Source organism: Rhinatrema bivittatum, chromosome 4, assembly GCF_901001135.1.
Source record: "Rhinatrema bivittatum chromosome 4, aRhiBiv1.1, whole genome shotgun sequence".
NCBI lineage: Eukaryota > Metazoa > Chordata > Amphibia > Gymnophiona > Rhinatrematidae > Rhinatrema > Rhinatrema bivittatum.
Genome location: NC_042618.1, coordinates 476,116,545 through 476,259,084, shown reverse-complemented (window position 1 = coordinate 476,259,084; position 142,540 = coordinate 476,116,545). Strand labels below are relative to the sequence as shown.

General features: G+C 47.2%; 3 protein-coding genes and 1 long non-coding RNA gene across 5 annotated transcripts; 2 read left to right on the top strand and 2 right to left on the bottom strand.

Annotated features, from left to right (window-relative positions):
- Positions 1-27,573: 27,573 nt before the first annotated feature.
- LOC115089223 lies at positions 27,574-33,051 on the bottom strand. Its single transcript, XR_003856031.1, has 4 exons — positions 32,462-33,051; positions 29,065-29,155; positions 28,888-28,923; positions 27,574-27,752 (listed from the first exon to the last, which is right to left on the bottom strand). It is a non-coding gene; the product is annotated as an uncharacterized LOC115089223 (long non-coding RNA).
- A 361-nt stretch (positions 33,052-33,412) lies between these two features.
- On the top strand, positions 33,413-73,305 carry CCND2 (cyclin D2). Its single transcript, XM_029597310.1, has 5 exons — positions 33,413-34,245; positions 35,094-35,309; positions 37,952-38,111; positions 49,906-50,054; positions 69,276-73,305. Exons 1-5 carry the CDS (start codon positions 33,922-33,924, stop codon positions 69,426-69,428), a joined length of 1,002 nt encoding a protein of 333 aa, XP_029453170.1. The 5' UTR covers positions 33,413-33,921; the 3' UTR covers positions 69,429-73,305.
- A 3,947-nt stretch (positions 73,306-77,252) lies between these two features.
- TIGAR (TP53 induced glycolysis regulatory phosphatase) lies at positions 77,253-100,669 on the top strand. 2 transcript variants are annotated; one of them, XR_003856030.1, is made up of 7 exons: positions 77,253-77,387; positions 90,329-90,366; positions 91,493-91,614; positions 98,836-98,913; positions 99,352-99,462; positions 99,923-100,395; positions 100,493-100,669. XR_003856030.1 is itself a non-coding variant. In XM_029597309.1 (6 exons), the coding sequence occupies exons 1-6, from the start codon at positions 77,356-77,358 to the stop codon at positions 100,343-100,345; spliced, it is 804 nt and encodes a 267-aa protein (XP_029453169.1). In that variant the 5' UTR covers positions 77,253-77,355; the 3' UTR covers positions 100,346-100,669. The 2 variants fall into 2 exon arrangements, 1 of the variants encoding a protein (XP_029453169.1); XM_029597309.1 differs by having other exon boundaries at positions 99,923-100,669.
- Positions 100,670-112,662: 11,993 nt separating this feature from the next.
- On the bottom strand, positions 112,663-129,775 carry FGF23 (fibroblast growth factor 23). Its single transcript, XM_029597540.1, has 4 exons — positions 129,643-129,775; positions 129,210-129,527; positions 119,193-119,296; positions 112,663-114,995 (listed from the first exon to the last, which is right to left on the bottom strand). The coding sequence occupies exons 1-4, from the start codon at positions 129,773-129,775 to the stop codon at positions 114,567-114,569; spliced, it is 984 nt and encodes a 327-aa protein (XP_029453400.1). The 3' UTR covers positions 112,663-114,566.
- Between the last annotated feature and the right edge of the window lie 12,765 nt (positions 129,776-142,540).

Sequence of the window (142,540 nt, the reverse complement as noted above, 5' to 3'; positions counted from 1 at the left end):
TTTATATCCACCTTTCAGGCACTTCAACGTGAATTACATTCAGGTACTGTAGGTAGTATCCTGTCCCCAGAAGACTTATAGTCTAAGTTATCCCTGTTATTAGAACCTACAAACCCCCTGTTGCAGTGTGGGGCTGTTTTTTGGAGAAGCCCAGCAGTGAGGGCACCTAGGATGGCATTATGTTTCGCTTCAGATCTAATGGAAATGTTGGTCTAGCTTCAATGTATCCACAATGATCCTTGCCTGTATTAGATTCCCACATCGTTGGCACCTGCTACCTACATTTAGGCACCCAACCCTCCTCCTGTATAGCTCTCTGTAACTCGGAGAGATGTACTTTAAGTTTTTGCAATAATATTCACATTAACACGCTAACATTAATGCTTGTAAATTAATGCACCAGAGCTAGTGGAATAGCTGGTCTTCCTCTGCTGGGTTTCTCTGAATTTCAGTGTGAAGGGCAGGACAACCGAGTGCACAGCTACACCGAACCAGGGCCAACACTTTTTGGCCTCAGTGCCTTGCATTGTCGTTGCCCACGGCCCAGCCTGCTTCTCATGCCATGCCTCGCTCTGTGGCTGTCGCCCGGCCTGCCTGGTTGCTCCCTTGGTTCCACTGAAGTGCCCCCCCCCCCCCCCGACCACCAAAACTGAAGAAGAGAAAAAAGCATCTCCTCCCCTGCCCCTCTCTGGAAGCCATGGGGTCTCACGGCCTCACTGTCCAGCCACCCTCTTGGTTCAATGCCCTGTGGTATTGTTGCCACTCTTTTTGTGGCATTGAAACTCAGTATTTTGGGATGATGTTCCCACTCTTCTTGCTGCCTCGCCCCTCACAGGGAGGGTAACTTTCAAACAACTTCACGCAGCCCCTTCTTCGGGCACCTATGGCTTCATGGAAGCCTACGGCAGTATTTTAGAACCTGCGGGTATGAAGTATGCGCAGTTTATAAAATATGGTATGTCTACCCCCAAACATATGCGCGTATGCTTGGTTACTCGCAAGTACCTGCGATGCTTTGAAAGTGCATATTTCAATGCATTGAAAGCATGTACTTTTCCCACCTATTTTAAAAACATGCATGAAACAAATTGCGACGTGCAGTAACCCTATTTACACATGCAAGTTGGTACAGGTTAAAACATCCACGCATAATTGTAATCAACAGTTTGCCTAAACATCTCCCAGTTCTTCTTCAGGTCATCAAGACCTTCCTAGTTCTTCATTCTGAGACCCCTTCCCCCAATTCACCCAGAGCTCCCACCCACCCAAGGGTAAACAATGAGTTTGATACCAACTGTGCAAGATAATTAGCGGGTGTAAAATGTATGCGTGCAGGTCTCTCATAAATCAGCATCATGCGCGCGCTTTTGGTTCCACCCCGAAATGCCCCAGACTGCCCCTTATTTTCACCCATACATGTGCGCACAAGACCGAAAATGCATGTACGTTTGATGGTATTAAAGTACCATGTATACGAGTACAAGTTACTTTAATGTAGCGGGACCCCCATTTGGCCGGTGTGCTGCATCCAGGGAGCTACAATGCCAGGGTCCATCCGACGGTCCTGTCCGTGCTAGATCGCCATTTCTTCCAAACCTCTGGTCTCAGATGCTGTGCAGGAGGTTCTCCAATCAGAGCCACGTAAGGGACCAGGGAAAATAAAAAAAAAAAAATAGAACTCATAAACACCCTCTCCACTCTCTTTCCCACTGTTCAATCCAAAAAAAAAAGCCAAACAAAATTTTACTTTAGTTTAAAAATCAATGTAAAAAAAAACCGCATGGTCTCCTTGTCCATCCTACTTCTCGGTGTTCTCTCCACTGCATCAGAATCCATGTCCAAATAATCTGTCCCCTTGAAGGGTAGGATAGTCCTGTCCTAGTTCCAGCATACAACATCTGGGAAAAGGAGACAAAACCCTTGTTCCAAAAATCTAGTCCTCAAAATCAATCAGATCCAGCAACTCCTACGGAAATGTCCAAAAGCCCTCTACTCTCTTTCACCCTAGCAGCTAGCTAAGAGCCAAGGCAAAAAGAACACTGAACCCAGCCCTTCCAGATACCGGGGGTTTCCCTTCTGTCAGGAACTGGTCAGAATCCAAAAATCCTAAAGTAGCAAAAATCTTCAAACTCCAAGAATGACTCCCTACGTCACGTCCACTGCAAAGCAGAGAAACCTCTCTCCTCCTGGTCGGTCCACCTGGGGCATAGAAAAGACCCAAATCTCATCCTCTGGGGGATTTTTATAGTCCCCAGCCACCACTCACAAAAAGTGGGACCAAAGCAATGGGAGGATTCCAAAAAATGAAAAAAGCCCTCCCACTGCCTATGCTAGAAAAATCTTGGTAACAGGCACAGCCGGGTCCCATCCATGCATGTAACTGCTTAGAAAATTTGCCCCTCAGTATCTTGGGGTGATGATGTCACTGCGCTTGCCGTCATGCCCCTCACTCTTCCCCTTGGCTGTTGATGTCACTGCGCTTGCCGTCATGCCCTCACTCTTCCCCTTGGGGTGTTGATGACACTGCGCTTGCCGTCATGCCCCTCACTCTTCCCCTTGGGCTGTTGATGTCACTGCGCTTGCCGTCATGCCCCTCACTCTTCCCCTTGGGCTGTTGATGGCACTGCGCTTGCCGTCATGCCCCTCACTCTTCCCCTTGGGGTGTTGATGTCACTGCGCTTGCCGTCATGCCCCTCACTCTTCCCCTTGGGCTGTTGATGGCACTGCGCTTGCCGTCATGCCCCTCACTCTTCCCCTTGGGCTGTTGATGGCACTGCGGTTGCTGTCATGCCCCTCACTCTTCCCCTTGGGCTGTTGATGTCACTGCGCTTGCCGTCATGCCCCTCACTCTTCCCCTTGGGCTGTTTGATGGCACTGCGCTTGCCGTCATGCCCCTCACTCTTCCCCTTGGGCTGTTGATGGCACTGCGGTTGCTGTCATGCCCCTCACTCTTCCCCTTGCACTGTTGATGTCACTGCGCTTGCCGTCATGCCCCTCACTCTTAAGGGAAAACATGATTGCCCCCTAAAGCAGGACTGGGTGGTCCGAAACACGATCGCTCGGGACTTTATTATGAGCTAAGTATTGCAACTTTGCTGATTTTCATGAAAGTTATGCTATAAGTGAATCTTCAATTATTTTTTAATTCCTGTGGCAATATGGACTGATTTTAGTGTATTCAAAAAAATCTAAAAAATAGTTAAAGATATAATACAATAAAGTAATGTGACCTTTCCATGGTGGGTCTGATTGATATACAGACTCGTTGCGTATTGGTCCTACAAAAAAATCTATTATAATATTGAATTGTGTGTATGCGGCGCAGTATAATCATACAAAGATTGACCAGGAAACCAGTTGTTTATATACTTTGCAGTTGCATTGAAAGCATCAAGGCTTATTGGTTAAGGATAGTAATCTCCATGCCTTCTGCTAAGGATAGTAACTGCCACACCAGCAAGTTACCCCCCTGCACACGTTTCTCATTTCCATCCTCTAGCCTTTAGGGATCCACAGTGTTTATCCAATGCCCCTTTGAATTCTTTTACTGTTTTTGTCATCACCATGTCCTCCAGAAGGGCATTCCAGGCATCCACCACCCTTTCCATGAAGAAATATTCCCCCCCGGATTTTTATTTCATGAGCCTTAGTTCTATTGTTTTCTTTCCAACAGAAAACGTTCAAAGTCCGTACATCATTAAAACCTTTCAGGTATCTTAAGGTCTGTATCAGGTGCTCATGCTACTGTTGGTGCTGGTTTGCCCCTCTCATGATGCCTTAGGGTGTTTCTTCCACTGTTGGTACTGTTTTAATTTAATTTACATACATAAATTTCACCTCCCATTGACAAATGCCCCTTCCAAAGTGGATAACAGTAAACATGTAACAATAAGAAAAATATAAAATAAACATATCAAATAATATAACAATCAATATATAAACAAATCTAAAAATAAATAGTCTCATCCAACCCAAATTCTCCCAACAGCAACCCCACCCAACAAAATATCGAAAATAAATTCATCAATTGCTAAAAAGCCAGGTTCTCAACTGGTGATGAAAGAGCAGATAACTGGGAGCTCTCCTCAATACATCCGGTACCAGGTTCTAAAATGCAGGGGCTGTTGCAGTTCTGGCCGTGGGCCCTTACCTCCAGGCTCCTGGACCTGCTCCCGCTTCCAGAGGCCTGGTTTGCGGCCTGTTTGGCGGCGTGCCCGCTGGGGCTGCGCCGCTGCGAGCTCTCCCATGGATGCCCGGCTCCTAGGCACGCGCGCCACTTGGGCGCTTTTCTAGGCCGTTTCCTGCCAGTGGTGACTCCGCCCAACTCCTGACGTCAGACGCTGCGGCCTTGATAAGCCGGCCGCGGCCATCCAGTCTTGGCCTTGCAACGGGTTAGCCTCCCGGTTTCCTGTTGTGCTGTGTCCCAGAGTGACTCGCTTTGCTTCGTCGCTCCGTTCCTGCTACACTACCTGCCTGGTTCCTGCCTGCCTGCTACAGTACCTGCTACGGTTCCTGCCTGGTTCCAGTATCTGAGTCTTGCTACAGTTCCTGCCTGGTTCCAGTACCCGAGTCTTGCTACAGTTCCTGCCTGGTTCCAGTATCTGAGTCTTGCTACAGTTCCTGCCTGGTTCCAGTACCCGAGTCTTGCTACAGTTCCTGCCTGGTTCCAGTATCTGAGTCTTGCTACAGTTCCTGCCTGGTTCCAGTACCCGAGTCTTGCTACAGTTCCTGCCTGGTTCCAGTACCCGAGTCTTGCTACAGTTCCTGCCTGGTTCCAGTACCCGAGTCTTGCTACAGTTTTCTGCCTGGTTCCAGTATCTGAGTCTTGCTACAGTTTCTGCCTGGTTCCAGTACCCGAGTCTTGCTACAGTTCCTGCCTGGTTCCAGTACCCGAGTCTTGCTACAGTTTCTGCCTGGTTCCAGTACCCGAGTCTTGCTACAGTTCCTGCCTGGTTCCAGTACCCGAGTCTTGCTACAGTTCCTGCCTGGTTCCAGTATCTGAGTCTTGCTACAGTTCCTGCCTGGTTCCAGTACCCGAGTCTTGCTACAGTTTCTGCCTGGTTCCAGTATCTGAGTCTTGCTACAGTTTCTGCCTGGTTCCAGTACCCGAGTCTTGCTACAGTTCCTGCCTGGTTCCAGTACCCGAGTCTTGCTACAGTTTCTGCCTGGTTCCAGTATCTGAGTCTTGCTACAGTTCCTGCCTGGTTCCAGTACCCGAGTCTTGCTACAGTTCCTGCCTGGTTCCAGTATCTGAGTCTTGCTACAGTTTCTGCCTGGTTCCAGTACCCGAGTCTTGCTACAGTTCCTGCCTGGTTCCAGTACCCGAGTCTTGCTACAGTTTCCTGCCTGGTTCCAGTACCCGAGTCTTGCTACAGTTTCTGCCTGGTTCCAGTACCCCGAGTCTTGCTACAGTTCCTGCCTGGTTCCAGTACCCGAGTCTTGCTACAGTTCCTGCCTGGTTCCAGTATCTGAGTCTTGCTACAGTTTTCTGCCTGGTTCCAGTACCCGAGTCTTGCTACAGTTCCTGCCTGGTTCCAGTACCCGAGTCTTGCTACAGTTCCTGCCTGGTTCCAGTATCTGAGTCTTGCTACAGTTTCTGCCTGGTTCCAGTATCTGAGTCTTGCTACAGTTTCTGCCTGGTTCCAGTACCCGAGTCTTGCTACAGTTCCTGCCTGGTTCCAGTATCTGAGTCTTGCTACAGTTTCTGCCTGGTTCCAGTACCCGAGTCTTGCTACAGTTTCTGCCTGGTTCCAGTACCCGAGTCTTGCTACAGTTCCTGCCTGGTTCCAGTATCTGAGTCTTGCTACAGTTCCTGCCTGGTTCCAGTACCCGAGTCTTGCTACAGTTTCTGCCTGGTTCCAGTATCTGAGTCTTGCTACAGTTTCCTGCCTGGTTCCAGTACCCGAGTCTTGCTACAGTTCCTGCCTGGTTCCAGTACCCGAGTCTTGCTACAGTTTCTGCCTGGTTCCAGTATCTGAGTCTTGCTACAGTTCCTGCCTGGTTCCAGTAACCCGAGTCTTGCTACAGTTCCTGCCTGGTTCCAGTACCCGAGTCTTGCTACAGTTTCTGCCTGGTTCCAGTACCCGAGTCTTGCTACAGTTCCTGCCTGGTTCCAGTACCCGAGTCTTGCTACAGTTCCTGCCTGGTTCCAGTATCTGAGTCTTGCTACAGTTCCTGCCTGGTTCCAGTATCTGAGTCTTGCTACAGTTCCTGCCTGGTTCCAGTACCCGAGTCTTGCTACAGTTCCTGCCTGGTTCCAGTACCCGAGTCTTGCTACAGTTTCTGCCTGGTTCCAGTATCTGAGTCTTGCTACAGTTTCTGCCTGGTTCCAGTACCCGAGTCTTGCTACAGTTCCTGCCTGGTTCCAGTACCCGAGTCTTGCTACAGTTTCTGCCTGGTTCCAGTACCCGAGTCTTGCTACAGTTCCTGCCTGGTTCCAGTATCTGAGTCTTGCTACAGTTTCTGCCTGGTTCCAGTATCTGAGTCTTGCTACAGTTTCTGCCTGGTTCCAGTACCCGAGTCTTGCTACAGTTCCTGCCTGGTTCCAGTATCTGAGTCTTGCTACAGTTCCTGCCTGGTTCCAGTATCTGAGTCTTGCTACAGTTTCTGCCTGGTTCCAGTATCTGAGTCTTGCTACAGTTTCTGCCTGGTTCCAGTATCTGAGTCTTGCTACAGTTTCTGCCTGGTTCCAGTACCCGAGTCTTGCTACAGTTCCTGCCTGGTTCCAGTATCTGAGTCTTGCTACAGTTCCTGCCTGGTTCCAGTATCTGAGTCTTGCTACAGTTTCTGCCTGGTTCCAGTACCCGAGTCTTGCTACAGTTCCTGCCTGGTTCCAGTACCCGAGTCTTGCTACAGTTCCTGCCTGGTTCCAGTACCCGAGTCTTGCTACAGTTTCTGCCTGGTTCCAGTACCCGAGTCTTGCTACAGTTCCTGCCTGGTTCCAGTACCCGAGTCTTGCTACAGTTCCTGCCTGGTTCCAGTACCCGAGTCTTGCTACAGTTCCTGCCTGGTTCCAGTACCCGAGTCTTGCTACAGTTTCTGCCTGGTTCCAGTACCCGAGTCTTGCTACAGTTTCTGCCTGGTTCCAGTATCTGAGTCTTGCTACAGTTTCTGCCTGGTTCCAGTATCTGAGTCTTGCTACAGTTTCTGCCTGGTTCCAGTACCCGAGTCTTGCTACAGTTTCTGCCTGGTTCCAGTACCCGAGTCTTGCTACAGTTCCTGCCTGGTTCCAGTACCCGAGTCTTGCTACAGTTCCTGCCTGGTTCCAGTATCTGAGTCTTGCTACAGTTTCTGCCTGGTTCCAGTACCCGAGCCCAGTTACAGTATCACTACTGTCCTAGTCTGGTTCCAGTTACCTGTCCTGATCCACAACCTGCCTAAGTCCCAGCGACTGGGCCCCTACGGGCTCCTCCCGGGGGGGGGGGGGGGCCTTTGGCTTCCAAGGGTGAAGCCACCTAAGTCCCAGCGACTGGGCTCCTCCCGGGGGAGCACCAGCTTCCAGGGTGAAGAGCATCTACATCCTGCCTGAACATCTGCCTCCCGGCCTGCGATGTACCAGAGACATTGACCACCTTTCCCAGTCTCCAGCAGGGCGGCCCAAGGGTCCACTAAACAGAGACTCCCATAACAGAGGCCATCCCTGAAAATGTATGTGACCTAGTCCAAGCCTTTGAAATTAATTTAACCAAAGACATTTTGAATCTGAGTTCTTGGTTTGAATGTAATACCCTAACTGCCCTCTGATGCTGAATCTTCTGCTCTAGATACATTGGCCCAGTACCTGCCAAAATATGATAGGTCAAACATATACAGGAGAAAGTAAGGCGCTGTAAGGCAATTTTCGCCCAGCATTTACAACCCATAATAATCCTCGCGGTTGCATTCTGACAAAATTGTAACTTGTCCAGCAAATGTTATGGGAAGCTTAAATAGAGTGAATTCAATTGCAATAATATAAAGGCTGGAACCACTGTTTTCAGATCTTGTGGAGGCAAAAAAAAAAAGGATATTAGCTGATTCATAAATCATAAACTCAAACCAGCCTTCTTAGAAACCATTAAAATCTGTGGCTCAGTAATATCCCTATAATTTTAACCTCAGTAAATAATTACAGAACTCCCCAATCAAATTTTAATGAACTGATTTTCAAAAGGGGCTGAATTCACCCAAAGAAGTTCAGTGTTTTCCTCATTTAATTTAAAAAAACTAGAGTGCTAATGAGGTGCACTCTAGGTTTTTTTTTGTTTTTTTTTTTATTAAATATAGGTAAACAGTAAACAGTATGGGAGACAATGTTGACTCCTGCAGAGTATCTGACCAAAAAGGCCATGTGGCAGATGTACCTGATGAAAACTATAATTTTAAAAGGCCTAAGCGCAGCGAAAAAATTGTGAAATTGACATCATTAAAGAATTTTAGTCCTTATAAGTGATGAAAAGGAGTTGATTTGTCCAATGCAGCTAGCAGAGACTGCAGCGTAAAAATCAACTCCTCTTGTTAGACTTCTCATCTTTAATGATGTTCAGTTTTACAATGGACACCTCTGAATGTGTCTGTAACACCACCCCGAATCCAAGTGCCCCCTTACAATGGTCCATATATTGTCAGGCTGAGCTTTATAAAGAGTCTCTCTCTCTCTCTCCCTCCCTCCTCCTTTTGAGGAGCTGTAGCAAAGTGATGTGCATCAGTGCTGCCGCCACCTCTGGAATGCCCCATGCCCTTTTCTGGACGCGCATTAATGAACGTGCATGCATCCTTCCTGGCTATTTAAAAGTCACGTAGCGCCCGCGCAGTCCACTTACACGCATATTGGGCCAAGGCTTTTAAAATCCCTCTCTGCTTGCTCTATTTTTGTTAGATGCTGGTGTTCCCCAAGGTTTCTCTCTCTCTCATCACCATTATACAACGTCTATATGGCCTCATTGTGTAAGGTGCTGGCTAATGTAGAAGCAGGATACCGCTTGTAGCGGACAATATTCAGTTTTTTATTCCAGTTCCTCATTCTTCTACCTTTCAGGATGCCTTTTCTAAAGTCACTTGCTGTCTCACTCTGGTGAAGTCTTGGCTCTCCTTTAATAAACTCCCTTTGAAAGTTGCTAAGTCTGAAATGTTAATTTTAGACCATTTTTGCAGTGTAGGGATGCCTTCTTCTCTCTGCTCTGAGAATACCCAGGTGACTACCTCCGATGAGGTGTGAAATGTACCTGGGTTATTCTAGACTGAAACCATACTTGCCCCCTGACGGCTTTGGATCAGCGTTATGTGCTTTGCTACTTTCTTTTGTTGATTACTGTATCTGTTAAGGATCTACAGACCTCCACGTGCTCTTGGAAAGATCTTTTAGATTGTCCCCACCCCCATTAGGGTCACACGTTCGACTAGGACACGAGAGAGCGCCTTCTCTATCGAAGGCCCCACTTTGTGGACCTCACTTCCCATCCTTCAAAAAACAGCTAAAATCATTCTTTTATGCTCAAACTTTTGAATTAGTAAGAAGAGGATTAAGTGGACAGTGCAAACTACCTCTTTATTGGCTTGATTTATATGGCTTCAGCTTTTTCCATTCTTCCATGTTGGCCCTAACAATCCCAGCTGCTAGGCAGCCTCTCTGCCAGCAGGGGGCCCTCAATGGACGGCACTTGGCTCTGCTCTAGCCTCCATCTTGAAGGCTGCATAATGCAGCAATGTCAGCCCTACAAAACCTTCCCTCATTCACAGCTCCCTTGCCCCTTGCTGTGGTTAGCCCTGCGCTTTATTCTCACCTTGCTTTGTTCTTGTTCTCCATATGGCCTGCCAAAGGCTTTCTTGTTTTGTGTTGTCTAGCATGTTTGTTTGTTTCCCCTTGTTTGCTATATGGCCTCCCAGTGGCCCTCCTGTCTGTTCCTGCCTGGCCTCCCAGTGACCCTCGCCTGTTTTCTGTCCATGTTTGTCTGAGCCCCGCTGGTCCTGCATTCTCTTCTGCTTTGCCTTGTCCCTGACCTGGCCTCGGTGTCTTACTTGCCCTTGCACCCTGTTCCAGATTAGCCTTGCCTTGCTGCTTTGTTCCAATGCCTGTCTCCTTGTCCGCCATGTTTCTTGCCTGGCTCCACCCCTCCCTCCTCGGCTGACACAGTTCCTGCTTACCCTGCATTTCCTTGCCCTCAGATTGACTTCTTGCTCCTGACCCAGCCTGACCTTAGATGTTGCCTCTGCTTGAACTCTGCCAGCCCTGACCACTGCCTTAAGTGCCCTGTTAGCAAAGTCCAGCTGGCTAGCAGAACCTGCAGGCTCAACTCAAGGGAGAGGTGACTGCTTAGGCAGAAGACCCTGCTCTGCTCACATATTATGCCTTTACTGCTCCTGCTGGGGACTTACTTCTACCCAGCCTGAACAACTGTGACAGCCGCTCTTGGTCATTTGTATTGTTTTATAAATGCTTTAAATGCATCCTGCCTAGACCTTTGGATATCATGGATAACAAATTTGTCAATAAGTAAATAAATCTATCTCACTGCTGAACGCCAAGATTGTGCAGGATCCATCCCTCTTGACAATTTCAAATAATTCCTTAACTACAAAGTAACAGTGCACTCCAACAACTTGGCCATGATAGCCAAATTGGAGACAGATCTATAATTAGCACAGACAAGCAGTTCTAGATAAGGTTTCTTTAGCAATGGCTTAATAACTCTTGTTCTTAATACATTCGGGTACCAACCTGATTCCAAAGATTGATTAACCATCCAACCTAGATAGGATAACATTTCCTCAGGAAGGTCTTTCATCAATCAACCAGGGCAAGGATCTAAACAGCGGTCCCTTTTTGCTAACTTAACCATCCAACTGCCAATCTCCACCACATCCAAAGATGTGAAAATGGACAAACTCAACAGCACTTTCTGGCTGGCCTGTGGTAATAATTTCTAGCATCAGTCCCAACCCATCAGAAACAGCAATCAATGAATTCTGACTGAGCAACCTAAAGGCAGGACCTGTCCTCCTATATTGCCCATTTGTGTATCCAACCTTTCATCATGAACATCAATATTACCCTGCCCATTCATCAATAAAGCCAGATGAATATCTCATATTTTCATTACAAATATGCCAAAGCCTCTGTGATTGCTGTGTTGAGGATTGCCCCTGAGGCTTGTGAGACCCTTTTCATCACAACAAAAAGCTGTGCTCTCATTGAGCCTTGGGGCGTTGCTGCCACCCTTGACGTCATGGAAACTCGGGTTCTTTATGCCATTGTTGGTGCTCTTTGCTCCTCTTCTGGTACCTTGAGGTATTCAATCAACTGTTTTTGTTCTGCCTCTCTTTCGGTGCTTTGGGGGTTCATGCCACTATTTCTGCCCCTTTGCCCCTCTCATAATGGCTTAGGCTATACAAGCCACCTTTGATGCTCTTTGCCCCCCTTTAGGTATAAAGAGTTGTTCTTGCCATTGTTGGTTCCTTAGGGTGTTGTCGCCTCTGCTGCTGATGCCTCCCAGCAGGCTTCATAAAAGTTGAATGAAAACCCCAATGTAATACACATAAATAGGATGCATGCATTGTTTCTCCCATTGACTTTAATGGAAACAAATGAATAAGCTTCTGATCTGAACCAGGAATTCAAACTACACATTTTTTTCCATGCACACCCCTACTACTCTCTTCAGCCTCACACAACCCAGGTCTGAGAAGACTGATGTATATTGTAAGGAACACTTTAGTGACATCCTTACATATGCACACCCATACACAGTTCAGCAGTAGCAATTATATTCTCTCTAGCCAGATCTGCTTTTTAACTATAAAATACATATTTGAATATCTTTTAATATATTTACTAAAGATACATCAGCTAAGTGCTGCTCCAAAAGGTATTTTGTTCTACATTATTCACTTATAACACAATTGGAATAGGCAAAATGGATTTTGATTGGCAAAACCAAGCAAATGTTGGCCTTGTTTGCACTTTATATTCTAAATATACTTTACTACGTTACTGCATCAAAACAATGAGTTTCACCAGTGCTCTTCCTCCATGCTTCACATTGAGATAAGCCTATTACAGGCTAGAAGTACTGTGGCAGCATCACCTGCAAGGCATTGTGGGAATCTAAGGCTGTAGGAAACCAAGATGGCTGCCGTCTTGTCACAATTGCTCTTTTAAAACGTAATATTTTTGTCAAACAGGGAACCACAAAATGATTGGAATCATCACGTTGGGGGGAGGGGATGCTAAGACAAGATTTAAAGGGTAAACACTGATATGCTATCAGTATTGAATAAATAAGAATTACATAGAGATTTGGGTGATCATGTCTATGTTAACTGTCAGTTGAACATAAAAAAAAAAAAATGCTAGCACTGGAAGAGTAAATGTTGAAAAGCAATGTGTGGAATGTTGATAACATTGCATCATGCACAAGACCTTGTTCATTTATCAGTATTTCTTAAAAACCTTTTTGTTCATGAGCTTCCTGGTGTGCAAAAAAATAAGAAAGAATTTGGCTCTCTTTGGTATCAGCTAGCAGCTGTTCTGTGACTGAAGAGCTTCACATCTATCGCTAGAAACATGGGAAAATCCAGCAGAAATCGAGTGAAGACACAGTAACAGCTGCATGAAGGAAACGTGCTGTTCCCTCCCTGTATCCATGCCGAGCGAGCATCAGGAGGCACCGCAGAAGGATGAGGGCACCACGCTGAGTTTCTGCAAGGTCATGGGTTTTTTTTCCAGGCCCTCTTTACTGTAACCAGCTTAGCCAATCGCTGGACCCGTGATGGCTCCCAACAATGTGACAATGGCTGCCAACATCTGAAAGCTGTTTGGGGGAGGGGGGCCCAAGTGGGCCAGGTGGCATCATGGCAAAGGGAACCATCCCCAGACCTCCACTGGATCAGATCTGGAGTTTGGGAGGGGCTGCGTGTGAGTTGCAGTCATGTTAGCTTCTCTGCTTCAGGAGAATCAGGCTCCCCGGCATACAAATATTAATAATAATAATTATTATTGTACATCATGACTGAGAGGTTAATCATTCACATGCTTTCCCCACTCTGCATTATACTCTCTCACATTTATGTAAGGTTTTGTGGAATTCTAGGGACAAACCAATAGCAAAATCTTCCTATCTCCAGCGGATTTTGCTGTGGCTCCTCCCTTTCCCTTCTGGTCATGGGCTTTAGCAGCACAGGCTTTAGCATAAAAGCAATTGGCAAATAACCATAGGCAGCACCTGCATCACAGTCTAGGAGGCCATGAGTGCTGAAGGCCTCTAGTGGTAGAACCTACGGTAGATCTGAGCAAGTCCTAAATAGTGCAAGAGCAGAACAATGCCAGCAGGTGAAGAGCGAGGATTCAGAGACCAGCATGGGGAGGGGGAATCACTTCAAGATATCAAACCGGGCAAACAAATGCTCCCGGGAACCACCACTGTGGAATCTGCAGCCACGGACAGTGTGGACGCTGGGCGATAGGGATGTGCTTTCATTTGACACAGAATATTTATAACAGCATTTCCTGCTTTATTCATTTCATAATGAAAACAAAATGAAAGAAAATTTAAGAAAATTTAATGTTTTCCTTAGTTTTCTCTGAAGCAGCCACTAGCTCAGAGCCCCTTCCCCCCCACTGCTGCCACGTCCACCACCACCAAACCCATGGCTTCTACGAAATCCCCTTCCTACCTCTATGGCCCTCTTCCCACTATCTCCCACCCCCAAGACCCCTTTGACAAATCGTGGAAAAATGAGCAGAAGTGATCCCCAGTCACTGGTGCTTACCTGAAGATGGCAGCAGCTGCTCTGAGGCTGGTGCCATTTTTTATGTTTTATGCACAAGACAATGCCACCAACCTCTTGATCAACCATTGCAGCAATCAAGCTTAAGTGCAATCAGTAGCAAAGTGAGAAATCTATAAGGATCTATTTACAGCTTCTGCCTGGCTTCAAAATGGGCTATCCATTTTTTCCCAGCTGAAATTCATCCGGTTTGGGTAGATGTGTGTGCATACTTCCACGTACAGTCCTACACCAACTTCCCTTCCCCCCATGTCTTCTACCCAACCTCTCAAACCTTCCCACCCGCTACCATTACCCTCCACTTCTGCCCCAAGCATGCTCACAATCTGCCACAGTGACCTCCACCACCTCTAGCCCTGCCTTCCATAAGATCACACCCAAGACAAGACCCAGGCTCCCTTCCCTGTCCTATTAAAGTCTGTGCCACGTTTTGTGCCACCCTGGGAAAGGAGCTGGTGCCCAGGTAACCGTGCAGAGCAGTCTGCACTTTCATGCAAGGAGGTTCAACACTACAGGAGCCCAAGTGTCCATCTGTCCACCCACAAAGCAAGGAGATGAGACATCTTGGCAAGGCTCTTTTTCATATGCATATATACCTTCACACATATGCACAAAACTACATGTATGTTAAGAATGTCAGTACAATAGCATGTACTGTAGTAAACGCTACATTTATTATTATTCTGACTGTATAGAAAAAAAGAAAAAACTGAAGGTCGTTAAATCAAGCATTCATTAAATCAAGGCATTTTAGAGAGACTTTATATGCTGTTCTGCAGTTTATACCAATACTCGCTGGGTGCTTAGTTTAGCCTGTGCAGCACTGACTATTAACTTGATTGAAAGTGGCTACTTTTCTTTTAACTGGATGGTTCTATGATCTATTTCTGATTTTTGTTCTACCAATAGTTACAGACAAATGTTTTTAAAAAGACAGAGAAAATCTGATATTTAAATATTCCGTGCCATTCTACTTTATTTCTAGGTCTGTGGCCATTTTAATTTGACTTTTCTAAGACGTCATTTCCTCTGCCAGGGATTACAGTGTCACTTGCTGAGGGCCATGACTTTGGGTACCTCCTCTTCTTAGGCTATATCCCCTAAACCAGTGGTCTCCAGCCCTGTCCTGGGGGGCCCACCAGCCACTCGGGTTTTCAAGATATCCACAATGAATATGCATGAGAGAAAATGTGCGTGCACTGCCTCCATAACATGCAAATTTTCCCTCATGCATTTTCATTGTGGATATCCTGAAAACCCGACTGGCTGGTGGGCCCCCCCAGGACAGGGTTGGGTGGCTGGGGACCACTGCCCTGAACAGCCTCAGTTCATTGCTGAGAGGATAAAGCTGGAGTCCACCTCTGTTTACCCACTATGATCTATTTCCCACGAGGCTACTGCTATTCCTTGAACATTTCACCAATACCATTTCTTCATACATAGAAGTGTTCTTCTGTCTAAGCAGCATGGACGTTGTTACTGATGGAACGATTTAAGAGGAAAGCTGAAATGCCGGGGTCCAGCCAGATTCTCGACCAGCACAAGCCTCTTGAAGCTGCCTTTTGCTTACTTGCAAAGATGCCCTAATCGTGACTTCTGATGGTTTTAAATTAATACAGAGTGCTTTGCAGTGAAAGAGAATTCTAGTGTGTCCTTGTCACACGTCATTGACCCTGTGTGCAGCAAAATGTACGGGTTCAGAGGAGACGGCCAGGAGCCGCGATATGAAGATTACTGCTGTCAGCTCTGGACCTGCACTCAGACCACCATTCTCATTTCACAAAGGAGAAGTCCATTATAATAATACAATAGAAGTGGAAAAGAGAGACTGTACAACCTCTGCCGACTGTTAAGATATTTAACAGAACGAGGACCGTGATGAATCACTGAGTAAGGAGAAATCATCCCTGTTATGGAAGGCCTTGCATACTGTTATGGGAGCGCTAAGGGAGCGGTCCCACTCGAGGGGACTGTCTGCCCTTGAGCCTTGGCACAGTCCCAGACGAATCCAAGAAGCACCGAGGGTAGGCGAGACACGTCCCAGCATGGGTGGAAGCTGACAGTCCAACCCTCTGCCAGACCTGCATGCTTCTGGAACTAACAATCATGATGTTGGTAATGAACAGTCCTCCGACCGTTCCCGGCCCTTTCGGACCTGCCGCTGGAATGGCAAGAAGCAGCAGGCCGGACTCCAGATGAGGGCAGACAAAGGCTCAGGACTAGGCACTGGAAATGAAGACACAGGAACAAGGCACTGAAAACAAGGACCCAAACAAGGCAAGGTTCAAGGTATTCAAGGAATTCAGGCAAGGATTCAGAAACAAGTGGAGTACTGGGTTGAGGCTGCCACACAGCGAGCCCTACACAGCCCACCGTAAACAGGCGGACCCAATGGGCTGGTTACGGACCACGCTTGAATGCAAAGCAGGCTCCAGACGAGGTGTGGAATAGCTGAAGCAGGAACATGGCGAAGATACTGAAGAGGCCTGCACCGGGGCGCGCCCTACACAGCCGCCAGTGGCTGGTCGCGGACCACACTAGAACGGAGCAGGTTCAAACAGAGTCTTAGGCATGGACGGAGCAAGCTCAAGTATCCGAGACAGAGTTCAAGACACAAGACCAAGACGGAACTTGGCTTCAGGCAAGGATATAGGACCAAGACGGAACTTGGCTTCAGGCAAGGATACAGGACCAAGACGGGACTTGGCTTCAGGCAGGAGGGTCCCTCCGGAGGCTTGAGCTGCGGACATGAAGAAGGATGGCGACGAGGAACCAAGGGTAGCAGGCATCAGGACAGGATCACGGACATCGGGAACGGAACTGGAACATGAACATCAGGAACAGGTAACACAGGACATGGAGCTCCAACGAAGAACATGGACCCGACGGAGCGCTGGAAGGCAAGACTTCCAGGAGCAGGAAACTCCAATGCAAGGCAAGGCAGAACTGAAAGTGAAGCCCTTTTATAGGCCAGAAAGCAGGCAACTCCCTAGGAGGAGTTCCGATGGGCCACACCTAGCTGGCCCTATAAGTATAGAGAGAAGCTGCGGGCCGACCCCTTAGAGAGAAGGGCGGGGCCCAAACTAAGTTCAAGCTGAAATTGGAGCAGGCCACAGGCAGGCCCCGATGACATCGAAGGCCTCCCAGGCCGTGGAGCAAAATCTGGAAAGCCAGTTCAGGCAAGGCCCCGGCTTTGGAGCGGCCTCCAGAGAAAGGTGAGAGGCCTCCGGTGGCTTCAGTTACGGGAGGAATCTTAACAATGCCTGCTATGGTAAAGAAACAACAGTGGATCTTTATGGGCTCTGGAGAGAGAAGATATTGGGGGAATCTGTATGTTTCAGAGATGCTCAATTACTTTTCTGTTGCTATTGTACACGTCTCTGTGCTTCTTCCTCTTCATCTTTCTGGCAATTTTGCTTCTGTAATCGACCTGAAATATCTGTCACAATAGTTTGCTACTGCTCTTACGTTGTAGTCCTCATCAGACTGCACTTTCTCCAGTGTCTCTACCTCTTTTGACTTTGCAGCGGTAATCACGCTGAAATAAATAAATAAAAACTGTCCATGCACATAGGGTACAACATATCTATATCATTATGAATGGTGACTTAAGTGCAGTCAAGCATTTTTGGCTTCCTGGCCTTAGCTCATATTGATGTCATGCCATTAACTTGTTCTGTTACTGTCTTCTGCCCTATTCCAGACGTACCTGATGAATGTACAACAACTTTACATGTGCAAAAAGGGATGATGAATCTCATGCATATTATAACTGATCATATACATAAAGGTTTAGAGGCAAGAATACGTTGAAAAGTCTTAGTTTTGTAGGTCTTTCATTGTAGGAAACTTGTTTCACACTCCAAATAATCTGTGTTGCCCTTCTCTGTACATTTTCTAGGAATATGAACCATACTAACCACTCTACTTAGACCAACTATCTTCTGCAAAGTATTCAGTCTTAAATTTCCACAGCTCTGATACTGTAAAGCTCCCTTGGACATTCCTTGTACTATGAAATCCTCCCTAATTCTTTTAACTTGAGCCTCTAACCCATTAACTCAATAAAACATCAAAGAGAACAAATTTTAATTGTCACCTAACAACCAATCTAATGGCTATAAACCATTTATAAAAATGCATAACTTCCAGCAAGGTAAACTATTAACATGGAACTTATACTGAAAGAAAATTATTGCTACGCTTAATCACTCAAAGTATTTCACTGTTTTTGATAATTCAAGTGAACAAACAAAAGGTCAAGAGAAAGTTAATTAAGAAAATTAAAAGGTCCTGGTTCCACATACAGGATTCATTCTACAAATCTATCAACAAGATGAATTTGCTCAGATACAGGACAGCAGGCAGTAGGGCTGACTCTAGGCAGTGTGGGACCCCGAGCATTTTAGCCAAAGCAGCCTCCCACTCCTCCCCAAAGACTGAAGAGCTGGAGGAGAGCCAGGCTCTTTCCATCACTGCATCTCCTGGGTCCATGGCCCACTGCAGTGGGAAGCGATGTCAGGCAGAGCAAGAGGGGAACGGGGGCTACTGCAGCGTATCGGGACCTGCTGCCCTGGAGGTCGCTGCATCTCCTGGGTCCATGGCCCACTGCAGTGGGAAGCGAGGTCAGGCAGAGCAAGAGGGGAACGGGGGCTACTGCAGCGTATCGGGACCTGCTGCCCTGGAGGTCGCTGCATCTCCTGGGTCCATGGCCCACTGCAGTGGGAAGCGATGTCAGGCAGAGCAAGAGAGGAACGGGGGCTACTGCAGCGTATCGGAACCTGCTGCCCTGGAGGTCACTGCATCTCCTGGGTCCATGGCCCACTGCAGTGGGAAGCGATGTCAGGCAGAGCAAGAGAGGAACGGGGGCTACTGCAGCGTATCGGGACCTGCTGCCCTGGAGGTCACTGCATCTCCTGGGTCCATGGCCCACTGCAGTGGGAAGCGATGTCAGGAGAGCAAGAGGGGACGGGGGCTACTGCAGCGTATCGGGACCTGCTGCCCTGGAGGTCACTGCATCTCCTGGGTCCATGGCCCACTGCAGTGGGAAGCGATGTCAGGCAGAGCAAGAGGGGACGGGGGCTACTGCAGCGTATCGGGACCTGCTGCCGTGGAGGTCACTGCATCTCCTGGGTCCATGGCCCACTGCAGTGGGAAGCGATGTCAGGCAGAGCAAGAGGGGAACGGGGGCTACTGCAGCGTATCGGGACCTGCTGCCGTGGAGGTCACTGCATCTCCTGGGTCCATGGCCCACTGCAGTGGGAAGCGATGTCAGGCAGAGCAAGAGGGGACGGGGGCTACTGCAGCGTATCGGGACCTGCTGCCGTGGAGGTCACTGCATCTCCTGGGTCCATGGCCCACTGCAGTGGGAAGCGATGTCAGGCAGAGCAAAAGGGGAACGGGGGTTACTGCAGCGTATCGGGACCTGCTGCCCTGGAGGTCACTGCATCTCCTGGGTCCATGGCCCACTGCAGTGGGAAGCGATGTCAGGCAGAGCAAGAGGGGACGGGGCTACTGCAGCGTATCGGGACCTGCTGCCGTGGAGGTCACTGCATCTCCTGGGTCCATGGTCCACTGCAGTGGGAAGCGATGTCAGGCAGAGCAAGAGGGGACGGGGGCTACTGCAGCGTATCGGGACCTGCTGCCCTGGAGGTCACTGCATCTCCTGGGTCCATGGTCCACTGCAGTGGGAAGCGATGTCAGGCAGAGCAAGAGGGGACGGGGGCTACTGCAGCGTATCGGGACCTGCTGCCCTGGAGGTCGCTGCATCTCCTGGGTCCATGGCCCACTGCAGTGGGAAGCGATGTCAGGCAGAGCAAGAGGGGACGGGGGCTACTGCAGCGTATCGGGACCTGCTGCCCTGGAGGTCACTGCATCTCCTGGGTCCATGGTCCACTGCAGTGGGAAGCGGTCAGGCAGAGCAAGAGGGGACGGGGGCTAGGGCAGCGTAGGGGTCCCATGGCACTTTTACCTTTTGTTTTAGAGTGCAGACCCTGCTCCACTGCCGCCACAGCCTCTCCCCTCCTCCTCAGCACCGCCGCAATAAAATAATTAACCTCCTACGCCCGGGCGTTTCCCACCTCCCCGCCCTCCCTATAACCATCCTGCCCAAATGGGGCAGGGGTGATCCCCAGTCGCTCCTGCCCACCCAATCCTGTTCTCAAAGTGAGCCTGGTCAGCCTTGGGGATCACTCCTGCTCCATTGGACTTCTGCAGCCCCACAGATGGGGGTGGGGGGGGGGGGGGTAATTTTCATATTGCAGTGGAGTGGAGAGGTAGGGGGGCTAGGGTGGGGGGAGAGGGAACCCGGCCTGTCATTCTCTTTCCTGTTTCCTTTTGGGGGGGTTTCTTATTTGGGGTTTTTTTTCCCCACTCTGGTGTTTATTTTGTTTCCTTTAAATGAAATGAACCAAAATAAATATTAAACAAAATTAAAAATTAATTTGAAAAAGCAGCGTCTAGATTGCCTACAGATTGACGGTATATTAAATAAATAAATAAACAAACAAACGAAAACACAAACCAAAGGGATTATTTCCTAGTAATGCAGTATCCGATATTCTCCTCAACCAGCCCAGCAGATGGTTATAGGGAGGGTGGGGAGTTGGGAAAGGCCCGGGCATGGGAGGAGGGGAGAGGCTGAGGCAGCGGCGGCAAGGAACATCCTGTGGCAACCTGCCGTTCTACACAGAAACGGAAGACTGACGGCAGCAAAAGCCTGCATGGCCCATCCAGCCTGCCCATCAACCCAACTAATTTAGCATCGCTCCCTCGGAGATCCCTCTGTGCTTATCTCAGGCTTTCTTTAATTCAGATACCGGGTTTTCTCCACCACCTCTAGTGGGAGGCCGTTCCACACATTCATCACCCTCTCTGTAAGGAAATATTTCCTAAGATTACTCCTGAGAGTACCCCCTTTCACCCCGTTGAAAGAGGCTCACCTGCTGTGCATGGAAACCTTGGAGATATTTGAATTTCTCTATCATTTCTCCCCTATCTTGCCTTTCCTCCAGGGTGTACATGTTTAGATCTGTAAGTCTCTCCCCCATGTGCTTTAGAATGAAGACCACTGCCCATTTTAGTAGCCCCCTCTGGAGCGTCTCCCATCCTGTTTATATCATTTGGAAGGTGGGGTCTCCAGAACTGTGCTCAGTATTCCCAGTGAGATCTCACCAGGGACCTGTACAGGGGCAGTGTCACCTCCCATTTCCTGCTGACCCTTCCTCTCCCTGTGCAGCCAAGCAGCTTTCTGGCTTTTACCATCGCTTTATCCACCTGTTTAACCACCTTAAGATCATCAGATACAATCACCCTCAGATCCCGCTCTTCCTTTGTGCTTAGAAGAATTTCACCTCCAATACTGAACCTCTCCCTTGGGTTTTTGCATCCTGAATGCATTTCTCTGCATGTTTTAGCATTAAATCTTAGCTGCTAGACCCTAGATCATTCCTCAAGCTTCACTAGATTCTTCCTCATATATTCCATACCTTCCTGTCCTGTGGCAAATTTTGATATCATTAGCAAAAACAGAAACCTTTCCTAACAATCCTTCAGCTATGTTGCTCATAAAAATATGGAAAAGAACTGGTCCAAGGACTGAGGCACACAGCTAGTAACAGCCCCCTCCTCAAACAAAACTCCATTTACCACTACACGTTGTCGCCTCCCACTCAGCCAATTTCTAACCCAGTTAGTCACTCTAGGATCCATACCAAGGGCACACAATTTATTTAACATAACAGAGCATATTATTATTTATTTGTATTTATTAATTTTTATATACCGATGTTTCATGAGGACATATCACATCGGTTTACATTAGTTAACAAATATTCATTTAAAATATTTGTGTTTCCAAAATTAAATGAAAGGAAATAAATACAGAGTTTCATAATAAACTAATAAAACCAATTAAAATAGAAAAATAATTAATAAAATTACACAGTTAAAGATACAGAACAGTAAAAGCATAAATAAGATAAAAGATAAATAAAAATATTAAAAGGGGTATAAAATCATATTAGTTAACATTCTTGGAAGGCTTGTTCGAACAGCCATGTTTTAATACTGGGTCAGACCAAGGGTCTATCAAGCCCAGTATCCTGTTTCCAACAGTGGCCAATCCAAGTCACAAATACCTGGCAAGTACCCAAATATTAGATAAATCACAAGCTACTATTGCTTATTAATTACCGTCAGAGCAGTTTATTGATTTATCCTCTAGGAACGTATCCAAACCTTTTTTAAACCCAATTACACTTACTGCTGTAACCACATCCACTGGCAATGAATTCCAGAGCTTAACTATGCAATGAGTGAAAAAGAATTTTCTTTGATTTGTTTTAAATGTGCTACTTGCTAACTTCATGGAGTGCCCCCTAGTCTTTCTACTATCCGAAAGAGTAAAAAACCAATTCACATCTACCCGTTCTAGACCTCTCATGATTTTAAACACCTCTATCATATCCCCCCTCAGCCGTCTCTTCTCCAAGCTGAACAGCCCTAACCTCTTTAGTCTTTCCTCATTGGGGAGCTGTTCCATTCCCTTTATCATTTTGGAAGCCCTTCTCTGTACCTTCTCCATCGCAATTATATCTTTTTTTGAGAAGTGGTGACCAGAATTGTACACAGTATTCAAGGTGCGGTCTCACCATGGAGCAATACAGAGGCATTATGACATTTTCCGTTTTATTCACTATTCCCTTTCTAATAATTCCCAACATTCTGTTTGCTTTTTTGACTGCCGCAGCACACTGAACCGACGATTTCAATGTGTTATCCACTATGACGCCTTGATCTCTTTCTTCAGTTGTAGCACCTAATATGGAATCTAACATTGTGTAACTATAGCATGGGTTATTTTTCCCTATATGCATCACCTTGCACTTATCCACATTAAATTTCATCTGCCATTTGGATGCCCAATTTTCCAGCCTCACAAGGTCTTCCTGCAATTTATCACAATCTGCTTGTGATTTAACTGCTCTGAACAATTTTGTATCATCTGCAAATTTGATTACCTCACTCGTCGTATTTCTTTCCAGATCATTTATAAATATATTGAAAAGTAAGGGTCCCAGTATAGATCCCTGAGGCACTCCACTGCCCACTCCCTTCCACTGAGAAAATTGTCCATTTAATCCTATTCTCTGTTTCCTGTCTTTTAGCCAGTTTGCAATCCACGAAAGGACATCACCACTTATCCCATGACTTTTTACTTTTCCTAGAAGCCTCTCATGAGGAACTTTGCCAAATGCCTTCTGAAAATCCAAGTACACTACATCTACCGGTTCACCTTTATCCACATGTTTATTAACTCCTTCAAAAAAGTGAAGCAGATTTGTGAGGCAAGACTTGCTTTGGGTAAAGCCATGCTGACTTTGTTCCATTAAACCATGTCTTTCTATATGTTCTGTGATTTTGATGTTTAGAACACTTTCCACTATTTTTCCTGGCACTGAAGTCAGGCTAACCGGTCTGTAGTTTCCCGGATCGCCCCTGGAGCCCTTTTTAAATATTGGGGTTACATTTGCTATCCTCCAGTCTTCAGGTACAATGGATGATTTTAATGATAGGTTACAAATTTTTACTAATAGGTCTGAAATTTCATTTTTTAGTTCCTTCAGAACTCTGGGGTGTATACCATCCGGTCCAGGTGATTTACTACTCTTCAGTTTATCAATCAGGTCTACCACATCTTCTAGGTTCACCGTGATTTGGTTCAGTCCATCTGAATCATTACCCATGAAAACCTTCTCCAGTACGGGTACCTCCCCACATCCTCTTCAGTAAACACTGAAGAAAATAAATCATTTAATCTTTCCGCGATGGCCTTATCTTCTCTAAGTGCCCCTTTAACCCCTCGATCATCTAACGGTCCAACTGACTCCCTCACAGGCTTTCTGCTTTGGATATATTTTAAAAAGTTTTTACTGTGAGTTTTTGCCTCTACGGCCAACTTCTTTTCAAATTCTCTCTTAGCCTATCTTATCAATGTCTTACATTTAACTTGCCAATGTTTATGCATTATCCTATTTTCTTCTGTTGGATCCTTCTTCCAATTTTTGAATGAAGATCTTTTGGCTAAAATAGCTTCTTTCACCTCCCCTTTTAACCATGCCGGTAATCGTTTTGCCTTCTTTCCACCTTTCTTAATGTGTGGAATACATCTGGACTGAGCTTCTAGAATGGTATTTTTTAACAATGACCACGCCTCTTTCACACTTTTTACTTTTGTAGCTGCTCCTTTCAGTTTTTTTCTAACAATTTTTCTCATTTTATCAAAGTTTCCCTTTTGAAAGTTTAGCACGAGAGCCGTGGATTTGCTTACTGTCCCCCTTCCAGTCGTTAAATTTGATCATATTATGATCACTATTGCCAAGCGGTCCCACTACCATTACCTCTCTCACCAAATCTTGTGCTCCACTGAGAATTAGATCTAAAATTGCTCCCTCTCTCGTCGGTTCCTGAACCAATTGCTCCATAAAGCTATCATTTATTCCATCCAGGAACTTTGTCTCTGTAGCGTGTCCCGATGATACATTTACCCAGTCAATATTGGGGTAATTGAAGTCTCCCATTATTATAATTTGGTTAGCTTCCCTAATGGTTCGTGATGTTGAAGCCGGTGCAGGGGAAGAGAGAGCACGGCATGAGCGAGGTGCTGGGGGACGAGGTGCGCTTGTGGAGGGGAGGGGTCTGCTGCTTTACAGTTAGAACTTCTGGTTTTCTTGGATTTTAATTTGGCGAATCCACGGAGGCGGAGAGAAGCTGCGGGCAGCACTGGAGGCGGCTGCAGTAAGGTAGCACCGCACTGCAGTTGCAGCTTCCGGCACGGCACCACCTCCCTCCTGTAGCTCTTGCAGTTCAAACGTCCTCTGCATCTCCAGCACCCCTCGGGGGGGTTCAGACATCAGCTGGTAGAACTGCGTGGGGGAGGGACAGCGGACGATGGAGCTGCGAATGGACTCCAGAGGGGCAGAGCCCTGAACTTCCAGCAGGGCTGCAAGAGGGACGCAGAGGTGCCAGGCCATCGGGGCAGTGCAGGGGAAGAGCGCGGACTGGCGGGCGGGAAGAACGGGGCAGAGAAAACGACAACGGGACTGAGATAGAGAGCAGGGGAAGAACGGAGCTAGGGGGAAGGAGGCAGAAACTGGAGGGAAGGGAGCAGGGGAAAAATAGGACTTTTTAAAATGGTGTCTTTTATATGCAATCTGAAAGCAGGGGGCGATGCTGTGGGGGTGCTTTGCTTTGTCCCTCCTCCATACTTAACTTGCCCCATTTCACTGCCCCTCACTCCCCCAATTACTTCTGCCTGGAGATGCCACTGCTTGGGCACAATGGTTTCCCAAATTAAAATCCCTAAAAAACCAAAAGCCCTAGTTCTGGCGCAGTATTAGAGCACTCCCGGGAAATTCTGCACCAAAAGCTGAAAACTTCTGTCTTCACTGAGCACGCTCCAGCTGATGTCAGCCAAAAGCAGGAGCAAGAAGCCAAAAATGCTACCCCACACTTCAGTCAGCATGCGGACTGATTTAAACTGCTTCCAAAACACTTAAGCACACCAGTTCCATGGGAATCAATGGAAAAAAATGGATAATTACAAGGAAAAGAGAAATCAGCCATACTTTGTTGAAAAATAACTTTTTACCTCTGTGCTCCTATGTACAGAGGCTATTCCGCAAACATTTGGGGAGGCCGACGTAACTCTGATAGGACAACGTGAGAGAGAAAGATCCTCCCTCCCTCATTGCTCTCTGTATTATGCTCGTTTCCTTATGGCCAGCACCGCACATCAAGGAAGAAGAATCATTTCAGAGCCATCACATCTTCTCTCCAATTCCGAATGCCGAAGCCTCGCTCTCCACTCTGTACCTCCCTCAGCAGGGCCAGGCAGCTCCGGTCCTGGTGTGCCACGAGCAGCTCTGGTTCTCAGCACATCCAAAACGAATTATGCATGGGAGATATCAACGTGCAATGGAGGCTCGTGCATGCCAAATATGCCTCGTGCACATTCACTGTGCCTATCCTGAAATCCAGGCCTGGCGGTGCCACTCCAGGCCCCACCTTGCCCGCCCCCTATCCTGCCGTATCATCACTCAAGATCTCTACATAATATAGAGCACAGGATCCAAAGAGAGTACAAGGAGGACTATGGAGGAAAAGAGGGTAATCTATCCATCTGTTTATATTCCATTTGTCAGGCACTTCAGAGCGGATGAAATTCAGGTACTGTAGGTATTTCCCTATCCCTAGATGGCTAAGATGCCACCGTCATCCTCCAGCTAAGGAAGTAACCTCTGGGCTCTCATGGACATTACAGGCATTCTGGATGTACTGGGAACGTTTAGGAAACCATACCATGCACACAGGGTCAGACACATCTGGACAAACAGAAATGGCAACCTTTGATAGGAGTCACTAGGGAACCAAAGTCTGGCCTTCCACACCAATGAACTTCCTGCCTGAAATTGTGTGTATTCTACTCTCGTCAGAAAGCTGGGCAGTCACTCGCAGAGTTAGACACCTCCAGATCAAACATCAAGCCCGGCACCACCAGGTGTGCAAACCGTGCAATTGCACAGGGCGGCACACTCAGCGGGGTGGCGTCGGGAGCAGGGAGAGGCCCGTGCCGCTGCCAGTGGACCTGATCCCACTGGCGGCAGAAGAAGGAGGCCCATGTTGCCACCAATAGAACCGATTCCACCGGCAGCAGACATAGCAGAGGCCCGTGATGCCACTGGCGGCAGGAGGCCACAGCAGAGGAAGCCTGTCCCTCAGCTCCTCCTCCGGTGCTGGCCCCGGGGTACTGAACACTCGCGGTGCTAGAACTTCCTGTATTCTCGCGAGATGAGAATACAGGAAGTGCTAGCACCGTGTTTAATTACCGTGGTGCTTGCACAGGAAGAGGCGCTGCAGAACGGCTTTTCTCCACAAAGGAACAGGCTGGCGGCAGCAGCGGAGGATGAATGACCCATGGACCCTGACTGCCTGATCTGAGTGTGTGTGTGTGTGTGTGAATGGGAGGCTGCCTGGGGTGGGTGGGGGTGGATGTGGATGTGCATATGCATGCATGGGAGCCTTCCGGGGATGAGCAGTGTGTGTGTGTGTGAGAATGAGAGCCTGCCTGGGATTTGGGTGGATATGAATCGGAGCCTGACTGGGGTGAGTGTGTGTGTGAGAGAGAGAGAGAGAGAGAGAGAGAGAGAAAATGGGGGGGTGCAAGTGGATTCCAACCTGCCAGCAGCTAAAATTAAGATGAGGGCCTGGGGATGCTGGCAGATCACAACCAAAGAAGAGCTGGAGACGCCTGCGGGTTTGTCTGAGAGGGAGTATACGCACACGCGCGTGTGTATTTGAGTTTGTGTGTGTGTATAAGAAAGAGAGAAGACAATTTGTGGATCTCACTCCCACTATTCCATGACAATCCCAGGGTGACTGCAAATCAAAAGTTCCCAGGTATGGAAAGTGTGAATTTTTAATATCCTTTTTAGTTTTATTTTTCAGGTGTTATTTGTTGTTTTGAAATATTTTATTGGTGTTTGGGACATTTAAAAAAACTTGTATATGAGTTTTTAATTATTTGATCTTTTATTCATCAGCTTTTTATAAAATAATATTATGAGTATGTTTTTAGTATTATGATTATGTGTTTATTTTATTTCTTGATTTTATTGTTTGATGTTTGAGGAATGGTGATGGTTCTGTTTTTTCATTGTTGCACTGCATAGAGAGTCTGGCTTCTTGCGGTTTCCAGTTCAGTTTTTGTCTGCGCGTTTGTATTTCTGCTTTATGGTTGCTCTATTCTGTATCTGGTGAGGGTCAGTTTATGTTCTGCATGTGTGACTGAGGTGAGGGATTCTCCTTATAGGAAGTGTATTAGTGTTTTAGGGCTTTCAGAGGGTCCAGCCCACACCACAATAGGAATAATACCACATGGGTTCCAAGTGTCTGTTTTGCAGGGATTTCTGGTTGGATCACAGCAGTGCCTGTAAATATAATGTAAGGGACAGTTTTACCTCAGAATACTGTACTTTGATACTTTTCATGTAAAATATAAATGCATAACTCTTACCTGTGTGTGTGTGGAATGGGACGGGGGAGGGGCACGTGTTGTGCAAGGCTATAAGGTTCGCCTGGGGGCACCTAATACCCCTTGCACCAAGCATTGGTACGGCAGGGGAGGGACGGGGGGCGCTGCACAGTAATTCTTCGCACAGGGCAGCAGAAACCTAGCGCCGGCCCTGCAAACAATAATCCATCTTTCAGAGAGCAAGCTGGAAGGAAGTCAGATCACTGCTCCTGGCCCTCTTACAGAACCTACCGGTTAAAGAAAGCAGCTGGAGTTATAGCTTTACCTTCATCAACGCGGTAACTAAAAGGTTCATTATTGCAGAATTTCTAGTGTGTTGTGTTAGGGCTTTATGAACTGTTTTACGAGCCCTAGTACCGGGAAATCCGAGCGGGGATTTCTAAATGCAAACATTGGGTTTGTATTGGTAAGGAAGGGTGTGAGCATAACACGGGTACAGTAGGTTGTAAAGCAGAGGTATAACTGCAGACATTAGTGCCACAGTCAGGGTGGGCGAGTCACACGTGCTAATCCAGTAGTGTATACTATGGATGATAATACTTTGTCTCCTGAGCATGCATAACTGCATGGACTTGTGCCGGATGCTTGATTAAAGGGGAATATATATATGGAAAAGGGTTTCCACGCATGTTCTGGTGCGAGGAATGCAGGTGTAAGGTGCGAGCAAGCGAGAGCGAGGAGAGCCGAGATGTAAACGTAAGAAAAACTAAAGGGTAGAATAGAATAAGGATGGTGTGCACCAGGATACGCCAAATTGGTTTTTTAAAAGGCAAACACTGCCATCCCTGGTGCAAGAAAAACCACATGCACCCTTTAAAAGTGGCTTTTACAGGGGAAAATGTATCTCTGGAGACAAATAAAAAGCACATTTGCTTTTGGGTGAATAAGTGTTTGTGGGCAAGTCTGTGGGTGGCGAGGACATGAATGGGGCATCTGCCTCTCCTGCACGTTCCAAATACTTTTTTTTTTGGTAATAAATATTGTAAAAACAAGTACGGATGAAAGAATAGTTTTAATATTAAGCCACTTACAGTTTGCGTATGTTATGTCGGGCACATCCAGTGGAGCTAAAAAAAAAAAAAAATAAGCAGCAGTAATAGTAGTTTTCTTGTAACTACCTCTGGCATCGTTCCCATACAAAGGTTTCTGTCAAAGAGCAATGCATTTCCCCATGCCCAGCCCACCGCATTATCAAAGAGCTTGCTAACCTTGCCAGCGTTACCAGCCTAGAAGTAGAGATCATCTTCTGAGGCTTTCCCCGGTAAGAAATGCACACAAATGTTCAACTTCTCTAATGTTCTGAAATGACAAGAAGTAGGCAAGTCAATGATAGCCCTGAAGTTTAAGGAGAATAAACCAATCTCATTCCATCCGAGACGTTAAAGAGTATTAATCGTTAAATGTCCAACCAGCTTAGCCGCAGAAGCGCCCGCTAAGTGAGGAAGAACACATTGCAAAGCACAGGGTACAAGGTCCGGTAAGGTGCATGCTACATCCGCTTCCTTTCCTTAAAATTCTCAATAATAAAACAGCTGGAAAGCGGGCCCATCCTAGATAAGCCACGGTTCAAACCCCACAGGGATTTCTTTCCAAAAGGTGCCAACTCTGCCCTCTCCCCGCCAATTACTGTAAACAGCGATAAACTAAAATGTCTTCCCCCCATCCCCCACACACAGGGGTTGATGCAATAAAATGCGCCCAGCCCAGCGCACGAGTTTAACGAGCGGTTGCATGCCAGTCCAAACCCCCTCCCCGATGCAATAAGGGGATCAGCGCAGAGCTAATAGCGCTCCTCACACGTAAAGGCCACGTAGATGAGGCTATCGCCTATTACCCCGCAATGTAAAAAAAAATCCCTGTGTGCCCAAGGCGCACTTTTTAACCTGTAAAATATTACGCCCAGGCGTAAAGTCTTCCCACACATCAAGTTCTCAACTTAGAAACCCAAAAAAAACCCCTGCTCTTCTGTGGTTCCTCCTACTTAGTATCATCGCAATACTAAGAAGGAGGAACCACAGAAAGCAGCAACATGCAAAAAATTATTATTTTTTTTACCAAATACACACGCTCCTGGCAGCGTCTCTACGGTACGTGCGTATTATGCAGGTAAAATAGCCACCGCGAGGGAAAAAAAAAAGGATGCTCGGAAATTGAGCATCCGTTTTCCTAACCCGCGCACAGCCATGCCTCCTGGGCGCTGGATGGCATGGACGCGTTAGGCATGCACAATTTATCCCCAGCGCGTCCTTTTTAGCGCGGCAGCTCACTTGCTTATTGCATCGGGCAACCCAGGAAAGGTGGATTGGGCGCGCATTAAAAAAAAAAAACATGTGCGCCCAGTTTGGATGCACATTTCCAGCGGGACCATTTTGCATCGGCTTCTTGGTTTGGTTGCAGCTAGGTTCATTGGTTCCAAAGTTAGAAAAGGGGGACATGCAGATAAAAAGGCAAAGCCAAATACACACACGTTTTACCGTCTGATAAGCCTCTGTGTGCTGGTGAACGGAGGCTAAAAACCCTTACATTTTATTTTATTTTATTTATTTATTTATTTATTTAGATTCTTTTTTATACCGAAGTATAGCAAGGAGCCTTCACTCCGGTGTACAATGAACAACTTCATACATTAAACATTTTTTTTTTTTTAACAGAGAATATAAACTTAAACATCAGTGTTATCAATAACATCTCAGCAACAGCAGAGTGATAAGAAACATTATTAGAAAACGTAACTATAGTAAGTATCATGAATTTGGGTTTTCTTAAGAAAAGGTGAATAATAGTTAAGAATACGGAGAAGTCAGAAAGGAGAGGAAGAGTGATGAAAAAAAAAGAGAAATAAAAGTGAAGGGGTTGTGGAAATTATAGTGGTAAGGTTCAAGGTGAAAAATGGGAGAAAAGAGAGAGTGGACAGAATGGGAAGAGTTAAGTAGAAGGAAGTCGAGATAGTATGAGAAGGTAAGGGGTTCTTACAAGTGGAGAAATCAAAGACTGAGGGTGGACTCATTATTATTATTATTATTATTCAAAGGCATAACCTCACACTGTAGTCTTGGAGAATACGGGCACTTTTTTTAAAATAATAAAATAATAATAAAGTCAGGAACCTAAGAAAGGCACATTTCTATTCTATCAGCTGAAAATGGCAGGAAGTAGCTTTAACAGCATCTCGCGCTGGCAATAAAAGAAACAGTGCAAGGAATTACAGAATAAATACATATTTGCATTTAGCTGTCTCCTATCAGACGCTTGTTTCAGGGGCCTGCCCCATCGCCCCCTAATCCAGCAGCAGAGCAGCTGTAAGGCAGAAACCACGCCTCTCTTTCCCGCGAAAAGGCACACCCCAGAGCGCCAATAAACTCTGACGTCATTTTTCCGCGAAAACCCAACGTGGTTAGGCTTGCTGATGCTACTGCAACCGCTCTGAATAGATTTTTCTATTCCAGAATAGTTTGAAATGTGCTTTGGCCACGTGAGTGATTTTACAGTTTATTTTTCTCAGCGGTGTCCGTGCTGCAGAAAATATAAACAGAAATAGCTGTTAATATGATGCGTGAGTATTAAACAGTAATTGTATAGTTTATTACTACATACAGAAAATATTTTTTTTGATTTTTTTTTTCCAGTCGATCATGCAAACAACCCATTTCCTCATCCCGTCCTTGCCTACCAAAGAGCTAAAACAAACGAACTTGAATTGTTTTCTTGGCATATGGCTTCTGATATAAGTAACCGCCTCACGTTTTAATATTAACCGCCGGCAATACTCAAGAAAATAAAAAGGTGAAGTAGTTTGCATTTCTCATTCCCGTATTAGCAAATAAATGGCTTACGGTAGCTGTGACTAACGTATTCCGCATCTATAGATAGGGCGATTTACACCGCCTCCTCCCCCAACCAATACAGAAAAGTAACTATTGTGCCTTAGCAGGGATGGGAGAAGAATTAAGAAATCCAAAATCTGGCATGGCCTCCCTATCTCCCGAGTCTGCAGTTATGGCACCGGCACACCAAACAGAAGTCGAAGCTGTTGAGACCCTCCCCCCCCCCAAAAAAAATCAAATTAATTGAAAAGAAAAAATGGGCAGGTTAAATTGTAGCAAATAGCTGCGAAGTATTTCCCGCGGCCAGGTAATGTGGACACGGAAGCCCCTCCTCGGGTACCGCTGATGGGAGGGATGCAGCTCGTCGGCGCCCGACCTCGGGTCCTGCTGCAGGCTGCACCTCCGGGGCCGGCCCGTGCAGGATCTGCAGCCTCCAGCCACGTGTCCGTCCACGGAAGGCATCGTTTCGGGGACATTCAGACAGAAATCCGCCTTTTCGGGCGCGTGCAATCACTCAAAGAGCTTTTTGTTAGCCTTAGAGTAGGAAGAGGGACGCGAGGTATTACAAAGATGAAATGCAAGAAAAACAATTTGCATTGGACACCACGCTCGCCCCGTGCAAAGGAGCGGCCAAATGAATAGGGCGCGGGCCTTCTGTGACTTGAATTTTATCCAATTTCTGCTTGCAAGTGGTGGAATTCCTCCTCCCCTCCCCCTCAGCCCGACCGGGCGTCGGATTTTTCGAATGCATACTAATGAAACTGTTAATTAAGATACTTACATTTGGGGATTTCGGGATGGGGAGGGGAATAAAACCCTGTCACGCGTGCCCTTCCCCCCACCCAACACACACATCAGGGATGAAAAGCGACTCGTGCAATCTCTGTTGTGATGCATTCATGTCATTCCTGGATGATAATAACTTCTGCTGAAAACTGCAGAAGTTATTGCCGTGAAAACCCTTTGCACGTTTACTCTAGCGAGACCGGGGAGGGAGGAAACGGTGAGAAATCACCTGGGCTGGGAACTTCTGCACGCATGGAAGTCTGCAGAAGCGGGCGCATTTATTTATTTTTTTTGTGCTCGCTGCTGCATCCCAAAAAAAAGTATTTCAAATAATAATAATAATAAAGTTGTCCGGAAGGAGTGCTTGTGCAGCACGTGCCACGAAAGGTTTTTGTTTCTCGTTCAATTGCTCGTTTCCGATCGGTAATTGGCGATTTGGGCGTCTCTTCCAGATCGGCCCCCTGCTTTCCCGGACTGATAAGGGGGGGGGGGGGGGAGCGCTTTCCTTTGATGTGCCGAGGAATGCCGCCTTCTTAAAATAATTCTGCCCAGTAACAATCAGCGCGCAGGAGCGAGGGCCCCGGAGCCATTGGCTATGCAAATACTGGGAGAGGGGGTGGGGGGCGGCGAGCCTGCTCGCTTTCATTTAAAGAGATCCTTTCTCTTTCAGTTTTGCACTGGGCTGCCTGCCCTGGGGGCACGGGAGCCAAGGTTGCGCAATGGTCGGGTGCGCTGAACTCAGTGAAAATGACCCCCCCTCGCCGGACACAGCCGAGGAATGGCTGAATGTTGGGAGGGGGAGGGGGGGGGATAACACGTGCAAAAAAATCATCATGCCACTTGATCTGAAGCGAAGCCCGGGGTGGGGGGGATCATGCCACTTGATCTGAAGCGATGCATGAGCTTCCATCCCCTCCCTTTCCTCCTAAGGCACTGGCCACCGGGCTTGCTGCAGGCCGGTCACCGCAAACTGCGGGCTGAGACCTGACACAAACTCGTAGCCACACTGCTGACTCTACTTAACGTCCGCAAATATAAAACAGAAAGTGAGTTGGGGGAGGGGGGGGCAGTGAGGAAGGATGCGGGCGGCCCCCGACCAGTTCCTAGAAAGCGGTATCAGCGCGGCCGGCAGCTGCAGCCCGAGATAGCGTCCGGCCCCCGATTCCTGGAAGCGGCCCCGGAGATCCTGCCCAGAGGAGGGAGGGAGGGGAGAGCCGAGCGCGGCAGGTAACCCCCCGCCCCGGGCTCCCTCCGCACCCCCTCCGCTAGCAGCGCAGCCCCACAGGCGCCGCAGAGGGCGATCGCTCACTTTTTCTCTCTCTCTCTCTCTCTCTCTCTGTGGTGTTGTTGCACTCCCTCTCCCCCCCCCCTTCTCTTTTCGGAGGAGAGTTGTCATTTTTTTTTTTTTTTTTGGCTGCGCCCTATACTGGGGCCCCTTCGGCTCCCGAGCGTTTGATGTTACGTCTGGCCCAGCAGCTGCCGCCGCCGCCGCCGCACATAATAAGAGGAGCTCAGCCCCGGGCCGGCCGCGTCACTGCCCTCCCGGACCTTGCACCTCTCGGGGGATCCGAGCCGCCCGGGCCCATGGAGCTGCTCTGCTGCGAGCCGGACGCCGTCAAGCGAGCGCTGCCCGACCCCAGCCTCCTGCAGGACGAGCGCGTCCTGCACAACCTCCTGAGCGTGGAGGAGCGCTACCAGCCGCAGTGCTCCTACTTCAAGTGCGTGCAGAAGGACATCCAGCCCTTCATGCGCAGGATGGTGGCCACCTGGATGCTGGAGGTTTGTGCTGGGGGGGACGACTCACGTGGCTACCATCGCCGCTTCTGCATGCAGGGCTTGCTTTATTGAGGGGGGTGATGATTGTGCCCCTGTCCTTGTTTTACCCCCCCCCCCTCCCTCTCTGGCTGAATCGCCCTTTCGGACTTTGGATCTTGTTGCAGACAAAAGTAACTAAAACAAAAAGTTCAGCAAAAAAAAAAAATTTTTCCCTCCTAAATACAAAAAAAAATAAAAATCTTTGTATGAACAAAATATGCCGGGAGGAGGCTGGGGCCCAGCTACGCGTGGAGCCCTGTACGCCCCGGCTTGCAAGATCATGACCGGGGAGGGAGGGGGGGGGGGTCCTGGGGATCTCCGTGTCCGGGAGTGTATGGGGGGTGGGGGAGTCAAGGCCCCTCTCCCCGCTGCCTCGCAGCTGCATCCCTCCCCGCCGCTCCTCTCCGGTACCCCAGCTCGCCACGATGCAGGGACTGGGGGGGGGGGGGGAGAGAGAGGCCTTTCCCCCACGCTTTTCCGCCCGGGGAATTTTTGCATTTGTCGGGGATGATCGGGGGCCGCCCCCCGCCGGGGGTTCCACCGCTGCCGCCTCCCCGCTGCGCGTTTTCCATTTTTTTTTTCATTTTTGGAAAATATGACGAAATCGAAAATGAGATCGCACGAGGGCCGGGCCGGGCTGGCTCGAGGGGAAGGGGGTGGGGGTTGAGGCTTGAATTGATTCCTTAGTGTCTGCAGCACAGGATAGGTAAGTGCTGCTCGCCCCCTCCCCAATAAAGCGGCTCTCACAAACCACTTTTAACCGTCTTTCTCTTTTCTTCCCAAAACTCCCCCCTCCCCCCCCCCCCATGCAGGTCTGTGAAGAGCAAAAGTGCGAAGAGGAGGTTTTCCCTTTGGCTGTAAATTACTTGGATAGATTTTTAGCCGTCGTTCCCACCAGAAAGTGCCATTTGCAACTCCTGGGCGCCGTTTGCATGTTCCTGGCATCCAAGTTGAAAGAGACAATTCCTTTAACTGCAGATAAACTTTGCATTTATACTGACAATTCAATCAAATCTCAAGAGCTGCTGGTAAGCAGCCTTTATTTTCTCCAGCTTCTCCGTGTTATTGCTATAGCGTTGGTAAAATAATTGTGTCTGCCTGTAAGCATCCTGCAAAAGCGGCACGGTGCACCGGAGCAAATCGTTATCCGGACAGATAATCGGGACGGATTGATTGCATCCTTTCCAAGGCCCTGCATATCATAGCGGAACCTTCTCTGAAGATATCCTGCCTGTCTAATGCAAAGCAAGATCGCTGGGGTTTTTTTTGCCATTTTATATTGTTAATTTTATTATTTGGGAATTTGTAGCTTATTCAGTGGTTTCATTGATTTACAAATGACCAAATTTGGGGAAAAACTTTGCTTGTACAGGAGGTAAAAAGCAGAAGAGAAGGAAATTCCTCGCCAGAAGGACATGTGCGCGCTTCAGGCACATCCAGGAAAAAAAAAAAAAACCCGCGCAAAATACCGGTGTGAAATTTGTGAGCGGTCGCGCCGGTCATGGCAAGCGAAGCCTCGACTGTTGGTGCAAAGCAGCGCGCACAAGCGTCGCACTTGGGCGAATTCAGCCGCTTGCCGGGGAAGCGCGCTGCTGCCACCCAGCGTCGGGCGCGCGCTGCTGGAGGTGACTTCACCCTTGAAGCACTGCCAGGACCGGGGGGCTCGCATGGGGGCTTTCAGAATGCGCTTTAAAGCACCGATGGGCTTCCTCCGAGAACCGGGTGGCCCGTGGCAGCGCTAGCGCTGTGTAGCACGGAACCCTCTGGCCGGGGCTCCCTGTTAGGCGGGAAGGGTTTGGTTTTGTTTTTTTTTGGAAGGGGCACATCATGTTTGGCTCAGATCTGTCAGTTGCAAAAGGTTTGTTCTGAAGGCCAAGCAGGACGTGACTTGTAATTCCGGGGAACTGAGAGCGAGCCGCCTTAAAATGCACGCGCATGGAGCGGTCGCCCGCAGATAATGGGGGAGGGCGCAGTTCGCTTGGGGGGGGGGGGGGGGATGTTACTCCGCTCTGCGCACCCGCTGGACTGTATCGTTCGCTGCCGAGAAGGCCGGACCTGGCCCAGTGCAGTGTTCTGACATCAGCAGTGCTTCGGGAAACGAAATAACGAGGAGGGACGTCTAAAACGAAAGTGGAGCGCGCGTGTGATGAGGGGGTCGGCTTCGGCTGCACCCGTTCGGGCAGCCCATGGTCGCTGGCCAGGGAAAAGGCGTTCCCTGCGCTCGGGGGGGGGGGGGGTGCATAAATCAGATTCCGCCTCCCTGGACGTCCTGTTGAGAGAGAGAGAGAGCACGGCAGCGCCCCTGGAATCTGTTTGCGGGAAAAGGGGGGCGAGATGCCAGCCTCGTGCAGCCTGGCGAGCTGTAGGTGGTGGGAGTGGAAGTGACCCTCGCGGATTCTGGGTGGTCTCGGAGCAGCGCTGGTGGCAGTCGCCCTATGGGGGTCTCCTCCCTCCGCATTGAGACCTGTCTCAAGGTAATCAGAACGGGAGGAATGTTTGCAGCGACCAATCAGGCGACTGGCCCGGACAGATGTGATCAGCGGAGCAGCTGCTCCAGCGCGCCCTGCAGATGTTGCGCTTTTTACTGTGTAACATGCTTTTTTGTAACTTTTCATTGTGTATATATATATATATATATATATATATATATATTTAATATGAAACTTACAAAATTGAAAGAAACGTAGACTTGTCATGGCCAAGGAGGTAGCAAAGAAGCTTTTAGAGAGTTTTAGTTGCCAGCTAAAAGAAACCTTCCGATCCTCTCAGCCCTGAGGCCTGGTAGGCATCCCCCAGCATTGGGGAGTCCATGGGAGAACATCTTGTGAGACAGACATTGGGGGGGGGGGGGGGGGGGGGGGGGGGGGGGTAAAGAGAATTTAAAAAACAAGAATGTGGCCAGCATGAAAGGTGCAAACAAAGGAAGGAGATGGGAAAAAAAACAATGCTTGCATCTTTTTGTTGTCAGCAGTTTCTTTTCTGGTGTAGAGGAGCAAGTTGGAGAATGGCAGGTGCAGTTTTCTGGGTTGGGTGAACTCAGAGTGCCAGTCCCCTGGGGTTGCCTTCGTGGGGGGTGAGGGGTTTAATGAACGAGGCAGGCGCGCTCTAGCTGTGTCTGCAGCTACGCGCCCCCGGGCACCGTGCTCTCTTGCTGCCTTCCTGTTGCACAGGGCATTGGTTTCCATTTGGAAAATGCTGGAGAGCGAGACAAGACAACCTGTCCAGAAGGCTCCCTCTTTAGTTCTGCTAGCTCCTTTTACCCCCCCCCCCCCCCCCCCCCCGCAGGGCAGGCTTCGGGGGAGGGCTTCCCTTTTGTAATAAATTCCCAGCACACCGTCCAGCCCTCAGAAACGAATGGGAATCGAGTTTTGCGCTGGCTCGTCTTTCAGCTTTTAACCTGCGCGGGACGCCGACCGAGGTCTCTGTAGAACCGAAGGCTGAGCTTGCCGGGTGGGCATTCGGCAGCAGATACAAAAGAGCGGAGAAAGCTTGGCAGGGCTCTGACAGGCCCCGTTCTCTTCAGCAGAGCCCGACACAACTTCAAAGCCGCTGGGCATGTGCTTTCTATACCGGACAGGTTTTCAGTCTCTCAGTGATATGATTGCATGGTTTTTCCTTCTGTGTTTTTTTGTTTTTTTTTTTAAGCCCTCCCTCTGCTTTCTTCCCCCAGGAGTGGGAGCTGGTGGTTTTAGGAAGGTTGAAGTGGAACCTGGCTGCCGTGACTCCTCATGACTTCATTGAGCACATCCTAAGAAAGCTGCCCCTGCCGAAGGACAAGCTGCTTCTGGTGCGGAAGCACGCTCAGACTTTTATCGCTCTGTGCGCCACAGGTATGGCCGTGCTCCTGCGATCCCTGCCTGCCGCCTCGCTTGCCGTCGTGATGACATAGAGGGGACCCCGGTGAACGCCCGTCTCTCTCTAGGCGCAGTGGTTTGGGTTGGAAGGCGCCTGGGTTGCTGTGTGCCGACCGTAGGGAGCGAGGCAGCCACACGTTCACTCAGCAGCGTCGCTGGTGTTGGTAAAACGTGGGGGGTGGGGGGTAGGGTTTGAGGGGGGAGGGAAGGGCTGCTCATCTATGTTGGAGAAGCAATGGGAGAGACGGGAAGAAAATGACCTAGGTAAGGAGGGATAACAGCTCGGGCTTCTGTAGCTGAGATGAGTCCTTAGCAGGGTGGATGGGCCAGTTGACCTTTATCTGCTGTCATCTAGGTCACTGCGGATTTCTCTCCACCTTCTGCTAATTGAAGGGTAATTAGAAGACTAGGAAAGGTGTGACAGAGTGTTGGTGGTGCTTTTAGGTCACGTCCTCCTGGTGTCTGATTGTGCTGATGAATCACTTCATGTTTTGATGGGGGAGGAGGGGCTGAGGGGTTAGGGTAGGATCCGGCGAAGCCAGGGTTCAGATCTCACCAATGCTGCTTGGGGGGAAAGTCGCTTCACCCTCCACGTAACTCGCCTTGAGCTATCGATGAAAAGCAGTGAGCTAAATCTTAAAAAAAACCCCCTAAAATATACGCGCTGCACTTCAGTGCGCTGGAGTTGGTCCCTGGGACTCCGGGTCTCTGCCACAGAGGTGGCTGCACGGCTGGGGGGGGGGGGGTTCTTGGTATCAGCAGAGTCTGACGAGGGAGGGGAAAGGTCCCTTTTGCTGTAGCAAACGACCGGGTGAGCTCTAGACCAGGGCAAGCGTTTCATTATTACTTTGCATATCATCTGCCCAGGAGCCGGCCCGCCCGTGTCACGCCCAGAATTATAAAACACAGCTGGGCCAGCCCGTGAGCAAGCCCGTGCGGCAGGATGTGGACGAGGCTGACTGACGGAGCAGAGCAGCTTTTGGTCCTGGAGGTTGAAGATGGAAATCTTCAGTCTCTTGTGCATGGAGGGACATCCCCCGCCGTGGGAAGCGCCCACCACACGAGAGTACCGGAGGTTTTTCAGACACTTCAGAGATGACAGGGTGGGTGGGCACAGATGTGCTCGCCCGAGACTTGAAAAAAAAAAAAAATCATCACCTCCTGTAGATTTTTGTCCTCTGTGGGCAATGTTCCCTTGAGAGCTGTCAAAGATAAAAAGTCTTGCAAAGCAGAGGTGGTGGGACCGGTCCCGCAGACTGAGACGGACTTCCTGGATCTGAAGCCGGAAGAGCCTCTGGCATTGCCAGAAATTACAAGGTTCCACTTTTCATCCCAAACGCCAGTCTGCGAAGCCGATGACCTGGACGATGTGACGCAAGGCCCGAGATCCCTGGGCTGCTCTGATAGTGTCAGGCCAGGTATAGTGCCAGCAAGATAGACTTGGACTAAGGACATCTAGATTGCTCAGTGCTGGGGTGTAGGACCTCAGCCGGTTGTAGATTTTATTTCAGGGCCTAGAGTTAGGCCTGAATGTTGATAGACTGAGGATCCATCAGAGCTGAAGGTAATTCTTCATCTTCCTACTTGGACGTGCTGAGGATTTTGGGGCTTTTCGTTGTTGAAGGCAGGACCTCCATGGGGTTTGAATATTGCATTAAATGCTCTTTTGTGGAGCCTTCATTTGAACCTTCAAGTTCAGCTTCTCCTTATTTTCTGACTATTTTTTTTTAAGAAGTAAATTCGGTTGCTCTTGGTTGATCCAGCACAGTTTTTTCCATTTACTCACTACAGAAATGTGCGCAGCCAAAAGTTTTGTTTCTTTCATTTTCAGGACAGCTTGGGCCCAAATTTCATTTCGGAGGATTTTCTTTTTCCATTTTTAATTTCGTTTCTATTTGTTTCAGGAGATAGCGGGCACCGCTTTCAGTAACGAATGAAACTGAGAGATTTTGGGCTCATTTTCAATTGTGTTTTGGATTTACATAGAAACATAGAAATGACGGCAGAAGGAGACCAAATGGCCCATCTAGTCTGCCCCGCAAATTTTCTCTCTCATACTTATCTGTTTCTCTTAGCTCTTGGTTCTATTTCCCTTCCACCCCCACCTTTAATGTAGAGAGCAGTGATGGAGCTGCATCCAAGTGAAATATCTAGCTTGATTAGTTAGGGGTAGAAGCCGCCTCAATAAGCAATCTGCACCCATGTTTATTTGTTTTACCCAGACTGTTATACAGCCCTTATTGGTTGATTTTCTTCTCCCATGCCGTTGAAGCAGAGAGCTATGCTGGATATGCATCGAAAGTGAAGTATCAGGCACATTTGGTTTGGGGTAGTAACCGCCGTAACAAGCCAGCTACTCCCTGCTTTGCGAGTGCGAGCCCTCTTTTCTGGATGTGTGAAGTATCAGTTTTTCTTCTCCCCTGCCGTTGAATCAGAGAACTATGCTGTATATGCATTGAAAGTGAAGTATCAGGCTTATTTGATTTGGGGTAGTAACCGCCGTAACAAGCCAGCTACTCCCCTCTTTGTGAGTGTGAATCCTTTTTTCCACATTTCCTCTTGCTGTTGAAGCTTAGAGCGATTTTGGAGTCACAGTAAGCCTGTGTATGTTTATTTAATAAGGGTATTGACTCCAGGCAGTAGCCGTCATTCTGGCAAGTCACCCACTCTTCATTGGCAGCCTCTTGACTTTATGGATCCACAGTGTTTATCCCATGCCCCTTTGAAGTCCTTCACAGTTCTGGTCTTCACCACATCCTCCGGAAGGGCATTCCAGGCATCCACCACCCTCTCCGTGAAGAAATACTTCCTGACATTGGTTCTGAATCTTCCTCCCTGGAGCTTCAAATCGTGACCCCTGGTTCTGCTGATTTTTTTCCTTCGGAAAAGGTTTGTCGTTGTCTTTTGATCATTAACACCTTTCAAGTATCTGAAAGTCTGTATCATATCACCTCTGCTCCTCCTTTCCTCCAGGGTGTACATATTTAGATTCTTCAATCTCTCCTCGTACGTCATCCGATGAAGATCCTCCACCTTCCTGGTCGCCCTTCTCTGTACCGCCTCCATCTTGTCTTTGTCTTTTTGAAGGTACGGTCTCCAGAACTGAACACAGTACTCCAGGTGAGGCCTCACCAAGGACCTGTACAAGGGAATAATCACTTCCCTTTTCTTACTCGATATTCCTCTCTCTATGCAGCCCAGCATTCTTCTGGCTTTAGCTATCGCCTTGTCGCATTGTTTCGCCGACTTCAGATCATTAGACACCATCACCCCAAGGTCCCTCTCCTGCTCCGTGCACATCAGCCTTTCCCCCCCCATCGAATACAGTTCATTCGGATTTCCACTCCCCATATGCATGACTTTGCACTTCTTGGCATTGAATCTCAGCTGCCATATCTTTGACCACTCTTCCAGTTTCCTTAGATCCCGTCTCATTCTCTCCACTCCTTCCGGCGTGTCCACTCTGTTGCAGATCTTAGTGTCATCCGCAAAAAGACAAACCTTACCTTCTATCCCGTCCGCAATGTCGCTCACAAAGATATTGAACAGGACCGGTCCCAAAACCGATCCTTGTGGTACACCGCTTAAAAACCGCTCTCTCTTCAGAGAGAGTTCCATTTACCATCACACATTGTCTTCTGTCCGTCAACCAATTTGCAATCCAGGTCACCACCTCGGCACTCACTCCCAAGCTTCTCGTTTTATTCACCAGTCTCCTGTGCGGAACCGTATCAAAAGCTTTGCTGAAATCCAAGTAGATGACATCGAGCGCTCTTCCTTGATCCAATTCCTTGGTTACCCAGTCAAAAAAGTCAATCAGATTTGTCTGACAGGATCTTCCCCTGGTGAATCCATGTTGCCTCTGGTCCATTAATTCTCCTGACTGTAGATAGTTCACTATTCTCTCTTTCAACAGTGACTCCATTACTTTTCCCACCACCGAAGTGAGGCTGACCGGTCTGTAGTTGCCAGCCTCCTCCCTGTTCCCACTCTTGTGAAGCGGGACCATCATTAGCGTCCTCATCGCTCAGTGTCTTCTGTTCTTTAAGATTTTGCAGACTCGGGGGTATTACGTAACTGTTGTGAAGTTTTATTGCTAAGGTTAATTCTTCTGTTCACAGTTAACCAAGAATAGTTTTGGCCGCTGCACGTTGAAAGCTCAAGAATGCTATAAAGATGACAATTTTACACTGCGCCTTTCACGGGAGCAGTAAAAAAAACCAAACCAAACCAAACCAACATGGAAAGGCGCGCGCCCTTCAGGAAGCGTGAGGAGTCATTTGCTCCGGGAGAGCCGTGAAGGCTTATTTGAAAGCCCGGGATTTGGGCTCCGGGTCACGAGAAGCGGCTCGCAGAACGGGAGTTACGAACTGGGGAACGGGTGGATTTTGGGCCGCGGTGGCCAGAAGCGGCAGCTTGCCACGCTCTGCCACATCTGTCCACGTTCTGCCACGTCCAAGGCTTATCGGCTGGCCCCACGCCCGGCAGGGAGAGAGAGCCAGGCAGCCCCGCGCCTGTCCCGGTGTGGCCAGGGGGCTTGGTGTTCCCGGAGTCACCAGAGAAATGCAGGGCTGGAAGTGAGTCTGTCCCCCTGGCGTGAGCGTTTGGCACCCAGGACTCACACTGCCGCCTCCGAAAAGCTTGTATAGAAACACACGGTTATTGGACTCCTTTTCACAAGTCTCCGGATTTGCCAAAATCTCATGCATGACTGTACGTTTCGCTGCAGCCGAATCGTGTGGAAATGTTGCTTTTAAAAGTCTCAGTAAATAGAAATAGGAATCGTTAAATAACGATCAGATGTGATTGCAAACTTATTTTTAACACGTGTCATTTCTGTGGTGCTACTGGACGCACGTAGCACTGGGCAGTGGCGATTTAAGTCTTTGGATAAGATAAGTCCTTTCCCCGCAGAGCTTACACTCTTAGGTGGGAAGCTGAGGCGACAGGTGATCGACTGCCTTGGCCTAGGTCACAAGGGGAGTGTTGGTGGGGGAAGTGGGATCTGAACCCTGGTTTGCCTGCTCCTTCCCTAACTGTCAGGACATGTCTCCTTTCCATAAAATGCAAGAGCAGGAAGAGAGACCGGAGAGGAGAAGACAGGCGTGAGCTGGAGCTCACCTGGCCAGACCGGGCAGCGTTCCCATGCTGTTAGAAAGGATCGCCTTCCATCTTTATCTGACACCTGCAGACTGGAGAGAAGCTGCTCCGGTTTTGATTGGATGTTCCTTCAGGGGTGAAGGCTCTGCTAGAAGCCCGCGAGCCCTGGGGGTCGCAGTCTGGTCTCGGGGCTGTCTTCTAGCCTCTTAATCGGTAGCGGGAGAAGTCCTCGTTGGGGTGGGCCTGGCGTGATAACCGACAGCCGAGCAGAGGCCTTCCTGTCTCTCACGTTCTGAGGTTGAAGGATATTCTTCAGCAGGTCATGAAACTTCACTCTTTTAAGCGTGAAATAACCTAGTGTTGCTGCGCAAGTCTCGCACTTCTGAGGATCTGATGTAGAAGCCCTCTCCGGAAGAAAAGATTTATTATTTGATTCAGCGGGCAGTGAAGAAAAATCATTGGATCTCTTTTCTTTTGGTTAATGTGTTATTTCCATGCTGGATTTTCACGATGCCATATAAATTGGGTGGTGCTGCTGTGCTGATCGTCATCAGAACCGCATCCAGATTTCACGCTACTGCGTAAAGCATGAATACAGCACTAACAAAATCAACTTGTAGATGGTTGAAATTAAGACATTTTCAAAGCAGTTTATGTTTGTAAATAGTGCTTTAGGCTCATACAGAGACTGTCTGAGAACTACCCTCCCTCAATATGAGTAAAAGTATTTTTATCCGTGTTTGGAGGAGGGGTCTCCAGGGGCATGTCTAGGTTGGGGAGGAGAAGTGTCATTTTGAGCTCCAGGCATGTTGTCCATGGAGACAGCACCGGCACAGAAAATGAGTGTAAATCTTAGCAGGCAGTTTGCACATACTCTCATTTTCTCTTTGAAAACTGGCGCAGAGTCTGCACGTAGAAAGAACCCGCGTACTATGCACCAACACAGATACTGAACGTTCCCTTCTAGAAGTGTGCGCCTTTTTTAATTAATTACCATTGCATTCTAGGATCTCATTTCCTTTAACTGTCCCTGCTGTGTCTGTGCTTTGCACACATCAGTGCAGCTCCCGCAGGTGGGCTCTGATGACAAACAGCACAGCAGCACCCCAGAATACCGAGATTCATAATAGCAGTGCTTACATATGAGAAGGCTTCCAGTCCGTGGTTGTTTCAGACCGTACTGAATTATCTTGCTCAGGCAGCCGCAGTAAATGCCGTGGCACTAGAATGACCATTCAGGAGACGAGCAGTGGGGAGCTGGTCTGCATCGGCGAGTGTGGCCCCGGTATAAGGAGGAGGTTGCACTGGGACACTGCACGGTACAGAGAGGGCTTCACACTTGCCTTGCTTAGAAGCTTCTGGGTGTGAAGGGTCTCCTGGTTTATTATCCCCGGCCTTGCGTGGCTGGGGAAATCCTTCGGAGGGGAGATGCCCGGAGCACAGATGGAGTTTTTCATTTTGCCGGTTCAGATTCCTTCAGGTCACAGTGAGCGAGTCGGTCATTGTTCTTCGATAGCTCCCTGGTGACCGCAGTGAGCACCACAAACAAGACCACCATCCCCGTTGCCACTAATCAGTAGCTTTTGGAATTTCCCCCTCATCATTAGGAGCGGTCTTTGCAGAACAGTGATGAGATACATTGATGGGGTAGTGTGTGAGGGAGGGGTGCATTGCTGCTGTACTTGCTCTGTGGTGTGTGGGTGGCTGTGAAGCTTGCACTGCTGTTGTCTGTGCTGTACCTGCTCTGTGGTTTGTGGCTGTGAAGCTTGCACTGCTGCTGCCTGTGCTGTACCTGCTCTGGGGTTTGTGGCTGTGAAGCTTGCACTGCTGCTGTCTGTGCTGTACCTGTGGTGTGTGTGTGTGGCTGTAAAGCTTGCATCGCTGCTGCCTGTGCTGTACCTGCTCTGGTGTGTGTGTGTGTGGCTGTGAAGCTTGCACTGCTGCTGTCTGTGCTGTACCTGCTCTGTGGTTTGTGGCTGTGAAGCTTGCACTGCTGCTGCCTGTGCTGTACCTTTGGTGTGTGTGTGTGGCTGTGAAGCTTGCACTGCTGCTGCCTGTGCTGTACCTGCTCTGTGGTTTGTGGCTGTGAAGCTTGCACTGCTGCTGACTGTGCTGTACCTGCTGTGGTGTGTGTGTGGCTGTGAAGCTTGCACTGCTGCTGCCTGTGCTGTACCTTTGGTGTGTGTGTGTGGCTGTGAAGCTTGCACTGCTGCTGCCTGTGCTGTACCTGCTCTGTGGTTTGTGGCTGTGAAGCTTGCACTGCTGCTGCCTGTGCTGTACCTTTGGTGTGTGTGTGTGGCTGTGAAGCTTGCACTGCTGCTGCCTGTGCTGTACCTGCTCTGGGGTTTGTGGCTGTGAAGCTTGCACTGCTGCTGCCTGTGCTGTACCTGCTCTGTGGTTTGTGGCTGTGAAGCTTGCACTGCTGCTGCCTGTGCTGTACCTGCTCTGTGGTTTGTGGCTGTGAAGCTTGCACTGCTGCTGCCTGTGCTGTACCTGCTCTGGGGTTTGTGGCTGTGAAGCTTGCACTGCTGCTGCCTGTGCTGTACCTGCTCTGGTGTGTGTGTGTGTGTGGCTGTGAAGCTTGCACTGCTGCTGCACAGCTGTACCAGCTCTGTGGTTTGTGGCTGTGAAGCTTGCACTGCTGCTGTCTGTGCTGTACCTGCTCTGTGGTTTGTGGCTGTGAAGCTTGCACTGCTGCTGCCTGTGCTGTACCTTTGGTGTGTGTGTGTGGCTGTGAAGCTTGCACTGCTGCTGCCTGTGCTGTACCTGCTCTGTGGTTTGTGGCTGTGAAGCTTGCACTGCTGCTGCCTGTGCTGTACCTTTGGTGTGTGTGTGTGGCTGTGAAGCTTGATCTGCTGCTGCCTGTGCTGTACCTGCTCTGTGGTTTGTGGCTGTGAAGCTTGCACTGCTGTTGCCTGTACTGTACCCGCTCTGTGGTCTGTGGGTGGCTGTGAAGCTTGCACTGCTGCTGCCTGTGCTGTACCTGCTCTGGGGTTTGTGGCTGTGAAGCTTGCACTGCTGCTGCCTGTGCTGTACCTGCTCTGTGGTTTGTGGCTGTGAAGCTTGCACTGCTGCTGCCTGTGCTGTACCTGCTCTGGTGTGTGTGTGGCTGTGAAGCTTGATCTGCTGCTGCCTGTGCTGTACCCGCTCTGTGGTCTGTGGGTGGCTGTGAAGCTTGCACTGCTGCTGCCTGTGCTGTACCTGCTCTGGGGTTTGTGGCTGTGAAGCTTGCACTGCTGCTGCCTGTGCTGTACCTGCTCTGGGGTTTGTGGCTGTGAAGCTTGCACTGCTGCTGCCTGTGCTGTACCTGCTCTGTGGTGAGTGGCTGTGAAGCTTGCACTGCTGCTGTCTGTGCTGTACCTGCTCTGGTGTGTGTGTGTGGCTGTGAAGCTTGCACTGCTGCTGTCTGTGCTGTACCTGCTCTGGTGTGTGTGTGTGGCTGTGAAGCTTGCACTGCTGCTGCCTGTGCTGTACCTGCTCTGGTGTGTGTGTGTGGCTGTGAAGCTTGCACTGCTGCTGCCTGTGCTGTACCTGCTCTGTGGTGAGTGGCTGTGAAGCTTGCACTGCTGCTGACTGTGCTGTACCTGCTCTGTGGTTTGTGGCCGTGAAGCAGCTTGCACTGCTGCTGCCTGTGCTGTACCTGCTCTGGTGTGTGTGTGTGTGGCTGTGAAGCTTGCACTGCTGCTGCACAGCTGTACCTGCTCTGGTGTGTGTGTGTGTGGCTGTGAAGCTTGCACTGCTGCTGCCTGTGCTGTACCTGCTCTGGTGTGTGTGTGTGTGGCTGTGAAGCTTGCACTGCTGCTGCCTGTGCTGGGTGTGTGTGTGTGTGTGTGTATGTGTGTGGCTGTGAAGCTTGCACTGCTGCTGCCTGTGCTGTACCTGCTCTGTGGTTTGTGGCTGTGAAGCTTGCACTGCTGCTGCCTGTGCTGTACCTGCTCTGTGGTTTGTGGCTGTGAAGCTTGCACTGCTGCTACCTGTGCTGTACCCGCTCTGTGGTTTGTGGCTGTGAAGCTTGCACTGCTGCTGCCTGTGCTGGGTGTGTGTGTGTGTGTGTGTATGTGTGTGGCTGTGAAGCTTGCACTGCTGCTGCCTGTGCTGTACCTGCTCTGTGGTTTGTGGCCGTGAAGCAGCTTGCACTGCTGCTGCTTGTCCTCTACCTGTCCCGTTAGTACATGTAAAGTTCCCAGTGCTGTTACAAGTTCTGCATTACATTCACAAATGCGGCGGCTGTAGTTGGGTAGCAGTAGCGACTGTTCAGCCTGCATAGAGGGCAGGAGCTGCTGAGTGCTACGAGTGCCTGGCGGCTGGGGGCAGCTCATGGGCTGATCCAATGCACTTATGTTTTCATTACAAGTCAGAGGGTCCGGTTAGGTAACGGCTGCAGGCTCTTAGTCCCCTAGAAATGCCCTCTTGCTAACTTGCCTGCTTAGAATCTGTCGGGAATATTTCCTTTTTTTTTTTAGATATGGGACACCCAGACCTGAAGTCTGAGATATTTCGGCTTAGAAGGTCAGGAGGCATTCAGTGCCAGTCCCCCCCCGCAGAGGAGGGCACGCGTGCTGGCCCCCCGGCCCCCCCCCCGGAGAGGTCGGGGGCTGTGAGGAAGACTTCCTCATTCCTGAAATTACCCTGGGGCGGGGGGGGAGAGCAGAGAGTAGCCCTCCACATGGGGGGGGAGCTTCCCAGGGGAAGGTGGTGGAAGGCCTGGGCTGAGCACAGAGGATGCGGGGGGAAGGGCACGGGCGGAGCTCGGAGTGGGGGGGGGGGGTGTCTGTGGCGTTTTATTTGGCTTTACCTCACGTTCAAGGCGAGCTACGCGTTTGGGCCCCTGCAGGTCCTCTGGAGACGGGGAGAGGGAAAACGTAACCGTGGCGGCGGTTGGCCCTGCGGCTTTGTGGAAGGCCCCCGGAAACGCACAGGGGTGGCCCTTGGATGCTGGGATTGGGGGCTCCACCTCATTTGACTTGTTCACGAGCCGCTTGTAAGACGCGCAGTGTGGGCGGCAGAACAACACGAGGTGCCCGAGGCAGCCGGCGTTACCCTAAGGAGGCCTTGGTGAGGGAGTCCTGAAGTTGCTGTTTCACCCGAGGCAGCGGAGGGCGCTTCAGCCTGCCCGAGGGGGCAGCAGGATTCGAACCCTGAGCTCCATTGCAGGGGGCAGCCCGGAGGGGCCTTCGGGGGTCTCCTCTGCCCTCAGAGTGCGTGAGAGAGGGCAGGCCGGGAGCCGCTGTGTGAGGGGGCGGGGGGAGGGGATTGCAGCCCTGTCCTGAGACTGCACAGCTCTCTTTCCCCCTAAAACAAGGTTAGTTTTACCTTTAAATAACCTTATATATATCTATAGGGGAGAAAATGGCCGCTGGCTTCCTTCCAGTTTTCTTATCTAATCCCCCCCCCCCCCTTTACTGCTTGGGGATATCCTGAGGAGAAGAGTGGATCGGGTCTTTGCTGAGTCCTCTGACACCGTCTCGTGTGTTTGATTTTTAATAACGGATCTGCCTTAGTACAGCCTCCGCCTCGGCAGCTCTCCTCCTTTTACTGCAGTGAAATCTCTCTCTTCCTCTGCCGCGTCTTCCCCTCGCATCCTTGCGGCAGGCGGGAAGGTGCGGGCACAGTTTCTCCCACCCCCCTGCGCCCCTTGTAGCCGCAGTCCTGAAGGGAGCGCTCGGGTCCCCTGGGCTCTTTTGGGGAGCCTCCCTTACTGACTGGCGACTTTTCCTCCCGGGTCTTGGCCCATTCCCTCCAGCTGTCTTTTCATTCCTGTAATTTTTTTTTTTTTTCGTTACTTGTGGCTGCATCTGGAGAAGCATTTCATGTACTTTCTGCTTTTGTGCGAACGGCGGCCTTTCCCACTCCAAGCTACTCCTGTCTTCAAACGTCTGCACTCAGCCCACCGAGTCAGCGTCCCGCCTGTGCACGGCACCACGGTCCTCGGCGTGTTGGAGTGCACTTCTGTGGTACCCCCTCGCCCTGATTCGATTGAAAGTCCTAATCCCCCTCTGGAACGAATGGGGCCACGCATCGTGAGACCCGGCACATTCGTCTCTGCAGTTGCAGTAGTTTAATTAAAGCTTAAAGTAGAGGCCAGAGCTACATATCTCAGCCCGTTAGATGATCAAAGCCAGGCGGGTGTTGCTTCTTGCTACCAGGAGCCTGGTGCCTGCTCTGGAGGACGGGGGGGGGGGTGTGTGCGCTGAGCCGGCCTCCCTCTGGGCCTCCGCTCACGTATCATTATGAATAACATTAAGGGAAGTGACGAAGTTCGCCGTATGGACTCGCACAGAAGCAGACAGGGAGACTCTCTTTAGCTTCCCTTACAGAAGAACGCTTGATGTAATGGAGGTGACGCGCAGCCCCGTTTTGGACCTGCCTGCGGCGAGCCCTCTATCTTGAGGCTCGAGCCTGCATGGGGGAAAGGTGACCACTGAGGAGAGTGATGGGAGAGCTTTGTAAGTGTCAGGAGAGCTAAGCATTGGAGCAAGTTACCCCTGGCTGCAGGTTAGAGGCATCGCTCTGGGATGATACAGGCCCGGCGCTTTGGCGGTGGAATGGGAGACTTCTCGGGGTTCCTGCTAGCCTTGATTTTATGTAATACGTTTAGTCCCTCTCCGGCCCTGGTCGTGTCCTTAACCCTGATTTTGCTTGTGGGTGACCCATCTGCTTGTTTCCACAGACTTCAACTTTGCTGTGTACCCACCATCCATGGTAGCAACTGGAAGCGTAGGGGCCGCGGTGTGCGGCCTTCAGCTGGACGAAAGGGTGAGCGCCCTCACCGGGGACAGGCTGACCGAGCTGCTGGCGAAGGTGACCAACATAGACGTGGTGAGTGCTCTGCTCGGCCCAGGAGGCTTTTATGGACAGAAATATCCAGCGCTTTGTTCTGTAAATTGCACTACATAAAAAATGCACGTAAAACTGCAGAGCTTTTAGCCAGAGCAGATCTGATTAGCCTGCGTTAGCACCAAGATACTGGAGCATTTCCCATTGGAAGCGAGCATGGAGGGGGACAGATGTTAACATCTGTCGCTGCAGCAGCGTCTCTGAGGCTGGATAAGTTAACCTCTGGCGCTGCTGCTGCTGTCACCTGCTCCGCCCTCCTCTCTTTCTGACCGTTCTGTGCCGATGCTCGGGGGGGCGGAAGGTAACGTGACGTGAGAAATAAAGAACGGTTTTTCCACACACATGAGAGGGGTGGCAGGAAGATGGGACTGAACCGTGGGACCAAGGAGCGTAGAGAAACGCTTCGCTGTGAATGCTGGCCCTGGTGAACTTTGCTGGCAGTCGGAGGGGTTTTCAAGCAGCCGACGGCGAGCTCCCCATGCTGCTCCCGGGCCCGGACACAGCAGCTGGAACAGCGGAGCGTGCCCTGCGCCTGCCTTGGCGGCTGGGCCCCGGGGGGGCAGAGTGCAGTGCCCTCGCAGCTCCTCGGGGAATCCTGGGCCTCCGCCAGCAGCACAGGAGGCCGTGTGCTGACCGCGCTGACACGGAAAAATGTGGCTCACTAGGGATGTGAATCGTTTTTCTGACGATTGAAAATATCGTACGATATTTTCAAAGTTAGAAATCGGGGGCTCCCCGAAACCGGTAGGAAAACCCCTCGAAATTGTTCGTGGGGTTCTCTTATCGTTTTGGGGGAGGGCGGGAAAAACGGCACACAAAACAACCCCTAAACCCACCCCGACCCTTTAAAACAGATCCCTTAGCTTCCCCCCCCCCCCAAAAAAAAAAAACTTTTAAAAATTGCCTGGTGGTCCAGTGGGGGTCCCGGAAGCGATCTCCCGCTCTCGGGCCGTCGGCTGCCACTAATAAAAATGGCGCCGATGGCCCTTTGCCCTTACCATGTGACAGGGTATCTGCGCCATTGGCCGGCTCCTGTCACATGGTAGGAGTAATGGATGGCCGGCGCCATCTTTAAAAATGGCGCGAGCCATCCAGTGCTCCTACCATGTGACAGGGGCCGGCCAATGGCACGGATACCCTGTCACATGGTAAGGGCCATCGGTGCCATTTTTATTAGTGGCAGCCGACGGCCCGAGAGCGGGAGATGGCTCCCGGGACCCCCACTGGACCCCCAGGTACCTGTAAAAAGATTTTTGGGGGGTCGGGAGGGTGGGGGAAGCTAAGGGATTAGTTTTAAAGGGTCGGGGTGGGTTTTTTTGTTTTTTTTTTGTCGGCTCGGGCGCAGCCGATTTAAAAAAAACAAAAACCGATTGGACCGCACGAAAAAAATTTCACGATGTGAATCGGAACTGGAATCTGAACCGATTCCGGTCCCGATTCACATCTCTATGGCTCACCACGGCAGATAAGGACCGGACGGCCCCCTCCAGTCCGCCCCGTTTTTATTTCCGGTCTCTGCCTTCGGGATCCTCTGCGCCTGCCCTCGCCACCTCCCCTGGGAGGCCGTTCCGCGTGTCCAGCATCCTTTCTATGAAGAGAGGTTTTCTAATATCACTCTTCTAAGTCTGCCACATCTGACCGCCTCTGTCCTGAGCCCCCTTCTCTCCTCAGCCGTACAGGATTAGGTCTTCCAGCCTCCTGTTATGGGCTTGGGCTGGAGATCCTGTGCCGTTACGGCCGCCCTTCTCCGGAGCGCCTCCCCCTGCTCTGTAGTTGGTTTTCTTTGAGTTACGGCCTTCCTGCTGGTTCTCCCTCTGCACCCTAGCTTCCCTCTGCCTGTGGCCACGGACTGGTCTCACCAGTTGTTCGGTTGCCACTGGGACTACTAAAGCTTTCGTGCTGACCTCTCTGCTTTCTCCTCTCCCCGCTCTTAGCAACTGAGGATCCCCTGCGCTTATCCTCTTCGGCTCGGTTATCGCTGCTCTCGCCCATCCCGGGAGGGCGTTCCTCGCCTCCACCACCCTTTCCATGAAAAAGTGTCTTAAGTCTTCTTGTCTGGCCTTAGCTGTTCTTGTTCTGTGTTTTTTGCCTTTCTGTCCTACCTTCCCTGCTCCCCTCGGCTTAGCCAGATATTCCCCTCTCCCTTTCTGCTTGCTTTTGTTTGCTTTTTTTCTCAGTCCGTGGCAGATAACGTGGCTTGCCCAAGGTCACAAGGAGCTCCTGTGGAGAAGCGGGATTTGAACCCATTGCTCTAGGCCGTTCCTGCCCTTCTCGTCACTGAGATCCTCGGCGCTCTGGGTGTCCAGGAGCCTGGCCGGGCGGTTCTCACAGGGCATGCAGGTTAGCAGTGATTCGCTGCAGAAGCGGGGGTTGTAAATATTTGCCTCTCTTGCTCCTTTGGACTGACAAATCCGATCAGACCTGCTTTCCAGCTGGGTTACAGTGCCTGGAACTCCCCCCCTCCCATCTCTCCGTCATTACAGCAACAATCCTGTGGCTGAGAGGCACAGACCAGGGTCCCCCCCGAGAGGAGGTGCTGCGTGGTGGCTCAGAGAGTCTGGGAACGCAGCCGCTGGCCTCGGGCCCGGCCTCTCTTACCTGGCATGTCCTGGCCCTGTTACAGGCGTTGCGTCCCATACGGAGACTGGATCTGTAGCGTGCATCTTTTACAAGAGATTGCACTAAAATGGAAAAGTAGTTTTCCAGAGAAAGAGAGAACAAAGTGAACAGTAGGAGGGTTTGAACACCGCCGACCTGCCGTGGAGACCGCCGCCGAGCCAGCAGCTGCTTCTTGGTCTAACTTGCATGCCAGTGGAGAGGGCGTGAGGAGCTGGGAAAAAGGGGTGAGAGAGGCGGAGAGAAGGACAGAGAGGAGGTGGGGGGTGCTGTGAGAGGGCGAGGAGAATAAGGTCTGAGAGAGACTACTGTGGTATTGAGAGGGGGACTTGAGAGATGAGGAGAGAGGGAATCGTGGTGGAGCAAGGCAGCACAAAAGGGGAAGGAAGTGGTGAGAGAAGGCGACAAGCTGCGGAGGGACATCTGCAGATAGAGGTGCAAGCGTGGAGAAAAGTGCAGCAGAAGGGAAGAAAGGGGAGGGAATTTTAAAAGGCAGAGAGCGAGGAGGCAGAGTGGAAACAGAGAGAAATCAAACTAAAAAAAAAAGTTTGAAGGTTTTCGTGCTCGCTGGCGCCTGCCCTTCGCCTCCAGCCCTGTGCTTGCTGGGGTAAGGAAGGGATTGTACTGGAAGGTGGTGGCTTCAGTATCTTCCTCTTAAAAAAAAAAAAATATTGCTCTTCCTGGGCAGCCTTGATAGCGACCGCTGAACAATTCAGGAAGCTCTAACCGGAAATCTTGCAGTGTGAAGGTAGCGGGGAAAGGTTGGCTCTCCGTGGCCTTGGCTGCCACCCAGCCGGGCCTGGTAGCACGGCTCTGCCGACGCACCCCCGACGCGCCATGCGGCCATGACACCCTCGCTTCACTGACAACGGAAGGACAGGGGAGGGGAGAAGAGCAAAACGAGACGAGAAAGTTAGCAAAAACAACAAAAAAAAACCCCGTGTTGAGCGGGGTGAGGCAGAGTTTTTTTTTTTTATTAGAAGCCGCGTGCTGCCCGCGATCGTGCGCGCCTGACTTGGGTAGGAGACGTTGGGGCGTCCTGGTGGAAGCGCAGGCCCCTCGCGTGGTGGGCTCTGTCTGGCGGGCTGCGCAGAGCGGCCAGCGGTCACCCCGCCATGGCCGGCTTTGTGATCGGACGTGCGGAGGGAGGGCACTCCCCTCGGCCCAAGGGTCCTACAAATGAGGAGTGGTGGCTGGTGGGCAGCTGGGTTATGTCCTTGCACGATGGACAGGCGTAACTGGGCCGCTTGCTGGTCTTCTGCTCTCATCACTACTAGGTCATTGCGCTCCTGTGCTCAGGCTGACGCCTCTGTTTCCCTCCTTCAGCACCAGGAGCTCAGAATGGGATTCCGATATCTTAAGGCAATTAAAAGTCAGGACAATATCCTTGGTGGTTTTAGTGAACAAAATACACTTGGAATCAGTAGCAGTATTTATTAGCTGTTGCTAAATTGTTCTCTCTAAGGCCTAGTCCAGGCAGGGGCTTTCGTGGATCACCAGTGCTCGTCCTCCCTGTTCTGGCTTTGACTTGTCTCGAACGTTTACTGCATCAGGTGATTTTTAAGGGCTCGTAGTCCTTTCTCTCCACTAGCCCAACCAGGAAACCTTGGCATGGATATTTAAAAGCCCGTTTTCCCTCCTTACATATTCAACTGATTCTGGTCTCACAGTGCCTGGGCTGCGTTGCTGTTTTAGCTGACGTGCATCGGCTTCCTGCCCCTCTGCTGTGGCAGCTTGCACAGGCCTTGGAGCTGGTTCACGTGCATCTGATCCCCTGCCCACCTAGTTTGAGACTGCATCCCTGCTGGGGAAGGAGCTATGGAGGGGGCTTGTCGTCCTCTTCGCTCCTGTAACACTGACTTTGCCTGCTCCGTTTAATGTCACCATGCATTAAAAAAAGAACAAACTGCAGACCTCTGCTGCTTTTTCTTTTTTTTTTTTTTCCCAGCCTGTGGTTTCTTCTTTGGTGGAAGGGGATTTTCTTGCGATTCTGCATGTAGTATTCGGTGGCTGTTGTCCCACGAAAGGTGCGAGTGCACATAGCGTCTGGTGTCCTGCCACGTAGGAAAACAAGTGCACTTCCTGGGGTGACTGGGCAGTGGGTGAACTGGGACGGAGGAAGAGATGCAGTGATTTGCCCTCCGATATCTTTGAGCATTTCAGCAAATCTAACGTAAATATGCAGCTCATGAGGGCTTTACTTTTGGACATCAAATTCCTTGCATGCAAGTGTAGAGGTATATTTTGTTTTTTTTGGAAGTACAAAAGGTAATAAGATTTAAGTCATTAGAGACGTTGGTAGTCAAGGTATATTTCAGGGGGGTTTAAAATATTGTACATATTTGGGGCATTAACGCATCACTAAATCCAAATTTTCTTGAAACTCTGGAGTAGTTTTGTTTGGGTTTTTTTTTTCCAGTTGAAATATTTATTGAAAATCCAATACTAATCCATAATAAACAGGACAGTGCTTACTATAGCTGTTGAGCCTTTGGCTTGGACAATTCATGCACATCAGGGAACTTGAGGAGATTGAAATGGACTGGGCCCATTATAACATTTCTCTACGAGCGGATGTCGTTCTGGTATACTTGTGGCTCTGGTCCACATTTAATGAGCCTACTGGGGAAATATGGGACTGTGTCTGGGTATCAGATTAACTTTACAAAGTCTGAAATCTTTTGGGGTAAAGAACCCATAAAGCTGGTAGTTTGCGACAGTTTTGGTTAGCCTCCAATGGATTTACTTATTTAGGCATGAAGATGGTGAGACAGACAGTGAAATGCTAAGAGAAATTAGGGAAGCTAACCAAATTGGTAGTGCAGTAATAATGGGAGATTTCAATTATCCCAAAATTGACTGGGTAAATGTATCATCGGGACATGCTAGAGAGATAAAGTTCCTGGATGGAATAAATGATAGCTTTATGGAGCAATTGGTTCAGGAACCGACGAGAGAGGGAGCAATTTTAGATCTAATTCTCAGTGGAGCACAGGACTTGGTGAGAGAGGTAATGGTGGTGGGGCCGCTTGGCAATAGTGATCATAATATGGTCAAATTTGAATTAATGACTGGAAGAGGAACAGTTTGCAAATCCACAGCTCTCGTGCTAAACTTTCAAAAGGAAAACTTTTGATAAAATGAGAAAAAAAACTGAAAGGAGCAGCTACAAAAGTAAAAAAATGTGCAAGAGGCTTGGTCATTGTTAAAAAATACCATCCTAGAAGCACAGTCCAGATGTATTCCACACATTAAGAAAGGTGGAAAGAAGGCAAAACGATTACCGGCATGGTTAAAAGGGGAGGTGAAGGAAGCTATTTTAGCCAAAAGATCTTCATTCAAAAACTGGAATAAGGATCCAACAGAAGAAAATAGGATAAAGCATAAACGTTGGCAAGTTAAATGTAAGACATTGATAAGACAGGCTAAGAGAGAATTTGAAAAGAAGTTGGCCGTAGAGGCAAAAACTCACAGTAAAAATCTTTTTTAAATATATCCCTCCTGTGAGGGAGTCAGTTGGACCTTTAGATGATCGAGGGGTTAAAGGGGCACTTATTAAGACCATTGCGGAAAGATGAAATGATTTCTTTGCTTCGGTGTTTACTGAAGAGGATGGTGGGGAGGTACCCGTACTGTAGAAGGTTTTCATGGGTAATGATTCAGATGGACTGAATCAACTCACAGTGAACCTAGAAGATGTGGTAGGCCTGATTGACAAACTGAAGAGTAGTAAATCACCTGGACCGGATGGTATACACCCCAGAGTTCTGAAGGAACTAAAAAATGAAATTTCAGACCTATTAGTAAACATTTGTAACCTATCATTAAAATCATCCATTGTACCTGAAGACTGGAGGATAGCTAATGTAACCCTAATATTTAAAAAGGGTTCCAGGGGCGATCCGGGAAACTACAGACCGGTTAGCCTGACTTCAGTGCCAGGAAAAATAGTGGAAAGTGTTCTAAACATCAAAATCACAGAACATATAGAAAGACATGGTTTAATGGAACAAAGTCAGCATGGCTTTACCCAAGGCAAGTCTTGCCTCACAAATCTGCTTCACTTTTTTGAAGGAGTTAATAAACATGTGGATAAAGGTGAACCGGTAGATGTAGTATACTTGGATTTTCAGAAGGCATTTGAAAAAGTTCCTCATGAGAGGCTTCTAGGAAAAGTAAAAAGTCATGGGATAGGTGGCGATGTCCTTTTGTGGATTGCAAACTGGCTAAAAGACAGGAAACAGAGAGTAGGATTAAATGGACAATTTTCTCAGTGGAAGAGAGTGGACAGTGGAGTGCCTCAGGGATCTGTATTGGGACCCTTACTTTTCAATATATTTATAAATGATCTGGAAAGAAATACGAGTGAGATAATCAAATTTGCAGATGACACAAAATTGTTCAGAGTAGTTAAATCACAAGCAGATTGTGATAAATTGCAGGAAGATCTTGTGAGACTGGAAAATTGGGCATCAAAATGGCAGATGAAATTTAATGTGGATAAGTGCAAGGTGATGCATATAGGGACAAATAACCCATGCTATAGTTACACAATGTTAGGTTCCATATTAGGAACTACCACCCAAGAAAGAGATCTAGGTGTCATAGTGGATAACACATTGAAATCGTCGGTTCCGTGTGCTGCGGCAGTCAAAAAACAAACAGAATGTTGGGAATTATTAGAAAGGGAATGGTGAATAAAACGGAAAATGTCATAATGCCTCTGTATCGCTCCATGGTGAGACCGCACCTTGAATACTATGTACAATTCTGGTCGCCGCATCTCAAAAAAGATATAATTGCGATGGAGAAGGTACAGAGAAGGGCTACCAAAATGATAAGGGGAATGGAACAACTCCCCTATGAGGAAAGACTAAAGAGGTTAGGACTTTTCAGCTTGGAGAAGAGACGACTGAGGGGGGATATGATAGAGGTGTTTAAAATCATGAGAGGTCTAGAACGGGTAGATGTGAATCGGTTATTTACTCTTTTGGATAATAGAAAGACTAGGGGGCACTCCATGAAGTTAGCATGGGGCACATTTAAAACTAATCGGAGAAAGTTCTTTTTTAACTCAACGCACAATTAAACTCTGGAATTTGTTGCCAGAGGATGTGGTTAGTGCAGTTAGTATAGCTGTGTTTAAAAAAGGATTGGATAAGTTCTTGGAGGAGAAGTCCATTACCTGCTATTAAGTTCACTTAGAGAATAGCCACTGCCATTAGCAATGGTTACATGGAATAGACTTAGTTTTTGGGTACTTGCCAGGTTCTTATGGCCTGGATTGGCCACTGTTGGAAACAGAATGCTGGGCTTGATGGACCCTTGGTCTGACCCAGTATGGCATGTTCTTATGTTTTCTTACGTAAGACCTCCACCTATAAGGTTAAAGAATATTTCATGGTCAGGCTGCATTAATGTAGTTAGGATGTGTGAACACCTTCTTCAACACGTTCCTTGTCTTGTCCCTCCATGTACTTTTGACTCCTTAAATGGGCAGTTGGGAAGCTCCATTTGGTGCAGTAAAGTGGCTCGTATCCGTCTGTCCATTCTGTGCCTGCCTGGGGATGTTGTATCACGGGGCAGCTCCGTCGGTGCACCTTAGGGAATGGCTTAATGCAGAGTCTTCACCTAGAAAGGGCACAGATGGAGGGAATAGAGCTTCCGCTATTACTGACGCTGTGAGGAGCTGCCAGGAAGATTCTCCGTAATAACACCAGTAATGCTCATGTAGCTCAGAGCTGAAGGAGAGAGACTGAGTGAATGTAGGGGGATAGTGCAGGCAGATTTATCTCCCGTTTGGACCCTTTTCTTATCCTTCCTTTTTCCCTGACATGGCAAACTTGCAGGCATGTGGACTGCACTGTATTTGGCAGCTGTGGAGGGGCGGAGGTAATTCAGGAACCTTTAATGATCTCGTGGACGAGTACCACATGGAACGAAGTACACACAATATTCATTTCCAGTTAAGGAACTCCATACACAGACAGGCCGAAGGGTGAGGGATGGGCCACACCAAAATCCCAGCTTCTTGGAGCTGAATTTCCTCTCTGATACAGAAGTGGATTGATGACTTGCACCTTGCACGCCGTTGCACTGAATGGGCTGAAATGTGTTGGCTGCGCGCCCTGTTTCCATGTGCGCCGAGAGGGTGGACCTTATGGTTAAGTTGCTGCACAGACTGTATAGGCCTCCTACATTTTGTTACTGCTTTCTCAAGCTCTGCCTCTTCGTTTTGTTGGCGTGGATGTGGACCGGAAGCCGCGTATATGCCCGTCTGGTGATCATGCCCATGCTATCGTCCTTTTGGGCAGATGCGGAGCAGGAAATTGGGTTGACCCATAAAGGCAATTTCTCCTTGACGCCAGGGTTTGGGATTGCTAGGTTATTGCGCGATGTTGATGCTCCTCTTGACAGTAAGGATAACATTTGAGTAAATCCCAGCATGCACGCTGCTTGACATATCATAGCATTATTATGGGAAGGGTCACCCAGTGCATTGAAATGGCAGTCCCAGCTAACTGCAGTTGCTCTCCTAGAGAAGATTACTTACTCTTGGTGGAGGGTGGAGGAATGGACAAATAGGAGCACATTTGGGGAAAGTACTGGAACTACCTGGCGACTTGTTGCTTTTTATTTGGTGTGCTGGGGTCTTTGATGGATTGTGTATGGGTTGGGGGATCCCGTTGAATGGATGTACACTCGGTGTGCTTTTTTCTTAGATACTTCTTATATCTTCATTAATGTTTTAACTGACTTTTTGTGTGTACCATCTGTTAAATAAAGTGTACTGAAAAATAAAAAAACAGGACATTGCAAAAAGCAATATTTTCCCTAATCCCCCACGACAGCCCATGAGTTAAACAAAAAAAAAAAACCACAATAAAAAATGCGGAGAATACTTCCCAGTAAAGCAGTTGGGTACCCAGTACGCACCCCACATCTCCCCAAGATTCTTTATCGTTTCTGACGGCAGTGAAACGACTAAAGACATGGATCTGCAATATCCAACATTGTAATTCTGGTTCCCCAGGTAAATTGAAGACTTTTTTTCCTAATGTGCACATCTGGCTGCAATAATAATTTGGAGAATCAACTTCCAAATCCACTCATGAACACCAAAATCCAGTATACATGGTAACGTCTCTTTAGGATGTTTTGGCATCACACAGGCCGTGAAATCCACCACATCCCAGTAGGCTGATCCCACCGAATGTGAAAAAAAGATCCAGCACAAATCTCAACTCCGGAATGGATCCAATTTAATCTCTCAGGTGTTAGATGCCAGCAGAAAAGTAACTTCTGTTTTCAACAATCAAAGAAGAGATGGGACACTTTTTTTTATTTTTTAATACCCATTATCCAGATCAATGTGAAGATCTTTCTCCCAGGCCAAAGTATCTTTTGGCTTACCTTCCAGTTCCCTGTTCAGCATAGAATACATTTTAGAAATCAATCCTTTAGCGCTTTGAGGGCTGGAACATAAACCGTCAAATACCGACTTACCCTTCCCAAGGACCACAAAACAGGTTCCCTTTCGAAGAAAAGTGACCCAGCTAAAGATAGGTAAATCTAGCCCTCTCCGTTAGAGCAAATTTCAACATTTAGATCTGAGAAGGAGACGGTTGGCCCACCTGATGAAAGACCCTGTCAGAGGTTTGTGAATTTTAATCCTGGCATTAAAATCTTCTTATACTTGCTATAGAGGTTAAGGAAGAATAATCCTTCTTAACCACCGATCCCATAGCTTCCGTGAGAAAGTTGTGAATGGACTCCCTGCCAGAAGTGGAGAAGGGGGCTCCGTGGGGGTATCCACAGTTAAGCATGCAAAGGAACACTGCCCATCAGCAGAACTTCTGTTGCTGCCCATTGTTTAGAACGCACTCGATTGTGCCGGCCTAAGGGCCCGGTTCATTAAGGTATTTTCCCATAGCCTTGGTGAATCAGGCAGTAAGGGAGCACCCGTCTCAGCGCTCCCAAACCTCGGCTCACCCTGTGTTGAAACAATACCAGTTTGGCCAATCTGGGATGGTCTCCGTTTCCAAACAAATCCAAAAATTGGCCGATGTACATGCCTTAAAGATTTTATCTACAATTTCAATGGGCAACATTTGAAAAGAAGAACTTATTTTGGGCAGCCAGAATATTGTTAATGCTGCAGTTCTCCCCAGCCAAGATAGATGGCTCCCTGACCATGTCTTCTAAGCTGAAATAAATTTTGGAAAAGTGCAGTATAGTTCAAAGAATATAACTTACTCGCATCAGCTGGAAGATACTTCCTCAAATGCATAACGTCTTTTTGTCCAGTGAACAGGAAAATAGTGTTTTAACCTCTCAACCAAAGGCAGAGAGAGAGGTTGATAACACAGAATCTCAGATTTGTCCATATTCATTTTAAAACCAGACACCCTCCCAAAATGAGTTACTTCTCGAAGCAAAGAGAGAGAGAGAGAATGCCCAGGATTGCTCAAAATATAGAGAAGATCGTCAGCAAATAACGGCCTATTTCACTATTGAATCTAGGATTTGGCTTACGCTTGTGTGTGTGTAGCACCAGATCTAGTACATGAGGACCAATCAGGGTTTACTGTGGCTAGACAAATGGGGAATAATATTCATAAGGTTTTGAATTGGATTTGGTTTGCTGAGAAGGAGGGTTATCGCTTCATTAGTATTACCTATAAATGACAAAAAGGCTTTTGATGGGGTTTATTGGCCCTTTACATTCAGCGTTATGGATAAACTGAATCTTAGCCATTGGCTTTATTACATGGTTAAAGAATTGTAGGAGGCTCATAATGCTAGAGTTAAAATTAAATGGGGGATATTCTCAGCCTTTTTTGGTAGGGCAGATACCAGGCAAGAATGCCCATTGTCTCCATGGTTATTTGCCCTATGTCTGCAGAAAAGGTTGGACCCCAAAAGAATTTAAAATATCTATTATGGCCCACAAAACGAGCACTCTCTCCCCTCCTTAGGTGTAACATATCCCAGACATCTGCATCGAAGGTGGTTAACTCCCCCTGACTAGCAGCACATTAAATGTATATATTAATGGGCCACCAACAGGTCCTTAAACTTCTTATAGAATTTATTAGAAAACCCATGTAAACCAAGAGATAGCATGGGCTTTACATCTGAACAAGCTTGAGAACTCAATTTGAGTTTTCTTTCTTCAACCTTCTCGAATATATAAACGGATAGACAGGAGAGAACCCTTATCCAAATACGCATCTATGTACGATTCAGCCATGTATAAATCCCCCAAAAACTCAGTGAACCATTCATCCATATCCACATTCCTTAGTAACATACCTCCCTGTTTATTCCTTATCTTTCTTATTTGTGTCATCTGAGCTTGCTTCCTCAGCTTAAATGCTAATAACTTTGTAATACAGACAAAGTGGCCTGTGCTGGCTCAATAGGAAATGTCCAAGTTCCTCTCATCCAGACAACTAACTTTCCTTCCCAATCAGTCTTCAGACAAAAATCCTTTTAAGTTTGAAATTATTTATTGTACAGATAATTTTCCATTACTTACAATTATTGCTTCCAAACGTATAGCCCCAGGGAAAGACCTTTGTAGCTGGAGAAAGGAGAACAGAGTTTCTTGGGATGCAGGGTGAGAAGACAAAGGGGTTCTGAAGCAGATTTAATCTTTAGAATTAAAGCGATAAGAAGAAATGTAAAAAAGCTGATCGTATCACAGAGGTTGCAGGCACTTCTAGCTTTGAGGCAGCATGGTTGAGACTGACTAACAGTCTTGGAGAGTGATTATAGGAAACGTCCCCACAAGCTGGGGCTAGAGGGCGAGATCCAATGGTAGCGAGCCTAGGATCCATGTGACACGGGGGGAACATGAAGGGCAGTCCCTTGAGCCAATAAGGCACTTAAGAATACTCAAGTTAGATTGAGAGGGCATCCAGACCTTTCCCAAGTGGGAGAAAGCAAAGGATGAAAGGAACTTCTCTTAAGGGCAAGCTCCCTTAAAGGCAAGGCTCACAGGTTTTTATCGTGGGTTACAAAAAGGTGTTTCAACACTAAGCACAGTATATACAGACACAAACATGTACCCACTGCTGGGGACAGAACATGGACCCTTGTTGGTGTGGTTGGCGCATCCTAACGAGAGAACCCACTAAGCCCACACCGGCAGCTGGCAGAGAATCCCGAAGGTGGGACCGACTGGAGCTTCAACTATACCAGCTGCCTCCCCCACAGGTTGAGCCCTTGGGTTCTAGCGGCCAGCAGGACTTAGGCCGGCTCCCTGGGGCTATCTGGGCTCAGTGTCCTGTCCCAGCATTAGTAGTACAACACAAAGGGTAATCTTTAAGGTACCACTCCCTATCTCACTGTCATAAACACAACCACAAATTTTAGAGAGAGACCGATTTAAATCAATTTTTTATTTATTTACTTGAAAAACCCACATATATCCCTACATAGACATTTAAAACTAAGCTAGCACATTCACACATTCATGCCCCACAATAAAATACCACATGAAGTTTGAGATGTTAAATGGAAATTATCCAATGGTTTTTTTAGTAATAAATACACATATTAACCTGATTATTCAATAATACAAACATGTACTTATAAATTATCACATGTAAAATTATTACTGCATATATTTTCCTCAATCCCATGTGTAATGATCATCAGTCATCACATGGTCTATAGTATATCCGCATTCATTTATTCAGGATCATATGTTCACTGAGTCCTGACTATTACTCTAGGAAAATTCATGATTCTCAAATTATATTTCTTAGCTGTGTTTTCTAGAGATTCTAATCTCCTAGAAATTATGTCTCTGTCTTTAACGACAGCTACATGAAATTCTATATTTTTCTTTTGGGAGTTCTCCAATTCTTTAGTCCTGTCGACCAACTCTTTAATTTGTTTCTGTGTTTGTAGCGTGTCTTGTTGAGTTCCTATTATTAAACTATCAACTTTCTTTTCTAACCCTTTAATATTTAAAAGCATTCCTTCCATCATTCCCCAAAGTGAATCAAGAGTTACCACTGCTGGGCGAGTAGGGAGGTCACTACTACTGCTATTCTGGAACTTTTGATCTAGATTCCCTTCTTCAGGGATTTCCAACCTCAAGTCTCCTATTCCACTTCTTGAAGTTGTGTCCACAATAGCAGATACCCCCTCTACGATAGTCTCTACAATAGCCACATGGCTACTGTCCGCCAGTCTCTGTGCAGGGGGAATGCCGATGTTCGGGCTCAATGAAGCCTCGTCTGTAGGCCCACTCAGCCCTCCCTGACTGAGAGGCACATCAGAGTCTTTGGACTTCAATTCATTCGACGCAGGAGAAAGGAGAAATCTGCTAATTTCTTGCTGAATCGGAGAGGGCAAGGAGAGTGAGGGAAACACTCGTACCTTGCCTTTTCGTTTAGGAGGCATTATCACGTTATTTAGGTAAAAAGCAGTTTCCCACAGTTTATGACGCCACTAAATCTATGTGCAATAGTTGGTAATCAGAGAGGGTAATCATTCAAACAAGCGAAACAACAAACAGTACCTTGATAGCACCCAACAGATGTTTGCCGTCGTCCGGCGATGCCGGGCGAAGCCGGGCAAAGCCGTTTCGCCGCGCGCCAGCTCTGCTGCGCGCCGCAAAGTACCTCACTTAAGAAGGGAACTTCGGGACTCCGCCTCTCGGGTCCGCCCCTCCACGTCACGGTGTCGGCGATTCAGCTGGAGCTCACTTACGGGCGAAAACGCTGTCCTCTGCCCCGTACTCTACAGCTGATCAGGAGATGTTACCAGCTCTTTCTCTCTGCACCCTCCTAAGATTCAGTTTTATAATTAATCTCCTCAGTATATATATATTTATTTATTTATTATTTTGTTATACCGACTTTCATGATAATAATCACATCAACCCGGTTTACAATTAACACTGTGGGTAAGACAGAGAATAACAAGTAACACTATACAAAGTTTAAACATCGAAAACAATAGTATGTATATGGGAAAGTTACAATAGAACAGGGAGAGTTAACTTGGATCTAGAAAGGGGGAGATAACTGAACAGAAGGATCGTTACAGTACGGTCGATTGCATCAAATAATAAAGCTGTATAGTAAGATGGATCTATATGATACAGGTGTGTAGCATAATAATATGCTACAGAGTATGAGTGGGAAGATGGTGGTTTCTTATTTCAGTCCAATTGTTTGAATAAGAGTTTGTGCTGTTAGGTGGAGGATTTAATCAAGGCCTGGGAATGCTTTTTTAAAAAGCCAAGTTTTCAGTCTTTTTCTGAAAGTTAGTGTGCAGTTGTCTTAAGTCAGGTGGGATAGAGTTCCATAAAGATGGACCTGCTGAGGAGAAAGCTCTGAGACTGAGAGATTTATGTAGGTAAGTTTTGGGATGTGGTACTTGGAGTGATTCTTTGTAGCATTCCCTGATGGGTCTAGCTTCTGTATGTTTTTGAAAGGGGATTTGTAGGTCCAGTTGAGTGTGATGGTGGATGGCCTTGTAGATGGTAGTGATGGATTTGTACATGATTCTATAATGAATCGGCAGCCAATGCAGGTCTCTGAGGATTGGGGAGATATGGTCGAATTTCCTGGCGTTAGTGAGGATTCTGGCTGCTGTGTTCTGTACCATCTGTAAGGGTTTGGTGTATGAAGCTGGGAGGCCTAGTAGTAGAGAGTTGCAATAATCTAGTTTGGAAAAGATTATTGCTTGCAAGATTGTTCTAAAGTCCTGAGCGTGGAAAAGTGGCTTTATTCTTTTCAGGATATGTAATTTGTGGAAGCAATCTTTGGTGGTTTGGTTAATGAAAGGTTTGAGGTTCAGACGGTTGTCTAAGATGGCTCCTAGGTCTCTTACATGAGCGGTTTGAAGGAGGGCTGGAGGCTTTGCTTGTGTGTTGTTTTCCGGCGATATAAGCAGGTATTCCGTCTTCGAGGCATTGAGGACCAGGTTCAGGCTGGTGAGGAGGAGTTTGATTTCTAGTAAGCAACTATCCCAATATTCCATTGTTTTCATGATGGATTCTTTTATAGGGATCACAATCTGTACATATGTCTTAAGAATGGAGGGGCATAAAGATTTCTTATGCATCCAAAGATTTAATGATCCTTTAAAGTAAGCCTGAATTATAAATGTTCCTTTTACTTCTGCACCACCCTTGCAATCAGTTCCCCCCCCCCGAACCACCATTTTAAAAGTCCCACAAAATTTGAACAGCAGCTTCAGCGTTATTTTCTCTGAAATAATGTACCTGCAACTGTTGACCAAACTGGGAGTCATCCAAAAGACACTCTGTTTATAAGCGGGTCTCAGGAAAGCAATGTCAGGCAGCTGTTTGATCTAAAAAGCAAGTTTATTTAAGAGAAAAGACAGAAAAAGAGAAAAGCGGAACAAGGAAAAGAGGAAGTTGTTGTTCCACGGCGGAGCAGGCAAGTTACAAAGGCATTTTCAGTGCTGCTTCTCAGTGCGGAGCTGTGTGTCCGTGACTTTTCATAATATCCAATAAGAATGCTCCGACACGCATCCTAGGTGTGTTTTCTACTTCCAGTGACCAATAGGAATCGTTGCTTTTAGTCCAATCAGGTACTGTCTCTGGGGTGTCTGCTCCTTCCAGGCAGAGAATTAGCTATCCGAAACTAGGCTCTCTGAAGCACATGGTGGCTGAATAGGTTGCCAGAAAATATATACTGTCCATCCATATACATTCCCCCCCCTTGAAGGGTTTGTCCTGAAAACCCTTCACAAATGAAAGGCTGAGATTGTATTTCCTGGTGGAAGTGAACATAGTATCATTTTGTGTTACCCTCCTTTTGGACTGTTAAAATGGCTTTCATATTCTTTGTTGCTGAAACATTCTCCTTACATATCTCTCAAACATTCACTCATTCTTTATTTTCTCAATTTCAATCTCACATTCACTCTGTAGTCACATACTGTTCCGGCCTTCTTCTTCCAGTTGTTCCAGATATCTGTTGACTCCTGAGGTAGTTTGTCCTTATAGGTTACTTGTATGCTGCTAATATTTCCAATTACTCCTCTCAATGATTGATTATCGCTTCAATCATTATACTCAGGGTTATTGCCACTATCTTAGGTTGCCAGAGTAAACCATCCTAACGATTGGCTACCTTAATGGAATGGAACTCATTCAGCTGTCAAAAACAAATCCCCAAATCTTCTTGAAGGAGAGACATCCAATCATATTGGAGCATAATCAGACCAAAAGGTAATACCTGACAGGTGAATTTTGAAAGGAGTTATGCATGTAAATGGAACATACATACATACATTTGACAAAGTTCCTCATGAGAGCCTTCTAAGAAAACTAAAAAGTCATGGGATAGGAGGCGATGACTTTCATGGATTACAAACTGGTTAAAAGACAGGAAATAGAGAGTAGGATTAAATGGTCAATTTTCTCAGTGGAAAAGGGTAAACAGTGGAGTGCCTCAGGGATCTGTACTTGGACCGGTGCTTTTCAATATATTTATAAATGATCTGGAAAGGAATACGACGAGTGAGTTTATCAAATTTGTGGATGATACAAAATTATTCAGAGTAGTTAAATCACAAGCGGATTGTGATACATTACAGGAGGACCTTGCAAGACTGGAAGATTGGGCATCCAAATGGCAGATGAAATTTAATGTGGACAAGTGCAAGGTGTTGCATATAGGGAAACATAACCCTTGCTGTAGTTACACAATGTTAGGTTCCATATTGGGAGCTACCACCCAGGAAAAAGATCTAGGCATCATAGTGGATAATACTTTAAAATAGTCCGCTCAGTGTGCTGCAGCAGTCAAAAAAGCAAACAATGTTAGCAATTATTAGAAAGGGAATGGTGAATAAAACAGAAAATATCATAATGCCTCTATATTGCTCAATGGTGAGACCGCACCTTGTGAATACTGTGTACAATTCTGGTCGCTGCCTCTCAAAAAAGATATAATTGCGATGGAGAAGGTACAGAGAAGGGAGACCAAAATGATAAAGGGGATGGAACAGCTCCCCTTGAGGAAAGGCTGAAGAGGTTAGGGCTGTTCAGCCTGGAGAAGAGACAGCTGAGGGGGGATATGATAGAGGTCTTTAAGATCATGATAGGTCTTGAACGAGTAGATGTGACTCGGTTAGTTTCACTTTCGAATAATAGAAGGACTAGGGGGCATTCCATGAAGTTAGCAAGTAGCACATTTAAGACTAATCGGAGAAAATTCTTTTTCACTCAACGCACAATAAAGCTCTGGAATTTGTTGCCAGAGGATGTGGTTAGTGCAGTTAGTGTAGTTGGGTTCAAAAAAGGTTTGGATAAGTTCTTGGAGGAGAAGTCCATTAACGGCTATTAATCAAGTTTACTTAGGGAATAGCCACTGCTATTAATTGCATCAGTAGCATGGGATCTTCTTAGTGTTTGAGTAATTGCCAGGTTCTTGTGGCCTGGTTTTGGCCTCTGTTGGAAACAGGATGCTGGGCTTGATGGACCCTTGGTCTGACCCAGCATGGCAATTTCTTATGTTCTTATGTTCTTAACCCACAGCGCGTGTATGCTAGATATCCATAGTCCGTAGGCCTCGGGGTGAAGAGTCCGGGTCAGCTGGGCAGCATGCAGGATGAAGAACCAGAAGGGCCTGAATGACCTTTCTAACAACTGGACAAACTGGGAATGTGTCTCACGGGAGCATGTTTGAAAATTCACCGACACACTCTCGTAAGAGCCGACAAGGACCTACGGACGACGCACGCACGCTAGCTGGGCTTAATCACCTCTTAAAATTCGGAGCATATTTACACCCGCGCGGTACATTTTAAAACATATGCTCATTCAACTATCCTCTTTGCCAGTAACTGATCATTTTGATATGTGAACCACGAAATGAATGTACATACTCTGTTATCTAACCAACGGCTGTCTGCTCTCTGTTACTGTTTTTACCTATCCCTCTTTTCCAATGACCAAGTTCTTCATTCCCTGTTTTATTGTAACTTTTTTACGCCTGCTGTGTTAATTGGTTCTCCCCTAGTTCATTGTAAACCGTTTTGTCTTGACTTGTCTTGAGCATCGGTATATTAAATAAGATAAATATGCGCGTATGTGTGCGCACGATGAAAAATTCCAGCATATCCTCGCTTGTGCACCCGCACGCTCGTGTGCGCACCCGTTTTAAAATCCCACCTCCTAGTTCTCGATGAAAGACGCAGGGGATGACTCGGAGAGAGCGCAAACCTTCACGCGGACGCGCGAGAGGGAAGGAGGGCGCGAGGTGTGCACCCGCACGGTCTAGCGCAGGCGGCAGCGGTGCCAGCCCCGTTCTGTGCCGGGTGGGAAGCCCGCCCTGCGTGTGCGCCTTCGGTCTGTGGCCTCTGCGTGCCCCGGGGCGCGTGTTTCTGGACCGCTCTGCGTGCCCCGGCGGCATGTGTTTCTGGAATGCTCTGCGTGCCCCGGGGCGCGTGTTTCTGGAACGCTCTGCGTGCCCCTGGTCACTGCAGTTAATGTGACGGGGGCAGCTGGCGGCTTTGCTGGGGAGGGGGGAATCGCGTCTGTCTGTCTGTCTGCCTGTACCCACTGCTCTCTGTTGCCTTTTTCCCCAGGATTGCCTGAAGGCGTGCCAGGAACAGATCGAGTCGGTGCTGGTGAGAAGCCTGCAGCGGGAGCGGCTCCAGCAGCCCAGCCACCCCTCCAAGGTGGCGGAGGAGCTGGACCAGGCCAGCACCCCGACAGACGTCCGGGACATCGACCTGTGAGAGCGGCCTGGCCCCAGACAGCGGCTCTGCTTTTCCTCCTCCTCCTCCTTTTTTAGTTAATTATTTCTTTTTTTTTTTTTTTGTCTCTTAGAATAATTTTTTTTTTAATCTGCTCCCACTTAGGACATATTTAAAGCTATTTTAGATACAGACCCCCCTCCCCCCGTCCCTGGAATGTTTTAAAAAACAAAGAAAAGCCTATGGTGCCTATGATTTTCAGAAGGGAGCCCTGCCCCTCCCCCCGGTCTGGCTGGGGAGGGGGGAGTGGGCCGCACAGAGCCTGGAATTCCGTGGGGGTCACCCGGGTGCATTTGTGGGCTTTAGTGGGCCGCACTGCTAAGGGTCCCCGTCTCACTTGAAAGGCTGGGGACAGTCGGTATGTGTGCACGTGGTGGGGGGGCGGGGGGGGAGCGTGCCTCCTCTCCCCCCCCCAGAGCTAGTGAAGCGTTGTGGACGCAGGAGAGACTCGAACACCTCTGCCCTTTGCTCGCTGGGGCGGGGATCACTCTCGGAGCTGCTACCTAAGAGAAAAGAGATTCTTTTATGTTCATTTTGTTAAGCTTTTCACTCCGTCGCACGGCCCCCCCTCCCTTCCTCCCTCCCTCTGCCGTACCCACCCCACACTCCTCCTCCTCCTCGATGTGGCTCGCGCCTGGGCGCTGCCCCCACCTCCATTTCGCTGTAGGAACTGGGGCGGGGGGGGCGGTCCATGCCAGAGTTTCTGTTCCGCGGATAGCGAGGGAGGGGGGGAGGGGTGTTTGACCCCCGCCGGCCCCTAAAGATGGTGACCAGGAAGCTGAGCTTCCTCCCACCTGGGCGGAGCCGCCTTCTATCCTGCGGCAGTGCCGTCCGCCAGGCGCCCTGCCCGCACTTCTCCGCCCCCCAGAGTATCCCCCCCCCCACCCCGGGGAAGGGGGCGATGGGGAAGAGCGGGTATGAAAATTTTGTTCTGAAGGGATAAGCGGCTTTAACGTGAGCAAAGAGAGAGGGGAGAAAAGGGGCCGGAAGCAAAGCGCAGGGCGAACGATGTTCAGGAGGAGCGAAGCGCGGGGGAGGGGAGGACGGCGGGCCTGCTCTCGCTCGTTATTTTCCAGTATCTCTTGACGGTGTGGGGGCTTTTGTTTTTATTTTATTTTTTTTAATTTTTAACGGGTGCTTGGGCCGGACATTCCTGTTGCAACATTCCGGGTGAGAAACGATTTTGGAAACGCCAAATCTTTGAAAAGACGAGGCAAGGGTGGGGGAGCGGCTGGCGAGGTTAGTCCCGGGGGGGGGTGGAGGGGGGCTGAGCTCTCCTGTGGGGCCGAGCGCGGCTTCGGCTTTTGTGGACAGAGTTGTCCGGAAGAGGGCGTGCGCCCCCAGCACCGTCTGCCCTTTTCCCGGTGAACGCTGCGAACCCACCCGCCAGCGTCTTCAGAGTACTTGAATTTAATTTCTGATCCCATCCCGTAGTCGGATGGTAAACAGAGTGGAGGGAAAATTATTACACTTTAAAAAAAAAATTATATTTTTTTTCCTAAAACATAAATCCCTTGGCCGTGTTAACAGTTGATGACTCTTATTAGGATGTTAAACTGTTAATATTTGCAATCTTATGGTTGTTTTTTTTTAACTTTTGAGGAGAAATATTAAGAGTGGAAAAAGAATTTGGAATGCCCTGTGTTCTTATTCGAAGGTTCCCCTCTCCTGGGTGTCGTTTGGGCGAGAGCAGAGGATGGAGTTGAGAATTAGAATTCATTTGTTCTAACTTTTTTATTTTGCTGCTAAGAAGCTACGATTCGTTTCATCTTTGTTCACATTAACAGTACCTAGGCTGTATTGTTTCACTGAGTGTGCTGCTATTTTATAAACATTTTTATAATATATTTTACTGCTTAAATTTCAAACCCTGAAGTAGGTTGTAAGTGGCGAGAGAAGAATTTCATTTTTTTTTTTTTTACTTTACTGGAAATGTGCTTGTACAGGTAATAATTTCCTACATTTATTTTTTCTCCTGGTGACTTCCTGCGCTAGACCGTCTGCGTACCTCAGGTTTACTGGACAGAGAAGAGACGTATGGTACACATTTTGTTTCACAATACCTCACCCTTTTACAGTTTCTGCTGGGAGCCTCATGGAAACGGTGGCTGAGGCCTGGTTGCCACCCTCCTGCCCGGACCCCCCTGTTCCCACCCCCCTCCGCATGGGTGGGGCAGAGGGCTCACGGCACGGGGTGATGCAACCATTCTGTGGTGTTTGGGGAGGGGCATCGTGCCCTCTCCCCCTCTCTGGTTTAGAAATCTTTACCATGGTGGAAAAAACGATCAGTCTGCACGTGTACGCAGAGAGCCGGAAAATGGAGCATTACCGCACCAGCTGGAGCAGTGCGTTCTCTTTACTCCCATCGTACTGTGCATCCTGTCCGAACCTGCTGTTCTCTTCTGGCTGTCCTGCGCTGCGGCAGGACTGCTGGAGCTCCCTGTAGGGCAGGAACCGTAGCCGGTGTGTGTGCGACGGTGCTGGTCTCCTGCACACGGAGCACGGCGGCGCAGCCAGCGCCGCGATGCTCTAGGCCAGACGATGGGTGTTTTTTTTAAGAGAATTGCATTGGGAGGCACTGAGCGTTTTTGGTTCCAGAGGTGGCGCTTTTGTTAAGCGCGGCGGCAGCGTTGCTGCTGATGCTGGAAACTGTGAACCTACTGCGCTGCCCTTAAAGAGGGAGAATCCTACCAGAATGGGCGGCCAGAATTAAAAGAAAAATAAGAGTTTGGGGGGAACTTGGGCTGCTTTGATTTTGGTTTGCCCTAGGCGTGCGGGTGCAGTCAGTACTGTAGGGTATTTTACACAGAAACCAAGCTCCTGGCTGGACTTCTGCAACTATTTAGTATATAAGGCTGCTTCCCTCCCAGGGGCCAGGACTTAACGCTCTTGCCTCCTTGCTTAACTGTACTGGGATGTTTTTTCCTTCTGACCTAAAATGATTATATTTTATTTGCCAGCCTAATATACGTTGGGATTGTGGCGTCCTGTTGTTCCATTTGCAAATGAAGGTCTGGGTATTGCTGCCTTCGTTTGTATCCAGACTCCTGTGACATGGGTGCCCTCTGACCTTTGCTGGGTGAACTTGCGACCATGCCTGACTGGAAATTTGGACTTTGTAGCTCCGTGCTGCAGAACATCAGACATGGAAACCTAGGTGCTTTCTTTTGAAAGGGACTTGAGGATCCTAAGGGAAACTCTCTCCCACTTGAATGCTGTCCTATTGGTGCTAGCTTAGTCTCTCTGGTTTTCTTACTGTTACTCCTTGTGCTCAGTGCTCCTGCTTTGAATTGAGAAAACCAGGCGCAGACCGCCTTTTCTCCTTACGGCCCAGGGTTAAACCTTGCGCAGCTCCGCCTCAGGTGGTCACGGGCCACCCCCCCCCTCTTGGCGTTGCCAGTTGCGCACCCACTGCGCTGCCTCTGCAATCCAAGCTCCGGCCAGGGCCACCAAGATACTTTTTTCCACTATGGTCCACCTTCATGTACCTCAATCTTTCCGTTGCACAGTTTTTGTTTTGATAAAAATGTTTTGCTTTATGGAGTGTGATGCCATATGACTTCAATGTTAGCACAGGGTGAGAGGATCTTTTAAGAGGTGTGCATGTTTGTCTGGTCGGGGAGGGAGCGCTGTAGTAACTACCCATGTCAACAATAAAATTGTTCTTAGAAAGTTTGGAAAGATTGTGTTGATGGAGAAGACTTGACGCAGCGTAGTTCTGGTGCCATTAAGAGGTTTTGTCTGTTCAGTGTTAAAGTGTATTTTGTTAATAACCTGTTTCTGACTAGTTTCCAGGAAGGTTTCGTGGTATGTGTTTCAGAGGGACTGGGTGTGCTATGGATAATAAAACTCACCTTGACCTAAAGTGTCCGCGCTCTTCTTGCTGTCTTGTAAATTCCTTTCCACAAGAGCTTCCTCTACTCTTTCTGCTGCCCTTATCCCTGCTCCAGGGGGGTATTTAGAGGCCGAAAGAAACCAAACCGGCCCCCCTGCTAGCAGCTGTGTAAATAGGCTTTCTCTCAGCCCATGCGTTCATGAACTTTTAAAGGGCTACGACGAGGCAGGGGGGAGGGGGGGTGCGTTCTGTTAAATGGCCTTAAACGTTTGCATGTTTTAGCTCAAGGACGGTGGGGTTTCCTGTTTTAAGTTATCACCCTTTAAAGGCATAAGGGATCATGAACTAGCAGTGATATCAATGCCTCCAGCCCCTACCTCAGGTGGGACGTGACCCTGCTGCGAGGGCTGGGGGGCCACAGGCTCCCCAGCTCCATCTGTGGTTATGCTGCTGGAACAAGAAAGTTGGAGGGGATGCGACCGGGTTGGATATAAGATTTTGCTGACCACAGCAGCACCACATTGAAGCGGCACTGATGCACAGCCTTAAAGCAAATGGACACGGGCTTTTCGTCAGCCTGAGGATTTAGTGCCTCCAACCTTTGCCTCCTTCAGCCAGTCAGACCACTGGCTTATGCACGTTCAAGTAGCAGACGGAGAAGGAGATGAACAGGCCCACTGCTGTCACTCCTCTCCCTCCCCCACGCCGACACCGGCCTGCCAGTCTGCTCTGTCTCCAGCAGGGAAAATTGTCAGAGTACCCCTGAAGTGATGAAAGGTCTGTACTTCCTCCCTCAGTTGAGTGGAGGCCATTAACTAACCAACAACAGCCAAAAAAAAAAATAGAATGGACAATTCAGCCCTGAGGCGAGAGCCTTGTGCTCCCTCCCTCACCAGAACTTGGCGCTGATGGGGGGGTGGGGACACATCTACAGGAGCGGTTTGTACCTATTCCTGTGATTTCTCCCTTAAATGCTTCATAGTGGCAGTAAAAAAAAAAAAAAAAATCGTGTGCTGCATATGCTCAGCAGTGGATCCATAGTGGAGTTGGTCAGGGGTTTGGCATTTTGTGAGGGCAAAGACTGAGTAAATACCCTGTTTTGCCTTGAGTTGTTCAGGACTGTTGTCTGTGGCGCTTGACTGAGAGGCAGCGATGGCGGTGCCAGCAGACCGTGGGAAAGTCCAGGCTTAAATAATTTTTTTCAGCTGGTGCCTTTGGCAGGAAACTCTCAGTATTGCCAGGCCTGATGGTAGGCTAGGGAATGCCTTTGCAGCAGGGTTGGCAGGGATGGAGACTGGCAGTGGTCCTGGGTGCAGTGACCAACACACATCTTGACTTTTTCACCACTAAGCTCTCGATAGCAGCAGGAGCATTGGCTGCCGCTTTAGAGTGACTCTCTCTGTTCCTCCAAATATTGCCATCTTAAGCAGTTGCCTGTTGCTAATTATTGGCCTACACGCAAGCCAATTGCATTACACTGGTGCTGTCAGATTTCAGAGCTGTGAAGAATTGCAAAAGGATGAGGGAGGTACAAAGTGAGAAAAGTGGTAAGAGCCAGAACTAGGCCAGCGGCAGCACTTACCCCCATTTACTGTTTGATTAGGGGAAAGCATTCTACACGTGATGCCAGTTAAAACACAGCCAGAGGCTCATGTCAATAAGAAGCACCCGAGCTTTTATTTTCTGCTCTCAGGGAAGCTGCTGTATCAGATTCTGGTCTTGTAAACTGATTGCTGTGAGGAAGCACAGAGGAGTACAAATGAGGTGACCCAAACCACAGCAGCAGCTACATCTTATTCATTTATTTAATTTCTATTCTGCCTTTTGGCAAGGGCCTCTTGTAATGTGGCCTCACGCTTCCTGAACAGACATGAGTATTACCACTCTACATTGAGAGATGCTGAACACGGCCGAATAAGGGCTGTGTGCAGTTTTATTCATAAATATGTGCACATCTTTTTGTGTACACACTTTATTCTCCATGCAGCACAGAGTTCTGCTTGCAAAAAAATGTGCACATCCCATCTTAATGACATACTTGATGCAGAGTTCTGTATAGCCTTAACACATGAATGTGTTATAACAATGGCATTGTGTTGCATAACATCACCCATAGAAAAAAAAACCCCTTGTATTTACATTTAATTTTCACGCAGTAAATGATAGCATAGAACATAAGAAATTGTCATGCTGGGTCAGACCAAGGGTTCATCAAGCCCAGCATCCTGTTTCCAACAGAGGCCAAACCAGGCCACAAGAACCTGGCAATTACCCAAACACTAAGAAGATCCCATGCTATTGATGCCAGTAATAGCAGTGGCTATTCTCTAAAACAACTTGATTAATATCAGTTAATAGACTTCTCCAATAACTTATCCAAACCTTTTTTGAACCCAGCTACACTAACTGCACTAACCACATCCTCTGGCAACAAATTCCAGAGCTTTATTGTGCGTTGAGTGAAAAAGAATTTTCACTTAGACTTAATGTGCTACTTGCTAACTTCTTGGAATGCCCCCTAGTCCTTCTATTATTCGAAAGTGTAAATAACCGATTCACATCTACTCGTTCAAGACCTCTCATGATCTTAAAGACCTCTATCATAGCAGATAAACAATTGGCGCATCCAGTCTGCCCACAGATTTTTATCTGCTTTTATGCCACCCTGAGTAGATGAGCATGTATTCCTATATGAAAATAAACACCAACCCAACTTTCCCCCACCTCCATTGTCTTCCACCTGACCTATCAACCTCATCTCACCACTGCCCTCTATATTGGTCTTAACCATGTCCAAAATCTGCCAAAGTGCTTGTCTCCATCATCTCCACAGGTAAGCCAGTACAGGCTGTCATCTTACTCTGATATTTAAAAGACTAATCCTTAATCCCAGGGCCCTTCTTATCAAGTTTTATAATACACAGAAACAAAATTAATGGAGAATCAGAATCATGAAGCGGAGAAAATGCTGCGAGTCCGGATGGATGCGAAATGTGAAGATAGGCCTCGGTGAGATCCAGCGAAGCCAGAAACTCTCCCTTGCGAACCACCTTTCCTCTAGACACTGGATCACAGATGACAGGTGGAGAGGAGGGAACAATGGAGGAATGAGAGGTGAAAGGAGACAGATGGAAGAGCAGGTGAGGTGGGGGGAGGACAGGCAGGGCAGTGTAGAGCAAGGGCTGATGCCAATGTGCGAGGGGAAGGAACTGCTGCAGTGTTTCTTTGGCACAGTATTGACAATGGTCAGGAAAGATAAATAACGGTGAAAACATCCGAGCAAAGCCTCCTGACTCCAGTGCTGGGGGCTAGGCAGGGCCATTTTTAAGATTATTTATATGCTGCTTTTTGCCACCTCCAAGCAGATTACATTCGGGTACTACGCCATTCTGTGTCTGTGAGAAAAGAGCTTGGTAGAGCAGGCCCTGCATTCGTACCTGGCGCCCCTGGTGAGAGGACTATCGGGGGGGGGGGGGAGCAGCATGGGGAGTCCTCGTTTTTGGGCGCTTTCAGAACTTGGCCCCCATGTCTAAATGCGCCCCTGGAGTTGGGGCTCTGCAGGCCGCGCTACTGGGGAATCGGGGTTTTTGTCTCGGTGCAGAAGGGGAGAGGGTGAAACGTGCGCATTAGAAATCTCATGAACTGGGAAGCCAAAGCGCCAGGCCCAGAAAGTTTCCTGCCTCTGCTTTACTGGCATGACAAGATTTCACGTGAGTAATGTACAGAATGGTTTCAGGGGAAACCGATTACAAAAAAAAAAATTAACAGTTAAGTAAAGACAGAGGCCAGAGGAGATGGGCCCGGCTGGCGGCTGCCAATAAAGTTTGTTTGCCTTGAACCACAGGAAGGAGGAGGCGGGAGGGCGCGAGGAAGCAGGGGACCAGTGAAGTGAAGCTGATCGCGCAGGAACCTACTCTCGGCCAATCAGGAAAGAGCAGAAGGCGACCAATAATAAGCTGTCTGGCGCGGCCAATGAGCGAGAGGCTTTGTGTTAGGTGGACCGTGCAGTAAGGAGAGCTGTGACTGGCTAAGGGGGGGGTGTTGCTCCTCTAAGCGCTGCAGGCTGGGGTCGGCATGGTCCGCTTTGCACTCACTCTGGTCCGGCAGTAAGTAAACCTGTGCAGCGTCCGTGATGGTGACAAGGAAAAGGGGGGGCGGGGCGGGGGGAGAGAAGGGGCGGTACTGCAGTGCCCTTGAGAGGGGGAGGGGCAGTGCAAGGGGAGGGGCAATGCAGCAGTGAAGTCGGGATGGTGAGAGCGGGAGGGGGCGGTGCTGCAGTGCTCAGGACAGTGAGGGGGGGTGGGGTTTACTTCTACAGTGCCTGTAAGAGGGGGAGGGGCAGAAACAGTACTGCAGCACCCGGGACAGTGAGGGGGAGGGGTAGTTATGCAGTGCCCAGTACTGTAAGGGGGAAGTGGCAGTGTTGCCGTGTTTCGGACAGTGAGGTGGGAGGAGCTGCGCTGTAGCGTCTGGGACAGTTTAGGCACGGAAAGGATGGGTTCTGGAGAGAACTAAGTGGCGATCTTATATAGCCCAGGATGATGGAGTTCAAAGGGGAGAGGCAAAAAGGCTGCCAAATAAAGAGAAATCTTGCAGGTAGGAACACACTTTGACTAGCAGCTGATATATCCCTGGCCGTGTGGGCGTAGTGGCTGGGCAGACTGCATGGGCTGGCATGGCCTTTTTCTGTCCTCATCTACTGAGCTGTTATAATTGTGTGGGGGGTGTGTATAGCTTGGTTGGAGGGAGTGCAAGAAACAAGAAGAGGCAGCGAAGGTTGGCAGGGAGATCAAAGAAAACGAAAAGAAGTGAAAAGAACAAAATAAGAAAAATATTCCAAAATAACAAATAAAATTTAAACCAAGGAAAGGGGTGAAAAAACAAAACAAATCCCCTGGCTCCTAAAACCTCTTGGCAGGCGACTCTGTTTTCTAAATATTTTTCACCCCTATTTCTGGGTGTCTCTGATCCTGCCTGCTTTTTGGATCCTGTTGCGCCCAAGAGAAATGTCATGGACACGCTGGCTGATTTGGGGATGCCCCTGAGCGGGGAGAAGCAGGAATCAGAAGCAAGCAGGTGAGTGTGCAGTCTTCTGCAGGGGTCAGGAACAGGCAGAACTGGCATAGATCTCCTGTCTCACCAGCCACCTTACCTTCAGATTGAACCCTCATAAGAGGTTGCATCAAGGGACTCTGCCACCGGGATCGGTGCTCACAGACTTGCCTGGCTGCGGCTGGCTGATCTCCCATCAGGACGTGCAGGAGCGACTCGCTGAAATGCCATGCACTGGAGAGAATCTCTTTGGAGAGAAGGTGAAGAATGCAGTGGCTCAGATGCGGGAGCACCATGCGATGCTCTTAACAATTCTCCACCAGTACCCAGGATCCATCCTCCTCAGCCAGGAGATCGTCAAGGTCTGGCCAAAGGAAGTCTATCTTCCACCCAAACACAAATTATAGAGATCACATCACCCCAGTTCTCCAATCTCTTCATTGGCTCCCAATCCAGCAACGTATTCAATATAAAGTTTTGACGACAATCCACAACTTAATTCACAACCCATCTGTAGTTTGGCTCTGCTCCTCACTAACAGGCTGATTCAATAAGAGGTGCGGGAGAGCCAGCGCTCCGAGTTGAGCGCCCGCTCTCCCTCTGCGTACCCAGGCACCTCTCTGGCAGGCACTCATTTCTGAAAGTAAAATGTGCGGCTTGGCTGCACATTTTACTTTCAGTATTCCAGGCGACTAACTTAATAGGCTCATCAACTGCATTTGCATGTGATGAGCGCTATTAGTTTTGGGGGGGTTGGCAGCGCGTCTTCCACATGCTATTACCCCTTACAATATAAGAGGTAATAGAAGCCGGTGGGAAACGTGCGGCCATTTGCATGTTAAACGGTGCACACTGTTCTGTATCGGGCTGTAAGACTGTATCAACCACCACGTCACTTTCAGTCAATCGATAACATTCTATTGCAAGTTCCAACAATCAAGACTGCTAGGCTGGCCCTACTTTATGGAACTCAATCCCTGACTCACTTAGATTAATATCGAACACAAAGGAGTTTAAAAAAAATGCTAACATGTCGATGTTCTGCTACTTTCAGCAAACTTCAAGCAATAAGAGACTTTTTTTTCAATATTAATTTGATCTGTATATTCAGCTATTTTGGCTGTTTTATTCTTTGTTTTTACACCTGTTTACCTCGAACCCCATCTTCCCTATCTCCTCATGCTTTGAATTAAGAATGTTTTTTATGTAAACACTTAGATCCAAAAAGTTTTGTTTAGGCAGTATACAAAAGATTTTAAATAAATGCTATGCTCCACCTTCTTCTCCTCAGTAGCCAGGGCCCTTGCGGCCGCCCTAGGCATCAGAGGGCCTGAAAGCCCCAGCCGGCAACCCATTCATCTCCAGGGAAGGGGTTTTGACTGAATCATTGAACATAGCCAAGTCTGCTATACCTGAGACAATGGATTCCTCAGTTGGGGGGAGGCTGCGGGTCTGTGCGAGTCAGTCGCCATATGTAACCTTGTCCATCGTCCGCAGAGGGTACAAATTAAACCTTTTTAGTACCCTGCCAAATTGCCCTCTTGAGTCCGCATTGAAGACCGATAGCACATCAGGAAGTACTCTTAGCAGAGCTAACAGGGCGGGAATTTTACTCCTGGTACTTCATGATTCCAAAGAAAACAAGAGGACTCTGTCCCATCCTAGACCTAAGGGTCTTGAACAAATTTTTCGGAGAAGTTCAAGATGGTTTCCCTGGGCACATTGATCCCCTTGTTGCAAAAAGGGGACTGGCTGTGCTCCCTCAGTCAGAAGAATGCATACACTCACATCAAGATTTTCTGAGGTCATCAGAAGTATCTCAGGGTTGTGATGAAACAGCAGCACTTCCAATACCATGCATTGCCATTTGGGCAAGCAATAGCCCCATGTGTCTTCACAAAATACCTGACCATGGTGGCAGCACATCTTTGCAGGCTGGAAGTCCCTGTTTTCCCTTATCTGGAAGATTGGCTGGTCAAGAGCACCTCTCTGGCAGGTGCCAAAGAGTTTATGCGCTTAACTATCCAAGTGCTGGAGTCACTGGGTTTGTCATAAACTACCCTAAGTACTATCCCAGCCAATCAGCACAATTCGACTTCATAGGAGCCCTGCTAGACACGGCTCAGGCCAAGGACTTCCAGCTAGGCCAGAGTCTCATCTCTTTGATGGCAGAGATTCAAGCGAGCCAGCAGCTCTCAGCATGGCATATGTTGATATTATTGGCCGCAACAGTATATGTCACTCCCTGGGCATGGTTACACATGCAAAGAGCCCAATGGACGTCATGCTCCCAGTGGCATTAGGCCACTCAGAGGCTTTGAGACTGCATCCGAGTTACTCCATCCCTCCAGGACTCCTTGTCCTGGTGACAGGAAGATTCCAATCTGGACCTTCCCAAGACCTCTGGTCCAAATTGTTTTGACTATGGATGCATGCACGGGTTGAGGAGCTCCTGTAGATGGGCTCAGTACCCAAGGTCTCTGGGTTTTATTCTTCTTTTCATTTGTCATTCCTCAATTCTTTGTTATAAGACTGAGGGGTCCCTGAGTGGGTGCATGGTATAACACATGCCAAGCATACTTGGGCTCAAACTTTTAGAAACTTGACATGAGTTTTCCATGCCAACTTCACAAATATATATTGTGATAAGATCGGAGTAGAATTGTTTCTGGAAAATGCAGAATACAAATAAATTATATCAGCTCTCTTAAAATTCCAAAGTTATAAACATTAAAATACGAAAGGTGCCTAAGCTAGGGTTACTTCTCAGAGGTGATCTGGAGCTAATCAATTCAGTGCATCTAGAAAGGCTGCATCCTCTTCCAAAATGTTCACCTTTTGCTGCCTATAGCCTGAAAGTAAAATACATTAAACCAGTGTTTGTTTCATGAATCCACACATCCTACCCTACAACTACCAAGCGAAAAATATGTTCCAGAATTGCTTAGAAAATGAAGTAGAAATAAAACCAAAGAATAACTTAGATGGATAAATGCCCATCCCCTTGTACTTGTCTCATAATTCTAAATATTTAAAGTTCTAGTGTAACCCGTTGTCTTCAAAAGCACACATCTGTATTAAAGTGCACTGGTTCACAAGATGATGGAATAAATTCAGCAGTTCCTGTTAGTTTTCTGCTGGCTAATGCATTTCAAAGCAAAGATCCAACCACGAGCACCTAGGAGCTGTCAAAAGAACTCCAGGCAAAGTTGTGAAAAGCACAGATCTGGGGACGGGTGTACGAGAATCGCAAGGTCTTGAATGTCCCTCAGAGCACAGCTAAGGTGATTATTAAGGTATGTGGCACCACCAAGACCCTGCTTAGATAAGGCTCTTCCTCCCAACTGGATGATCAAGCAAGAAGGAAACTGATCAGAAAGGCAACCAAAAGGTCAATGGCAATGTTGAAAGAGCTATAGGACTCGCCAAAGCAGGCGTGTAAGGGCAATATCCCAAGCATTCTCCAAATCTTGTCTGTATGGGTGAGTGACAGAAAGGAAGCAATTACTCCTGAAAGCCCACATTGAATCACATTTGAAGGGTGCAAAGGAACACTCGGAATGTGTCACCGTTTTGTGGTCTGACCAAACTAAAATAGAACGTTTTGGCCTGAATGCCAAGTGTTGTAGGGCTTGTTGTCAACCAGACACAGAGGACACAATGCCCACTGCGAAACATGGTGGTAGCATTATGTTATGAGGATGCTGCTCATCAGGAGGTACTGCGATACTTTCAGGACAAGGGAATGGAAAAAGTCCTTCAGGAAAAACCTGCTGAAACCGAGACAGCCTGAAAATGACCCGAAGCTTACAGCCAAAGCTGAATGTCAAATCCCTGATTCAGTCAGAAATCTGTGGCATGAGTTAACGATTGCTGTCCATCCATGCTCCCCAAGGAACTTGGCAGAGCTTGATTAGCTTTGTAAAGACGAATGATCTAATATTAAGAAAACTAAGGGGTGAAATTTCAAAATATTATGGGGTTGATTTTCAAAGGAGCGCTGTGTGCATGCATGTTATAAAATCCAGTGGTCGAGCGCACATCCACACCGGATTTTAAAATCCACACGCACATGTGCAGGCGGCCTGCGCAGGGTGGGTGAAGCGAGTAGGGTTTCCCCAGTTCCCTTCCAGTCTACTCCAATTAAGGAGTGCACTGGTAGGGAACTTCCCTATTCCTACCTTTTCCCTTCTCCTCCCTGATCCCTAGCCCCTACCTGTTATCTTTTTTTTGTTTGTTTTTTCTACTTCAACTTCCCAGTTGAAGTAATCTCTGTGCGCTGGCCGGCTGCCGGCATGCACTTCCCAGGACAACAGCTAATGGCGCTGTCCCGTCCACCCTCTTCTCAGGGCCCGACAATTGTGTGCGTATTGGGACTTACACGTGAAAATGCACGTGAAAGGCCTGGCCACACACGTATGTCCCGATTTTTATGCGCACGGCCCTTGGAAAATGTGCCCGTAAGTATATAAAAATTAGCATGTATGTGCATAAGAAGCCTCTACTCCCATATTCTGCATTTTGGAAAAGTTGAAGATACATGTGTATTTTCACTTTCACATGCACAGATATTTATTTGATTTTTATTCCTCCTTTCGGGACTTCAAAGCAGATTAATTTCAGGCATTGTAGGTTTTTTCCTATCCCCAGAGGGCTTACAGTCTAATGACCTAATTTTAAAATGGGTTTTGTGTGTAAATATAACATTCTGTTGTAGTCTACCCTTTGTTATATATTAAGAGTAGCAATTTTAAAGCCATTTGTATGCATAAAGTGCACTTACAAGTGAATATTCTATGGACAATTCAATGGCATTTGTTGTAGCAATTTTCAAAAGCTGTTTACACAGATAAAGTGCATTTACACATGCAAAATCCAATTCTAAGCATGTAAATGCTTTTGTACTTGAGGCATTGGACAGTATTGAGGAAGTTAGAGAAATGCCTCCTTCCCACTATTTTATTTAATATAGCTCAGGCCTTTTCATTGTATCACAAGGGAGTTACATTCAGGTACTAGAGTTATTTGCCCTATCCCCAGAGCACTCACAGTCTAACGGGCCGATACAGTAAAAGTCATGGGAGAGCCGGCGAGCACCCACGCTCCCAACACGCGCACAGGCCAGTGTCCTGGGCGCATGATTCGGTATCGGCCGTATGCAAATTAGGGCCCGCGGTAAAAGGAGACGCTAGGGACACTAGCGCGTCCCTAGCGTCTCCTTTTTGACAGAAGCGGCGGCTGTCAGTGGGTTTGACAGCCAACGCTCAATTTTACCGGCGTCGGTTCTCGAACCTGCTGACAGCCACGGGTTCGGAAAACGGACGCCGGCTAAATTGAGCGTCCAACCCGTGGGCAGATTTTTAATTTGTTTTTGTTTTATTTTTTATTTTTTTTATTTTTGGGACCTCCGACTTAATATCGCCATGATATTAAGTCGGAGGGTGTACAGAAAAGCAGTTTCCTGGTGCCGGCCGAAATTAAAATGTGCGCCTTCGCTGCACATTTTACTTTCTGTATCGCGCGGGAATAACTAATAGGCCCATCATCATGCATTTGCATGTTGCGGGCGCTATTAGTTTCGGGGAGGTTGGCTGCGCGTTTTCCACATGCTATTACCCCTTACCGTATAAGGGGTAAAAATAAACGGGGGCTAACAGTGCGTTCAGCCTGAGCGCACTTTACTGCATCGGCCCGTAAGTTGGTACCTGAGACAATGAAGGGGGAAGTGACTTGCCAGTCACAAGGAGCAGTGGTGGGATTTGAACCCTGGCATCCCTGGTTCTCAGCCTGCTGTTCCTCCACTCCCACTGTTCTCATTGAGGGCACTGTGGTATGTAAAGAAAGACCTTGGATGTTGTATGCCCTCCTCTGTGTGTCAGTAGAAAGACACCAATCATCAGAGTAAAGATCCAGAGTGATAATCCCTACTGTGAGGCACACAAATGTGGTGCGTTGATGGTTGTGTGTCGAGCACTTAGGGCTAGGGATGGACTTGGGGGCCGAAGGCATTTCTATGCAGGAGGAGTTGCTGGTGGTTGTTGACTCCGGGGTGTTCAGCCTGAAGAACGAGAAAGTTCTTGACCTGGAGAAAAACTGGACAACCTAGTGGACTAATTGGTAAACTGGTTGGTTAATTAGAAACATGACAGCACAAAAAACCCATATGGCCAGTCTTCCCATCCAACCAATTTATCCCATCAGTCCCTCAGAGATCCCCTGGGGTAGATTTTCAAACAGCGCGCCTTTGCGTACTTTTGTTGGCGCATCAGGCGCAAACAAAAGTACGCTGGATTTTAGTAGATATGCGCGTAGCCGCTAAAATCCTGGATCGGCGCGCGCAAGGCTGCCGATTTCGTGTAGCCGGCGCGCGCCGAGCCGCGCAGCCTGCCGCCGTTCCCTCCAAGGCCGCTCCGAAATCGGAGCGGCCTCGGAGGGAACTCGCTTTCGCCCTCCCCTCACCTTCCCCTCCCTTCCTCTATCTAACCCACCCCCCCCACCTTTGTTGGGGGATTTACGCCTCCCGGAGGGAGAAGTAAATCCCCGCGCGCCAGCGGGCCGCTAGCGCGCCGAGACGCAACCTGGGGGCGGTTCCGGAGGGCGCGGCCACGCCCCCGGGCCCGCATCCCGCCCCCAAAACACTGCGCTGATCTGACACGCCCCCGACCCGCCCCCCTCGAAAAACCCCGGGACTTACGCGAGTCCCGGGGCTCTGCGCGCGCCGGTAGGCCTATGGAACAAAGGCGCACCGGCGCGCAAGGCCCTGCTCGCGTAAATCCGGGCGGATTTACGGGAGCAGGGCTCTTAAAATCCGCCCCCCTGTGTTTATCCCATGCTGTCTTCAGTTCAGGTATCGCGCGCAAATCAGGACTTAGACGAGTAAGCCCTCCTTTACTTTCATATGTAAAAAACACGTGTGCATTGTTAAAATAAGTAGGAAAAGTATCCGCGTTCAGTGCATGAATGTATTTACATGAAAGCCTACATGAGGGCCAGATTTTAAATCACCTACACGCGTAAAAGGCCTTGCGCACACTGGGCCAGTTTTCAAAGGTCCGACCATGTGCGTAAACCCCCGGGACACGTGTAAGTCCCGGGGTTTGTGAAAGGGGCGGTCCGGGGGGGCGGGGCTAGAGCGCCCGGCACAGCAGCCATTTGCCGCTGTGCCGGGGGATCGAGTGCCGGCGCGCACGACTTGCTCCTGCTCAGAAGCAGGCGCAAAAGGTAGGCTAATGATTTTGGAGGGAACTGGGGAAGGCCCGGATGTGTTGTCGTGCGTAACTGCAAAAATCCAACCCCCCCCTTGTGCGCGCCGAGCCGGCATTTTATAACATGCGCGTGCAGTTTTTGAAAATCTACCGTACGTGCGTATGTTGCGGGGGTGGAGATACGCATATCTGTGTAGATCTGCTTGCAGCCATATATTGCATGTATGTGCCATCGCGGGTGCAGAGCTGCCGGAGCCCTGTCCTAACAGACTTGCAGCTGTAATTGCTGCCAAAAGTGCTTCCAGCAAATATTGACTTTTCCAAGAGAGACGGAGGCTTCGCCAGTTGTTGGATTTCAGTTTTGTTTTTGGGTTAGGTTTATACTTTTTCCCCCTAATATAATGTTTTGGCCCTGAAAGGTGTGGAAAAACCCCTTCTCGTTTAAATGCATGCAAGTCTGGGAAGTGTGCCGGTATCCTGGCCACGCAGCCTCTCGGCTACTCTTCAGATGAAGACTCCCGCTGGCAAAGCTGAGCTGTGAGTTAAAAGCCACAGGTTTTTGCCAGGCTTCAGTCGAGGGACCCGGAGGTAGTAGCTGGGAATCAATGGTTCCTGACATGCACATTTCCCAAAACTAACAGAAAATCAAAGACACAAAAGAATTGAGTAGGAAGCAGGAGAAACAGCAAAATATGTTGTAACCTGACACCTAAGCAGATCCGTATTCTGGGAATTGGCCTTTTTTATTGTCCTTTCTGTACCTGTACTTTTATCTTGCTGTCAAAATGTCTATACGTTTTTCTCCCTTTTGCCTTTAACTGCTTTATATATTACTTTGTCAACACCTACAACTTAAGAGCTGAGGCAGGCGGAGTTATGGCAAATATCCGACGAGAGCAGCGCCATCTAGAGGAAAAGCCCTGGCACTGCAGCATGTGCATACCTCCGCATGGAACGTGTGTGTCCTGTGCTCAGAAGGTGCAATGACATGATTGACGGGGCACCAGGAACTGGCCAATGGCCAACTTGCCTCGTCTGCATCTCCAAGAACAGTGCTGACATAAAACTGTTTGGTTTTTCAATGAAAGAGAAGTATCTCCTCCAAAATAAAGTAAAAATATCAGTGACGTGAAGAAAAGAGAAATATCAAAGATGTACTAAACATGAGACAAAACACTGAAGATTAAAAATAGAGGTAAACAGGTAAATAAAAAAATCAAATTTGAAAAGCCCTCAGTCAGTGCTGAATATGTAGTTTAATTTAAGTCCCTAATTTATAACACCCTTTTCTGAAAAAATGAATACAAGGTAAGAAACTAAATAACACTACATTACAAGATAAAGTATACAAAGTAGTAAAAAGGAAACCAATAAACATAGCAATAAAATACGAAGATAAAGTTATATAAATTAGAAGTTATATTATCAGTGTTATAAAGCATAGAAAAGAGACAAATGCATCTCTTAAGTACCAGAGGCTTATACAAACCAGCCTGCCTGAAAATGCTTTCAGAGTGGAGCAGAAATGCTGCTTTCAGAAAGGGTTTGCTGAGGATAATTGAATGGGAAAATTGAACAAACTTGCATGTAAATTATGAGATAAATGGTTACCTAAAAATTGAGAAAGCAAATTAGAATACCAGAAAGAGTGTGGTGAACCAGAAAAACACGTTTCATCAAATCTCTTCTTAAGGAAAATATTTTTTTTATATTGGAAAATCCCTGAACCTTTGTTTAAAAGAAGAGGGCAGTAGTGGTGGTGTTTTCATCTAAAAAGAAAAAAAAAAAAGGAAAATATTTCTCTTCAAAAATAATTTAACATTATAGAAAAACTACTCATGCTGCAGAATCAAGAGACTCTGTAGATCCACTGAAAACTCTTTTTAAAGCAGAGTCTGTGTTGTCTTGGAAAAAATAATACAATTGGAATTGATTTTACTACACTGTAAATATTTTACTGCTCAGTTATCTCCCCCCCTTTTCCTTTCCAGATCCAAGTTATTTACTTCCCTGTTTTATTGTAACTATTTCACTCTCTTAACCATGCTCTTGTTACTGTGGTTTGAGTTCTCTCTACCTTACACACATTGTTAAATGTAAACCGGTTTGATATGACTCCTGTCATGAAAGCCAGTATAGCAAAATAAATAAATAAATACACACTAAATGCAGGGTTTAGAGGCTTATGCTAAACTGTCCAAACTGAAACACCTTAAGAAAACCGGTCAAGACACGAATGTCACTAAAAAATGCCGGGGCACCCTCGATGCAGTAACGGCCTTCTGTGCCTTAGACATCTGTGGACGTGGAGCCTTGATGCACCGGAGTCATCAAGCATCTTGGACCTTATGTAGCGGAGTAGCAGGACCGATCTCTAGTGTCGGGCACCAACAATCACCAGGCTACCTCACCAGTCCATGGTAGCTGAATTTGCTAGGAAGAAAGTGAAAAAGGCATGGATTCACTCAAATTCGCCTGGGAAAGACCACAGGCTTCTAGATTTGACAAGAATAATTTTCAGCGTGCAATGCTGTCTGCTCGCATTACTATCCATCAGTTCTACATGGTGCAATACATACTTGACTGCATTCAGAAGTGCAAGACTTTCTTACTTGCCACGGAGCAGCCACTCCTGAATGTAAAAGAGGGTGTCCATCTACTCCAATCAGTATACGAATCCTTTGATTTTTGTTTCATGTACCTCATCTGCCTCTTTTGGGGCTAGACTTATGGAGTGGCTTTGAGCAAGTAACATCTGTGAGGATGTCCATGAAAAACTGGTGGATCTCCTCTGCTTATGGGACAATCCTTTGAGACAATCACTCAGATAAAGGACCCCAGAATTTGTTCTTGACAGCTCCTGAGCAGCTCGCCACAGCGCAACATTATTTCTATCCATTTAAACAACCATACTTTCGTAGGTACAGTCTACCGCCCCTTTCAGCCCAGCATCAACCATTGCTTCCGGCCAGGCCTCAAGAAAGAGAACGCTGTTCACAGAAATCTACACAACAGGCCTAATCTAAACTGGGGCCTAGTTTTTTATCCCTCAAAATAATCCATTTCCTACTTTCCCAGGAAAGAGGAAGAATCCAACATTTCGTGGAGGAGTGATATCAGATCACCAAGAACCCCTGAGGGTGTCGAGTTTAGCTAGTCCAAAAAAAGTTACATTGCGCATCAGGACTGGTCCATATAAAAGAAGATTTCATCAATATACTGATACCAAGTTAAGAGCATAGACCAAAAAGCCAAATTTATATAGCCATGTAGATTCAAAAGTTGAAACACAGAGGAGGCAATATCGGGGGCCAACATGGCCAACTTAGCAGTGCTCAAATCTGATAAAACTGATTTTCGAAAAAGAAAAAATTCCAAGTTGAAACTATATGAATTAGCTCCACTAAAAAATGGGTAGGAACCTGAACATCCAGTGGATGTTGCTCAAATACCATCTGAATTAATGCAGTCCACCTCCATTTCAGGAATATTTGAATATAGCTCTTTAATATCCGGTGCCACAAGGTACACTGGATAGAATGGTTAATTGAATATTATTCTGTAAAGAAATCGTATCCAGAATCACGGACACAGGAGGGGCTTGTATCACAAAAGCTTGGAGAAATTTATCAACAAATTTAGGTAAGAGCTCAGGAAGCAAGCCAATCCCAGAGAGAGTCTGATTTGATTTGATTTTTTCATTTTATATTCCACCTTTCTGCCACTTCAGAGCGGATTACATCCAGGACTGTAGGTATTTTCCTGTCCCCAGAGGCTATCTTTCAAACGACAGCATATAAGAGTGTATGTAGCTGTGCGTCATCTGAGTCATCCATGGGTAAATGAAGCCTTTCTGGAGTTTCCTGAACTTTACTCCTTTCAGCTTGGAGCAGAATTTGTCCAAATTGCATCTGAAGTTGGTGAGCTGTAGCCTGCCTACTTAGCTGGTTCAGCCAAACCATGACCCGTAAAGTGGAGGAATCTTTCTTTATAGTATCTCCGCTCATAATGAGCACTTGTTCAGAACTGGATGTCTTGTATTGATCATTTGATGTACCATCTCTTTTTTTTTTTCCCCACTTTCATTTTTTTTTTTTTTTTTTTTGTAATTTAAGTTTTATTCAGTTTTCACCAACCAGGTAACACAACAACAGAGCATTCATTTTTATAACATTTTCAGAAGTGCAATTCTAAAGGGAGCTTATCACAACAAAAAGCAGGATTATTCTTAACATTTCCCCAGATAACATTCTTATCTGTGTTTTTGAAATTTTATAACTCAAATGCATCTCTGACAAGCACATTGTAACTGAGCAGCAGTGGCATTATCCATTCATTTGCTCTTTACATGCGATAAAACAGCTTTTTAAGTACAAAGGCGGGCTTTTTCCTCGGATGTCTCCAAAATTCATTTTTTTATGTTAATTTCAGTCAGGAGTTGAGAAATACACATTTTCAGATAGTGGGAGTTATCCCGTTAAGCTTTGTATACAGCGCTGCGCTCCACATAAACGTTGGTATCAATTAATGAAGTACTGAGGCCGAGAGAAATGGTGGCACTGCCTGCCTTGTTACCTGCAGCTCTCCTAGAGGTTGCCTTGTCTGTGGGACCTGCAGTTCGTTGGAAGACTTTGCACCTGCTAAGGACCCAGTCACTTCACCAGGAGTCATCTGACATGAAAAGGCTGCTGACTTTGTTTCAGTTCAGAGACATGATGGCTCGAGCAGGGGGAACGACGCGACTTTTGTCCTTTTTTATTTTTGAAATGTACCTTTTGTTTGTTTTTCAGTGGAGAAACACGATACAACAAGGAAAAGCTGCTCCAAGGTTAGTGTCCACCTTCCGTGTCTAGACACTAAATGAGCTGATTTTGGTAAGATTCAGGGGAATTTTATTTATGATGAGTTTTAAGAACAGGTAATCTGTTTCCTCCTGTCCATCTGATCCTTGCTTTCTTTAAGTCCAGAGGACATTGGATAGATGATACCTGAGCATACGCATATCCTAGCAGAAGGGCGGGATTGGGAAGATGTGATAGTTATTTAAATACGTCCAAGATTTCTATGCACAGGGGGCTCTAGAATGAGGGGGTCCTAGGATATGGGTGAAAGAAGATCCCCTTTGCAGAGAGGGTAGTGGATGCATAGAACAGCCTCCCCATGGAGACCAGAACAGTATGTGAATTCAGAAAAGCATGGGGTAAACAGAGAGGCTCTCTGAGGCTGTAAAGCTGAATAGTTAGTGTGGAGAGGCAGACGCTGTAATGATATTTTGCTTCCCTCGTGTTGCTATGGTTATGAGACTAGAGCACCAGACATGGTTTTTATTCCATAGAAAGATTTAGTATGTTGAGAGTGACCCCAAGGCCCATCTAGGTTGCCCGTTTTCGTACGTGACTCTACCAGTCTTACTTCAGTTCAAGCCGAGATATAAGATCCCATATCTACTCAAGTGGCACTGCAGCAGTCCACAGTTTAGAAGTCCAAGGGTAAGTAGGGGATCTCTACCCCTTGCATTAGGCCATTGACTTCCTTCCTGCTGCCTCCTCCTCCTCCTAGAGCACAAGATCACATCTTCAGCATAACCAGTCCTTGCCAGTACCGAGAGGATATGCAGGGCCCTAGCACTGCCAGGGGTTTAGCACTACTAGATTGACATTGTACTCATCTCAGGCTGTCGCAGAACTTCTCAGTGGCTTGTCACTTGGCCCAGCTTCTCACTGCACCTTATTTGTATTGGGAATGGGCTTATGTTGCAATTTAGTAGAGAAATCTAGTACCTGCATTGATCCCGGAGAAAAGTGCAATCTGCGATAGCCTTCGTTAGACCAGTGCAAAAGATGTAGCTGTAGTGGCATTTGGAAGCGTATTCTTGGGCCTTGCCCCCGTTTGCGGTGATGCTCCGCCTTGTTCCCGTTTTTCAGGGCACTGGTACAGATGTGTTTGTTTTGCAGGGCAAGGTGTGGATGAACCCCTCTCGGACACCGGTTTCAGGCAGGCAGATGCTGCTGGCAAGTTCCTCGGTAATGTGAAGTTCACGCATGTGTTCTCCAGTGACCTCATCCGTGCAAAGCAGGTGAGTGTGTCTGCAAATCTGTCAGCACGACCTGTGCATTGAGCTCGCAGAAGGGGGGGACACTTGGACTTTTGTTCTTATAACTGGAAAACTGAGACATTTTAGGTTTTCCAGTTAAGAGATGCAAATGAAAAAGAAACCACACTGATGTTTTGGTTCCCTGGCCGAAGAGGATTGTATATAAATATTAAACATCAGCTTGCTGAGCCCCACGCTTCCTGCCAACGTGCTGAGAGTTCCAGCCTAGGGAATCGTGCAGAGCTGTAGCAGTCTTATGGATTCTGCAGAAAACCGTAAGGATTATCCATAGGTAACAAGGGCCCTACAGGCCCCGTCTTCAGATGAATTGTGTATTCTCCCTCCTTGGGCCTGGTCTTTGGAAAGTCTGTGGCAGAAAGTGCACCTGCGCTTCTGATCAGTTTCTCTTGCATTATTTTCATCCCAATGCTTTCTGGGTGCAGAGTGTATTTTTCTTACTCGAACGGAGGCATCGCTTTGGAAATGAAGGGGGTGACTGAGTTCTTTCATTACATATTGAGTGCATGCTGTTCCTCAGTAATGTGTTTACACTTGTTGCATAGGTGATTCTCTGTGTGTCAGCATGGCTAGGCTTGTGGTTCTTCTGGAAGTGCTCCCTCTCCCAAAGCAAATCTAGCAGATACTACAAAGCATTCTGATGGAAAATCAAACCAGCAAGGAAGACTGGGCTATTTATACAGACACATAAACATTGCCACATCTCAGGTGTGATTTTATGGATGGGGGAGGGCTGTGATGGGGGAGTTGTGCTCCTTCACTGGATACTGCAGCATTTTGCAGCATCTAACTGCCTCCCGTTCTAAAGCAATGTGGAACTTTTAGGAGGTCTCATTGCTTGAAAATAGTAATCCAGTGTTTCCAATTTTTTAACTCGCCCAAGATGTTCCCTGCAGTCTGGAGTAGTTTAAAAAAATTAAGAGAAACATAGGAAAAAGAATAGAAAGAGGAAGATTTGTTGCCAGAGGTGTTAGGTGCCTTTCTGGCCTTCGCGCGGGTAGAGCAGAGTGAGTAGGGGGTGTTGGTATCCCTGTTCTGACTTGGCCTGAAGTAGCCAGGGGCTTGGCTCCCTCTGTCCCTTTGAGGGCCTCTATTCTGGGTTTCCTTTCGCTGGACGCTGACCGGTCGGAAGGAAATATCTTTTTTTTTTTCTCTTGGGAGGTCAGTAAGGGTTTCTTTAAGAAAAAAAAAACCCAGGGACAATGGTGAAACAAGCGGCGAGGCTCGGGTGGAGCCGCGAACGAGGGAGAGAGGAGCAGCCGAGGCACTGTTGCAACCGGGGAAAACCGGGAAACGTTGTTCGACAGGTTGGCAGTGTATGTGCAACATGGTTGTGGCCATGGCACACAGAAAAAGCTGCAGGGATTGTGGTGATGAGAAGTCATGGCTCGGAGTGGTAGCGCTTTGTTTGAGGTGTGCCTCTGGGTAATAAGGAAGCTCTGATTTGGCTGTGGAGGCAGCGTAGAGCAGGCGAGCTACCCGGTCGTCTGGGGACGGCAGGAAGCCAGTTTCCAGTGGCACGGGAACAGCGACCATTTTGCCTCCACATGGCACACAGCAGGTAGCTTCGGGGGAAGGACAGGATTCCCCACCATCGTTATCACCGGTGGTCTAGGAGTCAGCAGGGGACCAGGAGAACACCAGGGAGGCTGGAAATGATCTGGTGGAGGCCACGGATTCGGAGGCCTTTTCCTCAGATTTTGTTCTCCTCCTGCACAAAGTCTACTTGGCCAAGAAAGGAGCAGAGTACAAGCAGTCCCAGCAGTAGAGTGTCCATCAACCGGCCAAGGTGCGGTGAGTGGCCCCACCAGGAGGTTCTGGAGGGATTCTTCGGCTGCTGGGCCACAAAGGGCAATCCAGAAAGAATGCAGAGTATTCCAAGAATTCAGAGGAGGCATTCCCAGAGTATTCCAAGAATTCTCTGGGAGACCCTGGAGAAGAACCTCTGGTGAATTACGATAGAGACCTTTTGGATCCAGAGGACATGCTGATGGCCGAAGGGGATGACCCTAGAATGGTCAGATTGTTCAGAAATGAGAAATTATACCCTCTCAACCCACATGTGTCGAGGAACTAGGGATCAAGGTTCCTCAAGAATAGTCTGACCAGGAGGGAGTGGATCTCATCCTGGAAGGGTTGTGCGGACCGCCAAAGGCCTTTCCGTTCCACAAAAAAGTGAAGAAGCTGATAATCCAGGAGTGAGATACTCCAGAGGTGGGTCTGAAGGTGGGTAGGGTGATGGTGAAGCTATAATCCCCTACCTGAGGATGCCTTGGAGTTGCTAATGCTCTCTAAGATGGATGTGTCAGTTTCAGTGACGGCAAAGAAAACAATCATCCTGGTAGTGGGATCAGCTGCGTTGAAAGATGCCCAGGATCAGAAGTTGGAGATCCATTTGAAGAGGATGTTTTGAGGTTTCAGCCTTAAGCTTGAGGGCTGCAGTCTGTAGCAGTTTTATGCAGCATGCCTATTTACACTGGGTAGAGAAGTCCCAGGAGAAGGACTCTGTATCCTCAGCCGCTGCGTGCCTGAAAGCGGGAGTGGCCTATGTGGCAGACTCACTGAATGATTTGGTCTGGATGTCCTCCAGACAATGTTTTTAGTGGTGTAAGCGCAGAGACTCCTTTGGTAATGAAATTGGTCGGCGGATGTCTGGTCCAAGTAACAACTGGGCAATCTCCCTTTTAAAGGAAAGCTGTTATTCAGAGAACAGCTGATGAAGCATTTAGGAGAGTCAAAGTGGCATAAGCTGCTCGAGGATAAGCCAAAGGGGAGAACATAAGAAAATGCCATACTGGGTCAGCCCAAGGGTCCATCAAGCCCAGCATCCTGTTTCCAACAGTGGCCAATCCAGGCCACAAGAACCTGGCAAGTACCCAAAAACTAAGTCTATTCCATGTTACCATTGCTAATGGCAGTGGCTATTCTCTAAGTGAACTTAATAGCAGGTAATGGACTTCTCCTCCAAGAACTTATCCAATCCTTTTTTAAACACAGCTATACTAACTGCAATGAGGCTGCTCCATTCTTCCCTGGAAGCTGTCAGAAAGAGGCTAGCTCTCTTTTACGAAGAGTGGACTAAGGTCAATATGGCCCAATGGCTTCTAGAAGTGATAAGAGATGGTTATGCATTAGACTTCGCTTGACCAATCTGGGAAGCATTCAAAGTCTCCCCTTGCGGATCCTGCGTCAAAGGAGACGCTGTGTGGGACACCCTGCAGCAGCTGGAATGCCTGGAGGTAATGGTCCCTATCCCCCCCCGGGGTAGCAGGGACAAGGAAGGTGCTCCATCTACTCTGTGCTTCCAGTAAAGGAAGGTACCTTTCATCCCATTCTGGATCTGAAAAAGGTCAATGCAGTGCTTTGGGTATCGCAATTTTGAGTGGAAACGTTGAGAATAGTGATCGCAGCAGTTTGCAAAGGAGAGTTCATGGTATCATTGGATCTAACAGAAGCTTTTCTGCACATACCCATTCGGCCAGAGCATCAAACGTTCCTGTGGTTCATGGTTCTGGGAGAGCATTTCCAATTCCAGGCCCTTCCATTCAGATTGCAATGGCGCTGAGGATTTTCACCAAGGTCATGCACTGTGAAAGGAAGGGATTTTAGTACACCCTTACTTGGACAACTGGGTCATTTGGGTAAAGTCAGAGTCCGAATGTTAACAGTTGGTTAAATTATTCATGCCGAGGTTGCGGACTCTGGGTTGGATGGTGAACCTGACAAAGAGCAATTTGGTTCCTTTCCAATTGCTGGAGTACCTGGGGATGTGGGAAAGGTGTTCCTCACTTCAGACTGGGTGACAAAGTTACAAGCCCAGGTCTGCTAGCTGTTGCAGCTTTTGGTCCTTAGGGTCTCTGCTTATTTGCAGGTCTCGGGGTCTATGGCCTCTACGCTGGATTTAGTGCCGTGAGCGTTCACTCACATGTGGTCTATTCAGTTGGTGCGCCTGTCCCGGTGGAGTCTGCAGTCTGAGGAGTTTCAGCTTCTGTTACCACTTCAGGGGAGCTCCAGGTTCAGTCTCTTGTAGTGGATTTCTCGACCCAATCTGGAGAGAGGAATGAAGTTGGAGGTTCTGAACTGGGTGGTGATGACCACCGATGCCAGCTTGAGAGGTTTGGGGGCTGTTTGTCAATAGCAGACAGCTCAAAATCAGTAGTTGGTGGAGGAGGCGTAATAGTCTAGCAACAAGAGCGGTACGCATGGCATTGCTTTCATTTCTTCCACGGTTGCAAGGTTGTGCAGTGTGAATTTTGTCAGACAAAGCAACAATGGTAACATATATCAATTGTTGGGGCGGGACAAAGAGTCACATGGTGTCCCAGGAGCTGTTTGTGCAGAACAGCACCTGATGGTACTAGCGACATCTCATGTGGCCAGGATGGACAATGTGCAGGTGTACTATCTAATTCGGTAGGAGTTGGATCCTGGAGAATGGGAACTGTCCACAGAAGCCATTGATATCTTTCGGACCAGGTGAGGTTGTCCTTGGCTGGGCCTGATTGCTTTATGACAGATGCCAAAGCAAACTAGTTCTTCAGTCGCAGGTGAGAGGACTGATCTGACAGGTTTGACGCTCTGATTCTTCCATGGCCAGCGGAAATCCTGCTATATGTCTTTCCCCCATGGCCTCCGATAGACGGTGTTGTGATGTATCGAGAGGCATGCGGGAAGGGTGATTCTAGTGACTTCAGAGTGATCATGCCGACCATAGTTTGTGGATCCTGGTACATCTTGCAGTGGACGGACCCCTAAGGCATCTGCAAGGGTTATTTTGCCAAGGGCCTGTCTTCTCGGATGGGCCAGATTGCTTTTGTCTTGTGGGCCTGGCTTTTGAAAAGAGGCGTTTGCGTTTGAAATGATACTCAGATGCAGTGATTACAGCCTTACTTAAAGCCAGGAGGCTGTCCACTTCCTTGGTGTATGTCAATGTGGAGAGTGTTTGAGATATGTGGTATCTTGAGGAAGGGCTTGACCCTATGCATGTGGCAGTGTCTCACATTTTGGCTTTTTTATAGAAGGGTCTGGCTTATAACTCTCTTTGAGTTCAGGTGACAGCCATAGGCTGCTTTTGCGGTAAGGTCATGGTGTACCACTGAATTTGCATCCGGATGTAATCCATTTTCTTAGGGGTATGAAGCATTTGCGTCTTCCGGTCCACAAGATGTGCCCCTCTTGGAATATTAATTTGGTCCTTAAGAGTCATTTGTGGTCGTCCATTTGAGCCGTTGAAGCGAGCGTCCCTGAAGGATCTTCCTGAATGCAGTCTTCTTGGTGGCAATTTGTTCAGCTAGGAGAATCTTCTGAACTTCAGGCCTTGTCATGTAGGGATCCTTTCCTTCAAATATCAGATGCTAGTGTATCGCTGCATACGGTGCCTTCCTTTTTACTGAAGGTTGTCTCTTTGTTTCATCTTGGTCAGATAGTGGAGCTCCCTGCGTTTCAACATTTGGCTGCGGCAAAGATGCATGCAAAGGAACTTTTTATTGAATGTTCGCCGGAGTTTGTTATGGTATCTTAAAGTCACTAATGATTTTAGGAGATCAGATCATCTCTATCTGCTGTTTAGTTGTGCACAGAAAGGAAATAAGGCATTGAAGGCAACAATTGTGCAGTGGCTGAAAGAAGCAATTATATTGGGGTATATATGAGGAGGAGGGCCTGTGGGCACATTGCTCCTGGGTGCAGGCAGCGTCCTGGGCAGAATATTAGATGGCTTCTCCACAGGAGATCTGCAGAGCGACAGCATGGTCTTTGCTTCATACTTTAGATATTACAGGCTGGATGCTCGAGCATGGGAGGAGGCCTGGTTTGGGGAGAGTGTGCGTGAGATAGTCTTTCTGGTTCCCTCCCTGTTTAGAGGAGCTTGGGTACGTCCCAAGTGCCTGGACTGATCTGGGGTATGAACAGGAAAGGAAAATTGGTTCTTACCTGCTAATTTTCATTCCTGGAATACCACAGACCAGTCCGGAAACCCCGCCCTTGTTTGGAAAGACCAATCTCACTTCTGTGAGTGTATATACCGGAGAAATTGTGTATATAGGTACAGAAAGTAACTGATCTGGTTTTAGGTTTAAAAGTTTTCAGTCTCTGTTGGTGATGTAAGTGCTCCAGTTGTGGGGCTTCACCTTCCCCCTGCTCGAGTTAGAAGGGGAGTTAGGTTTTGGAATTGTTTCCATCTTGGCTTGGGTACAGGGTTAATACTGAGGGGATTGCAAGTGGCACTCTAGGTTATGTAAGCAGTGTCAACAAAACTCTCTGTCTCCATCTGCTGGCAGGGATGCAAAACTCAGGAGTCTGGACTGATCTGTGGTTTTCCAGGAATGAAAATTAGCAGGTAAGAACCAGTTTTCCTTTCTGAGAGAGATGGACAGACACAAACCCCTTTTACATAAAATCAGAGAATGCACTGAAGTTACAAAGATAAGACTTCAGCATACACAGCCGATGGGAAGAGAGGGTGCCTGGCAGACGTGCCTCAATACCTGCTAGTTGCTATAAAGTGTATTTGTACCAGGCTCTGAATAGAGCGGCAGTTTGTGCTTCTTGGTGTAAGAGTTAGGCTAAGACTTAGTGTGAGAGTGGGCAGACTACACAGGCCGTAATGAAGGATCCTGGCGCCCAAGATACAGCCCAGCCCTGAGCAGCAGTGAGCTGCCAGACAGTAAAACAAGTGTACGCTAGCTATGAGTGTACACTCACACACATGAGAGGGCCATTCTTCTATGCTGCTTTGCTTCGCTGGTGCACAAACTGGTTTCAGTGTGCAGAAAATGCTGTTAGTGCATGCTATATTGCAAGCGTACCATCAAACTGAAACCGCAAAAGATATGGAAGCAAGAACCTCTGAGGATGATTTTACTCATCCTATTGAAATCTTCACTTGTAAGCTCTCAAGACTCAGCTCATTCTGTTGCCTGGTTTGCCTGCTGATACTAGGTCACAGACAGATAGATACGAACGCCATATAACACCACCTTGCTTTACTTCATTCAATAAACCCCAAGATTAACCTTTTTATGGTCACTCACTATTTTCTTGTCAGCGGAAAATGTCTCTTGTTCACAAACCGCAGGAAATGCACATATCCTGAGTGTGCACTTGCTCATGTTTTCTGAGAAATGTGCTTTCATTTTTGTTCCTTGATGTCTGTGCTTATAGTCAATGTGTTTGCTCGGTTTTCAGACTGCAGCCACTATTCTGGGAAACAACAAGCTGTGCCAAGACTTGGAGATCCATCTGGACGTGAGACTCCGAGAGAGAGTGCGTAACCGGCCGAGCTAGCCCTGCTGTGTGACCACTTTCAAAGCTGGCGTGGCAACAAGGGGCAGCTGGTGTTCTAGCAGACCAGCTGGTGACACAAACATGTGCTTTGGGATGATAATGGATAGAGGGGACAGGAGGTGATGGAGGTGACTGTAGCGGGCACTAGATGTGTCACTGGCAAATGCTTCTGCAGTAGGGTTGCCAGCAGTGCTAGGTTGCAAGACATAGGCTGAAGCAGTCCTATTGCATTTTTCATTTCTTTATCTAGGGAGTTAGTTAGGACTGGCTGAGCCTGAGCATCTCCCCTTTTATCTGAAGAGCAGTCTGTCCCAGCATGTCATACACCTGTTTGTTTCTTGGGTTTGCCTTAGTATTGGGTTGGAAATGTGTTTTGAACTTTAGCTAAAGGTTGTGGCATGAATTGACTTTTTACAGAGGTATGGGGAGGCTGAGGGAAGACCGCTGAGCGAGCTGAGAGCAATGGCCAAAACTGCCGGCGAGCAGTGTCCTAGCTACACCCCTCCTGGAGGGGAGACACTAGAGCAGGTGAGTCGACGTGGCACCGGAGGCTGAGCGCTTACGGCGTACGCATTGCGTGCGAATCTTTCGCCTGTCAAGACGTTTCTGAGCGGCAGGCACACAATTTGCACCTCTCCACGTCAGAGGGTCAGCCGGCTTTCTGCCTCTTTAATGCCACAAGCGCACTGCTTGGCTGGGTGATTCTCACAAGAATGCAGGTGAGCCCATACAACTCAGGACAAGAGACTCGCACAAGCATCATTAATGCCATGCAAGACAAAGCACTTCATATTCATGCCAATAGTACTGGCGGTCAGGCACACAATGTGATACAAGGTTTAGCGGGTTTTAAGGTGGGAAATCACAATTCAGTGAAAATGTTACTGCAGAAATCTGAGGGTGAAGCAAGTGTTGTTTGCCCAGAGGTGAAAGAAACTGTGAGAGACATTTACAGACTCTCTCTTATTTTCCTCCTTACTTTGTGAAGGTGAGAACTCGTGTGAAGGACTTCTTTCAGTTCCTCTGCCAGCTGATGGTGGACGAGGAAGCGGGAAGGACAGGGGAGGCAGGTGCAGCCTGCAGCAGCCGGGAAGCCGCCCCCGAGCCCTCCTGGCCCCTGAAGAGCCTCAGCGGCAGCCCCGGCACGAACTGCCCCGAGGCCGCGCTGCTTGCCAACGTCCTGCTCGTGAGCCACGGCGCGTACATGAGGAACTGGCTCCTCTACTTCATGAATGAGCTTCAGTGCAGCCTGCCCGGGGACCCGAGGAAGGCCCGGGAGCCCGCCATCAGCCCCAACACGGGAATCAGTCACTTCATCGTCAGCCTGAAGGGAGGGGAGCCCATCAGCCCCGAAGTCCAGTGCCTCTGTGTTAATCAGCATGAGCACCTTGCAGATCTGACCGCCAGTTAGCAGGGTCGGCGGGCAGCCTGGCACTGCCCCTTGCTGCCTTTATTTATTCAGTAGGATATTTGAATATTGAAATTCTTGCTTCACGTTACTATCTAACGCTAAGCTAATATTTTTACTGTTTATAATTATTTATTTTTTTATTTTCAGCATGTTTTCTGGCTCCTTTAACGCTTTGTAGCACCGCAGTCGCCACTGGTAGCAGGAGTGAGGATCAAAAAGCACTGGTAGAAATTAACTGAAAAGAAGTTTGAAACTTGGGCATTACTGTTGTTATGGCTTCACTTGAGCAGTGAAAGAGAAAAATACATCATTCGGTTTCTTTGGTTTTTTTTTCTTTATTCTGCGCTTGGGAATGGGCAGCTCTAGTAGAGTGAGACCCTTGATAAGTGCCCCGCCAGGGGTTAAAGCACTTTCCACATCGGGCTGTGGTAGGAACTCCTGGCAAATCAGGAAGAAAATAACTTTAGCCCAAAGTGACGTTTTCTTAACAGCTTAGGCATAGCACTATATTGTACCACTATACACTCACTGGACATATCCCAGCCCGCCACAAATATGCCCTCAGCTACTGAGTCCTGTCTCCGCTCTGCCTGTGGCAGAGCCCTGCTCATCTGCTCTCATCTCCTGAGGCCCTTCTCTATCCTGCCTCGGGCATAACCCAGCCCAGCTAATCGTGTACAACAATGCTCCAGGCTAGGTTACAGGGGGATCTGCTGCCTGGGTTCTAATCACAAGGCGTGCCGCAGCCATGTCATTGTGCTGCTCCATGGAAGTCCCACCTGCTTGCCCCATGTGTACAAGATGCAGGTTCACTGTAGCATGCCTCGTGCTTAGAATGCAGGGGTGCACGCCCCGCGTAGCTTAGAAGGGAGTCTATGTGTAGCAGGACTAATCTTTGTCCCCTGCAGTTTGGCATCTGGATTTAAAGTGATTTTGTGTTGTGGCACATCCCCTGGATTTTGACGTAGCTCGCAGGAGAGAATTGGTGGCTATAACACAGCATTTTCTCCCTGCAGCTTAGAGGCGCTGCACAGGTCTGTTATTTGCATGGTTAATGCTGGGCCTAGACAACAGAACCAGAGCAGGAGAGATCCACGGGACTACTTGTTAACTGATACTTAAAACACTTTTGATGGGTTACATGATTCTCCAAGGACAAGCAGGATGTTAGTCCTCAGCTAAGGGTGACATCATCAGATGGAGCCCCGATGCGGAAAACATATGTCAAAGTTTCTAGAACTTTGCCTGCGCACACTGAGCATGCCCAGCGTGCCCTCTACCACACGTCCACCCGGCTCCCTCTTCAGTCTCTTCTCTTCTGCAGAGCCGTGAGCCTCGCGGTGTGATTGAGCTTGCTTTGACTGTCTCTAGTCTTGTGGAAAACTCTCGTGTTTTTTTTCGCGGTTTTTTTCCCTTCCAGTTCTGTTGTTGGGTCCCTCTCGGTGCCTTCCCATAGCGTCACTAGTCAGGGTTTTCAGTGTTTCAGGTAAGTTTCTTTCCACGGTCGATTTCCCCTCGTGGTGGCGCCATCGCTTTTGATTTTGCAGCCCTTTTATTTTGTCCCAACATGGCCGTGTCCGGTTTTCTCCGATGCCCCCAGTGCCAGAGGACCATGTCTTTTTTTTATTCTTTAATTATTCATTTTCAAATGTACATCAAGATTAAGCTTGAATGGGAAAACATTCAAACATTCATAGACATTAAAACATACATATACAGTACAAAAATAATACAGAAGAAATATAATCAATTGTCACTTCTGAATCTTCCAATGGGGAGGATCCTAACCCAACTGTAAGAAAGAAAGAAAGAGAAAATGTATCTCAATCTGTATATTAAAAGAAAAAGGCTAGTTAGCAGAGGATAATGACTTAACTGATTCGGATCATGACTGATATTCTGGGGCATTCTTAGATTACAGAGAAGGAGTACCCACTGACTGAGGAACTTTATCACTCAAAAAAGATACAAGCTGAGAGGAATGAAAAAAGACATAGGAAACCCCCTGGTATTTTGTAAGACATTTGCAGGGAAACTTAAGAACAAAATGGCCCCTAGTTCCAAAACTTGTTGGCTCTGTGTGCTGCGGCAGTCAAAAAAAGCAAATAGAATATTAGGAATTATTAGAAAGGGAATGGTGAATGAAATGGAAAATGTCATAATGCCTCTGTATCGCTCCATGGTGAGACCGCACCTTGAATATTGTGTACAGTTCTGGTCGCCACATCTCAAAAAAAGATATAATTGCGATGGAGAAGATACAGAGAAGGGCAACCAAAATGATAAAGGGGATGGAACAGCTTCCCTATGAGGAAAGGCTGAAGAGATTAGGGCTGTTCAGCTTGGAGAAGAGACGGATGAGGGGGGATATGATAGAGGTGTTTAAGATCATGAGAGGTCTAGAATGGGTAAATGTGAATCAGTTATTTATTCTTTCAGATAATAGAAGGACTAGGGGGCACTCCATGAAGTTAGCAAGTAGCACATTCAGAACTAATCGGAGAAAAATCTTTTTCACTCAACACACAATTAAGCTCTGAATTTGTTGCCAGATGATGTGATAAGTGCAGTTAGTGTAGTTGGGTTTAAAAAAGGATTGGATAGGTTCTTGGAGGAGAGGACCATTGACTATATTGATCAGATTGACTTGGGAAATAGCCACTGCTATTGCTGGCAGTGGTAGCATGGGATCAACTTTGTGTTTGGATACTTGCCAGGTACTTGTAACCTGGATTGGCCACTGTTGGAAACAGGATGCTGGGCTTGAAGGACCCTTGGTCTGACCCAGTATGTCACTTTCTTATATTCCTCTGGGTTTGTCTAGAGATACCAGGAAAGACCTAGATTTTAAGGTTCAAAAACGATTCCATACAATGAGAATAGAAAAGCCTCAAAACCTAGTATCTATCAGATTCCAAAAGAATAACAGCAACTAAGATAGCAGGAGAAACTACCTCAGACCCAGATGATTCCAAGATTCAGTCAAATTCAAATCTGGTGGTCTTATCGGAGACAACCCATGTATATTCTCATCTGTTGGTGAAGATTTTTTATAAGGTGCTAGATAATATACTCTCGAAGTAATAGGCAAAGTTGATTCACGTATTCTCAAAATTTCCATAAAATATTTTCTCAGCATGTCTTTAGGGGGAATACCGGAATCTTTAGGAAATTAATAAAGCAAAGGTTTTTCCCTGTAGCTTGATTTTCCAACTGTTCCAAACAAGATGATAAGAATTGATTTTCCTTCAGTAGATTTTGCAGCAAAGTAGAATTATTGGCCACTTCTAATTTAAGGGAAGCATTTGTTCTTTTAAAGACTTATCTGATTCCAGTAGCTCAACTTGGGTTTCCAAACCATTCAGGCGTTGAACCACAAGGTTTAATTGAGCAGATATATTGTTATTTAAAGTCTTTATAGCCTTCCAGATAGTTTCAAGAGAAAAGGTAGCAGGTCTTACCAAAGGTAAAGATTGTAAATGACGTCCCTGCACCATATCAGCATTCTCCTCCTCTCTGAGGCGAACTGCCTCTGAAACAGTTGGCTACACTTCAGGAGCATGGGTGTAAGGTGCATCCAACCCCACTCTGACTAGATTCACGGTTCTAGGCCTCTACTCAATGATCGCTGCATCATTGGGCTGCACCAAGTACAGTCGCTTCTCCAGCATCAGAGCCTGGGCAGGATTCAAAGGTGCAATCCAATCCACCAGGGACAAGAATAGCATCGAGTACCCTCCTGCAACTCTCCTCCTGGTAAATGAATCCCCCAAATCACATGGGCATCCATGAGGCAAGTAACGGGTCCTGGGGAGGAGGCAACTGGAACTTCTCGCTCCCTGGCTCTCCGTTTAAGGGTGGAATGTGGTATATTTAGGTGACCAAGAAAATCGGTAAGAGGAGCCCTTAACCATGAGTGACTAGTGCGGCCATCTTTGCCAGAGGACCATATGTATTGCTGATCCTCATGAGGTATGTATCCTCTACCTGGAGCATTGCATGAGTCCGGGGTTGCTGCTTATGCACCCAAATGACCCCGAAAAAACATCTGCTTCGACTCAACAAGATGGATCTGCTCTTTGGGTCAAGGAAGTCTGAGCCATCAGCATCGATGGACCTTGGAGCCACACTAATGGACACTGCGCCATTGACATTGGTTGGACCGTCTGTGCCATTTGCAGATAGGGGCGCTGGATACCAACCGTTGTCTGTCTCCTCTAGGCCGAGGACACCAAGTCCATCGTCTTCAGCCGTGGCACTGGAGAAAGACCAGGCCAAGCATCGAGGGAAGTCTAAGAAGCATCAGCACCGGTCCCCATCGAAGCACTGTGCCAGGCTCAGGGATGCACCAGCTTTTGCCGTGATACCCCCAAAGTGACACCGCAGCAAGGAAGGCCAGGGGTCTGCAGAGGTCTCCACCGGTTCTGGTGCCAGGCAATGATCCACCTCACAGGTCCGAAGAAGATCTGGCCATCCCTTCCTCCGAATCAGTGTTGGCATCTGCAGCATTTGAGGAGGAGCTGGGGTGATGATACTAAGGAATCCTCAGAGGACTCTAATGGTCTTCCATCAGACCCTTTTCCTCCAAATGCACGAAGGAAGTCTCTGCCTGAAGAGTTGACCTTCACAGGGTTTGTGAGGGTGATGGTGGAGGACATCCATTTCAACTTTTGACAGAGGAGGATGCCAGGCACACAATGCTTGAGATCCTCCAGTTTATGGAGCCTCCTACGGAGGTCGTGGTGGTCCTGATACACAAGATCCTTAGGGAGTTGCTGCTGAGGATATGGGAGCACCCCCTCCCAGTGCCTCCTGTTAATGAGAAGGCAGACGCAGTCTACCTCATCTAGAAGACTGATGGATTCAATAAGCATCAGCTGCTTCACCAGTCGTTGGTGGTCGAATCTGCCCTCAAGAGGGCCATGCGCTCTCTGACCCATTTCTCTGCGGCCTAGGGGAAGGACTATAGAGCGATGGACGCTGTTGGGAGGAAGGTGTTCAGGGCACCATGCTTATTTCCCGCATTGCTGCCAACTAGCTCTACATGAGCCAGTAATCATGGGACATGTGGAAGCAGGTGCAGGAGGTGGCTGAGCAACTGCCTTAATAACAGTTAAAATTTCCCTGAAATTTCCCCCTACTAAAGCATCACGCCTCTCGATGACCAAAGACAGAGCTTTTTCGATAGCTGGCCCATCCATATGGAATAGCATCCCTTCAAGTCTTAGAGTGGAGCCTTGCCTGTTAACTTTTAGAAAAAGACTCAAAACCTGGCTCTTTCACCAAGCCTTCGCCGACCCACCAGACAATCACTAGTTGTCCTTCACGCTTACCCGTTATGGTGATTACACTTCACGAATGGACTCTGAATCTTCCAGGTTAAAGCACCATTAAGCTTCAACCCGTGCGCCCTATGATATAACTTCATATTTATTTCCTGCCTTATCTTCTTTCCAGCTTATTGCAAGCTTCCAAGTTCTCTTACCCTGTTGATTGTAACTTTGACTCATTCCTACCTACTGTTTACTTTTTGTTTACTTGAATTGTTACCCCAGTTATATTCTTTGTTAATTGTAAACCGGTCCGATTTGGTTATTTACTATGAAGGTCGGTATATAAAACTGTTAAATAAATAAATAAATGCATGCATGCATGCCACCCTCATGTCTCTGGTGCACAAGGGTCTAGAGCGTGGAAAACATGAGTTTCATGCAACCTACAATGTTTTTGAGATTCTCTGCAGCAGGAATCGCGCCCATAGAATGGCATGGCTGTGGGTCTTGGATCTCTGACCAGAAGTACAAAAATGATTTGCTGACATTCCATGTACTGGGGGGAATCTCTTCAGAGATAGGGTGAGGGATGCTGTGGCCCAACTCCAGGAAAACCATGAAGCCCTCCAACAACTCTCTACCAGTAATCTGGACCTTTCCTCCTCAACCAGGAGGCTGTCGAGACCAGGGACAAGGAAGTCTTTCACCAAAGGAAGTACTATTCCCTACCTCCTCTCTCCCGTCAACATCATCTGGGCTCCTGTGGCCAACCCAGGTAGCAGAGAGCCCCCAAGCCCCAGTCGGCTCCTCTGTCAAATCCAGGGCGGGGTGTTGACTGGGCTGCAGAGAGCATAAGCCAGTCACCTGTACCCAGGGTGATGGACCTTCCAGTTGATGGCAGAGTATGGTTCTTTGCGAACCAGTGGCCCAGTGTAACCTCGGATCAGTGGATTCTGTCCAGGGTACCAATTGAATCTATTGGATGTCCCTTCAGATTGCCCTCTGTGCCCATATTAGGGGCCAGTAGCGCATCAGGAGGTATTATTAATGGAGCTCTCCTCCCTCTTAATGGCCAGAGTGGTCAAGCCTGTACCACCAGGGCAAAGAGGGTGGGATTTCTACTCCAGTACTTTCTAATTTCAAAGAGAACTGGAGGACTCCTTCCCATCCTAGACCTAAGAAAAGTTCAAGATGGTTTCTCTGGGCACCTTGATCCTTCTTTTGCAAAAAGGGAACTGGTTGTGCTCCCTCGACCTAAAGGTCGCATACACTCATATCAAGATCTTCCCCGGTATCAGGAAGTATCTTGATTCATCATGGGAAAGCAGCACTTCCAGTACTGGGTGTTGCTGTTCGGGTTCGCGTTCGCCCCATGGGTCTTCACAAAATGCCTGGCTGTAGTGGTGGCGCAACCCCACAAACTGGGAATGCATGTTTTCCCATACCTAGACGATTGGCTGGTCGAGAGCATGTCTCAGGCAGGGGATGTAAGGTCCATGCTCTTGACCATTCGGGTGTTGGATTGACTGTGTAGTTGAGAACGAACCCTAAAGTCCCATCTCAGCCCGTCACCTCAGTTGAACTTCATAGGAGCCCTGCTAGACAAGGCTTAAGCCAAGGCCTTTCTGCTTTGCCAGAGGGCCATTACTTTAGCAACCATTGCGGCAAAGGTTTATCAGAGCCAGCCTGGCACATGTTGAGGTTGTTGGGCCATATGGCTGCAACCGTCCAAGTCACTCCCTCGGCACATTTACACATGGGCAGATCTCAGTGGAACCTGAGGTCACAGTGGTGCCAGGCTACTCGGAGCCTCTAGCATTGCATCCGAGTCACCCTGTCTCTCTGGGACTCATTGTCCTGATGGTGGGTAATTTCCAATTTCAAATAGGGGATTTCCTTTCGGTGTCTTCCTACTGAAATTTTGCTAACCATGGATGCATCTACCCTGGGTAGATAGGCTCGGTACCCAGAGTCTGTGATCCGCTCAGGAACATTCTTGTCAAATTGGCTTCCTGTAGCTCAGGGTGATCAGGTATGCACTGTGGCCTTTCAGAGATTGGCTGTCCAATAAAGTTGTCCTGATCCAGACCACCAATCAGTTAGCCATGTGGTATGTTAACAAGCAGGGAGGCATGGGATCATACCTCCTGTGACAGGAAGCGGTCCAGATCTGGTCATGGCCCCTATCCCATAGAATGGTGCTCAGGGCTATGTACCTGGCCGGTCTGTCCTTTGGAACCTGTTTGAGGTGTAGAACCCAACTCTCTCCTGCCTCGGGCCTATTGTTTGGGTTCAGTCTGTCTCCCCCTCTGTTACCACCAGCACTGGTGGTGTTGTGTTCGTTGGTACCTGGTTGGGTGTCTATTGGTCCCCTTTTTGAGTTGGGGAGCAGCCTGTAACTAGGGATTTACCCATGTGTGAGGACTACCATCCTACTTATCCTTAGAGAAAGCAGAGTTGCTTACCTGTAACAAGTGTTGTCCGAGGACAGCAGGATGTTAGTCCTCACGAATCCTGCCCGCCACCCTGTGGAGTTGGGTTTCTCCTAGTTTTTGTTTTAATTGTAATTCTGTTATGAGACTGAAGTGGGACCGTGCATGGTATAGGGTACGCTGGGCATGCTCAGTGTGCCTGGTCAAAGTTCTAGAAACTTTGACACAAGTTTTCCGCATTGGGGCTCAATCTGATGATGTCACCCATGTGTGAGGACTAACATCCTGCTGTCCTCGGAGAACACGTGTTACAGGTAAGCAGCTCTGCTTTCTCTGGCACAGTCTGCCATCTGCTGGGTAATTGGGGGGAGCAGTTGTGACAGCTGCATGGATGTATGAGTGCTCGGGGGGTGCATGCCCTGCAGCCTCCTAGCAGATGCTACTCACACTGGATCCCTAATCTGATCTTCAAAAATCCCTGAAAGATCTGCTCTTAAGAGTAAGCGGAAGCCTGCAGCTGAGTCTGGTTCTTAAACGTGTTCAAATGTAACCTGATTGGAGAGTGACTGGCGGTGTGGCTCCTGCAGCACGTGTGCCCGTGCTACACCGCTGAGCTACGTGGATTTCATTCCCTTTTGTTTACGTCAGAAAGACATTTCATTCTGAATAAAACGCCGTGGTCAGTCTCGTAGTGTGTTAGGCCTCACGTGGGAGGGACGGTTGGGCCACCTTCCCTACTGCGCTGCACTTGCCCCGCCCGAAGCCCTAGGGCCGAATGTGAGGACCTTTTACCGTAAAAATGGCGAATGAAAGGAAGGAATGAACCTGACTTAGCCATGGTCATCCCTGCAAAGAATCCCCCATTTTCTCCTGTACTTCTCCTGGTGTATTTTCATCAGTAATAGGAAGTGAGTTTTGCATGTTGCTAAATCTTCCACAACAGTCTCCTGGGGAAAATGTCCATATTGATAATGCAACACTGATGTGAGCACTCGTTTGTAGCTGGAAGTAGCTCTGGATTTCTGTTGTGAGGCCGTGCTGAGAGAAGCACCTGTAGACAGATGGCTTCTACGTTTTGTTTGGCGTGCGTGAGGGCATTACCTCTTAATTTAGGCTTTTCAAGTGACTGCTGCCTTCTACGCTTCTCTGGGCCGTCACACCCTGAGCATTACTGTATCACCCATGAGCATTTCCATTAGTTATCCTGTGAAATATGGCAATATGTTTTGAGGGGGAAAGAATTGAGAAGCCCTAATGGCAAATCCACAAATGCTGTACATTAAAGGTACTTCTTTGGAATTGCATTTGCTTGTTTGTTGTGAGTCTTCTACAGCAAAAATAAAGAATGCAGCAAATTAATTCTCAACGGGAATACACAAGTAATGTGAGTCCTGAAAAGGAAAATCCCAAAAGAGTCTGCACGCAGGCTTTCAGCAGTTAGCCAGCTAAAACTGCTTTTAAAGGTTTTTCCGCACCCACTGGCCAAATTTAACTTTTTTAATTCACAAGGCGGCCAAAAAGGGCCAGTTTATGACTTGATGGGCTAGTGCTGATTCTCAGGCCTAACCAGTTAAGTCCAGTTCCACAAAAAACAGAACCACATTTTAGTATGGCTAGATTTAGGTAAACTGTTCACGTGCAGGTCTAGCCAGGTACCAGCTCTCGCTGCAGCTGGCATGAGCATCTTGTGGAGATGGCAGTATTAACTGAACAGCAAAAGCAATGCATGTCTTTCAGCCGATTAAATAACTGGATCGGTTCAATCAGTGGAGGAATAATTTGGCACCTCACATGTGCAGAGGTGCAGCCATGTCTGGCTCTGAGCCCTGCTGGCCACCTCACTTTACTTGTCTCATAGGAAATAGTTTGGCCCGTGCTCTAAATAAATTAAGCCAAGCTTGAGAAAAAAAAAATCATTTATTTGTATAAAGACCAATGACAGTTTGGAATACATAATTATAAATATCTATAAATAGTAGGCAGATGTTTAACCATTCAAATAAATAAATAAATATTGCAGCACGACACGTAATACTTTCTTAAAGGCTGGTGGTGCCCAGCACCTGATCAGAAGAGTGAACTCAAAAACACTTATGTTATATTTGCATGGCGGCCGGTCCCTACGTTGCATGTCGGGGACTGATCCATGTATGTATTATGGCCAAGCGTCAGTAGTGTGATATTGCAATGGGTGACTGGTGTGACATCATAGATCTTTAAAATCAATATCAACAACCTTTGCATAGATGATAGGCTGCTATAATTTCACAAGGCACTGCAAGTCATGGCCCACAACCAAGGGAGTACAGCTTTCTGATCTTTGGCTTGTGCTAGCCACCCAGCCCCCAAGGTATGTTATAATCACCAGGTATAGGACGCCCAAGAAAGGCAATTCTTTAAAAATCCCATTATGGAGGAGGTGTGGGGCTGATAGCAGTCCCTCTGTGGGAGCAGGACAGTGCTTTTCTGCGTTCTCCTTCCCCTGCCCTGCACGCAGAGCATCCCTCTCCTTATCTCCCTCCTAAATGCTCTCGACGGTCGGCATGCACAGAATAACGGGCTGCTGACCAGGAACTGCGCGGGACACCAGCATATCTTGCATGACGGACTTCGTTTGCAGACAGTGCTCTAACCAGATAGCATTTAGTTACTTGGGTCTGGTTTTGTGGAATTCGGTTAGATAGATATATGGACAAACTCAGGGTCTCATTTACTAAGCATTTTCCCATAGACACAGAATGGGAGAAAAACCTTACACTACTTAGTTGGATAAGTAGGACTCATCCAGCTAAGTGACAGCTGCTGAATATCCAGCTTTACGGTTTAGCTGAATAAGTAGTTAGCTAGATATTAAGTGGGTGGTGCTACTTAGCCGGATAAGTAGCAATATTCAGACTTATCTGGTTAAGACGTGCCTCATAGCAGGTCAGAATTAGCCGGCTAACTTTAAAACTTATCCAGGTATATGCAGCATGCTACTGAATGTCCTGTGTAAGTCTTATCTGGTTAACTTACATATGGGCCAGATTCAAATTCTGGCCTCTTAACTTTTAGGAACAGGTGAAGGCCAGGCTCGCTGGTGATCTTTAGGGATCTGCATCCTCCTGTTTTAAACTCTTTCAGAGGGGTCAGAGGACATGCTCTTCTGATGAAGGGGAGGGAGTTATTTTTGTAATGAGATTTTTATTATATACTGATAGGGAAAAGCAGTTTTATCAAGTTTTAGAAAATAAATGTTATCAGATTTTAAAGACAAGTGAATTTTCAAAGGATTTATGTGCATAAAAGCATATATTGTAGCAATTTTTAAAAATCTATCTACATGGGTAAAACCTATTGAACGTTCAGCCGTATGGAGTGAATTTTCAAAGGACTTGCACACGTAAAAGGAGCAATTTTCAAAAGTCCATCCATGCACATAAAGCCCATTCTTTCTGCATTTAACTTCACACTTTTTTTTCTACTAAACGAAATAATGTGCTCAGCCCTAAAGAAGGAAAAAGAATGCAGAGTTGTATAAACTGAATATTAAAGTCTCGGATGCAGGGAGAATGTGAAACTTCACATTACAAACCAGTAGCAGCCACGGGAGACCCTGGGCACTGGACCTACGCTTTAAACACGGGAACTGACCCAGGGCTCTAATGAGCATTGGCAAAGGCGGATTAAAACCGCTATGTAAAAAAAAAAAAAAAGTCTCAACCATTCCAGCAACTTCCAAGAGCTTAGTAATAGAACAGCAACGGAGTAGAGGATGCAGAGTAGCTGCCCTCTTAATACCAAATGAATGAAGGGAATCCAAGAGGGAATAAGGGAATAAGTAACCTCTTGAGGAAAAGCTGGAATGGCAGAAGCTGCTCTGCACTGGGAGTCGTACAGCCAAGATCTCGGCTGTGAGATTTCCTTGTGTAAAAATGGTTGTCCTCTCATCACTTCCAGACATCTCTTGGACTGTCAGATGATAAGTTAGACAGCAGCTTTTGGAAAATGTATGAAGTTGGCCTAATAAAAAGGTAGTGCTTTGGCAATTGCGCTGCTTAGATTCGGACCAACTCATCCCTTTCCAGGATGTCTTCCTGCTCAGAATTCTCTGATTCCAAGCAAGGGGAGACGTTCTCTTTTCTCCTTGTGTCTCCCTTCTGCTGCCATTTGTAAATCGGTGCCTTACGTGGGATCCAGGTTCTGGAGTCCCGGGCCCATCTGTCACACAGCATGTGATATTAACATAAGTGTTTTTGAGTGCCGACTTCTTGTAATGCCCAACCACATCCAACATGACTCAAATGGGATTTCCCCCCTTATAATAGTGCAAGTATTAATCACTTCTAGAGCCACAAACAGCAAAACAGAAAAAAAGAATTGAGCAGTAATCAAGTTTCTTTCTAAATTCCCTGCAGTGCCCTTCTCTTCCCCTTCCATAATTCATTCAGATGTTTAAAGTCCACACAGCACACTTGATCACTTGCTTCAGATGTACCCTAGGGGGCGCAACTCCAGTCCCCGAGAGCCACAAAGGGGCCTCGTTTTCAGGATATCCATGATGAATATGGAGGAGTATCTATCTCCTCCATATTCATCATGGATATCCTGAAAACGAGGCCCCTTTGTGGCTCTCGGGGACTGGAATTGGCCACCCTTGGTGTACAGGTAAAATTATCGGAGTTCAGAGTGGGAAAGATTTGCAACAAAAGGAAGATAGAGGCAGAATGGAGAGAAACCAACCCCATAATAAAATTCATTCCTCTACTGGCAGCTGAAGAAGCCAGCATGAAATGGAAGCCAGTCCTCAAAATGCACTCCCAGCTCTGGCTTTCAGGATAATCAAAAGATGCTAATTAACTGCATTCTCAAAGCCAATGTATGGAGCTTGTCGTATGCATATTCTTCCTGGAGCTGCAGCACTACCCTGAGGGCATATGGGAATGTCTCTCCCCTCTGTGATACATACGGTAGGAAGGCTAAGCTGTTAAGTTTGCTAAGAAGTTGCTTGATTACTCGCTGGTCAGTTACTTTCCAGGTGAAGGATCTTTAACTTTTTCAAAACTTCCAGCTCTAGAGGGTAGAACTAATTAGCTTCCAAGAAAAGTGATTATCTTATCTTTAAAAGTTCAGGTCTAATTCTTATTTGGCCAATACAGAATATGTTAAATTTTTTTTTTTTTTTAATCTGAACTTTGAGTTCTCTGGTTTTAACTGGTTACTGTATTTTTTCTAGGCTATCTCTGGCACACTAATTCTACCTGCAGTTAGATATTAAATAAATATGCAATTCCATTCTGTGTCTTTTAGGAGACAGAAAAATGGTTGTAATATATATTAAATCAATTCTAGAGCTTGATTTGCTAAGGCTGTTCTCCCATTCTGTGTCGGTGGGGAGAAAAGTTTAGTAAATGAAGTTTCTAGTATCACTAAATTAAAAAAAATCTTTTAAGATTCACCTGTAGTGTTATTAAAACTGCTGAAATGTAAGAATTCTTAGTGCTGAGTAAGAGCCTCTGCCAGGCAACAATGACTACATCAAGTCCCTTCAAAGATTAGAAGATCTGGCCTATATGGGAAATGAGGACAACACCACCTAACAAACTGACCATCTGAGGTTCACCCAGGACACAACTAAAGGAAGCCCATAAATGCAGGAAGGCAGGGTAGCATTTCCAGGTCACTAGGACCTTGGGTTAGAAAGGGGAAACCCTGGCTTGGAGATGTAGCTCTGGTGGGGTTGGCCAGGGTTAGGGGTTCCGCCCAAGTGTCTTTCAGCCTCTCACAGACTAGTAGCAAGCCCATCTCGGTTCAAATGTTATAGTGGGAGAAGAAGAGGGTCTACTATCTTATAAAAAGCAACATTTTTTTCAATTAGAATAAAGCTCTAAAATACGGGAAGAACAGCTGGAGAGTGTGAATGTGAGCGAGTAAGACCTAAGCATTTCCAGCAACACGACAGAAGGTGAAGAAAGAGGGTGCTCTCAAATCAGTCCTTGAAGCCCCCTAAAATAGATCTGGTTTTCTTTTCAAGGTAACCACAACCATTTATAAACTTGTTCTTAAAACACAGGTATGGAGAATTATTTCATGCAAATTAATTGTTGACTTCCTGAAAACCAGATCTGTTTGGTAGCTTCGATGACCAATGATAAGAACTGCTGCTTTCTGGTAAGCATGCTGTATGGTGAGCTGCGAAGTGTAGACAAATGCCTTCAGCTACCCAAATCGAGAGTTATCACAGGATAAAACACGTCTCCTAGAGTGTCCTTTTCCATTTCAAAACCAAAGAAAAAATAAGCATCTTCAAACACTAGTGCTAACAACCATGGGCCATGCTGGAATATACCATGATTTTGTCAATGGGGATTGCTCCTATCCACTTTATAAATATATATTATGTATACTTTCTACAAGAATAAGATTGATCTCAAAGCTCTTCTGGCGACCTAGTAGTTCATGTTGTCTACTTCAAAGCTAGAGCACTACCAAATCCTCTTGCTCTTATCATCATCAACCAATAAGCATTGAGCCATGCTAGTTAATGTTATGCTTTGGGCTGAGTTTCTTGCTTGGGTACATGATGTTGTAGGGATCTTCGGAGTCAATGATATCCTCTTGGTTAATTCTCAAGGGTTCTTGGGGTAGGTGAGCCAACAGATCCTGATGGCTTATAAGTGAGGCAGGCACATTTATTGAGGAGATCAAGATCCGGTTGGGATCCAAAGGGTCAACATCTGCATTTCTGGTGTGCCGGTGGGGTTCAGGGGTGTTGAAGCGGATGAGGGGGATTTCATTCCTCCGTGAGAGGAATTGAGAGTAAGGCGGCGGGTTCATACCCGGGAGGAACGGGCGCTTGACTTTTCCCAGGCTGATCAGGAAGTTGTATTTGGGTGAGTGGTAGACCTCGTAGCCATTTTCTAAATTCTCTTGTCTGAAGAGGCAGTCTTCCCGGCTGAAATAATGCTGCAGGAGAAGATATACCTATCATCAGTCATCACATTACAAAATACATCATCGGTGATAGGTCATCACATTACAAAATACAAGGGCTGCTAGGGATAAGATGGGAAGGGAATTCCTTCTTGTTACATACAGGCACTGAGCTGTCCTCGTTCGGATTTAACATATGCAGGTTAATACAAATTTTATTTCTAAAATTCTTTAAGCACTAGTACTCGTGTATTCATTTTTATTAATTATCAAGGGATATAAAGTTTGAGAATGGTGGAAAAAGATATAATTGATGTAGGCCAATAGCAAACATTCAGTGTTAACAGTATTTATCCTGGAGGAACTTTTTAAATGGTAATGTTTTATTATGCGCCAATGCAGGGCTTCCCAAACCTATCCTGGAGGACCCCCCAGCCAGTCGGGTTTTCAGGATTTCCACAATGAATATGCATGAGATAAATTTGCATACATTGCCTCCACAGCATGCAAATTTTATTGTGCATGGTGATTGTGGATATCCTGAAAACGTGGCTAGATGAAGGTCCCCCACATTTGGGAACCTCTGCCCAGGGTCAGTGGAAGTCCTGGATGAACTAAATGGCCGCCTCGTGCACCATCAGTCGGGGGCGCAGCAATGGCACGATCTCTCCTTCCTGCTCAAATGGCCCGGAAGAGAAAGTGCCAGGGTGTGGACTTGCATGGGTGGGAAGAAGGCGAGACCATGCCTTCACAATTAGAGGTAGGAAGAAGAAGAGCATGTCCACGGCTCAAGCAGAGGCAGTATTGGCTCCAGGCCGTTGTGGCAGTGAAGGGCAAGAGGAGGAGCAGCAGTGGGGCTGGGGGCAGAACAAGCTGAGCAGCCATCAGGAGGAGAATGTGGAGCATTGCAGCACCAACCACTCAAAGTAACTTCAGCCCGGTCCCTGATCTGCAGGAGGAACAGGTGCAGGAGACAGAGAAACATCAGCTCCTGCAGCGCTGAAGAAAGGAAGAGTACCATGGGCCATGGAGGAAGAAGGAGGAGGCTGTTGCTGTTGGCCTTGTACTTACGTGAGAGGGGAAGTGAGTGGAAAAGAAGATCAGTGTGTGTAGGTATAAGAGAGGGCATGTCTGTATGTGTGTGCTTGTATGAGAGAGAAGGCATGTCTGTGTGCATGATGAGAGCATTCTGTTTGTGTGTATGCAAGAATAGGGCATGTGTTTGTATTTATGAGAGAGCTTGCCTATGCGTGTGTATGTAAGAGATAGGGCATGTGTGTGTCTGTATGCGAGGACACATCTTCATGAGTATGTATGAGTAGGGTCATGTGTGTGTGAAAGAGGGGGCATGTGTTGAGAGATGGCATGTTTGTGTGTGTGCATATATGAGAGAGCGGACATCTATGTGTATGTATGAGAGCATGTCTGTATATGTATGTACTAGGGCATTTCTGTGTGTGTGTATCAGCAGGCATTTTTGTGTATGTGTGCATGTATGAGAGAGCATGTCTGTAGGTGTGTATGTATGAAAGTGAGAGCATATCTGTGTGTATGTATGTAGGTAAGAGAGAGATCATGTCTGTATGTATGAAAGGGCATGTGTGTGTGAATGTGTGAAAGCGCATATCTGTGTGTATGTATGTATGAGAGAGTGGGCATGCCTGTGTGTACATGTATATGTATCAAAGAGAGCATGTGTACGTGTGTATGTATCAGAGAGAGAGGGCATGTCTGTGTGTATATGTATGAGAGAGGGCATGTCTCTGTGTGTATGAGAGTGAGGGCATATCTGTGTGTGTATGAGAGTGAGGGCATGTGTTTGTGTGTGTAAGTAAGCCTGTGTATGTGTAGATATGAGAGATAGAAGAAAGTTTGGAGCAATAACTCTGTCCTTTCCCACTGCTGATCCTTGACAATCTCAGGATATCTGGAAATCAATGATCCCAGGTATGGACAGCAGGGAATTCTTTTTGTCCTTATTAATTATAATTAATGGGTGCTGTTTGATGTGTCTGCTGTTTTAAATGGTTATTGGCATTTGGATAATTTGTATGACTTAAATTACTGGATGTTCTATTTGTCAGCTGTTTTGAAATATGTATTCTTTTTATTTATTTTATTTATTTGTCGGGTTTTATATACCGTCATTCGAATTCCTCATCATAAATCCATCATAACGGTTTACAAATATGAAGGTTACAACGTTAAGGGATAAACAGAGTTTCAAAAATGGTTCAAACTGTTGTTAAACACGGGGGAATCAAATGTTAGTTATTTACTGTTCTGGTTTACCTTTAACTTTTAGTAAGGTTTTACTCGAGAGATAATTTACATTTCTTGATTTTGTTTCTTTTATGAGGAATTGTGATTTCTGCTGGCCAAGAAGCGGCATTGAGGGTGTTTCTTGGAGGAGGGGCCGCTGCAGGCCTCGAGCAGCCACCTTGGGGGGGCGCAGTTCAAGGGACAAGAAAGAGAAAAAAACAAGGGATGAAAGCAAACGAATAACTGTGTGACTTTTGCCCAATTCTTAAAATTAAGCTTCCAAAAGCCCCACAGCGCTTTGGTCCCGGGGGTATAGCGAGCCAACGGGTATCCCTCAGACCCTGCCAAGGAGCCCTGAGCTCCTGAAAGGTCAGCAGGAGGTCACAGGGCTGGAAAACCTTCTCTTCCCCCATTTATACAAAATCTGCCTTGAATTAAAAGGAGATTTTCTGCATTAGAGGGTGCAAAACCCCTTTTTATCAGCTTTCAGCACTTTCTCTTCTGCCGGGGCTGCTGCCCCTGACCGTAAAGTTAGAGGATGTAAGAAGATGAACTTCAGCAGATTTTCAGCAAGTCACAGCAGTGCCTGAGAAACAAAGCAGTACAGCAAATGCTGGGGATAAAGAGCAAACCGGTCCACCCGGTCCAAAAAACACAGAGCAGCAAGTCACTTTGAGACAGCCCCGACGGCAGCAGAGCTTCCTACGCTGATGGGAGGAAGGAGCATTACAGAAGGCTTCGATGCCTGGGAACTTAGAAGAGCTAAGCCCAAGGTGTTTAAGCGTCTCCAGAACCGCAGTGTGCACACCTCCTCTGCAACATATTTGCACATCCCCAGAAGTGCAGCGTGCACACCTCCTCTGGAACATATTTGCACGTCTCCAGAACCGCAGCGTGCACACCTCCTCTGGAACATATTTGCACGTCCCCAGAAGTGCAGCATGCACACCTCCTCTGGAACATATTTGCACGTCTCCAGAACCGCAGCGTGCACACCTCCTCTGGAACATATTTGCACGTCTCCAGAACCGCAGCGTGCACACCTCCTCTGGAACATATTTGCACATCCCCAGAAGTGCAGCGTGCACACCTCCTCTGGAACATATTTGCACGTCCCCAGAAGTGCAGCGTGCACACCTCCTCTGGAACATATTTGCACGTCCCCAGAAGTGCAGCGTGCACACCTCCTCTGGAACATATTTGCACGTCCCCAGAACCGCAGCGTGCACACCTCCTCTGGAACATATTTGCACGTCCCAGAAGTGCAGCGTGCACACCTCCTCTGGAACATATTTGCACGTCCCCAGAAGTGCAGCGTGCACACCTCCTCTGGAACATATTTGCACGTCTCCAGAACTGCAGCGTGCACACCTCCTCTGGAACATATTTGCACGTGTGGGGGGGGGGGGTGGAACCTGTCTGGGGGGGTGGTGAATGGGAACCTGTCTGGGTGTGTGTGTGTATGTGTGTGTGTGTGAAAAACATTTGTGCTGCCTCACTAATCCATGCCTTGCTCAGGATGACTGGAAATAAAATGTTTTCAGTTATGAAGAGCAATGAATTTTCCATCCTGTCTGTGTTTGCCATTTTGAAATAATTTATTGTTGTTTGGGAAATTTTTTAAATTGTGTATGAGCTCTTAATTATTGGATGTTATTCTATTCCTTAGCTCACTGGAAATATTCTTTTTATAAGTATGGTTTTACTAATATGATTGATGTTATTGTTTGATGAATGATTTATGAGGCCTGGTGATGTTTCTGTTTCTCCATTGCTGCACTGCATACAGAGTCTGGCTTGTTGCGGTTTCCGGTTCAGTTTCTGTTTATAGTTTTTGGTCTCTTTATTCTGAATTTGGTGAGAGTGAGTCTGTGTTCTGCATGTTTAATTGAGGTGGAAGCACAGTAATTGTTCGCACAGGGAAGCAAAAATGCTAGCACCGGCCCTGGTCCTATTCCAAGTACTCACCGATCCAAAGAGGCTTCCATCCATGCCCATGCACAAGTAGCGACCGGTTTTCACCCCACTGATTACCACGTACCCAGCCTCCTCCGCCTTGATCAGCAGTGCACCTGGTCAGGAAAAGACAGCAGATCGGTCAGACCATCTTTGGCATGTGCTGATTCTGTCATTTATATGAGGATGTCTGTTTAACAGGAGATGCATTACCAAGCAGAATCTGCTGAGCGCTGGGCCTGAGGGATAAGGGCAAACCTTGCTGTAACCACTGAGAACATTTAGTACACAGAACTAGAGGCAACTTCCCAGGAAGGCATTTCACTTCCAAAAATATGCAACTGACTTCTAAATTGTTCTTATTCTTCTTTAAAATGTATCTTAAACTCTTGACTCTGAGACCTGGGAGAATGCTTCCAGAGCTGGATATGTACATTGTTTTTAGGATTATTCCTAAACCGATAGAAAGCAGCTGCAGAATATTCAGAGGACCTTCTCTGCGCTTTATTGCCATGAACGCTTCTGCTCCTGGGCAAAAATGTCATGGATGCAGGGCCGGTGCCACCTGTGCCCTTTGCCCCCCCTCCCCCATGGATTTTGATGACGCTATTCATGGGCTTCTCTTCTTTCCTAGCAATAACTTCGTTTACAGACACGGTGAGGCTAGAGGAAGGTGACCAGATTTTAGAGGAGCGGACCGGGACACTGCTTCTCCGCAGTCGTTCATTTGCAGGGAGGGGTGCTTCTCTGCTTCCGTGGAATATTGCAACAACCTGCCCTCAGAATATTCCGGAAAGCACAGTCTTTGAATCTGAAGCCATCAAATGTCTCAACCCCAAGGCAAAGCCTCGGAGCTGGTGGTTGTGGTCTACATGCAAGGGAATTAATTATTCGCTAGAAAAAATTAACTCAGTCAACCAAATCCAGCTGTTATTGATACGTAAACTGTAAAAAAAAAAAAAAAAAAAGCGAATAAGTGACCAAAAGTTAAGTGCCGGGTTCTGTTCAGAGCCTTTGAAATGGACCTCGGGATATTGTACACCAGGGCTGGTGAAAGGTATTAAGTGTCCTAGGTGAACACCCAGCTAAAAATTATGCATTTACAGTAACAGATTTTAAATGAAACAGGACATTCAAAGTACAATTTTCCAAGGTGAAAATATCATAACTCTGTATATTATATTTGCATGCGCTTCTGTGGTGGCAACCAGAAAACCCTGCAAAAAAGACACTGGGAATCCATATTGTATTAGGTCTACTGTAACGCATATTGGGTATGGGCTTGGCCCTTAGAAAGCCCATGAGTAAACCAAATGGTATAATACAGTAAACCTCCCATGCTGAAACAGCACTAACTGCCAACTCTCAAACAGTAAGAACCCTACCTATGAAAAGGAAATGCTGTAATTATTACACCAGGCCCTAAAACACCAATACACCTCCTATTAGGGAAACAGAATAAGTCAAGCTGCTATCTATCCCTAAACAGAAACAAAATACCTCACCTCAGTCACACAAGCATTGGGACCTTTATTTTCAATTTTTATTGTATTTTCTCCAGGAATTTAGCTAAGTTTTATTTATTTAGATCTATATTCTGCTTTTCACACTTTTTTTCAGCACTTCTAAGTGGATTACATTCAGGTACTGTAGGTATTTCCCTATCCCCAGAGGGCTTATAATCTGTTTGTACCTGAGGCAATGGAGGGTAAAGTGACTTGCCCAAGGTCACAAGGAGCGACAGTGGGACTTGAATGCTGGTCTCCTGGTTCATAGCCACTGCTCTAACCACTAGGCTACTCCTCCACTCCAAAATGATATCTACACAGAAAAATGACAAGCCATTTTTTCCCACTGATTTCTGCTGCTTTTATTCTTGTTGTAAACAACACTGATACATTTCTGAGAAAAATAAAATAAAAACTGGAAACGTAGATCCCTACACATACAGAACACAGACAGACCATCACCAAATACAGAAAAGACCATAAAATATAAATAGAAATGTGCAGACAAAAACTGAACTGGAAACTGCAACAAGCCAGACTCTACGACATGCAACAACAGAAAAACAGAAACATCATTGTTTCTCACAAAAGCTTCAAACAATAAACCAAGAAATATAAATCATCAATCATAATAGTAAAACTATACTAAGAAAAATAATATTTCAACATAGCTGATGAATAGAACAGCCAATAATTAAAAACTCATATCCAGGTAAATATAGACCAGTGAGCCTGACTTCAGTGTCGGGGAAAAATAGTGGAAACTATTCTCAAGATCAAAATCGTAGAGCAAAGAGAAAGACACGATTTAATGGGACACAGTCAACATGGATTTACCCAAGGGAAGTCTTGCCTAACAAATCTGCTTCATTTTTTTAAAGGGGTTAATAAACATGTGGATAAAGGTGAACCGGTAGATGTAGTGTATTTGGATTTTCAGAAGGTGTTTGACAAAGTCCCTCATGAGAGGCTTCTACGAAAACTAAAAAGTCACAGGATAGAAGGCATTGTCTTTTCGTGGATTACAAACTGGTTAAAAGACAGGAAACAGAGAGTAGGATTAAATGGTGAATTTTCTCAGTGGAACAGGGTAAACAGTGGAGTGCCTCAAGGATCTGTTCTTGGACAGGTACTTTTCAATATATATATAAATGATCTGGAAAGGAATACGACGAGTGAGGTTATCAAATTTGTGGATGATACAAAATTATTCACAGTAGTTAAATCACAAGCGGATTGAGATACATTACAGGAGGACCTTGCAAGACTGGAAGATTGGGCATCCAAATGGCAGATGAAATTTAATGTGGACAAGTTCAAGGTGTTGCATATAAGGAAAAATAACCCTTGCTGTAGTTACACGATGTTAGGTTCCATATTAGGAGCTACCACCCAGGAAAAAGGCATCATAGTGGATAATACTTTAAAATTCTCGGCTCAGTGTGCTGCAGCAGTCAAAAAAGCAAACAGAATGTTAGGAATTATTAGGAAGGGAATGGGTAATAAAACGGAAAATGTCATAATGCCTCTATATCGCTCCATGGTGAGACCGCACCTGGAATACTGTGTACAATTCTGGTCACCGCATCTCAAAAAAGATATAGTTGCGATGGAGAAGGTATAGAGAAGGGCAACCAAAATGATAAAGGGAATGGAACAGCTCCCCTATGAGGAAAGGCTGAAGAGGTTAGGGCTGTTCAGCTTGGAGAAGAGACGGCTGAGGGGGGATATGACAGAGGTCTTTAAGATCATGAGAGGTCTTGAACGAGTAGATGTGAATTGGTTATTTACACATTCGAATAATAGAAGGACTAAGGGGCATTCCATGAAGTTAGCAAGTAGCACATTTAAAACTAATCGGAGAAAATTCTTTTTCACTCAACGCAAAATAAAGCTTTGGAATTTGTTGCCAGAGGATGTGGTTAGTGCAGTTAGTGTAGCTGGGTTCAAAAAAGGTTTGGACAAGTTCTTGGAGGAGAAGTCCATTAACTGCTATTAATCAAGTTTACTTAGGGAATAGCCACTGCTATTAATTGCATCAGTAGCATGGGATCTTCTTGGTGTTTGGGTAATTGCCAGGTTTTTGTGGCCTCTGTTGGAAACAGGATGCTGGGCTTGATGGACCCTTGGTCTGACCCAGCATGGCAATTTCTTATGTTCTTATGTTCGTAACATTTAAAAAATGTCACAAACACTAAATAAATCACCCAATAATTAAAACTATTAAGGATTTTTAAAAATCCTCCATCTCCAAACCTGGGGACTATTGATTTCCAGTCACCTTGAGATTATCGTGGATTAGCTTATTATTATTATTTGGTTTATATTCTGCTTTTTTGGCATTTCAAAGCAGATTGCATTCAGGTATTGAGGGAGGGAGGTTCTGGAAGCCAAATTTAGGCTCTTAGGTAGAAAGCTTAAATCCAGAACCTCCAGGGTAGCATTCTCTGAAATGGTCCCTGTTCCACGCGCAGGTCACCAGAGACAGGCAGAGCTCCGGAGTCTCAATGTGTGGATGAGATGATGGTGCAAGGAAGAGGGATTCAGTTTTGTTAGGAACTGGGGAACCTTTTGGAGAAGGGGGAGTCTCTTCCGAAGGGATGGGCTGCACCTTAACCAGGGTGGAACCAGACTGCTGGCGCTAACCTTTAAAAAGGAGATAGAGCAGCTTTTAAACTAGAACAAAGGGGAAAGCTGACAGTCGCTCAGCAGTGCATGGTTCGGAGAGATGTATCTTCAAAGGATACTAATGATGCATTAGATTTAGGGCATCCCGACAGTGAAGTTCCAATAATTAGAAAAGTAGTCCAAGTGCCTGTAACTAAAAACTCACCTGAGCTAAAAAATTCTAACTTATCCCTATCAATTAAAAAGCAGAATAAAAATACAAACAAAAAACAAACTTTGAAATGTTTGTATGCTAATGCCAGAAGTCTAAGAAGTAAGATGGGAGAATTAGAATGTATAGCAGTGAATGATGACAGAGACTTAATTGGCATCTCAGAGACATGGTGGAAAGAGGATAACCAATGGGACAGTGCTATACCGGGGTACAAATTATATCGCAATGACAGAGAGGAGCATTCGGGAGGAGGTGTGACGCTTTATGTCCGGGATGGCATAGAGTCCAACAGGATAAACATCCTGCATGAGACTAAATACAAAATTGAATCTTTATGGGTAGAAATCCCTTGTGTGTCAGGGAAGACAATAGTGATAGGGGTATACTACCGTCCACCTGGTCAAGCTGGTGAGATGGACAGTGAAATGCTAAGAGAAATTAGGGAAGCTAACCAAATTGGTAGTGCAGTAATAATGGGAGACTTCAATTACCCCAATATAGACTGGGTAAATGTATCATCGGGTCACACTAGAGAGATAATGTTCCTGGATGGAATAAATGATAGCTTTATGGAGCAATTGGTTCACGAACCGATGAGAGAGGGAGCAATTTTAGATCTAATTCTCAGTGGAGCACAGGATTTGGTGAGAGGTAACAATGGTGGGGCCGCTTGGCAACAGTGATCATAATGGGCCAGATTTTAATAGATACATATGGATGTAGATTTGTGCGTGCAACCCGGCATGCACAAAACTACGCCTGATTTTATAACATGTGCGCGCAGCTGCGCGTATATTAAAAAATCCGGGGTCGGCGCGCACAAGGGGGTGCACACTTGTGCAACTTGCATGTGCCGAGCCCTAGGGGAGCCCCAATGGTTTTCCCCGTTCCCTCTGCTCCCCCCACCTTCCCCTCCCTTCCCCTATCTAACCCACCCCCCAGCCATACCTAAATCCCTCCCCTACCTTTATTTTCTTATTTACGCCTGCTTCCAGGCAGGCATAGGTTATGCGCGCCGACCGAGTGCCGACGTGCGATCCCCAGCACGGCCACTGTGCCGGAGGCCTCGGTCCTGCCCTCCCCCCCGGCCCCCGGACAGCCCCACCCACTCCCTGCCCCTTTTTTCAAGCCCCGGACATACGCGCGTCCCGGGGCTTGTGCGCATCGCCGGACCTATGGAAAATAGGCTCAGCGCACGCAGGAGCAGATCTAAAAGGGTTACGTGTGTATTTTATGCGCGTAACCCTTTTAAAATCCGCCCCAATATGATCAAATTTGAATTAATGACTGGAAGGGGCACAGTAAGCAAATCCAAGGTTCTCGTGCTAAACTTTCAAAAGGGAAACTTTGTTAAAATGAGAAAAATTGTTAGAAAAAAACTGAAAGAAGCACCTACAAAGTTAAAAAGTGTGCAAGAGGCGTGGTCATTGTTAAAAAATACCATTCTAGAAGCACAGTCCAGATGTATTCCACACATTAAGAAAGGTGGAAAGAAGGCAAAACGATTACCGGCATGGTTAAAAGGGGAGGTGAAAGAAGCTATTTTAGCCAAAAGATCTTCATTCAAAAATTGGAAGAAGGATCCAACAGAAGAAAATAGGATAAAGCATAAACATTGGCAAGTTAAATGTAAGACATTGATAAGACAGGCTAAGAGAGAATTTGAAAAAAAGTTGGCTGTAAAGGCAAAAACTCACAGTAAAAACTTTTAAAAATATATCCAAAGCAGAAAGCCTGTGAGGGAGTCAGTTGGACCATTAGATGATCGAGGGGTTAAAGGGGCACTTAGAGAAGATAAGGCCATCGTGGAAAGATTAAATGATTTCTTTGCTTCGGTGTTTACTGAAGAGGATTTTGGGGAGGTACCCGTAATGGAGAAGGTTTTCATGGGTAATGATTCAGATGGACTGAATCAAATCACGGTGAACCTAGAAGATGTGGTAGGCCTGATTGACAAACTGAAGAGTAGTAAATCACCTGGACCGGATGGTATACACCCCAGAGTTCTGAAGGAATGGAAAAATGAAATTTCAGACCTATTAGTAAAAATTTGTAACTTATCATTAAAATCATCCATTGTACCTGAAGACTGGAGGATAGCAAATGTAACCCCAATATTTAAAAAGGGCTCCAGGGGCGATCCGGGAAACTACAGACCGGTTAGCCTGACTTCAGTGCCAGGAAAAATAGTGGAAAGTGTTCTAAATATCAAAATCACAGAACATATAGAAAGACATGGTTTAATGGAACAAAGTCAGCATGGCTTTACCCAAGGGAAGTCTTGCCTCACAAATCTGCTTCACTTTTTTGAAGGAGTTAATAAACATGTGGATAAAGGTGAACTGGTAGATGTAGTGTACTTGGATTTTCAGAAGGCGTTTGACAAAGTTCCTCATGAGAGGCTTCTAGGAAAAGTAAAAAGTCATGGAATAGGTGGCGATGTCCTTTCATGGATTACAAACTGGTTAAAAGACAGGAAACAGAGAGTAGGATTAAATGGACAATTTTGTCAGTGGAAGGGAGTGGACAGTGGAGTGCCTCAGGGATCTGTATTGGGACCCTTACTGTTCAATATATTTATAAATGATCTGGAAAGAAATACGACGAGTGAGATAATCAAATTTGCAGATGACACAAAATTGTTCAGAGCAGTTAAATCACAAGCAGATTGTGATAAATTGCAGGAAGACCTTGTGAGACTGGAAAATTGGGCATCCAAATGGCAGATGAAATTTAATGTGGATAAATGCAAGGTGATGCATATAGGGAAAAATAACCCATGCTATAATTACACGATGTTAGGTTCCATATTAGGAGCTACCACCCAAGAAAGAGATCTAGGCGTCATAGTGGATAACACATTGAAATCGTCGGTACAGTGTGCTGCAGCAGTCAAAAAAGCAAACAGAATGTTGGGAATTATTAGGAAGGGAATGGTGAATAAAACGGAAAATGTCATAATGTCTCTGTATCGCTCCATGGTGAGACCGCACCTTGAATACTGTGTACAATTCTGGTTGCCGCATCTAAAAAAAGATATAGTTGTGATGGAGAAGGTACAGAGAAGGGCGACCAAAATGATAAAGGGGAATGGAACGGCTCCCCTACGAGGAAAGACTAAAGAGGTTAGGGCTGTTCAGCTTGGAGAAGAGACGGCTGAGGGGGGATATGATAGAGGTGTTTAAAATCATGAGAGGTCTAGAAAAGGTAGATGGAAGCTGCCTGTTAATCCTAAAGCCATGCCCCTGTTCACACAGGGAGGTGACAGGAATGGCAGTAGGTCAGATGAGCTGAGCAGTACAAGTAACTCCCAGGACAGAATCCACAGGCTCCACATCAATGGATATATCAGCCTGGAAAGCTTGTACTCGCTGCAGTACTGGAAGTCACCTGTGACATTTGGGATCCCTGTGCGTGGTTCTTTTCTGATCAAGGCTGAACTCAGCCTGGTTTGAGTTTGGCAGAATTTTTGATTCTTGAGAAAAATCCATTCAGATTTGGCAAGATGTAGGTTTGCAAGTTCATCTGTTTCTTTACCATAAAATGTTTGCCTACCTAATTTCCCAAACCCACAAAATTCTTGCAGGTTTGTCAAATTAGTTTATGATATGAATTTAATTACGGTATCCCGCCTAGCTCTGTGGATTTGAGTGGCCAATAAAAATAAAGTTTTGGGGTGTGTTTTTATTTTTTTTTTTAGAAATTTGCACACCTTCAGTCTCCAGCCTTCATCTGTTCATGTTTCTTATTCGCTTCATATTTTCCACCCTTCTGGTTGCTGCTCAGTGGCTCAAGAAGCCGGAGCTGGTTCTGTCTGCCTACAATAACCTCAGATACTGGGCTGATCGATGCTGCTGAGGCCCTGTGCAGAGCAAACGCAGCCTGAGCTGAGTAATCCATTCTCCCTCAGCAGTAACTGATGGGGCAAAGACCACTATGGCTCTCAAACCCAAATGTCCAGAAATGGGAGCTTCTGACCACAGGATTTCTCTGTTCACTTTTTACAGTAATTAGGTGAGGGCAGCAACGATATCTGTGTCTAGCAAGTGAACTGTTCAAACTAGACGGTGCATGGTTTTTTTTTGCCATTTCATACTACAGACTATCGAATATTAGTTGTACATTGAAATTTGGAAGTACAGTATTCATATCCTTGGAAAGCAAAGTTACAACAAACCCATGATAACCTTTACAATGCGAACAGACCAGGATTGAGAAGACTAGCAGCGGATAAGTTCTGTCCGCTGCACCGAAATCCAGCTGCAGCCCTGTCCACGTGCCGCCTCCAGGGGCGCACGGTTTCTTAACTCCTGATGCAGTGAAGCTAATGATGTGCTGATGCACCGGGATTTTAAAATGTGCACCACCGTCCACAAAAACTGGGAAAAAATGTGCCCTCAGCCTTTTGCATAGGCTCATCGCACAAGTTAACTCAGAGAAAGGAGAGTAGAACTCGATTCGTGCACATCCCCGCACCACGAGCTCCTTGATCATTACCACGGACTCCCGCTGGCCACAGGAATTTTGCTCCTCCTCTGCCAGGAGTTACATTTTGAGCATTGAGAACACATGGGTTACGCCTGCCCACCTTTCTGAATTGGGAGGGTATTGCCTGATGCCTTCATTGACATGGGATTTGCATTGAAAAGGGATCATTGGTATGCACCTGCTGGCATGTGGTTATGCGCACAAGTTATGCGCACAGAACCTTCTGGATCATAAGTAAACTTGTGCACAGAACTGCGGACCAGCATGAGTGTACAGCCCAGCGAACATTGTTATGTCAGGCACTCGGTGAGCAAAAACCACAACCGAAAACTGACGGCAGAGCTTAGCCATGAACGTCCTGCCCTGTGCTCATGGACTGAACACTCAAGGAAAAACTAAGAGGCACTCGCAGTAAGAAGCAGGAGCTTCCCAGCACCTGGTGACAGCTGGCAGCCAGCATGGGATGGTGACAGGCTGATGCAGGCAGAAAATGCGTCTTTCCAAACGGGAGAACATTAAGCAGGCAGGGAGACTGCACCTGGCCAGAGCACCTTTCTTAATGCTGGAAACTTCAGCCCTGCTTAGAGCGGGAGTTAAGTTTCCAGCGCTGGGGAAAAAGAGTAAAAAGGTTTTTTAAAAGTTTAAAAAATAGTCAAGAACTCTCTGGGTAAGTGCCGGCAGCTGCCGCAGCTTACCCGGATAACTTCTGATTTGTCTATCTAGCAGGGGGAAGGAGCTGCCACATAAGCAGATAGCTGTCTAAGTAGCGACTTATGCGTCTATCTGCTGCCACTTCCCACTGTCCGGATAGCCTGTCAGGGATGCCTCCACTCCCTTCCCTAGTTAAAATGTGCATTCAACAACCTGCGCCGAACACACATTTTGTGTGTGTGTTTTTTTTTTAAACTCCCAGTGCATTAGCATTTCATTAGCTTACTACATCGGGAGTTTAAAAAAAACAATATTTGTGTCATTAAAAATGTGCACTGAAAACTAGCCTAAGGCAGCAGGTAGAGCCCTGGTCACTGGTCGGTGACCTATCTCCCAAGCAAATGCTGACCCAGCAGAATCCCAGGCCTAAGCAATACAGGTGGCCAGTGATCCGTGCAGGGGTGCCACACACAGGGCATGGGAAAGAAAGGCAATCCCTGGAAGGCAAAGGCACAGTTCCCCAGCCATGCGGACACTTACTGTAAATGGTCTGCTGGGGGCTGCCGTCCACGTGCCCATCCCGGTTGATCTGCAGGTGGAAGCTGCTCTTCTCCGTGGCCGTGTACAGGTGCATGAAGCCCTCCGAGCTCCTCCAGCCCAGGCTCAGCAGCGGAGAGGAGTTGGGGAAGGCAGTGACTGCCCCTGGGCTGCAGAGGAGCAGCAGCAGCAGCGGGAGAGCGCAGGGGCCGGACATAGCGACGAGGAGCGCTGGATGCTGGGGAGGCTCGCCTGTGCCGGGGCTCTGAGGACTGCCCAGGAGCCTGCAGCCGCTTTTAAAGGCGATCCGGGGGCTGACATCTGCGGGAAGGGCAGCGGACACGGAGAGAAGGAGTTTCCCACGGCCTCCCCGGGGCGGGGCAGCTTGCGCTCGCAGCGCGCCTTCCTGCGCGCAGGGGTTATCAGCCCATCACACCAGCATCCCGCGCTCTCCAGGTGCAGATCACGTCCCCCAGCTGGGGAAAGCGACTCTTCTCTTGTTCTGCAATGTTCAGAGCAAAGTCCCGCGGCTTTGTACCTATTGCGGCGACTACAAAGTATCCAGGCATACTGCCCGCTGAGGTTTGAAAATGCCGTCTAGGTGCGGAGTTTTCCTCTCCCGCCTTAAATCTGCCCCGCGCTCTTATAATCACCTGCCCCCTGAGGGTGGTTTCCAGGTAAGGCGCTTCTTCCCTGTATGAAGCACTGAAAATTGTCCTCTGATTGACACAGCACTGGCCTTACTCTAGACTAGCAAGTGACTCCAGTGGCTAACTCCAGCCCCCAGGGGCCACAGGCAGCTCTGCCTTTCAGGACATCCACAATGAATGAGCAGGAGATAGATTTTTTTTTTATGCACATTGTATACGGATATATCTCATCCACATTCATGTTGAATATTCTGAAAGAAAGAACAAAACAAAACAAAACAACTAGACCCGTTTATAGCTTTTGATGATAGGAGTTGGAAATCCAGAAAATGTAAAAAAAAAAAAAAGAGAAACCATCCTCCCCTGGATCTCATTCCTTTCTGCCTGTAGAGGGCGCCCAAGGTACAGAGGAACAATGTCCCAAAGGCAGAAACCTCCCACCCAAATGAGTAGAACCAGAATTTTTGTACCCTGTCATCTTATTCTCCTGTTGTTAGAACTATTATATTATATAAACAGATAGATACAAAAAGACCAGGTAATATGTAATTATATAAGGTGCTCAACAAACAGACCAAAGTACACTCCAAGGGAATGGAGAAAGAGCACTCCTGTGATAATATAGTAACAATTAACAATAAATTGTATTCATATAATTTGAAACAAATTACAAGACCACCTTAATACTGATGACTGTAGCACATCAAACAACCAAACACGTGTCCCTATGTACATGCATAGGTTAGACAATCAGACATAAACATCTCCCTGCCTATATATATATATATATATATATATATATATATATATATATATATATATATATATATATATATATATTCTTTTATTGTAACCACTTTATGTATAACTTTGACAACCCATGAACAAATTACCATACTGTTTGCCAGTAATGTTTCCTGAATCTGAATCTGAACAATCCTTCCAGTCTGTTCTAACCAGCGTGCACATGATGTAAGCAAAAGCATCAATGTAATGCAAAGCATATAGTGGAAAACTCATCCCTGACAGATTCCCAAGAGCTGCAATTATTCATTCACCTTTTCTTTACTGTCACAAACCTCCTTCCCCTTTTCTTTAAACTGGCAAAATACTGGGAAACTGGGCCATTATGCCATTTTCTTCCCCTCCTGCAGAAATTCCACATTGGGAAGATCATTGTATAATTAGGGCTGAAGTCCACCTGTAAAAAGTCATAGACGCAGATTTCAGCCCTCATTTTCAAAGCAGACTCATGTGCGTCAGATGAACCAATGTGAGCGGAACCCTGTGTGGTGTACTTTCGTGTGCATTCGTACATGTTTATGTGCATCCTGTGTGGTGTACTTTCGTGTGCATTCGTACATGTTTATGTGCATCCTGTGTGGTGTACTTTCGTGTGCATTCGTATATGTTTATGTGCATCCTGTGTGGTGTACTTTTGTGTGCATTCGTACATGTTTATGTGCATCCTGTGTGGTGTACTTTCGTGTGCATTCATATATGTTTATGTGCATCCTGTGTGGTGTACTTTCGTGTGCATTCGTATATGTTTATGTGCGCACTTTCAAAAATCGAGGGCATGCTTGTAAATGGTTTTCCCACTCTAACTCTGGCCCCAGAAACGCCTCTTTCAAGTAGCACAAAATCGCTTCCATGCACGCAATTCCAGGGCACTTTTCAAAAAAGCTCATTTACAAGCATAAAACCACATTTTACAAGTCTAAATGCCTTTACAAATTAGACCCTTTATGGTACCCAGTAACTAATTTCAAGAGCATTTAAAATGTTTTTTTTGAGCTGAATGTTTCAGCAGCATAAGAAATGCCATTCTGGATCAGACCCACAGTGGCCATTCCAGGTCACAAGTACCCTGCAGATTACAAAGAACAGATCCAATCTTTCTTGCTCATAAATAAAGCAGTGGCTTTCCCAAAGCTGCATAGTTAATAGGACTTTTCCTCCAGGAACTTGTGTAAACCGTGTTTAAACCCAGCCTCGCTGACTGCTTTTGCCACATCCTCTGACAACATGTGCCACAGTTTAATTGTGCTCTGAGTGAAAAAATATTTCCCTGATTTGTTTTAAATGTGCTACTTATTTATTTAAAATACTTATATACCACAGAATCCAAAATTCTAAGTGGCTTACAAATTCAAAACATCCATAATGATTAAAAAAAACAATAAAATATATTTTAAAAAACAGTAAAACAAGGTAAAAAAAAACCCAACAACCATAAAAGGCCATGAGAGACAAGAATCTATAAAATGCAGTTTTATAGATAATAATAACCCTGTCTAAATAAAATGGACTTCAGTTTTTTCCTGAATGTTTTTATTGCATCTTTCTTTCCTTAGGTCGCTTGGGAGCTGGCTGCAAAGTTTTGCACCTGCTACTGAGTCTTTCTCTAGCCTCACACAGCCTGATTCCTTGGTACATCAAGTAACAGTTGGCCCTCCAGGTGTAAAGCAGAGGGACAGTAAATTTTCAATAAAGTCCTGAAACATATTGGAGCATCCTGACTTAGCAAAAAATCATACAAATAACTTTAAACTGAGCTTGCTGTTTGACAGGGAACCAGTGAAGAGAGTTCAAAACAGGGGTGACAGGATCAGGTTTTGGGGGCTAGGGTAGCTTCCTGGCTACCCTAGCCCCCAAGTTCATTCTCCCTGTTTTTTGTAACTGCGCCTCGGCCTTCTTGTTATATGGTTTTGTTAAGTTAACCCCTAAATTTGATGTAAACCGGCCTGATATGAAGCTTGTCATGAAGTTCGGTATAGAAAAATGTTAAATAAATAAATAAATGTTTTGTGGTGCCCGTAAGGATTCTGGCTGCAGATATTTTATTTGCTTTTAATGCTTTTAGAGTACATTGAGGAGGACCTAAGTCAATGGAGTTTGCTTAATCAATCCCTGTAATGACAAAAGATTGCAACACGGATCTAAAATCAGCTCTGGTCCTAGCACTATCTGAAAGGCTAAATAACCAGTCCCTTTCTACCCGTTCTGTTTATAGACCTCTATCACATCTCCCCTCAGCCGTCTCTTCTCCTGGCCGAAGACCCCTAACCTGTTTAGCTTTTCCTCATAGGAGAGCCATTCCACCCCCTTAGCATTTTGGCCATCCTTCTCTGCATCTTTTCTAGTCTTGCTGTGTCTGACCAGTGCATGTCAGCGGTCGAATGTTAGGTACTGGGAAAGGAATGGAAAATAAAACAGAAGATGTCATAATGCCTCTGTTTTGGGCCATGGAGAAACCGCACTTTGAGTATTGTGTTCAATTCTGATTGCCCTAACTCAAAAAAAAATAAAAAAAATAGCAGAGCTAGAAAAGGAGCAGACGAGGGCGACAAATATGATAAAGGGGATGGGGCATCTCTCCCGTGATGAGAGGCAGCGCCGGCCAGGGCTCTTCAGCTTGGAAAAGAGACGGCCGAGAGGGGACACGACGGAGGTTTATAAAATCATGAGAGGGGTGGAACAGATAAAGGGCAATTATTTACGCTCTTAAATAAAACTAAAACAAAGGGAATTCTCCATGAAACAGATCGTAGAAAGAGCTTTTCACTCAGCGCACTGTCAGTCCGTGGAATCTGTTGCCAGGGGACGGGATCAAGTTCCCTAGTGTAGCGGGGTTTAAAAGAGGTTTGGACGGGGGGGGGGGGGGGGGGGGGAAGTCCATATAACGCATTATTAGCCGGGCGGACTAAAGAAAGCCATTGCTGTCCCTGGGAGTGAGCAGCGGGAATTGGATGTGCCGGATGCTTGCGGCCCGGACCGGCCACTGTCGGAGACGGGATGCTGGGCTCCGTGGACCTCGCTCTGACCCAGCAGGGCCCAGCTTATGTCCTGATGTGAGACTGGGGGGGGAGAGCCATTGTGAGGGTGAGTTACAGGGAGGGCTGCCTGCGGTGCGTGAAGAACGAGGGTCTCGTTGAGGGGATGTCACAGGGGATGCTGCTGGATAAAAAAACGCAGAAACCCCAGTCTTTCTCCACACAAATGACTGGATGGGCAATTCCTGCTAGGCTAAAAGCAAAATTAATGAATATTAGAGACAGGCAAGGGAAAAACCATTTTCATTTTGGGTTGAGGTAGCATTATTTGGGTTTTGGTTCTTTTAAAGATAATTTTGGTTGGTTTCATTTCCTGAGTCAAAATCAACATTACATGTAAAAAATGTAATAAACAGAATATTCCTCTCCATCCTCCTGGACCAGGCTTACTCCTCCTGCAGGGATTTCTGGTGTGGAAAGAGGCAGAAGTGATCCTCAGTTGCTTCTGAGGTGGTCAAACAGGTGGATAAAGCGAGGGTAAAAGCCAGAAAGCTGCTTGGCTGCACCGGGAGAGGAAGGGTCAGCAGAGAAAGGGAGGTGACACTGCCCCTGTACAGGTCCCTGGTGAGACCTCACTGGGAATACTGAGTACAGTTCTGGAGACCCCACCTTCAAAGGATATAACAGGAGGGAGTCACTCCAGAGGGAGCTACTAAAATGGGCAGTGGTCTTTGTTCTAAAGCACATGGGGATAGACTTACAGATCTAAACATGTACACCCTGGAGGAAAGGTGGGATAGGATAGAGACATTCAAATATCTCAGAGGTTTCCATGCACAGGAGGGGAGCCTTTTACAATGGGAAGGAGGCTCTAGAATGAGAGGTCATGAGATGAGGGTGAAAGGGGGCAGACTCAGGAGTAATCTTAGGAAATATTTCTGTACAGAGAGGGTGGTGGATGCATGGAGCGGCCTCCCAGTGGAGGTGGTGGTGACAAAACCAGTATCTGAATTCAAGAAAGCATGGGATAAACACAGAGGATCTCTAAGGAAGTGATGAGAATTATAAAGCTGAATTAATTGGACGGATGAGCAGACCGGATGGGCCATGAGGTCTTTTTCCGCTGTCATGTTTCTCTGTTTCTGCCCTGCCAGCTCTTGGTTGGAAACGAGGCCAGCTAGCCAATGGCGCGTAGGGGCCATACAACAAAGGGTGTTGACCTCAGGGCTGGCCAATGCCATTTTCCCTCTAGACTGGTGGGGTGGAGGGGAAGACTTGACATGTCGCACCTGCTAAGGGGTTATTTTGTTACTTTCTCAAATGATAGTCAATGAAAAAAATCAAACAAAGTTTGTTGTTTTTTAAATTTGTTTTTGAACAAAATGAAATGATATGTGAGGGTCTCGTTGCGCTTTATATTTTGTTTAAAAACCCAGAGTTTGGTTTAAGATTCTGATGTTTATTTTTTGATTGTTGTGGGGAGCTGGGCCATCCTAGCAAACGAGTGAGCTCCAGCGGGTCACGTTGAGCTGACCTGTAAAGCGGTCAGGGGATCCGGGCTGCGGTGCAGAGCTCCCAGGCCACGGAACAGCTGGCCCCGTGACCTTAAGCTTGAGCCAAATTAAGATCCGGTCATTTCCGCTGCCCAGCTGATTGGAGGCTGGGGGCGATAAGAGCTGAGACTGCTGGGGCTTTTTTTTTTTTATTAATTCTGTTTATTTTGGTATTTTTTTCAACGTTAGTTTGAAGATTTGGCCCGGGAAGGTGGGCTAGAAATATTTTAAGTAAATAAATAGATAAAATAATGCACAGGCCGATACAGTAAAGTGTGCTCAGCTGCGTGCACTGTTTTACCCACGGTTGGACGCCCGTTTGGACGTGCGTCCACTACCCCTTATACAAAAAAGGGTTTAGCACATCCAACCCCCCCACCTACATGCAAATCGCATGCAAATGCATGTTAATGAGTCTATTAGTTATTCACCCAGGATACAGAAAACAAAATGTGCGCCCAAGACGCACATTTCATGCTCAGAAAGTGCACAGAAAAGCAGAAAATACAATTTTTCTGTACGTCCTCCGACTTAATAATGAGGCAATAGTAAGTCAGAGGAGCCAAAAGGTTAAAAAAAAATTGTACCTGTGGATCAGGTTAGGAAAACGGATTCTCAGTTTTATGAGCGTCCGTTTTCTAAACCCGCTGACGGCCACCTCTCCTGGGCTTCTGCTGCTAAGGAGGCGCTAGGCGTGCGCAATTCTCCCTAGCGCCTCCTTTTTTAGCAAGACTCCTCATTTAAATACGGGATCGTGCGCCCGGGAGAGGTGGCTGGGTGCGCGTCCGGAGAGCGGGCGCTGAACACTGAACGCCTCTTTTCCCACGCACTTCACTGCATGGGCCGGCTAGTTAGTAAAATGTAAAATCCAACATAAAACAGAAATGCTGCTTATTCTTCATCCACATTTCCTTTTTATATCAGCAAAAATCCCGTAAGAATCTAGCAAGTGATTTCACCTTCTGCGAGTGTGGCCACCATGGCTACCAGCCTAAGTGCCCCGATGTAAGAAGCAGTGGAAGGGCTCCCAAAGCTGCCATGAATGCACTAACGGGGGATGGGGAGATAGCAGCGCAATATAAAGGTAAGCGCCAAGCCCACCCTCATGGGGAGCCAGAGTCAGAGCAACCTAGAGGGAGAGAGGTCTAGGAATCCGGGAGACTGTTCTAGAGTCGGAGAAGAGACTTTGGAGAGGGAAGACCTGAGGGGAGGTCAGTGGAGAGCGAGCAAATGACTTGGGAGGGAGGTGGAAGCAGGCAGGAGCACAATTGGGAATTCCCTGCAAAAGGATTAACTGCTGCACAGGGCAGGAAGGCAACATCTGGAGACTAAGCGTGCACTGCAAGGCCTGGGTAGGTACAGGAGGCTATGGAAGTGTATCCACTCCCCCCCCCCCCCTCCCCAGAGGACAGGGGCTCTGGGTACCGAGACCCACAATCTCTTCTCCATTCGAGGTTCGGGCCGAGCATGCATCAAACAGGCCAACAACAAATCATTCTTCAGGCTGGAGGTGGTGTTACTCAAAACCCGACTTTTTCAAGGCACAAAGCAGGTTTCTTGCAGATGAAGCCATGTGTCTCTACATTGAGAAGCAGAGCCCCCTCTGGAGTTTTCCCTGCCTCGGGGGGGGGGGGTCCTGGGGAGCGAGATCGAAGGGCTCCCGGCGCACTCCTCGCTTCACTTCTCCTCTCCTACACAGAGCAAGGTTCTCCTTTCTCTCCTGCGTGGGTGGTGCTGGCTCACGCCGGCTGATGGAGTCCAACAACTGCCGGCAGAGCTCTTCCAAGCCCTGGGACAGGAAGAGAAATCCTCAAATCGTTCAAGAAGTGAGAAATTCTTACGCATCCACCGGTCCCAGATCTCGGGGCCTAGACCTACAGCCCAGGGCACAGGGCAGTTTTCCCAAATCCTTCCCATCAGCTGATGTCTCCAAAAACCATATTTAAAAAAAAAAAAGCCCTTCCCAAGCCCTGTCCTCTGAACCTTAGCCACGGATCCGAAACTGCCTGTGCCCCTCCTGCAGAGGTCAAACGCTGCGTCTCCCCACTGCTGAGGGCTAGAGGTCCCTGGACTCACTGCAGGGGCCATCATTTCCAGAAACTCCCACGTGGCGCTCCAGGACAGGGCTCAGACAAATCTTCCTGCCCTCCAGAAACCTTTCCCTGGTAAAAGGAATCAAACGTAGATGGAGTGGGCACCGGTCCTACAGTGGAGCAAAGCAGTGTTTTATTTACTGGCAGCTGCCCGGTATTTATAAAGCATCAATACCCCCAGATATTCAAGGTTTATTAATCACGATTCAACTCTCAAACTAGAAACGTGCAAAACGACTCAGCGTTGGCAAGAAACCAACAAAGCATCAAGCGGGTTAAAAAGACTTCAAAAGCAACCCCGAAAATCCACAAAGGGCACTAAATCCTTCCAGAGCCACTTGACCTGAGAAAAACAGGTACTGGGTGAAAATGCATGGCCAGGCAGAAAGGACGGTGAGCATCAGACAGGGAAGTGCCCCCTGCTTGCAGTGCCAGAGGCCTCCCCGGGGGCCATAATCCGGGCTGGCCAGGGCCGCAGCTGCTGCTTCTTTCTTGGTTGGGCTCCATTTGGACTCGTTCTGAATATGTGTGGGTGTTGCAATACGAGGAATACAACTGGAATGACCTCTTGATGTTTGCTATATTGATGGCTTGTAATATCATTGTGTGATAAGAATGGCTTTGTTTTCATATAGGATTGATACAAGGTTTGCTGTGCATTGTCTTTGGGTTATTAATGCTTTGTAACTATTTTGTGTTTGTGTTTGTGTGTGTGTGTGTGAGTGTGTGTGTGTTTGTGTGTGTGTGTGTGTGTGTGTGTTTGTGTGTGTGTGTGTGTGTGAGTGTGTGTGTGTGTTTGTGTTTGTGTGTGTGTGTGTGTTTGTGTGTGTGTGAGTGTGTGCACGCGTGTGTGTGTGTGTGTGTGTGCGTGTGCGTGTGTGTTTGTGTTTGTGTGTGTGTGCGTGTGTTTTATGAAAGAGACATTATTTAGTAGGGAATCCGATGGGTCCTTGCACAAGATTTAGCGGTTTCAGGGAGGATCCTTCTAATGCGTTTTCAGCTCTCCCTAGGAAATATTTTGCAAAGCCTTAGCTTTCTCACTTTCCTATTTTACCTATTTCTTATGTCGCAGGTCAGGACTGCGGCATTACTCGGGTGTCCCGTTCAGAAATGGAGAAGGGATCCCGCAGCTGACCGGCTCATTGGGCTTTGCCTCTCACCCCTGCTCTTTCGATGCCAAGGTTTCTCGGGCTCTGCAAAACGTGAGTGAGGAGCCTGGCAGGTGCTCCCGGGCTGGCAGCGCCCCCGAGAGCCGGGGCAGGGCTGGGTCCGGGCAAGGAAACCCCTGCAGGCTGCAAAGAAGGGCGAAACCCAGAGCGCCTTTGGTAGGGAAAACCAGCTCGCAGCAAGTTGCGGGCCTGCGTGTGCGGCCTTGGGTGGGCAGCCCCTGGGTGCACTTTTCTCCCTGCACCCGAGTGCACGCCCGCCCTGCGCCCGTCTCTGCTCGGGGGGGGGGGGCACTGAAAGGTTGAAGCAAACATCCGAGCTGTGCTCTCCTACGTGAAACATGGCAAGTAGGACCGGCCAGAGCCTCTGGAGAGGGCTGGACATCCAGCCTGGACGGGGTCCTCCCTTATCAGCTCCTCAGGATGTTTCAGCTTCCGGAGCCTTGTTTTCACTCCGTTTCCCAGTGTCAAGGTCACTGTCAGACTGGAAACGCTGCTGACTGCTTGTGAGCAGAGACAACACCAGGGAAAGGGCTCCGACGGTCCTGCCATCGCACTTGTCCGATCATCCTCTGTTGGAAATACCGAACAACAAACACATAAACAAGAATGAGGTTAGGGGTGGTGACCTGGCGCTTCTGGGCAATCGATGTGGGCAGGACCTCTGGTTTTTTTGTTTCACAGGATAGCCAAACTATATAATGCGTTAGAGACATTGCATTAAAAATAAGGCACCTGAACATTCATTGTGGATATTTTGAAAACCTGCTTGGGTCGGGCATCCACTGGAGCTTGCCCTCTGTTTTAGAGTTGCCAGCTCATTCCAGGTTCACCCATCAGGCTCGATCCAGTCCAAGGATGACCCCATGGCATGCAGGGTCTTAGGGACTGAAATAGGGCGATCAGAACTACGAAACCCTGCATGCAACGGGGTAATCCCAGGACTGGATGAACCTCGCTGAGTGAACCTGGCCTAAGTTGGCAGCCCTGCTCTGGCCTGTGGGTGGTTTGTTACAACCAAAGGTCTCTAAGTTCTGCTTTTCTTAGGAAAATTCATACTGCAGGGCCTGGCTCAGCAGTCTCTGGTGTCTTGCAGCCAGCTGGGAAGTCTAATTGAGAATACTGTGGCAGAATTTACATTTTAGAGAGAGGTTTTAAGTTTAAGAATTAAGGGTGACATTCTCAAACTCCTGGGGACCTTGTGTGGGAGGAATTCTAAAGCAAAATAACTTGGGCAGATTTCATGATACAATCTATGCACGATTTACCTCTCCTGACCAAACGTTTAGCTGAAGGCATGCACAGGATGTACCTCCAGCTCAGAGCCTTTCAGACTGTCCGGGAGAAGTAGCAGGCTTTGAACGTATCAGTCGCTTGTAAAGGGAGACCTGGGCAAATACAATGCAGTCACGTGTAAGCTCATCACGCATGCACATAGTCGCTTTACAGGATTGGCGCTAATTCTAGTACTGAGGATGGCTTTGCTCCTCTGAGAGAGGCTGGTCCCCTGTTTAATTGAGTTTATTTCCAGATTAATAGCAATGGGTATCATTCTGCTGTTTAATTTTACGAGTTAGCATGTCTTATTTGGCAAATGCTTGGATTGTTCCTATAACACTTTACATTACATCTTCCATTTCTATACTACTGTCCTCTAACAGGGACCTAGGGTGGCTTCAAAATACATCAGCAAAAATGCAACAAATACAATAGCATGCAATTAATACAATAACGTAATAGAACAGCATATAAATGCAAACACATATCTATTCAAAACAATAGCTACCCCCTTCTCCACACCTCCATTATCACATGATCATCTGCTGTGCACATTATTGTTTTTGCTGGAGAGAGAGAGAGAGATCTTAAGCGATACTTGTGGGGTACTCCAGGCATTTCAAGGGTACCAGTGCTGGGGAGGAGTAGACAAATCCAGAATATTAGGCAGGGGAAGGACTCTGCTCACCAATGTACTCTCTCTAATGGCACTTCCAGAACTCAGTCCTTGTGATCAGACTCGGATAAGGATTCTGCTGATCAGAATCAGGTTTTACAATGCAGAGAGAGGTGGGCATTACAGTGTCCCTATAGACTATATCTTGCCCCTTTTCTACTCCATGAAGTGTCATATCAAGATCTTTGTCAGCATCCCTGGAGCTCTTCGATATTATCTGTAGCTGAAGGGTAAACTCGCTGCTGCTGAATCCTCCCTGGAAATGGGTCCTTATTGAATTGCAATAATTCTGCCTGCTGAGCAAGCTTTTGATGAGTGTTAAGGGGGTCTGATGAGATCTGGGCTGCAGTCTTCCTGCCAACCGCACTCATCCATCCGTCCCGAGCAGGAAACATGGAGAGCAGGCCATGAAATGCTGAGTCTGCACGGCCTTCGACTCTGCTAGCTCACAAGAGGAGAAGAAGAGGAGCTGTTCTCAGATCACAGTCTGTCATCATCAGATCTTTACGATCCTATAACGTATGTGTGCGGCGGGGTGGAGGGCCAGGAACATAGAAAATAATAAATCTCGGGCGACTGGAGTATCCAGGAAGGCCCTGGCCGTGTCCAGCCCCTCGCTTGGGTATTACATGGCTGAACAAGAACTGTGCAAGAGGTTGGAGGTTGTGTGCTGGATGGAAATAGTGCGGGTTTCACTGTCCCTACCCATAACCACCCCCAGTGCACAAACTTCCTTTAATTTTGGTTTGCCTGACGCTTCCAGCTAGTAAATGTGTCTACCATATATAGACATCTACAGATACGCTCAGGGAAAACACGAGGCAAAAACTATGGGCAAAAAAAAAGCAGTCACTGCCTCAACCTACTCCCCCAGCCCTCGTCTGAGCACACAGAGAGGGTGTGAGTGTGAGTGTGTGGGTCTGACCGTGAGTGTCAGTGTGAGACTGAGTGTCACTGAGAGGGAGTGAGTGTGTGAGTGTGAGTGTGACTGACAGTGTCAATGTGAGTCTGAGCATCACAGAGAGGGTGTCAGTGTGTGAATGAGTGTGTCTGACAGTAAGTGTCAGTGTGAGACTGAGTGTCACCAAGAGGGTGTTGGTGTGAGTGAGTGTGTCTGGCAGTGTCAGTGTGAGACTGAGTGTCATTGAGAGAGTGTGAGTGTGTGTGTGTCTGATAGTGAGTGTCAGGGTGAAAGTAACTGTCACTGAGAGGGTTTGAGTGTATATGTCTGACAGTGAGTGTCAATGTGAGACTGAGTGTCACTGAGAGGGTGTGAGTGAGTGTTTCTGACAGTAAGTGTCAGTGTGAGACAGTCACTGAGAGAGTGTGAGTGTGTGTGTGTTTAACAGTAAGTGTCAGTGTGAGACTGAGTGTCATTGAGAGAGTGTGAGTGTGTGTGTGTCTGACAGTGAGTGTCAGGGTGAAAGTAAGTGTCACTGAGAGGGTTTGAGTGTATATGTCTGACAGTGAGTGTCAATGTGAGACTGAGTGTCACTGACAGGGTGTGAGTGAGTGTTTCTGACAGTAAGTGTCAGTGTGAGACAGAAAGTCACTGAGAGAGTGTGAGTGTGTATGTGTTTAACAGTAGGTGTCAGTGTGAGACTGAGTATCACTGAGAGTGTGTGTGTGTGTGTGTGTGTGTTTGACAGTAAGTGTCAGTGTGAGACTGAGTGTCACTGAGAAGGTGTGAGTGAGTGTGTGTGTGTTTGACAGTAAGTGTCAGGATGAAAGTAAGTGTCACTGAGAGGGTGTGATTGAGTGTTTCTGACAGTAAGTGTCAGTGTGAGACAGAAAGTCACTGAGAGAGTGTGTGTGTATGTTTAACAGTAAGTGTCAGTGTGAGACTGAGTGTCACTGAGAGGGTGTGAGTGAGTGTGTGTGTGTTTGACAGTAAGTGTCAGGATGAAAGTAATTGTCACTGAGAGAGTGTGAGTGTGTGTGTGTCTGACAGTAAGTGTTAGGGTGAAAGTAGGTGTCACTGAGAGGGTGTGAGTGAGTGTTTCTGACAGTGTCAGTGGGAGACAGAAAGTCACTAAGAGAGTGTGAGTGTGCGTTTAATAGTAAGTGTCAGTGTGAGACTGAGTGTCACTGAGAGAGTGTGAGTGTGTGTGTGTTTAACAGTAAGTGTCAGTGTGAGACTGA

Bases quoted from the DNA above. Each gene is read 5' to 3' on its own strand.
- CCND2 (XM_029597310.1), top strand. From the start codon at position 33,922: ATGTTACGTCTGGCCCAGCAGCTGCCGCCGCCGCCGCCGCACATAATA. The intron at 34,246-35,093 runs GTTTGTGCTGGG...CCCCCCATGCAG, and splicing joins TGGCCACCTGGATGCTGGAG to GTCTGTGAAGAGCAAAAGTG. The intron at 38,112-49,905 runs GTATGGCCGTGC...TTGTTTCCACAG, and splicing joins TATCGCTCTGTGCGCCACAG to ACTTCAACTTTGCTGTGTAC.
- TIGAR (XM_029597309.1), top strand. From the start codon at position 77,356: ATGGTCCGCTTTGCACTCACTCTGGTCCGGCA. The intron at 77,388-90,328 runs GTAAGTAAACCT...TTTGTTTTTCAG, and splicing joins GCACTCACTCTGGTCCGGCA to TGGAGAAACACGATACAACA. The intron at 90,367-91,492 runs GTTAGTGTCCAC...TTTGTTTTGCAG, and splicing joins CAAGGAAAAGCTGCTCCAAG to GGCAAGGTGTGGATGAACCC.
- FGF23 (XM_029597540.1), bottom strand. From the start codon at position 129,775: ATGCCTGGATACTTTGTAGTCGCCGCAATAGGTACAAAGCCGCGGGAC. The intron at 119,297-129,209 runs GTAAGTGTCCGC...TTTCCTGACCAG, and splicing joins CCCCCAGCAGACCATTTACA to GTGCACTGCTGATCAAGGCG. The intron at 114,996-119,192 runs GTGAGTACTTGG...CTTCTCCTGCAG, and splicing joins ATGGAAGCCTCTTTGGATCG to CATTATTTCAGCCGGGAAGA.